Source organism: Dunckerocampus dactyliophorus, chromosome 16 (genome assembly GCF_027744805.1).
Source record: "Dunckerocampus dactyliophorus isolate RoL2022-P2 chromosome 16, RoL_Ddac_1.1, whole genome shotgun sequence".
Classification (NCBI taxonomy): Eukaryota; Metazoa; Chordata; class Actinopteri; order Syngnathiformes; family Syngnathidae; genus Dunckerocampus; species Dunckerocampus dactyliophorus.
Window position 1 is genome coordinate 14,921,848 of NC_072834.1, and position 111,052 is coordinate 15,032,899.

A 111,052-nucleotide genomic window follows, 5' to 3' on the forward strand; every position below is an offset into this window, starting at 1 on the left:
AGCTATGGAGCTAGATCCAGAAGAAAATTGCCAATATGGAAAATATGATTTTTGTGAATAACTACTGCACTAATATTGATATCATTATGAATCCAATTGCTAACTGTTCATTGTCAAGGAATCTAAATATGTAGAAAAAAAATAAATGTAGGACTAATATTGATGGTGTAAATCACAATATGGGGAGAACTTTGCTTTTTTAGTTGTATATTGCATTATACTGAAAGCTGCTGGTAATATTTTTGATCTTAAGGTAACCAAACTATGACATACCCCTCTCAGTTCTACAGCACTCAGTACCTCCTTGATAGAGATACATAAAATATGAGTACCTTTTGTCACGTAAGTCATTTATTCATTGTCCCTTTCTTACATTTTTAAAGCTATATTCCCCCAAATGTCACCAATATCTTATTATATTGTTGTTAGATTATATTATATAGTTGAATTATCATTTCGCCCCCTCTTTATTTATCTTCATTGATACTTGACTGACAAGAGAGCTGTCAGACCAAAGCCACGCCCTCTGTCTGTAAATGACAGCCATACCCGCCCAATGAGCTGAGAGGCTGAGCTTGCGGCTGCTTCGAGCGTGCTCCAATGCTTGCACAGAGGGGCGGGAGCGCGCACCAGCAGCCACCCGAGAGTCTCAAGTTAAAAGTGGTGCGCCCGGCTGGCGTGCTGAGAGTGGAGGACGTCATCAGGGTGGACGCATCCACGAGCCACGCGTGGACTGCTCAGTACACCTAGCAGAGGGATTTTGTTGGCGTTTTGTTTTGGATGATGTTCACTGCTGATATGTGGTGCAGACTTCTTCTGTGCTTCTCACTGGCGCGCTTTGCGCACACGCAGCTCGCCACTCCAGGCTTGTTTTACGCGCTGCGCTCCGAACTCTCCGAGGACGCGATACTCGTTGCCAACAACGGAATACGCGTCCCCTTCGGGAGGTCCGTGTTCGTCGATCCGGTCAACGACCTGGTAGTCCAGACGCAGCCGGGTGACCGCTGCAGCATCACCGTGCTGGACAACGACCCTCTCTCCCAGCGGCCGGGACACCTCTCCCCAAAGAAGTTCCCGTGTGAGTTTGGCAACAATGACGTCACGTACACCCACTACGGCTCCAGGAGTCCGACGCGGGACCGCGTGAGGCTGCAGCTGCGCTACGACGCGCACACCGAGACTGTCATCATTCCCTTCATGATGGAGGTGGAGGTGGTCTTTACACAGCTGGAACTCCTCACCAAAAACATGCCTCTCACAGTAGATCATTTTAGGGGCACCAGCAACCCCATAGACAAGAGGATTGTGGACTTCACTTATGACCGGGACTTGTACAAGTGTGGAGTGATGTCCCTGTCCAGTGGGAGTGTGCTGCCCCGCTATGGTAGGCTGGTGGATGGCGGCAAACTGTCCCAAAGCATTGACTGTGATGAGTTCACGCGTGCTGACATCCGCTACCAGCACACGTTTGAGCACACGTCGCCCAACCGGGATCACGTTCCCATGGTGGTGGAGCTCCATGACAAGGAGGGCAATTTGGTCAAGCAGGAGCACTTCCACCTGATGGTCCGCATCAGAGAGGGGCTGGAGAACACGGCGCCCAAGCCAAGCTTCGTGTCCATGATGATGATGGAGGTGAGCCAGTTTGTCATGACCGCACTTACGTCGGACATGCTCGCTGCAGACGACGCAGAGTCACACCCTGGTGAGCTCATCTTCAACATCACCTCACCGCTGTCTTACGAGGAGGGCTTCATTGTCAGCACAGACGACCAGAACCTGCCCATCACGTCTTTCTACCAGAGAGACCTGCAGGACCTCAAAATAGCCTACAAGCCCCCCTCCTTAGACTCGGACACTGAGAGGATTTTCCAGCTTGAGTTTGAGGTTGTAGACCCGGAGGGCGCTGTCTCAGACCCCTTTGCTTTCATGATCGTGGTGAAACCTATGAACTCTTTGGCGCCTGTTGTGACCCGTAACGTGGGCCAGCTGCTGTACGAAGGCCAGTCCCGCCCTCTTTTCAGCGGTCACAACTTGGAGATCAGCGACGAAGACAACCTGGACATGGTGGCCATAACGGTGGTGGACGGGCTCCGCCACGGCACCCTGCTGGTGCTGGGGTCTCGCAGGAAAAGTTTCACCCCTGACGACCTCACCCTTGGGGTGATTGTATACCAGCACGATGGCAGCGACACACACAGTGACAACATAGTGTTCAAGATGACGGATGGGAAACATGATGTGGAATTCCTCTTCCCCATCACCATCGTTCCCACTGATGACGAGCCCCCCATCATCAATGCCAACACTGGCATGGTCCTTTTCAAACACCAGATGATGCCCATCTCTCCCCTCATGCTGAGTGCCGCTGACATCGACTCTGAGGACTCCACCATTAAATTCACGCTCACCCCCCCCTTTTCCACAATCGGCACCGTCCTTCTCAGACAGTCTGATGCCCCGGAGGACCCCTCCTCCTGGAAGTTCAACTCAGAGGATGAGGTCTATGAGAAGGAGGTGCGAGAGTGGCTGCAGAAAGACATCACTGATGGGAAAGTCTTCTACAAGCACGTAGGGCCTCACAACATTGACACAGTCATCGACCAGTTCGTCTTCACAGTCCAAGATGACAACGACCCACCCAACGAGTCAGGTGAAGCTGTGTTTATAGTCCGTATTTTGCCCATAGATGATGTGCCCCCCGAGCTGTACCCTGGGACCACCCTGCGGATGACCGTGGAGGAGTACAAGCTGACTCAGTTCAGCAAAGAAGTCCTGCGATACACTGATTTGGACTCTGAAGACCGTGACCTTAAATACACCGTCATCCACCCCCCGACTGATACCGATGAAAATAACCCTATAGTTTTTGGTTATTTGGTTCTGACAGACAGCCCTGACACTGAGGTCGCAGAGTTCACACAAGCTCAACTGAATCACCACAAGATTGCCTACAGCCCCCCCAACATCGAGCTGGGCATCACCGCGCACGTGGTGCAGTTCCGCTACAACGTGGAGGATACCTCAGGGAACAGCGTGGAGGGGGTGTTCACCATCTACCTCCAGCCTGTCAACAACAAGCCCCCCCAAATTACTAACACGGGCTTCACAGTGTTTGAGCGCAGCATCCGTATCATCACCATTGCTGAACTGGACGCCATGGACCCAGACACTGAGGGTAAAATGATCACGTTCACGCTCAGCCAGCCACCCAAACATGGACACGTCCAGTTGGCATTCACTGACTTGGAGAAAAAAACAGTCTTCAGTCTTGAGGACCTCTCACAAGGGAGGATATCGTACAGTCACGGTGGTGAGGAGACGCTGAGTGATGAGTTCCAGCTGGATGTCAGCGATGGCTTCCATGTTGTAACTGTGACTGTCAAAGTCCACGTGAAGCCCGTGGATGACGAAACACCGATTCTCAGTCTGCCTGCAGGAACAATTGGCTCTCACATGGATGTGCTAGAAAATGGCGCCACAGAAATCACGACTAATGTGATCCAAGGCCGTGATGATGACACAGATGACCTCCAGCTGACCTTCATTTTGGAGGACCCCCCAGCCATGGGTGAGGTTTTAGTGAAAGGAGTGCCTGCCAGCAGGTTCACGCAGGCTGATGTCATCAATGGCCTGGTTGTCTACGCCCATACCGGTGGCGAGATAGGCCTCGCGTCGCAGCAGGACGGCTTCAATTTGACCCTCACAGACATGTCAGATGATTGGACTGTGGGGGGAAATAAGGTCATTGGTGTCCACGTGCGTGTCACCATCCTCCCCGTGGACAATCAGGCCCCTGAGGTTGGAGTTGGGGTGCAGTTCAGCATCATTGAAGGGGACCGTAATGCCATTGGCCCTCAGCACCTGGATGCAGACGACAATGACACCCCGGTAGAAGATATCCTCTGCACCATCATGGTCCAGCCCACTGCTGGCTACTTGGAGAATATATCACCTGCACCCGGGTCTGAAAAGTCCAGGTCAGGCACGGCAATCAGTTCTTTCACCATCAGAGACATCAAAGAAGGAAATATCTACTACGTGCAGAGCATTCATAAAAGTGTAGAACCAGTGGAGGACAGGTTCACCTTTAGGTGCTCGGATGGAATCAATTTTTCAGGGAACCTGTTCTTTTCCATCGTCATAATCCCCACCAATGATGAGAAGCCAGAGATCTATTTGAGGGAGATTGTCGTGATGGAGGGGATGAACATTGTCATTGATACTCCCATCATGAATGCCGGCGACGCTGATATCCCAGCGGAGGAACTGCTGTTCATCATCTCCAGACCTCCTAAACATGGTGCCATTTTAAACCAGCTGCCCACAGGCTCAGTCCTGGTGACTAACTTCACACTGGAGGAGATCAGAGAGGCGTCCAGTATTGTCTACGAACACGACGACTCAGAGACAACAGAGGACAGCTTTGAAGTCAATGTGACTGATGGGAAGTTTTCAGCCCAGAAGACAGCAACTGTGATGATCATCCCCGTTGACGACGAGACCCCCAGGATGCAAATCAACGACGGCTTGGAGGTGGAAATTGGCGAGACCAAAGACATCAACAACAAAGTCCTCAAAGCGACTGATTTAGATTCAGAGGACAGCGCTCTCATTTACATCATCCGCTTTGGACCAGGTCAGGGTCTGCTTCAGCGGAGGACCGCCCTTGGGTCGGTGGAGAACATCACTGTTGGCATGAACTTCACACAAGCAGAGATTGACACAGGACTTATATTCTACACACACAACGGGCAGGAGGGCATCCGAGACCTGGTCAAGTTTGACTTGACGGATGGAATCAACCCACTAATTGATCGTTACTTCTACATAAGCGTGGGCAGCATCGACATGGTCTTCCCTCATGTTGTCAGCAAAGGTGTGTCCCTGAAAGAAGGTGGTCGTGTCACTCTGACCACCGACCTCCTCAGCACCACTGACATCAACAGCCCAGACGAGAACCTGGTCTTCACCATCACAAGGGCACCTGTCAGAGGGCACTTGGAGTGCACAGACACCCCTGGGGTGCCAATCGTCTCCTTCACGCAGCTCCAACTCGCCGGCAGTAAGGTCTATTACATCCACACTGCAGACGACGAGTTGAAGATGGACAGTTTTGAGTTTGAAGTGACTGATGGCTACAATCCCATTTTCAGAACCTTCAGAATCTCCATCCTGGATGTTGACAACAAGAAGCCTGTGGTGACCATCAATGATGTGCATGTCACAGAAGGGCACAGTAAGCTAATCACACCCTTTGAGCTCACAGCCGAGGACCAGGACACCGCTGAGAAGCTGCTCAAGTTCACCATCACCCAGCTGCCTGTCCACGGCAAGCTCCTCTTCAACCTGTCCAGACCAGTCAGCACCTTCACCAAACAAGACCTCAACGAAAACCTTATCAGCTACAAACACGACGGCACTGAGTCTTCCGAGGACTCCTTCTCCTTCACTGTCACCGATGGCACGCACTCGGACTTCTATGTCTTCCCGGACACCGTTTTTGAGACCCGGCGCCCACAGACCTTGAAGATCACCATTGTGGCCCTCGACAACAGTGTCCCACAACTGGTGGTCAACAAGGGTGCTCCCACGTTGAAGATCTTGTCCACCGGTCAGCTGGGATTCCTCATCAACTCCAAACACTTGAGAGCGGAGGACAGGGACAGCAGCCCGACATCACTGGTGTTCCATATTACGGTACCGCCCAAACACGGGTACATCGCCCACCTCGGCCGAGGGAACAACTCAGTCCTAAGCTTCAGTCAAGGTAAGCCATCATCCATACTCATCTAAGATTGTACAGTGCAGACCCAACACCAGTCTGGTCTGGAGGGGGGGGTTACTCATTGGAAATAATCCGTTCCAGGGTCAAACCGTGGTATCCTTGAACCTTTTATTGCATATTAACTGGACAGGCAATGTTTTAACATTAACATTGTTAATGCTCGATGAACTGAAGACTCAGGCGAGAGACTCAGTTTCAGAGTTTCTTAAACGATGGCGGTTTCGCTATATTACATCTGCATCAACAGTGAATTTGAAAGTTTTTGTAAATCATTGAAGAAAATCAGACAAATGAGGTGATTTATTATGGAAATGAAAGTTGGTCATGCTCTTTAATATAACAAAAATGTTTGAAATAATAATGAATCACCAGTCAGACCATAAAAGTGCTCCCTTGCTGTGCTTTTAAGGATGTCATTATCTGGATTTGTGTTTGATGAAATAGTCATGTAAAAGTGCAACTTGAGAGAAAAAGTGAAGTACAAAAATAACACTTTAATCTGTGATGCTGTGGATGAATTTCTCACAGAGACTTAATTAATGGTGCTTGAGACAGGTGCTAGCCTGACAAGGTGGATGTTGATTGCTGAGCCTTGTTTCTCATGCAGCGTAATCATCATCATCATCATCATCAGAACGCGTTGTTTCACACCAAAGTCTCTCAGACACCTCCAGATGAATAATGGAGTGTCTGCGCGCCGTGCTCATTGAAGCAGGACAGGAAGTGGATGATGGTGTGAAAAGGTCAGCGCGGCGCTCTCGCTGACGGGATGAACACTTGCGAGCGGCAGTGGCGCCTCGTGGCCAAGCTGCACGCGGGAATGCAGGGGCCATTAAGGCTGCAAGATGGCTGGATGATAGTGTGGGTGCGGCGTAGCGGGGCCTGGGGGGGCACATTGTGGGGCGTTTGTATTCATTGGAGGGGGGTCTCAGAGCGAGAAGATGCTTAACAGCAGATGTAGAAGGGAGCAAAGCATAATAGGAGGACAGGCGGTGGCGACAGAGGAGAGGTGGGAGGAGGGTTCTACTGGGGACGAGAGAGCAAAAAGGCTCGTCAGAAAAGTCATTCAGGTGAAAGAGACAATCCCTTCCTCTTTATTTACTCGTCCCACTTGCAGGGCGTCTCCCATGAGATGTTCCTTTTTGAATATTTGATGTGACGCCTTAGCCGCCTTCACACACTTGACTCTGTGTGTGCCCGGGTCCTCTGGCGCTGACACACAACCTCAAAGAAAAGCTGAATAAAATATACTCTATGTGGGGGAAAGTATTGGGACACCCACAGGAAGTGAAAGAGGGGATTCATGGGCAGTTTCCCTTGCTTTTTCCCAAACTAAAGTCATCCAATCATGCCGTGATGGACACTGGAAACACAAAAGGGCTTTCCCAAAAGTGTTCCCACAAAGTTGAAAGTATGCAGTAGACCTAAGATGAAGAAGCACAGTACATTTGTGGTTCGGACGAAAAAAAACAAGACGTTTGCCTTAGCACTGGTATTTTTGTCATGGGGGCAAAGGCTGTGCAAGAACATTTGCGTAAAGGAAGAACTTAATTGGGCTGCTTTTGTGATATATGACATGGCATAACTTAAATATTATAAACCAAAATGTCGTCTTCTGTGTTGAATATGTGGGTTATTTTTATATTCTACTACATTCACCAGCTTAGATTTCCCAAAAAGGAGGCACCCTTATTTAACTGATAAATGTGATTGTCCACATTGTGTACATTTTTCAGTCGACATCTACTAGTCTGAGCATTGACAGGAAACAGGAGCATTCAGGTTTTGGATGTGTCCCAGTCTCAAGTCAGTAGTTTATACTTTTATGAAGCTTATACCACCGCCTTCCATCTATTATTGACCCAAATGCTTCACAGGGACGAAGCCTTTTGCAGCCCTTAATGATTTTTCTGCACTGTGCGCTTGAGGGGCGAGAAAAGAGTCGCTGACAAAGACCTATAATTCCCAAATGTTGGAAAAACAGCTGTTGTAGAAGCGCAGGTGCAAAAATCCTGTTTTTAACATTCTTAGTCTCGTCTGTCATTAAAAGATCCAGTGTCACCTGGTTTGTTTGCGGGGGTGTTGTTGACACAGACGGCTGCCACGTTCGTTCGCCGCGGTGTTGGTTTAACGTCCTGATGGATTATGGATGTGTGATTTCCACAATGAGGGAGGGAGCGGGTGGGAGGGGGTGTTGTCATTGACTGCTGATGAGCAGCCTGGTGAGCAGAGACCCGCTGGTACCGGCGCTGATCTGCATGCGTCTTCAAAGTGCTTCTGTTGGAAAAGCATCACTTTGCTCTAGTGTGCGCAATGCAATTTGTTTTAATTGAACGCACGTTTTCATCTGGAAAGACTACACTTGAAATGACTTTTGCATCATTAATGATGCTATCATAGACATAAGTGTTGGGACACAGGCCCTAATCAATCAATGCATTAACGAGAGGTTGAACTGGAGTCCTTAGTTGTTAATTCATTATCTTAGCGAGAGACTTGGACACGTTTGTGTGGGAACATTTTCGGGAAGGCCCTTTTGTGTTTAGCAGTGCACAAAGCAAGGTCCATGCAGTCATGCTTGGATGAGTTTGGTGTGGAAGAACTCAAAACAGGTCCAACACCAGGAATGAGACCAAAATGTCCCACAAACACAATCCAGAATCTTGTAGAACAGGGGTAGGGAACCTATGGCTCGGGAGCCAGATGTGGCTCTTTTGATGACTGCATCTGGCTCTCAGACATTTCTTAACACCATAAAATGTGTTTATTTTAATTTGTTTTCCTGACATTTTAAAGTAAAACATTACAGAAACAGAAACATTACAAAATTCAAAATATGCATTGTAATGCATTTTAACCCATCCATTTTTTTTTCTAGCGCAATGCCAGCTGTCCTTCCCATGTTTTCCGTGTCAGACACCAAAACTTGATTATTGGGGTTGTCCCTCCTTTAATCAAACCTCCTTTAATCAAATAGTCAGCTAGCTAATTGTGCAGAGACAACCCTTTTGATGAAAAAGGAAAAGAAAGAAAGATACGGAATAGGGCACAAAACCATGCAGCACCAGAAGTTGCATTAATGGTAAAAAGTAATTTATTTATTAATGGTTAGCTTCAATATAACAACATTATTACAAAGAATACATTCAGAGACTGATATTCTAAAATTGCTAGTATTCCTTAAATACTGTATACACACATTTGGTTGTATTCGGTGTTAAAAAATATGATATGGCTCTCACGGAAATACATTTTAAAATATGTGGCTTTCATGGCTCTCTTAGCCAAAAAGGTTCCCGACCCCTGTTGTAGAAAGTCTTCCCATAAGAATGGAAGCTGGAATAACTGCAAAGACTCCGCATTTTCTTCACTTTTCACTTCCTGTATCTGTCCTGATCCTTTATCCTTCATAGCGTATTAGCACACATTGTTTATGGCATCATTAACACTCATTTCCCGTTGCAGCCGACATTGATGACCTGAACATCTGCTATGTGCTGCGGAGAGAAGAAAATGCCACGTCGGACGTCTTTCACTTCACCGTGGAGGACAACGGTAAGACATGATTTTGTTCCTTTCCCTTGCACTTGGAGGTAGACCAGTCAGTGCAAGTGTGGCACTGACTGGTCGCTGCTGGGGAAGAAGCGTCATGTCATGGTTAGTGTGCAAGAGAACATGCAATAATACGCACACTCAGTGGACACTTCTTTAGGTACACCATGTAATCAGATCGAATATGAATAGTCTTCCTTCACAATGATAATAATGATCAATTTTGAACATTTTTTTTTTGCCTAGTGCTAACATGGGAGTTCTTTTCTAGCAATTTATCAATACTTCAATTTTTGTTACTCAGTTAGATCTTCCTTAAGGTCTTTGTCGCTGTTTGGTCGTAAATGTTGTCAATGTCCTCGATTTTTCTTCAAAATCAGCCTTCTGCAGCCGCAGGCGGTGTGTCGGCTTTTCCATTATGTAGATTTCCTCTGCAATCAAAGTCCATTGATCCTGTGGAGGGAAATCTTTCTTTCCCGATTTCTTCGTTATGGCTTTTTTGCCTGCTGGTAGCAGGATCTTCACCAAATACCTGTCCTTCACTTGTACATTGTCCTCATATAATATATGACTGTACAGCACATAGCGCTCTCATATCCAAGTATTGTACAACATTTTCAAAAGTTGCCTTATCTTATTACATTTCCAACCAATGTGAGAATGATCTGCATCTACTACTCCGCAATATCTCCGACGTTGTTGTTTACTTTTATCTTGGATCCAAAAAAAATGATATTCTTCCGAGAGAACTCTATCCTGGTCTGTGAATCAGTGGATTTATGATGTATTTTGTATGTTTAGCCATTCTTCATCTGTGATTTTTATTTTCAATTCTGATTCCTATTTTTCCTTTATGTACTTAGTTAGAGGTGTCCAGATACAACTTTTTCACTTCCGATCCGATTCCGATATTACAGCCTTGAACATCGGACGATACCAATCGGACCAATCGGACGATACCAATATCAGCACAGATCATACATACTTTTATTACTTATTCTTTAGTAGCGTGGAATGTTACGAAAACGCTTGATCAAGTGATAGCACTCAAACAGAGAATAACAGTCAGCAACAGTAGGTATGAGAAAAACTGACCCATTTACTTGTTGATGTATCTAATGTATAGTTTTATCAACAACGGGCATCGACGTGCTCAATGAAGCATTTAAACCCGACATTATTCACCACTGACAGAGGCTGACTCTTTGCTGTTACAGCCAATAACTTTCTGCCATCCCGTGGGACTTTCTCGTGCTTTGCCAATGTGCCAAACAGCGGTGGATGTTTCAGGAAGCAGCAGTGTTGATGAGGTTGGCCGTATTAAACTTCCCCGGTTCTGTGCCACCACAGGAAACTGACAGGTTTTGCACTTGTTGCAGTTGATTTTCAGACATTAACAAAAAAGCCATACAGCCGACATCATTCCTGCTCTTTGGTAAACGCGCTAGCACACGCTGTTGTTGTGATCACGTGGGTTCTGCATGCTGGATAGAAGTGCTGGTGCGGACTATGGAATGGACTGCCATACAGTTTTTTTTGGCTGATATCAGAACGATATCCGATGTCATTATCGGATCGAAACAATCCTATATTTACTTGAGTGTCTATTTGGCATCAGCTTTTTATATAACTCATATATAATTCTGAATTTTGAGGTCTGAATTGAAAAATGTGTTTATTATTGTGGTTGCAGTGTTGTGTGTGTTTGGCCTGCTGTGGGATTGTTCTAGAATGTAGTGTCGCATTAATACTTATGAAGCTCCACTCCTCCCCACTTTATAGACAGCCCTCTGCCCCCTCCCGTGCCCCTGCCTGCTCTCTGGGTCTCCAAGCCTTGTAAATAAAACAGTGAGGTCTTTGAGAGAGCATGTGAATATGCTCTCCTCAAGCCCGTCTTTGCATGTTAGTATGTTTGTATGCAAAAAGGAAAAAAGCGGCAACTCAATGAGCAATCAGGGAGGAGCTTGACTCAAACAGCTTGTATTCTTTTTTTTCCCTTTCTGGCTTATTTACTAACCAGCTTGTTAGCAGTGCTTGTTCTCAAGCACCGTAGTCCAGTTTGCTTACTAGTGCCTTTTATGCAGAACAGTGACCCAGAAAAATGCTGGCAGTGTGAAAAGGGCTAATCGAAAGCACCAAAGAAGAGGAAGGCCACGTGGTAAACAAGAATGAAGGACGTCTTTTTTCTTGTTTTTTCTCTTCCCATTCAAGAGGTGGCCATTCTCTTGCACTATGTCGAGCTCCGCCCCTTTCATATCACAACGAATATCTCCTGTGGAATGGATATATTGGATTTACATTACTTCCTACAGGAAAAATTGCCTCACTTTTTTTTGATTTTGGTTTCGGTCATACCTTTCTGAACAAATTCGTATAGAAAACCGAGGTACCACTGCACAGTCCTACCCAAGTGAATTTCCGCAAAGTAGGACTGCTTATCTATAAATGGAATATTTTCATAGTTTGAACATAGAAAACTTGTTTATGACCTTCTAAATACGTTTTTTTGACATTATCATTGCGCCCCCATAGTCACTTTTACACTTGTATTACCCAATATACAGTACAGGCCAAATGTTTGGACACACACAACACAACTGATGGTCCCAACCCCATCAATAAGGCAAGAAATTCCACTAAGTAACCCTGACAAGGCACCCCTGTGAAGTGAAAACCATTTCAGGTGACTACTTTGTGAAGCTCATTGAGAGAAACCCAAGGGGTTTGCAGTGCCATCAAAAAAGCAAAGGGTGGCTCTGAACTATAAGACACATTAAGACTTATTTTGCACTTTTTTGTTAAGTACATAATTCCACATGTGTTCATTCATAGTTTTGGGAATCAACAATGTAAACAGTCATGAAAATAAAGAAAACGCATTGAATGAGAAGGTGTGTACAAACATTTGGCCTGTACTGTAGTACACATAATAAGACACCATGAGACATAAATAAGACATAATATAGAGTCTCACACAACATAAATACCCCTTGTGTGCGGTTTGGCCAGTCAGTGGCCGGGATACTGAACGGCGGGCTCTGACTGGTTTGGACTCATCTATCAGCTAATAGTGTGCCTTGCATGAAGCCAACAAATTCAAGAGTTTTCAAGAGTTGTATTGTCATATGCGCAGCAAAACAGGTAGTTATACTACGCAATGACATTCTTAAATAACCATAGTCACACCTGAAAACTACGAAATGTTGTTTCTGCTCCAAGTTTTTTTAGTCAGAATCGATGCCTCTGTTTACTTTGGTCCGACTGGGCTCCGTCAGATAGGCGTACCCAGGCCTTTGTCTTTGAATGCATAAGTTCAGTATGTCTTCTGAATGCCTTATATTTGTATTGTATGTAATTTAGCCATTTTTATGCTTGAAAATGCTTAATTTAGGCCAAAAATACATACGATTTGCTTAAATATGCATATTTTTGATTAACAATAACCATATAAAAAATAAAAACTTACTAAAAAAATGTAAACTTTCAGTAACCTTCAGTTTGTTTCATATATTGTGCATCACATAAGGCTTATATGATTTACTCCTGAAAGTGGCCACTTTTGCATGTTTTTCATACAAGATAATCATTTTAACATACAGTCAAACCTGTCTTAGCGGCCACCTTTATAGAACGGCCACCTGCCTATAGCGGCCACTGAAAAATCCCCCGCAGCAAATTTACATGTTATAGACCCTGTGTATAGCAGTCACCTGTCTAACGCAGCCAGCGGCCACCCATTTTGTCTCTCTTGGTCAATATCTGACTGCATATAGCTGCCAAATTACCAACTCAAGTAGAAGCTTCATGCATGAAAAAGTTTTGTTTTTCAATCAATGAAGCCGTCGTGTGTAGACTTTAATTACTGAGTCCTCGCTCAGTCACAATCATTTACAAGATCCACACAAACTGTCAGTTGTTCCACATAAAAAAGCCGTCTTCTTTTGAGCTTGCTATTTCCTGGTCAAACATGTAACTTTTGCACCAAAACATTCCCGCAAATTAGGCTGGGAACAGGACGTGCTCCCAGCGACGCTACAATAAAAAAAAAACATACGCTAGCATGCATGCGGCAGCGGGAGCAAAACTGAGTTGGGTTGTACTTAATTGAAGTATTTTAGAATGTACTCACGTTATTTTTGATCAATCCTCATCCACAAATCCATCAAAGTCCTCATCTTCTGTATTCGACACAAACAAAGCTGTCTTCCTTTCCGTTCGCTACTAGTCTGTTAACTTGTCAGTGTTATTCAGCTCCGAAGCAAAGAAGGAAACTTCTCCTGTTGCTTCTGCCAACTTTATTTATTGAACGCGGCCACCAGACAGCAGCTCAGAACACACACACATCTCTCAGCATCGTCTCTCCTTCCTGCTTGCCCACAAGGCAAAGGTTAAACAAGCCCCACTACATAGCTGTCCAGCCAATGCCTGTAAGAAATGACACCGTTTATTTCCTGGTGTGCACTGGTCAATACTGTAATGCCGCTTGTTGTGGGGAAGGAGAGACTCACTTCGCCAATGCACTTTAATGGCTTTATTAACAGCGGAGAACACTGCAGGACTTTACATCCACGCCAACATAAACACACTTCCCAACTCTCTCAAAACTCACAGCTAGCACTGAGCCTAGCTCTCCTGCTCGGGACGCCCACCGTCACTTCCCGTCACTTCCTGATGAACTAAAGCTGTAATGACACTCTGCCGTATAAAAAGTAAAATATTAAAAACAAGCATAAGACATTACTAGCACAGCTTTGTTCTGTGGGTCGTGGATATATTCTATCAGTTATTATTAAGCCTCTAGCTTCCTTTTAGTAAGTAAAAACCTTGGCTATGATTTCACTACATTGTCATGTAGACCTACAAAGTACACTTGGAAGAACAAGAGGTGAATAAATGTATTGCAACTGATGTGAAACTGATGAGAGGTAGGATTAAATAAGCTTTGCTTCTTCCTACTCCTTTTTGGACATGCAAAATTGTGAATTGTACTATGTGATGTGCTACTGTTTGACTCATATGCATGTTCAGGATGAATTAAAACCATGATCCATGAACCATGATAATAACAAGCCTAGTAGTGCTGTACAACTTTTATCCGCAGTCCGCAGTGCCCTCTACTGGTCAACATTATTATTATTTTTTTCCCTTTTTTTCTTTTTTTTCCTCTACTGGTCAACATTCAAACTGGACGCCAACCTGTCTATAGAGGCCACCTGTCTATAGCGGCCACTTTTGCAGACTCCCTCTAGTGGCCGCTATAGACAAGTTTGACTGTATATTGTTTTGAGTACCCAGGATCTTAAACCTGGTTTCACTGTCTGATGCGTTGCATACAAATTTCAAATAAAAGAGATGCAAACTTATAAGATTAATATATATCTTTTCCATATGGGTATGATTTTTAAATGAATATACCTGCATTTGGAAAAAAATAGTGAGGGAAGGCATTCGAACACAACATCCACATCTTAGATTTGTGTTATTAGCAAAAATAAGTGTAATATCTAATAATATATCAATAATCAATTCATTTTATTTTTACAGTGCGCCGAGAGCTAAAAAAAATGAACTGTAGACCGAAAATGGTCCTGTGGCCGCACACTGGACTCCCTTGACTTACGCAGTGAAGTGTCCCAAAACACCCAATCCACATCGTGACAGTTTTCAGTTGCCCCTCGTTGAGATGCCAGGCGCACCCTTTGGTATGAGACGCTGCCGTCTGCTGATTGGTCATTGTAATTGTCCTTTTGCCTTCATTTGTGCTTCAGTGAATGAATTAAATGGCACGAAGAACTAACTGATGCACTGACCAGCTTTCTGATGGAAGCCGTACTGCACCGTGATGAACTGAACTAAACAGAACTGTGCCGCTTGGTGGAAACGTGACCAGATTGAAAAACATGAGTCAGTTTTCAAGCGTGTTTTTTGCACCTTGTTAAGATGATGATTGCCATTCAAAAAGCCATTAAAAAGGAAAGGAAAGACCAGTGTTTTTGCTCAAGACATGATTTGAAAAAACAGAGTTTTTTGGGTTTGGCCCCGGAGTGTTTTCACACTGCAGTGCTAATGCATTTGACTCGGGTGCTGTAATATGTAGATGCTGGCTAACCTAAAAGGAGAAGATTGACTAACTGATTGGCCACGCTCCTCCAAAGTTCCTCTCCTTAGAAATAGTCCTGTTTCATCACAACAACTTCAGAAACAAAAGCAGAAGAACTTCTGTTGCGTTCTCCAATCAGCAGCATGCATCTGCTGCAAGAACCAGCAGGGGCTTGGCGTTGTCCCCGATCAGCGCAGGTACGCAGCGGGTCGAGTGGTAGCCGCAGGCTAGCGGGCCTGCGGCACCAAAGAGAAGTTTGATATTTAAGAGCTCAGGCGGCATTGCGGCTAATGAGAGCCTGAAGCGGCAGAGGCGGGCAAAGCTGCTGGCACACACTTGTAATTACCTGGCCCTGGTTGGGTGGGGGCCTGGGGGAGGGATATAGCGGGTCGGGAATGGAGTCCAAAACAGCTGGGATCACTGTGCTTAAGTGGGAAGAGGGTTTGGAACGTCACTTGGTTCCCAGGCTACACTTTTTCTTGGTGGACAAAGCTTTTTGTGTGATTTTGTTGTCAGCACATTCAACTATGTAAAGAACAAAGTATTTCATGAGAATACTTCATTCATTCACATTTAGGATGTGTTATTTTAGTGTATATATATGTAGTATATATACTGTATGTGTATCATTTACTGGTGACCAGTCCAGGGTGTACCCCAAAAGTCAGCTGGGATAGGCCCCAGCTCTCCTGTGACCCTAAAGAGGACAAGCCATATAAAAAATGAATTAATATCTTTGGAAAATTTCAAGAGACTACTGTCCATCATACAGTACGGGTCAAAAGTTTGGACCCACCTTGTCATTGAATAGCATGAGCAAGTGTCTCCAAACTTTTGACTGCCACTGCAGAGCAAGAACCCTCTTGGTTTTAAACAATGCCTCCAGATTACAGACTGCAGACCAGGTGGTTCTTGTTTTACATCAGGGGTGTCCAAACATTTTTCCATTGAAGGCCGCATATGGAAAAATGGGGGCCACTTGAATACATTTTGTGCATTAAAGATGCTAAAACTAATCCAATGTAGGTCACTACATGCTAAGCTATCCATCCATTCATCCATTTTCTATGCCGCTTCTCCTCATTAGGGTCGCGGGGGCATGCTGGAGCCTATCCCAGCTCACTTCGGGCGACAGTCGGGGTACACCCTGGACTGGTCGCCAGCCAATCGCAGGGCACATATAGACAAACATCTAAAAAAAACATATTAGCTTTGTGTTATAGCTGTAATATCTAATAATATAATCCATTTATTTAATTTTTACAATATGCCGAGGACCAATGAAAAACAAACTGCAGGCCGAAAATGGCCCCCAGGACGCACTCACTTTTGACACCCTTGTTTTATGATAAAAGTGGCACCTCAGTTTTTGTCATCATTTGTCAGAGAAGGTCAGACGAAAACCAAAACGTACAAAAACCGAGGCAATTTTTCCCATAGGAAATAATATTAATCCAATTTATCTGTTCCTGACAACCAGAAATATGAACAAAAAATACATTGTATAGGCAATAAATATCGTTTTACAAGCAGAAATGTGAAATGATTCCCGTACATCCTGGCGAGATTGAATTCATTCGGGTTTCTCGCCTTCTTTCGCAAAGTGCTGGCACTTGCCCCATGGCGAGTTATTTAGCAGTCGCACTCAAAATGAAAACGGAGGCAAATTTGTGGTGAATCATGCAATAACTGGTGTGTACAAAAACCAATGTTTGACTGTATGTCAGAAAGTTCTTCATACTTTCGGGTGTTTTTCTGCTCTATGTTTTCCTGGTTAGCGCTGGAAGACTAATGAGGACGCTCGTGTTTCATCACAGCTGGTGTGCAATGTGACTCTTCTGTAGTCTTCAAAAGGTTGTTTTATATGTTTTATATGTTTTTTTTTTCTCCATGAGAGCGGCTCATAGGCTTCACATGCTGATTGCCGTCTCGCCTTCCGAGCGAGAGCCAATGATTCATGCGTGCCAACACTGCAAGGTTAATAATAATGCATGACAGAAACCTCTCTCACCTTTAAAATCTAGTATATTTTCGAAAACAGTTTAATCCTGCTCTCTCGGAGTTCCTCGACGAAGTGCTAATCTCTTTGCAGGCATTTGTGGAATTCAAATGGCGAGTCTTAAGGAACGACAAAAGGGGGGATGACGTTAGTTTCTTTCAGCGTGTCAGTGAGTGACAATGACATGCTGGAACATGCACGCGCAACAGCAGAACATTTTAATCCTTTAAATGCCCTTAAAAAAAAAAAACACAGTGTTTACCTGTTTGGCGACACACATCCATCTTTAAATCCCTCACTTCTCTGTGCGAATGCTGAGAGATGAGCGTTTAAACTAACAGTATTATACAGCAAATCCAAAACTATGAAAACTCACAATGATTGAACATCACGTGTGGATGAAGGGTGGCAGTCATTGGCTTTGTTATTAGTGCTGAGAGATGAGCACTTACAAAGGCTAATGCATGCAAATTAACATGTTTTTGTGCTTATTGTCAGTACTGCTGTCGTGTGTCAGAACCAATGGACACAGTTGTGATTGTCGAGAGACACAAATGCTACTATGCACGTCAGAAAATGTTCTTCCCATTGTTTTTGGTGCATCAAAGACATCCTAATGTTGTTGTTTGTCGAAAATTGATGTTTCTTATGAGAGTGTTAATGCCAGTCAGGCCTATTGTGGCATTTCACATGTGATTATTGTAGGTGTCTTCAGATATGTGGTTCTGTACATGACTAAGGATGTGTCTACGCATCTACGCTGTGTTGCAAATTATTATGCAAATAGGATTTTAGGATCATAAACATACATTTTTTTGTTTTTCAATTAAATTCATGGATGGCACTGTGTTTTGGGGCTATTTGGATTACTGATTTCGGACCATTTCGGGCAATTTGTTTGCCAGGTGAGCCCAATTAAAAGAAATCTATTTAAAAACTGTTATGTAATGTTCCACATTATGAAACATGTCACAGATTCCAAGCAATGTGGGAAAGAAAAAGGATCTCTGCTGACAGAAAAGCGTCAAATATTGCCTTGGACAAGGCATGAAAACATTCAATAATTCACAAAAACTTTCTTACGGTGAAGAAATGCATGGCTGATTCAGATGACAGCCGGGATTGTGCTGATAAAAGGCATAATGAGGAAGGTTTCTGCCAGACAAATTTAGCAAATCAAGAGAGCACCTGCTAAAAAGCCATTACAAAGCAGCAAAAACCTATTTGAAGCTGCTGGTGCCTCTGAAGTCCAATGAAACCCAAGGTGTAGGATCCTCCAACAGCTTGCAGTTATACATAAACCTACTATTTGGCCACCACTAACCAATACTCACAAGCAGATACGGTTGCAGTGGGCCAACAAATACATGAAGATTAATATTCAAACAATCCTGTTTACTGATGAGGGCCGTGCAAACTTTGGTGGTCCGGATGGATGAAGTAGAGTATGGCCAGCATATCTCAACAAGAGGGTGGCTGAGTCATGCTTTAGGTCGGAATCATTGGGAGAGAGCTGTTAGGCCCTTTATGGTCATTGAAGGTGTGAAAATGACCTCAGCAAAGTATGTAGAGTTTCTGACTGACCGCTTTCTTCCAATAGTACAATATGAAGAACCGTACCTTCTGTAGCAAAATGACCTTCATGCATGACAATGCAGCATCTCATGATGCAAAGAACACCTACCTATCTGTCATTGGCTGTTATTGGCATAAAAGGAGAGAATCTCAAGTTTTTTTCCCCTGAACTCAACCCAATTGAGAACCTATGGAGCGTCGTCAAGCAAAAAATCTATGACGGTGGGAGGCGGATCACAACAAAACAGCAGCTGTGGGAGGCTATTCTGACATCTTGCAAAGAAATTCAAGCAGACGCTCAAAAAACTCACAAGTTGAATGTAAGAATTGTGAAGGTTATATCAAAGAAGGGCTCTCATGTTAACATGCAACTTGGCCTGTTAAAATGTTCATGATTGAAATAGCTTTTGACCTCCTTCTGCTGCAAATTCAACAAATGACCATTTTCGGTTCTTGACAACCAGTGAAATGCTTTGAAACTCTGTTGTGCATACTAATGTGAAACAGTGCATTTTAAGTTTTTATTTTTGAAAAAAAATACCGTTATCATTTTGAGGTTTGTTCAATAACATTCAAATTGTACTCTTAAGGTTGATGACTTGAAAATGATGATGACTGTAATTTATATTGACTATTTAGCAAAACCAGAGAAAAATATCATTTGCATAATAATTTGGAACACAGTGTATGGTATGGCTGTTTTATTCTTTCTCATTACGGTATTTTTATTCATTTTTACCCTGTTATTGTTTGTTTTAATCTGTTGTGAAGCACCTTGGCATGTTGTAAGGTGCTACACTGTACAAATACACTTTGATTACATGTAGTGTATATTGCGTGTACCGGGAGGCAACCATACTACTTTTATGTGGAGATGCTCAATAATGGCTTTCTTACCCATATCCAATATGCCAATATCCAATATGCCAACATCCAATATGCCAATATCCAATATGCCAATATCCAATATGCCAACATCCAATATGCCAATATGCCAATATCCAATATGCCAATATCCAATATCCAATATGCCAATATGCCAATATCCCACATCCAATATCCAATATGCCAATATCCCATACCCAATATGCCAATATCCCTTATCCAATATCCCATATCCAATATCCCATATGCCAATATCCCATATCCAATATGCCAATATCCCATATCCAATATGCCAATATCCAATATGCCAATATCCAATATGCCAATATGCCAATATCCCACATCCAATATCCAATATGCCAATATCCCATACCCAATATGCCAATATCCCATATCCAATATGCCAATATCCCTTATCCAATATCCCATATGCCAATATCCCATATGCCAATATCCCATATCCAATATGCCAATATCCCATATCCAATATGCCAATATCCAATATGCCAATATCCAATATGCCAATATGCCAATATCCCACATCCAATATCCAATATGCCAATATGCCAATATCCCACATCCAATATCCAATATGCCAATATCCCATACCCAATATGCCAATATCCCATATCCAATATGCCAATATCCCTTATCCAATATCCCATATGCCAATATCCCATATGCCAATATCCCATATCCAATATGCCAATATCCAATATGCCAATATCCAATATGCCAATATGCCAATATCCCACATCCAATATCCAATATGCCAATATCCCATACCCAATATGCCAATATCCCATATCCAATATGCCAATATCCCTTATCCAATATCCAATATGCCAATATCCCATATCCAATATCCCATATCCCATGTCCAATATGCCAATATCCCATATCCAATATGCCAATATCCCATATCCCATATCCAATATGCCAATATCCCATATCCAATATCCAATATCCCATATCCAATATGCCAATATCCCATATCCAATATCCCATATCCAATATCCCATATCCAATATGCCAATATCCAATATCCCATATCCAATACCCCATATCCAATATGCCAATATCCCATATCTAATATCCAATATCCCATATCCAATATGCCAATATCCCGTATCCAATATGTCAATATTGTCCAGCACTTCATTACCGATACCGATATAGGCAGCAGTTCTTCCCTCAAACTAATGTGGTGTAAATGAACACATGATACTTTGTTTACTGTAATGCCACTGGATGCATTTCACAAATAAACACTGTGCAAAATAAGACAAATAAAGTAATATGCAATGCAAAAAAGTGCCATGGTTACTTTTAAAATTTTGTCTCAACAAAATAGTCATTTTTAAATTGTCATGAAACTCTACTAATACAGCCAGTGTAATTATAAACTGAGCTTGTTCAACATGTCTCCCGTTGCTTATTATTTAGCTGCAGGTATGCTAGCTGCGTGTGCCTGCGAGTGATTCTTCCTCAGGTGTGATATTAGATTCGAATTATTAAAGGAAGACGCCTTACTACCCTCTCGCAGCGCTTTACAATTGTTGCACAATGAATGCGGACATACTGAGCTACCAATCTTGTTGATGTGTGCAGCACAACGTCATCACTTGCGCTCCAGAATCATTATTGACAGAAAAACCAATACCGATATGAACCGGTATCTGATTTTCGGGCTGATAATATCGGGCGACCGATATTATGGGACAGCCATCCTTTTATGCATCAAAAAATATCTCTAAATAATAGTTTCTTGGGGGAAGGCCAAGTGTTCCCTTTCACCACAAAAGAGGGTTTTCAAGCTCTGGCTTCTCCTTGGCACTATGGCTAGCCATGACTCCCGCTAAGCAAAAGCCTGGCTGCACTTGTCATCTATACTCTTCTCCTCATGTCGGGATGTTGAATATTTTAACGTTTTGTGAGGATGTTTTTTTTGTTGTATTGATTTAGCCGTCACTGCACCGCTTTTTTATTATCTTTGTAAAGGCAGACTTTTTGCTTTTTGCATGTACCTAATAAAGTGTCCAGTTAGGGTGCATATCAAACCATGGTGGTCTTAAAACGTTTCCCATGTTACATAAGCAAAAACTACATCTTACATACGCACACACACAAAGACGTTGCATGTAAGTGGCAGCAATAATTCATATTTGCCTACTATTTCATTTGAGGTGCATCTTTCATTTATATTTCATCACGTTAGTGTGACAAAGTTATAGCTCATTTGCATATTTCCTCCTCCCGTCCATGCCACAAAATATAAAGAAAAAAAAGAGCATCACACTGAAGGGAGTCTTTACATTTCGGAAGGCTCTTAATAAAAACCGTAAATCTGCTCGAGGAAACATTGGGGAAGCATATAGTGAAGCTCTTTTATTGCGCCCAATGAGGAGCATCTTGTTCTAGCAAACGATCACGAAATGTATTAAGGCGCTAAGAGCTAACAGTGCATGCAAAAATCTAACCAGCGCCTTTAGCTGTTACTGCTCACGCACACGTGCACCTGAGGGAACTTCCTTGTCCCTGTGAGCGACGCTTACGGTGCTGCCAGACATCAGTGGAAACGCCTCGCTAGAACTTTCTGCAGGCTGGTTGGCTTCAGCTTGTTCTGCCTGGCACGTGTTGGCTCTTACAACAGAAGCAGGAAGTGTTGCCTTAGTCAGTAAATGTGTGTGTGTGTGTGTGTGTGTGTGTGTGTGTGTGTGTGATGTATATCTGTGTCTGTGGAGTATGTTGTGTAGTGCCCCTGAGCTACCTCCCATAATTACCACCCTAAAACCTGCACACGTCGTGATATCAGCGTAGTTGCTACTAGTATATCACTGATGGTTCTTTGTAATTGCTGTGTGCTCCACTATGATGGCCTAAATGTGGATTAGAGATGAGTGACATGGCCTAAAATCCAAATCGCGATATATCATGACATACTGCAGCCTCTTGCGATGGTGAACCTCTTGAACAGTATAGTTTTTAATAACGAATGTGCATGGTTTCGTAAACATTGAAGGCAATTTTGAATTTTTGACGGACTGAGCGTGTGTTTTCAAGAAAAACGTAGTCTTACTAATGTACGCATTGACACAATTCAGTCATGAGCAAACCTTACGTCTGTTACATTTTGGACTTTGCACATCACTGACTTGACATTGACATTGATTTAGAGACTTCAGCGAAGCTAAGGTTATGTAAACATCGGCGAGTAATCCCTCAGAGAGATAACAGTATCCCTTCATCCATAGTTTTTCGCCGTTAATTTGTTCCAAACCTATATTTTTGTAGTTATGGCATTGAAAACCTGTTTACGATCTTCTAAATATGTTTTTTTCTAACATTATTAGAGCCATCTAGACATGAAATAACACCCATATAGTCACCTTTACATTTGTATTACCCAGTATAGTAGACATAATCAGAGAAAATAAACCATGCAGGGGAGCAGGGGAGCAGAATCGATGGCGAACAGGAAGTGCCATGGGGGGTTCTAAGTTGAGTTTTAGCTTGTTGTGGGCTATGCCCGCAATAGTAACCCATGTTATTATTATGATTATTGTTATTATGTTATTATTATCGTGCATGTTGTGAGATAATTTAAACCTGCAATGAAAGCCGGTTGTTAAGAGTCTGGTGCTTCGGTGGTGGTCTCATCGAACAGTTACTGACACCTAGTGGCCAATGCTGAATACAACACTCACAAGTTGGTGGTCAGACTGTATTTGTATTTTAGTTAATTTACCCTTTTTTATGATGGAAAATGCTTAATTTGGGAAAAAATATGTAGATTTTGCTGAAATATGCATATTTTCTGACTAATAATAGACTTAATAACCACGAAACAGCAATCATTTATTAATTAAGTTTTGAGAAACCGCAATTGAGTGAGGGCGCGGTGCTCGAACCGCGACGTAGCGAGGGATGACTGGAGTACACCAAATAGCCACTCAGCCCTTTATAATATGGATTATATAATTAATACAGAGTCATAATTTAGTTCGTCTCATAACCTTTATATTGCTCTTTCAGGGCGTTCTTAATGTATCTGAATACTGTCTTTCACACTTTCACTGTGACCGTGACTGCAGTCACCGATGATAACGCAACCTAACAAATGTGTCTTTCTCACGTCACGTGGTCCTCTTGATACTTTTGTTTCAATTACTCGTCAGCTTTGCTCACAGAGAAATGCATAATAATTGAGTTGAAAATAAAAGGCTTGTGGTGCGTTTACAGAGTCGATCCTTGGAGAGAGTGTAAAAGTGTGTTTTAATGCGACTGAGGCGCATTTCAAAGCCACGGCTGCTTTTGTTCACTCAGCACATGCTTCAAATCTCACCCTTCTGAAGGAGCTCGCTGATGCCTTTTTGTTTCTTTTTGAGGTCACGCACACGCACGCGCACGCACACGCACACACGCAAGCTTTAGGTAGCCTATAGCTGCATTTTGCATCATGAGGATGAAAGTCAAGGTTGCAGTAAAGTTTGAGTCTGCGTGTGTGCGTGGACTATATTTGCTCAGCGTGACCACAGATTGGCCTGCAGGCTTTAAACGACAACACATAAGTTGTGATAATATTCTCCATTATGCGTTCCGCTTCTGCCGCGCTCCAAAATGTATTGAACTTTTCACCTCATGACAACACTTTTATTTTCCTTTTTGTACACTGAATTATTAATGGTGGCCAACCACGAATAGGCGTGGACCACCACAAATAGATTTGGCGCGGCCTGTTCGCCCTCACTAATAAACACATTATAATGGGACCGTCTGTGAATGTAGCTCGTCATTCCAACTCCGTACAGAAGATGGCGTCATATCTCTGCTTCTTAACACACCGCACATGCACCTGGTGTGCCAGAGAATAAGAAGACGTAGCAGGAGGGATCAGTATTTCCAATTTATCGACTTGTTGCTATATTTTGAGAGTATTCAGACCCCTCCAAGGTCAAAGGTTGTTTTTATTATCATTCTAACATGGTACATGACAAACAAAATTAGGTGCTCAGGTTTTTTAATATAAATATAAATAAATAAAAATGATAATAAAAAATACTCTGAAAGAGCAGACGTCCGCCAAGCGCCGTAGTTCCCCCCCATATTGATATTCACACCAAAATAATAATCCTACATTTTTTTGGATCAGTCTTTGATATTTTGTAGAACCTGTTGGAAATTTGTCTTGTATTTTTTTTTTCAAAGTGCTTTGACCATTTTTTGTGCTGTTATATGCACAAATGCAGAAAATGGTCCTATCTTGTCATGTTATAGAAACCTTAAAAAAAATTCCCGGATCCAGATGGTGATCCGGATCACCCCCAAAATGTAATCAGTTCTTCCGTATCCTGTTTCTGACAATTCCTGAAAATTCCATCCATATCCGTTTCGAACTTTTGAAGTTATTTTGATCACAAACAGATAAACATAACCTTATTTTATATATCATTTTTTACAAAACCAAAAGAAATAAATATATATTTTAAATAGCAGCATTATGCACAATTATACACAACACAAAATGAAGATTAAAAACATAAAATAAGCATAAAACATAAGCATAAAATCGTCTGTCGTGCAGTCAACAAGTGCACTGTTCATCAGATCTTTCTACCCACCCACTCTCCATACTCTTTTCCAAAAGACAACACAACTTTTTGGGTTTTTTGCGGATACTGACCTGAAAGCACACATCGCTCTTCTCAGCGAGCAGCGGGTGCTACTGTGGGCCCCTCCCCCGTGTAAAAGCACTCACGGGCGGCTCCATCTTGTTTGTGACATAAAAAAACACATAAAGAAATGACAGAAGAAAGTCATTTGTTTTAATTTACATTTCTTTTACTAACTTTTTACTCTGCCACAATCTTATTCGTCTCTCCCACAGCGTCCATTACGATTCCATGCACATGCGTCATGGCAAATTATGCAAATTAGACTATGAAGCCCACCCTCCACCACCACAAATATACTTGAGGTCCTGTTATGCTGTCTTTCTGCAACCCCTCCAAAAGGTCAAGGGTGCGTTTGTGTTGTACAGAATAAAAACATGTAGCTAAAACATGAATTATTGATTGTGCTTCAAAAATTAATATGTTTGCTCTTTCTCCCACTCAGAAGTAATTCTAACTTTCCTGCGCCTATAAGTCACATGATATATGTCTGACCACTTTGTCAGGTACACAGTGCAATTAAATCCAATAGAAAAAAATCTGAATACGGAAGATAATAATAATGCTCAGCATCTTTTTTTTCAGGTGGGAACAAGCTGAAGGGGCAGCACTTCCGTCTCGATTGGGCCTGGATCTCCTTGGAGAAGGACTATTACGTGGTGGACGAGGAGGACAAGTTCCTGGAGGTGGTGCTGAGGCGGAGGGGCTACCTTGGCGAGACCTCCTTCGTTGGTGAGCGATCACATGATCTCATTAGGACCTTTTTCAATCTGTGTTAATGATGTTGCTTTTTTGACATTTACGCCTCACATTTTTAATTTGTTCCGTTTGGCTAATCAGTGACCTCCCTCAGTAGCTCCTAATGAACTCTGGCTTTTATGTTAATGAGCGCATGACAGCAGGCTAACACACCACAGTGGGTGACTATGGAAAACCAGCATTGGTGTTATTTTTTTAGTGCTATTACTGTACAGTTGAAGCATTTCCCACAGGAAGCCATGTAAATAGTCCTAAAAACCTGTCCTAAAACCTTCATTAACCTTTATTAAGCATACAGGCAATGTTTTAGGTCACATTTTAACATTCTTACCTGTCACACAAGTGTAAAAAGAAGTGAAGCATTGTAAACCCAATACGACATCTGTTTGATGAGGACATGTACGATAGGGGAGTGTCTCTGTGTAAACGTCACATAGGATGTGGTAGGACGATAAGACACAAACGAGGTTGCAGCTCAACACAAGTACACGCTTTGAAGGATGAAAGAGACGCCATCTTGGCATGTGAATCCATGTCTTCACGCACAGGTGTGTGCTTACTTGATCACCGTTCACGCAAGGGTGATGCAACGCGGTGCAAAAAGAAACGTCTAATAGCTCTCGTAGCTCGTTTTTGACTGAACCTAAACAAAGGCCTCGTGATCAAACAGACAACACCATGGCAGTGTCTCAATTGGCGCACTTCTGTACTTATACTTAGGCTTTTGAGTGCATACTGTATGTGCGTTCACGCTGAGAAGTAAGGCAAAGATCAGTACGCTGTCAGTACACGGATGCAAATATAAGACATTCAAAAGACACATTCAAAGATGTTAAAATTATGAAATATATTATGTATGCTGATGTTGAAATTAAGTGTAGTATTCTACACTGGTCACTAGTCAGTAATGTTACTAACTAATGTTACTAATTGTGAAAATATTCCATTTCTAAACTAGAGAAGCACTCGGATAGTTCCCCACCTATTGTGGTTCACACCAAAATAATAATAAACATTTTTTTGGATCAGTCTTGGATATTTTGTAGAACCTGTTGGAAACTTGTCCTGTATTTTTTTTTTCCAAGTGCTCTGACCATTTTTTGTGGAGTTACATGCACAAATGTCAAAAATGGCCCTATCTCGCAATGTTAAGCAATCCTTTAAAAAAAATCCTCGATCCAAACAGTGATCCGGATCACCTCCAAAACTAAATCAGTTCTTCCATATTCGATTTCCGACAATTCCTGAAAATTGTATCCAAATCCATTCAGAACTTTTCACGTTATTCTGAACGCAAACGAGCAAACAAACAAATAAAATGCAGGCAAAAACATAACATCCGTGCTGCGCTTGCACTTTGCGCTGCACTTGGCAGCGGAGGTGAATGCGATGAAGACGCTCGCGGTGATGCCGCTCTTCTGCCGCGGCCATCTTGTTTACGAACGTGTTCCACAGCGGATGAAGATGCGAGCGTCTTCATCACACACACAGGAATGCACAGGCGACAGTGCGCAGGGATACGGCGGGAGACAAATACAACGCCGAGCTGATGTTTTTGAGGAGGCATTTTTGTGATGCAGATGTATTACTCTTTTGAACGCATGTCGTTTTGAGAAGCCAAACTTTTTACTTTAATGGCCCCACCGACTAACCGGAACTACGCTCCTCGTCACGGATCTCCGACCAGAAAGGGACTCACGGGACCAATTGGGGGGTAGGTCGCTGTCGGTGCAGTACACTGCTGATGGATTGTCACACAGCTCCATGTCAAAAAATCCGAACTATCCCTTTAAAGTGTTTCCCGTGCAGCGCTCCCATCGAGCGTGTGCATGTGCGTGCTCGCAATCAGGCAGAAATGTGACCTTAGAGGACAATTTACATCCTGGTGGTGCTCAACGTAACGAGCACAATGCATCACCCAGGATGGATCCTTTTCATCTTGCCCAGTGCCGTACCGTCCGCCTGATTTACTCGCTCTCATAAGGAGGCGGAACCTCCTACAGGACTCCGCTGAAGTTGCCAAAATCAAGCTGGATCCACTTTGGAAGGAAGGATGGAAGAAAAGAAGGTGCCATTGTTCCATAAGTGTTCTGGCTCTTAATAACTTTCATGTGTCACTCTAGGTAGGAGATAGTCCACTCTGTGGACGCTTCATTAGGAACACCATGGCATGAGATCCAATCCAACAGTTCTGTTCAAGGCAGCAGGTGTACCTAATAAACTGGCCAGTGGGCTTCATTGATGTAAAACGCTGACAAGTCCTCCTTTATCTCTTCTCTGATTGTGCCCTCAACACTTGAACGCATCGCTAATAGGCCTGCTTGTCACACTTGTGCATGCGTGCACGGTTCGTAATCATAATTTTCCATAATTCCACATCACCACGTTTGATGTCGGCCGTCTTGCTGCCGTGTGCTGAAAAGAAGGTGCATGCTTCTCCGTCTTTGAATCTTCTTAAAAGGACTCAGTGACAAATAAATCTGACATATTCTCAAAGCTCTGACAGGGATCACAGAAGAACTGTTCCCAAGACTTCTAATCCGCTCTCCATGCGTTCCATCTCCTCATCGTCTCTTCTGCTTGTCAGGGATCGGCACTCAGGACGGCAGCGCCAAGAAGGACGAGGACTACAGGGGGAAGTCCCAGAGGCAGGTCCAGTTCAATCCGGGCCAGACCAGCGCCACCTGGCGGGTTCGCATCCTGACGGACGGCAAATATGAACAGGCCGAGACGTTCCAGATTCTGCTGTCCGAGCCGGTCATGGGGGTGCTGGAGTTCCCTGCCACAGCCACAGTGGAGATCCTGGATCCCGGCGATGGTGAGTAGACATCATGCGAAAATCTAAATACAACATTGTCCACCTTGCCCACTTTAAATTGTTTTTTGGTCTTAATTAAAGCAAGAAACTATTGATTTGACTGACTAAAGATTTCCGACAAACTACAGACTGACCGAGTGAAATGCTGGCCGAGTTAAATGCTAACCAAACATAAACGAGGTGAGCTCTCTAAATTAAAGCTAACTGATGAAAAGCTTAAAGAATTAAAGCTATCAGAATTAAAAGTCAGTTTTGGTATAAATTAACAGAGGTAAAAGCTATCTGGTTAAGTGGAGTAGAATACTAAAAGGGGTGAAAGCTAACTGAAGTAATCACTAACCGAGATAATAGCGACGCAAGATCAAAGCTACAGGTGCTAAACACTAATTGAGATAAAAAGCTAGACAAATTTAGTTAAAAGTTAAACGCTAAATATGCCAAAAACTAATTGAGGTAAAAGCTAACTGGGGTGAAACCTAACTGAGGTAAAATCTACGCTAGATAAAACTAGCCAAGTTGAATGCTCACTGGGGTGAAAGCTAACTGAAGTAACTGCTAACTGTGGTAAAAGCTACGTGAGAGCAAAGCTAAATGGGCTAAAAACTAACTGAGATAAAAAGATAGACGTATTTAGTTAAAAGCTAAATGTGCTAAAAGCTAATTGAGATAAAAGCTAACCGGGGTGGAAGATGATGAGTTTAAACAAACAAATTTCTGATAGCAATGGTAAATGATAATTGAGGTAAAATCTATGCTAGATTAAACTAGTTGCTCACCGAGGTGAAAACTAACTGAAGTGACCGCTAACCGAGGTAGAAGCTACGCAAGATCAAAGCTAAATTTGCTAAAAAAGTAAGTGAGATAAAACGTTAGACAAGTTTAACACTGATCAGGGTGAAAGTGACAGGAAATAAAAGCAAAAAAAAGTAGCCAAGATAACAACTAACAGTGCTAAAAGCTAACTGAGATAAAAACTAACCTGGGTGAAAGCTAATTGAGGTCAAATCTGCGCGAGATGAAAGTTAAACAAGTTTTATCGAGTGTAGATTCAACCTCAATTACCATTTACCTTTGCTGTAATTGAGGTTGAATCTACACTCGATAAAACTCAAATGCTAACCAAGGTAAAAGCTACGTGAGATCAAAGCTAAGCGTGCTAAGACCTCATTGAGATTAAAACTAACTAGTTAGCCCCTCAAGCGCCAAAGTTGCAAAATTACAACAAGCAACAAAGCTGAATTTAACATGCATAGTGGGAATGTAAAAAAAAAAACGCGGAAATAGCCTACGCGGTACGAGTATGCAATGACCTGGATGAATGAGAATATTCACAGGCATAATAGATACCTTATATCTGAAGAAAACTCTGGCGCGGAAAGGGTTAAAGCTATATGTGATAAAAGGTGTATAAATGAAAGATAAGGAGAAACACAAACCGGGGTGAAAAAAAAGTAGCCAAGGTGAAAGCAAACATTTTCTTGGGACTGATGAGTGCTAGCACTCGCTTTGACGTTGCTGACATTTACACGGAGAATTCCCAGTCGGGCCTCGGGCTCTGGTGTTTGTCAGCACGGTAAAAAAACAACATCACCCTTTATCTCACATCTGTTGTGTGCATCTTGTCAGCGCAACACACAGCGGACAACACCAACAAAATCTTTTGTTGCCTCTTCGTATTTATATTTTTTTCCATTCCGGGACGATTCACCGACTCCAGTTTGTCCCCCGTCAACATGGCCATTGTGAAACGACTAGACGTTAGCGGCTGCACTTTCTGAAGTTCACACATTTGTCAGCCTCTAATAAACGTAATTGTAGTCTGCCATAGATTGTCTGCCAGCGAGTCTGCCGTCATCACTAATGGAAGATTCTGGAGCGTCTTCCTGCTTTAATGTTGCAACGTTTTAAGACACGAGTGCAATAAATAGACTTCCACGCTCCTGACATCTGCTCCCTCTCAATGTCTTCTCATGTCGTCAGTGTGTCCTCCTCCCCTGTGACTTCATTACAGCGTCAGGGGTCTGGTTTGTTGTCTCTCGTCTCTGAAGATTGTCTAATGTGACAGAGATCTACCACTCTCTGATGATGCTGCCGATGAGACGTCTTTCCCTCAGGACCCGCAGAGAGGACGGATAAGCCTCGTCCAAAACAAAACACCACACGAGCCAACTCTCTTGGTCTTTGCTAGCTTATACTGGATATTGTATTCATTCAGAGGGAGCGCCCTCTGGTCCTGCTCTGATGATTCGTAACGAGGTCTTGGAGCATGGCGTTCTGGCGTCTAATTACGCCACGCTTTCCTGCAGCCCAACTTTGACTACTTCCTGTCAAAGGATACATGCTCTCAGTCTGCGTGAAGGCGGCTAGCTGACGCCGGCAGCAGTGTTCTTGTGGAAGAAAGAAAAATGGCACTTTGATAGACTTTCTGACTTTTACTTTTTACTTTCAATTTCTCCAACTACACTGTACTAAACTACACGGGCACCGAGTTGCTACGGGAAGTGAAAAGTGAAGAAAATGTGGCATTTTTCCTCTCTAACGAGTAGACTTTGTCCAAATTGGGAATTTTGTCAATTTTTTAGGTGACCTTGACGAGGTTCTTTCACACCAAACTCCTCCAAGCATGCCTTCACGGACCTTGCTTTGTGTACTGGGAACAGGAAGTGTTCCCACGCAGTTGGAAGCTATACCAACTGGGACGATTCAGGGACAACTCAGGACTCTATCTAGCCTAACAATGAGTGTTTGTGGACAAGCTGAACCCTAAAACCTTCTGCTCTTTGTTTTCTTTGCCTTCCGCCAGAGTCCACCGTCTTCTTCCCAGAGCCACTCTTACCCGTGGAGGAGGACGTCGGCCGCCTGTCCATCCCGGTGCATCGCAGCGGAGACGTCAGCGAGGAGCTCCTGGTGGTCTGCTACACTCAACAAGGTGCGGAAGACGGGACACTGAACGCTTCATATGGCTCGTTATACTATATATACTCACCCACACTCACTGCAGGGGGTGTTAATTCACGTTAACAAACAAAGGCAGCCATCGATTAATGGCTAGCGACACCATCCATTATTAAAATGTACAGGTTAATTACAACACAGAATGACATAATACATTATAATGACACAGTGTAAAAGTTTCTCATGCAGGACAAATGTTTCTCATGGTCGTAGATGAGAATGTGTCTACAAACTTTTGATTGGTACTGTTTTTGGCCGACCCACAAACGTCTTGTTTCTTTTAATAATAGCACAAAATTAAAAACAGACCAAACGCAGCCCTGTTTGTAGTGAAATATAATCTTTTTGTTAATGTTTTTGAGATGCTTTTGCACACACAATACAAAATATGTGACCGTGTGCTCTTTTATTTTTCATTCCAACATAAGACGTTTGATGGTGTGATTTCACAACGCTGTCAACCCTGAATAGAAGATTTAAAAGCAGCAATTTAATAGAAAAAGCACAGCTTTAATGAAATGTTAATATATTCGCGTTAATGGCTCTTTTTGAAGTCTGGAAGCCCACTCTCTCTCACACACGCACACACACACACACACACACATGGAAAAACCATCAATACTGAACCCGGTTCTGTCAGCCCTGTCAAAATTATCAAAACATGTCTCCTCCTCCTACCTAAAAAGCCCAAAGAACCCATGGATGGGGGGGCAGTGTATGTTCCTTCTGTCATTTGCTATTAAAAGCAGCAGAAAGGTCAACATGTCTCAAAGGGTGTATCAGCAAAGCATTTCATGAATGCATCGCTCATTATGGGTGACATTTTATTTCTTAGCTAGATGCGCTAGACCTCATCATGACACAACCAGCATCTAATTAGCAATGTGGAATTTCAATTACCGTTAATGCTATCCTCTTCTTAAAAGGTTCCGCCACTGGGACAGTCCCAACCACTGTCCTATCCTACTCGGACTACATCTCCCGGCCGGAGGAGCACAGCAGCATGCTGCGCTTTGACAAGGGCGAGCGGGAGAAGTCGTGTCGTGTGGCGGTCATCGACGACTCGCTGTACGAGGGCGAGGAGAGCTTCAACGTCAGCCTCTCCATGCCTATGGGGGGCCGCCTGGGCCTGCACTACCCCTCGGCGAGAGTCACCATCTTGGAGGATAAAGACGACGGTAAGTACTACCTTCTTCCCTCTGTTGTATTTCTGATGTGTGATCATAAAATTAACAGACACAAAGGGGGAAAGGGGAGTTTCAAAGAGAAATGTGTCAATTTGCAGCTTCATTTGCCACCAAAGGTGTGAAATGTGTAAGCTTTCAGCATCCAACGCAGACACAGGATGTCCAATTCTTGTCTCGTTGCTGTCATCCAGTTGTTAATTAGACAACGCTCTCCTCAGGAGTCCAGTGGGATCCTGCTGTCTTTTTTTCATGTTGCAGCATCGTATAGAAAAGAATGACAAAGATGTGTTTTGGGGGCAAAAAAAAGCCTGCGGGGAAACACTGTGTTCCCAGCTATAGGTGCGCCTCATTGTTACTGCACCCACTTAAATAAGTCATAAAACACATCTCCACTCCATCAGTGCAGCAGTAGTACAAAAGAAGTTTAAAAACAGTGGGAATCAAAAGTTTAGAGCATGATAAAGTATCCCCTTACTGCATATTGTATATGCAAATAGTACATGTGCAAATGTGCATCAATCAGCACAAACATGACAATGGTCACCTGCTTTAAAAACATACCCAATCAAAAGCCTAGAGACACTTTTTCATGCTGTTGAATGAGAGCGTGTCCCCATACGTTTGACTGATACTATATGCAAATACAGTACATGTGCAATTGTGTGTCAGCCAGCACAAACATTAAAATCATCAACTGCGTTAAAAAAAGAGAAGTGCCGATCTAAAGTTTCTCATGTTGTTGAATGAGGAGGTGTCCCCTTACTTTAGAACGATACTGCAACTGCAGATACAGTTCATGTGCAATTGTTCATCAGTCAGTACAAAAATGAAAATGGTCACCTGATTGCACAACGAGAGCTAAAAGCAGCCCTGATACAAAGATGGCCACACATAGTAATTAACGCTTATTGTCTTCACACACACACTTCAAACTAGCCGACGTGACCCCCCCACAGGGCAGACAGGAAGCGTGTGTCGCTCCTCACTCACCTCTTGTAGTTGGTAAGTGCAGACGTGTGAATTAGCGCTCAGGCTGCGGACTGTGCAGGTATGCGACAACATGTGGGCAGGATTGGGACAGGAACAGGAATCTTCAAAAAAGACTTTAGAGTGCGTCTGTGGGAATTTTATGTCCATTTGTAAGGTCAAAGGTCACCATTGTTGGACCTGTTTTGGTTCTTCCGCACAAAACCCCTGCAAGCATGCCTTTATGGAGCTTTGTTGATGTTCTGGTAAGATGAAAGTGCTGCCACAAAGTTGGAAGCAGACAATTACTCCTAAATGTTTTTTGGAAGGAAGGAATTACAGTATAAGGTCCAGTCCAGGGGTGTCCAAAGTGCAGCCTGGGGGACATATTTGATTACAGCTCGTTTATATTGACCCCCAGCAGATTGGAAAAGTTAAATGAATTGATTAGGAGATATATCATTAGTAGGGCTGTCTATTGATTAAAATATTTCATCGCGATTAATCACATTTGGACAATAATTAACTGATAATTAATCACATTTAATCGCAGATAGAAATTAGTTTTTATCTATAATAAGGGGAAATCTCTTTGTGATAAACAATTCGATACGCAACTACAACAATAACTACATCAAATTTAATGCAAAGGGATATACATTTTGGAAATATGGGACATTATTTAAAAATATATAAGTTAGAAAGCATTTTTAAAAATTATTTTTTATTTTACTATTAGCATATTAGTTCTTAACCACGCCCACAAAGGTTCAGCAAATGCAAAATGTGAGACCTCTCAAACTGAGATGTCTCACTCTGACACAAACATGTTTTTTTGATTACAGTGTCAGCTCAAAGTAAGATTTCTTCATGATACTGGTTTTAAATTCTCGTATGCCAAGGAACCACTGTACCACTGTAATACCTGCACTGCTCCCAGTGCAGGCGACATAATCCGTGATAACTTAAATCACAGCAATAGTACATACAAATAACTTTGGTCTTGTTGCAGGAGCCATCTGCCAGGGCTTTGAAGGTAAATTTACCAATCAAAATAACCTTTTCTTTGTTCATTTCTGCTCAATATTTGCTCCCGCGTTTAGCTATAGTCACCGGTGCTTCCTCAAACTACGGTGTAGGCAGAGGGTCAAACAGGACGTGCGCACGTTAAAGGAAACTTCCGTTAACTTTCACAGCGCTGATTAAAAGCACTGATTATTAGATATTACACAAATTTGCTTTGTCAACTATAACACAGAGTTAAGATAGTTTTGCATATACTGACCGACTGGATTCCTTTTAGCATCTTTATCGCGCGTGGTGTATCAAAGTGGCCCGCCACATCCTCTATTTTTCTGTATGCATCCCTCACTGGAAAAAGTTTGTCCTCTCGGTGATTGTCATCAATTAATGAAGAGATGTGTCCCAACACTTTTGTTTGCATAGTGTAACGTCCAGTTCATCATTCTCTGCAGCTTTTCTCTGCAAAGTGAGGCGTCTTCATCTACTTTTTGTCCTGCTGTCTTTGTACGTATGTTTGCTCCTCTCGCTGCAGCTGCTAGGTGAAGTCAAGTGTGTGTGTGTGTGTGTGTGTGTGTGTGCGTGCACGCGTTTGGGGAGGTTACGGTGGGTGTGAAAGGTAAAAAGTAGAGATAGAGGAAGCCAGGCTTAATGGCGGAGCCGCATCTTCTTGATGTGAGGTACACAGCCGAGATATTGTTGCCCGCGGCTGCTGTTGAGTCGAGAGCGGAATTATAATATCATTTAATAAAAATGATAGTGTAACAGACAAAACATTTCCTCACAGTGTGCTGAGAGAGCTGCATGTGGCCCAGTTAAAAATATTACACATTACAGAGTTCAGCTGAAAACACTCTGAAAAAGTGTTTGATGCTGGCAGTGGCGATGGTTATTTTTGGAATTGTGGTAGATTTTAAGGAATGAGAAGAGAAAGAGAAAGATAGAGAAGATCAACTTTTCCTCCTGTCACTTTTTTTCACACTTGAAAGCTGCGTGAAGATGAAACCACTGCCTGAGGAAACAAAGTCTCTTCAAAAAGACCTTTGAGCAGTCTGGAGGGGGCGCTGTCACGCACATGCGCGCGTGCACACACGTATATACACACACAAGCGCGCACACACACACACACGTGCAGTACTAGTCAAAGGTTTGGAGACACATTCTCATACTAGTTAACGCGAAGGTGTCCCCATACTTTTGACTGGTTCTCTTCACATTCAAAAACACATACACACACACATGCCTACATGTGCATACAGGCACGCACACGCACGCACACGCACACATGCGCAAATGGATGCAGACATGCATGCTTGTACCGTATCAGTCAAAAATTTTGGAGACACTTTCTCATGCTACTTGATGAGAAGGCGTCCCTATACTTTTGATTGGTTCTCTACGCAATCAAAAACATACATACACACACACACACACACACACGCCTGTGCACGCATACACACACTCACTTACACTCCAGCCTGGTTTCCATTGCTAACGGTTAAAAAGTGGTTTCTGCTGGAAAATGTTGACGATGAATTTGGACAAGAGTTCAAAAGGTCACACTCCCCTACAGTTAAATGTCAGACTAATAGGCTGCCACTGTTTGACCTTTCTGACTGTCTGGTATCAGACTGCAAATTGCGGCACCGACATAACCATGAGGATAACTCCAGAATGTTCAAAACCATGCATGTGAATTTTTTTAAATAAAATGACTTTGTTTGTTTGTTCCTTTCAGCTCCAGTCTTTTATTTTGGAGAGAAGGAGTATCACGTGGATGAGAGTGACGGTTACGTGGAAGTCAAAGTGTGGCGCACCGGTACCGATCTCTCCAAGGCCGCCACCGTCACCGTTCGCTCTCGCAAATCCGACCCTGTCTCGGCAGAAGGTGGGGTTGTGGTGCAGTTTTGAAATGTCACACTACTCTGCGTCTTTATCAACACTATCCCAACCTGTCCTCAGCCGGGGTGGACTACGTGGGCATCAGTCACAACCTGGACTTCGCTCCGGGAGTTAGCGTGCTAACATTCCGGGTCAACATCCTAGATGACCTGGGGAAGCCTGAGCTGGAGGGACCTGAGAGCTTTGACCTGGTCCTGCGTATGCCAACAAACGGCATACTGGGGGAACCTGGGAAGGTGACAGTCTTCATCAACGACTCTGTGTCAGACTGTAAGTCATTTTGTCTGACTGAAGGTTGCAAATACGATGGCTCGTTCTGCTCTGTAAAGGTATAAATGTTTGTGTTCCTCATTTGCTCACATGATGATTTAATCGATTACGTCCTTACAGTACCAAAGGTCCAGTTCCGTGAAGCGGTGCACGCTGCTGAGGAGCACGAGGGTCAGCTCGCGGCCACGGTGTACCGCAGCGGCGACCTCAGGCTGGCCTCCACTGTGCGCTGCTACACACGTCAGGGCTCAGCCCAGGTGGTCTCGGACTTTGACGAGCGTCCCAATACGGACGCTTCCATCGTCACCTTCTTGCCTGGTAACACAAACCTGACACTTTCCTCCACACCTGTGTTTTTCACACCTGAAGCTTCTTTGTGCCTTGTCCCTGACACCGCAAAGACGTTGTGCTTCACAGGCGAGACGGAGAAGCTGTGTGTCGTGTCACTGTTCGACGACTCGCTCTACGAGGATGTGGAAGAGCTCCGCTTGGTCCTCGGGAGCCCAAAAAGTGACTCAAAGTTTGGTGCCGCGCTAGGGACGCTGAATGAAACCTTGGTGAAAATCAAGGACACTGCTGACAGTAAGATGCAGATACACTTGCAGGACACTTCATTAGGTACACCTCCACCTTACACCCTAATGAGTGAAAATGCAAAATATTTCACTTTATTATAATAATGCTCACTTTTGATTGACACCGTCAGAGAAGTGGTGTACCTAATGAACTGGCCAGAGTTACAGCATACGGTGCTTGCAAAGAGCGCTGATCCTCCTGTCCATGCTCTCCTTTAGAGCCTGTCATTCGTTTTTCCGAGACCAAGTTCAGCATCAGCGAGCCCAAGGAGGTGGGAGCCTTGGCGACCGTAAGGATCCCCGTGCTACGACTGGGTGACACCTCCAAGGTGTCCGTTGTGCGGGTTCACACCAAAGACGGGTCAGCTGTGTCGGGGGAAGACTACTACCCTGTATCCCGAGGTGAGTCCGAACATAGCCCTTCAACAGGTACTTTGGAGTCCAATAATAAGTTCTATGGGAGCTACTATGGGGTATTCCTACTGTACTTTTTTTTATATCTCATTTCCTTATCTTTTTTTTATTGTAGCGATGCAGCGTGTGATGTAAACTCCCTACCAATTCTCATAGGCCAAGTTCTCCACAGGAGACATACTCGTAGTTCCTACCGGCCTGCAGAGATCTTTTATTGAATAAACTCTGCTCTCCTCCTCTTGGCTAATAAGACGCGTTTAGACAAGTGTGAAACGAGGCTCCCCGCTGGAACGTGGAATTAATAAAAGAGGCTTTATGGATTTATTCACTGATTTCTCATTTTCGTCTAAGCTGGAGGGAAAGTCTGCTCAAGTCCACTGGAGGGTCATGCAATATTTAATTGACTTTCAATAGTCTTTATGCTCCGGTGGCAAGGTGAAATCCTCCCCGTGGATGTGAGCAGCCTCAAAGAGAGCTTCACAAATACTCTCACACTCCCAGAGGTTGATAAGCCACTTTCTTCTGCTTGACTATTTGAATGAATGACAAAAATACAGAAGATTTTGGGAGGGATACATGGTGGTTTCTCACCTTTTTGTGTTTCTGTTGGAATAAGTCATTTTTTCACCTTCTTGCGCATTACCTGCATACAGTAGACAGTGGTAGACTTGAGAGGGTCTTCTCATGCATGCCTGTGTGCGTGTATGCGCGCAGACATCGAGTTCAAGCAGGGCGACAAGGAGCACGTGGTGGAGGTGGAGGTGTTGTACGACGGCGTGCGAGAGATGAGGGAAGCCTTCACGCTGCACCTGAAGCCCGATGACAACATGGTGGCAGAAACTCAGGTCAGCAGTCACACACACACACACACACACACACACACACACACACACACACAGTTAAAGCATATCCTTGATCAGATTAACTTTGAGGTGTAGAAGATCAGGGGTGTCCAAAGTGCAGTGGGGTGTCCATTTTTGGCCCACGTCCATTGGGCTTGTTTTTATTGTCCCTATACTGTACAAACAAAATTAATTCATTGTTAATGTGATATATTATTAGATATTACACTAATTTGCTTTGTCGTGTATAACACAAAGCTAAGCACACTTTGCAAACTTCACTACTTTGCATTTTGAGTGCATAAGTGCGTTCACACAAAGAAGTACTGCAGTACTGAAGTACTACTGATGTTGTAAGCAACACGCCCCAAATGCTGAGTGTGCAGTGATAGATCCTAACCACCTTCAATAGTCGCCATCTTGGCTATGTAGTGGAAAGGGAGGGACTACTTCGAGTGGTTGCAATTCCCTATTAAAAAGGGAAGAGGAGAAAGTGGATAAATATTGCGATCGCCTTTTCCTGTATGTAAGTGCGCAATGACAGCACAGTGGTACCTTGCATTTTGTTATTAATTTGTGACAAAAACAGAAACGTACGAAAACCGAGGCAATTTTTTCCCCAGGAAATCATGGCAATCCAATTAATCCGTTCCAGAGAACCAAAAATGTTAACCAAAATATTCATTTTATAGAGAATGAATATAGTTTTAAAAATAAAAACAAAGCAAAATAGGAGAGTTAAGAAAAATAAGAAAAAATAGATAAATACATAATAGATCACTTAAATTTCAATAATACATAAATAATAATAATACATAATAATAATACATAATGAGTTGAGTCCAGTCCTGTGTGTGTTTTTACCGTTCCCCCTCATATGTGTTGAAAAACATGCTGAAAACAATGTGAAATCATTAAAAATGAGGAATGGATGGAACTTTGGTTGATGTGGGCTTCCAATACATCCTGGCTAGATTGAATTCAATAGTGCTTTGCTATCAAAGTGCTGGCACTCACAACTTTCTTTGGCCCCATGGCAGGTTATTTAGCACCACGCACAAACAACGCATGGACAGTGAGTCCACATTACGGGGCAAACTGACTACTGTTACTTGTAATAATTATACAAAAACCCAGACAGTGTACGAAAACCGCGGCAAAATTTGGGCAAAAATATTTGATGAAAACCAAATATATATATGAAAACAGACGCGTATGAAAACCGAGGTTTGACATCCCTTCAGGATGCAGTGGCACAGCAAGTGCCTCCCATATGATTGATTGATTGAAATGTTTATTTGGAATATTTGAATCAGGCGCAAAACAAAAATCACAGTTTTCCTCTCAAAACATAATAATAATATAAATAAATTAGAAGAAATGAAAAGAAACATTATCAATTATATTCTCGAAAAGGTGTGAGAAGAAGTAAAACTTATTTACTCCCACCCCCTGTTCTTAAGCAAATATCAAATCAACTTCTTTCCATCTCCAACACATACATACACTCATGCATACATACATACACATCCTATACATCCATGCACAGTCACACATATAATGTACCATACAAGCACAGTGCACACAAATACAAAAATAAATAAATATAATAACTGAAAATAAATAACACATTTGCGCATAAAGCACCTAGTGATTGGCCATCCTCATCCTCCTTCATCCTCATACCTTTTAAGAATAATATTTTTCTACATCATTTTAAACTGCCTCACATTTGTACATTGCTTCAGTTCCACACTAAATCCCTTCAGAAGTCTCTCCCTGCGCACTGATAAACAAAAACGTTTTCTGGTGGTGCGAAATCTTGGTTTCTTAAAGTTAGATTTTTTCCTTAGATTATAACACTTCCTGATTTTGCTGGATATTTCCTGGTAATAGTTAAGTTTTTTGCTTTGAACATTATTTGTGCTGTTTGGTATTGTACAATGTCAGTGAGCTTGAGTAGCTTTGACTTCAGAAATAATGGGTGTTCTGTGTGTTCCTGATAACCAACTTAGTGGATAATTGATAATAATTGCTCTCTTCTGAAGGATAGTTAATGAATACAATGATGTTTTGTAGTTGTTGCCCCAAACCTCAGCACAGTACTGCAAATAAGGTGAGACTAGTGAACAGTGTAGCGTGTGGAGTGATTTACTATCTAAGACCTTTTTTGCTTTATTTGTTACTGCAAAGTGGCCGCACGGCCTAGTGGTTAGCATGTTGGCCACGCAGTCAGGAGATCGGGAAGACCTGGGTTTGAATCTCCGTTGGGCATCTCTGTGTGGAGTTTGCATGTTCTCCCCGTGCGTGTGTGGGTTTTCTCCGGGTACTCTGTTTTCCTCCCACATTCCAAAAACATGCATGTTAGGTTAATTGGAGACTCTAAATTGTCCATAGGTATGAATGTGAGTGTGAATGATTGTTTGTCTACATGTGCCCGATTGGCTGGCGACCAGTCCAGGGTGTACCCCGCCTCTCGCCGAAGTCAGCTGGGATAGGCTCCAGCATACCCATGACCCTAGTGAGGATAAGCGGCATAGAAAATGGATGGATGGATATTATATATGGCTATTACTGCAATGTATCTTGATACTTTACATGTTTGATATGTGGTTTCCAGCTAATTTTGTCATCTATAATCACCCCCAAAAATTTTATTTCATGATCTCTCAATTTCTACCCCCGTCCCTGTATCTTTAAATGTGTGTTCATTCTATAATTTCCAAATAACATTATTTTTGTCTTTGCTAAATTTTGCAATAATTTGTTACTGTCAAACCATATTTTTAATTTGTTCATTTCTGTAATTATGTCCTCCTGCAATTTTACTATGTTATTCACAGAGTGAAAAATATTAGTATCTTCAGCAAATAGTACAAAAGGCATTAGCTCTGAAACCTTGTACATATAGTATCATTGATATACGGACCCCGGGGGGACACCACAAACAATGTCTAGACAATGGGAGGAACAATCCCCCAACTTCACAAATATATGACATTTCTATGTTTTTTTTTTTTGTCTGATTGGCAAGATTAATAGCGTAACACATAATACACAATACTGTACATAATACACAATACTGTACATGACACAGGCTGTAGAAAGTCATGGTGCATAATAAATGTTTCTGCAACATTATATTATTGGCAATATGCAGACAAACACAAACTGGCAGGCGCCATGATCCAACTCAGTGTGCACTCAGACTTAGGCGAGGCTTGTGCACTAAGATGGCCTCACCTTAGGTTTCTTCTCTGTATTTGATAAGGAAATCTGTAAATTCAGCGATTTTTACTTAAGAAAATGTTAACAACGATTGGAATCTTACAGAAAATACATTTATAGTACAGTTCCATGGACAAATATTAATATTTATTTTACGTTATTAGTCGTTTTTGTATTTTACATCATGCCTCATCTGTCTCCCCTGACCGCACGTCACTGAAGTATTCGTTAAAGTTTGGACACCCATGTAGTGGATGTAGTAAAAACATCAGCTTTATGCTTTGTCTCTTCTTCGTGTTTTTCTTGCACCCCAGGTGACCAAAGTAATCGTTTATATCGAGGAGACCAACAGCATGGCTGACGTCACCTTCCCGTCTTTGCCTCACGTGGTGTCACTGCTCCACTACGATCACGACGCCAGGACGGGCAGTCCCCGCCCGCCTGCCGGCTACCCTGTCATCTGTGTGACGGTCAGTCCACATGTCCTAGTGTCAATTTTCATCCATTTTGTTTGTATGAGCCCTTCTTTTTAAACATGATTAATCATTTTGTATAATGACAATATTTACTGCATTTACTGCATATATTTATTTCAAACCTGCTGGTGAAAAGACTGCAGATCTTTTTGACCTTCCAGGCTGCATCGTCTTGTTTTTTATATACTGGAGAATCACTTCCACTTAAAATGATTTTTTGTGATGTGCCAAGTTGTTTGCTTGTGTGTGTGTTTGTTTTGGTCCGCTCTGTACCTCCCCCAGGGAGAGCAAACGAAGTGGTCTTGTCAGAATTGAGGAGTTGAGTGGTGCACCTGGAGGCGCGGTGCATTTGAAAGCCGCAGAGACTCTTCAAAGCTTTCTAATTATAAACTTTTGCACCAAAAAAGCATGAAAATCATCCTTATATTCCCCTCCAGGCCTGCAACACCAGATACCCGGACTATGACAAGACGGGGTCCATATGCGTCAGCGAGCATATCAATGATACTTTGACTCAATATCGCTGGCTTGTCAGCGCCCCCGCTGGCCCCGACGGTGTCACCAGCCCCATGAGGGAGGTGGACTTTGACACCTTCTTCACCTCCTCCAAGATGATCACGCTGGACTCTGTCTACTTCCAAGCGGGCTCCCGGGTCCAGTGCGCCGCCAGGGCCGTGAACTCCAACGGAGACGAGGGGCTGGAGCTGAGCAGCCCCGTCGTTGCCATCAGTCAGGAGGAAGGTGAGGTGTCCGTCTTTGTTTGACTTGACCATTGAGTCACATCCTGCAACTTGCTTTGTTTATTTTTCATCAAGGAATGTGTCAACCACGTAAGATGGGGACCGTCGGAGCTGAGCCTTTCTCGGCCAAGCTGCGTTACACCGGAGCGGATGACCCCAGATACCAAAACCTCATCAAAGTGACTGTCACCATGCCGCACATTGATGGTTGGTGCAGCTTTGAGTCAATTGTTCGCTTCATTTAATGTCCAGCCATCCATGTTTTATACCACTTGTATTTATTAGAATCACAGGTGAGCACGAAATGACTGAGCTGAGCTCAACCAACCCAAAACAAGAAATTGGTTGGAAATTGGTTGCACAAAGCCCAAACCAGGATGAGTAGACACAGATTAATCAAGCCAGGTGAAACCAATCCCGGATCAGTGCGCATTCCTTAAATAGACCCGGCTATCGATCACAGTCACCGATTCACCATGGCAACGAGAGTGGTGTACTTCCCTCAAAGAGGCTTACGAAGATGTAAAAGAGCAAATAAAAAAAGAAAGGCAACAGCGCCACAGTCATAAAACAAAGACAGAAAGCATGGCAAAGTATTGCAGAGGCGATCTGCAATACTTTGGGTGTAAATAGTGAACAAATACATACTGAATGCGCCACTGAAAGCATCATAATTAAAATCCAAATAGTTAATTAATATTGTGTTTTTTGCTTGTTTAACAAATCAGGAACAGCGGTGTACAGCGGTGTCTTTATTGCTTAATTAGCACATTAGCATTACTCCCTCATAGCTTCAATAATGTATACTTCTGGTTTCCCCGGAGCGCTGAGCCTTCTGGGTAATGTAGTACACATCCTCATTAACCAACACAATTAACATCTCCGAAAACATGGTCACACCGTGATTGACTGCAGATGTGAGTGAATATGTGTAACTGTAACTCCATCACGCTGTATAACTCTTTTATCTTGTGCACATGTATTTGTATTTACTGTATATGGGATGTGTGTATTTTATATCTAGCATGTGGGAGACATACTATCATACATACTCCACTATCTCACTTTTGTGAAACCGGATCGCGGACAAATTGAGCCAGGAAAACCAAGATATCCCCCCGTCAAAAGTTTGGAGATGCTTTTTATGATATTGAATGAGAATGTGTCTCCATACTTTTGAATGGTACAGAACATAATAACATACAGTGACAAACATTTTTTGTACTTTACAGGCATGCTTCCGGTCATTTCCACGCGGCCCCTCATGAACTTTGACCTGACTCTCAGCCCAGACGGAACCCGGGTGGGAAACCACCGCTGCTCCAACCTGCTGGACTACAGCGAGGTCACCACAGGCCATGGCTTCATCACGCCCGCCACACGCAACCCGGAGAGCGCGGGAGACGCGGCACCCTACCAGTTCAGCGGGTCTTTGCGGGGGAATGGCACGCTGCGGTTCTACAGGAACCTCAACCTAGAAGCCTGCCTGTGGGAGTTCAGCAGCTACTACCACATGTCTGAGCTGCTCACGGACTGTGGCGGCACCATCGGGACAGACGGACAGGTGCCTTACCTTCTAATTTAATCTCGGCTTTATGTGCGTCTGCATCTGTTGGACTGCAAGCTACTGCCTGTGTGTGTGTGTGTGTGTAAGTGTGTGTGTGTGTGTGTATTTACATCAGTGTGTTCAGTTTGTTTACTGCCGTCTGAATAAGAGCCTTTCACAGACAACACGACACCACATCTGTTTGCTTTCTTTTGTTAATGTCCTCTTCACAAACACACACACACATAAATATATTCACTCAGCGGCCGCTTCATTAAGTACACGGTCTGATGAAAAGGCCATATATTTTTAAAGAACTGCCTTTAGCAAGAGGGTAATGATCAGTGATGTGCAAATGTACTGCAGCCTACTGAGAGCTGTTTCTAAAATTTTGACCCACTAAATAATTCAAATATACAGTACCAAAAAAATACAGTCAAAAGTGTCGAGACAAACCTTTGCTCTTTTCCTGCTCACGTGGATATTTCTAAAACTGTTTGTTTAAATTAAAGCAGTCAAAGGTTTGGAGACACTTTTTCATTCAATAGCACGAAAAAGGTTTTTGAAGTAGCTATATAAACAGCGACATCTAGTGGCTATTTTAAATAACATGTCACTACTCAGCTATTTTATATAGTTTGTTTCTCTTAAGAAATCCTCCTAGCAAATATTGTCAGCAGCTAGCAACATTTAAAATCAATCAATGGTTTAAACCGTAAAGCAAAACAATGCAAATGAAAAGTATTGTCCCTCATTGCTGCCTTACAGGTCACGTATGATAAAGTAGGTTGTACATTGAACAATTATTGTGAAACTGATGAGGGGTAGGATTAAATAAGCTTTGCTTCTTCCTACTCCTTCTTGGACATGCAGAATTGTAAAGCTGAGCTCCACTGTAATTTGTGTGCATGTTCCCATTGCCATTACCATTACCATGACCATTACCATTACCATTACCATTACGTATTGGATCTCTTTGCGGTATATTGTGCAGGTGTACCTATTGAATTGGGCGACATATGTTGCATTTGCATTGTTGGCATCCTCCGATGGTTCTTCTGGACAATGTCGTAAATCTTACTATTTTGGACCCCGTGCAGGTTCTGAACTTGGTCCAGTCCTACGTTACGCTGCGTGTTCCTCTCTACGTGTCCTACGTGTTCCACTCTCCTGTGGGCACCGGCGGCTGGCAGCACTTTGACCTCCAGTCGGAGCTCCGCCTCACCTTTGTGTACGACACTGCCATCTTGTGGAAGGATGGCATCGGCAGCCCCCCCCAGGCTGAGCTGCAAGGTAGCGAGTGCCTTGAGGACATCATGTCTGTCTACATTGACCTTGTCTGCTTTGAACATGAAATACGTGTCTTTATGCCCCCCCAACACACACACACACACACACGCACACACACAGGTGCGTTGTATCCCACCAGCATGCGCATCAACCAGCAGGGACGCCTAGCGGTCAATTTCCGCACCAAGGCTCGCTTTAGGGGTCTCTTTGTGGCATCTCACTCTGCTGGAGGGAGAATCAAAAGATCCGGTGAGAGTGATTGTATGTGAAGTATGTGAAGCACAGCTTTCATTAAACATACAACATCCTTTGTCAGCGTCCTCTGTGTCCTCCATGGTGATGAGCATGGACCACCCGGGTCTGACCTTTAACCTCACACTAGTGAGGAGCGAGCCCACCTACAACCAGCCGGTGCAGCAGTGGACCTTCACCTCCGACTTTGCTGTAAGTAGGAACCCAAAACATCCTACAGCATCCACAGTGAAAGTTCAACCTGTCCCTCACAGGTCAGAGACTACTCGGGGACCTACACCGTCAAGCTGGTCCCCTGCACCACCGCCCAGAATATGGAGTACTCGGCCCCGCCTGTGTGCAGTCCCAGAGAGCCTGTCACCTTTGACCTGGACATCAGATTCCAGCAAGTAAGACAGACTGGAGGTGACCTTTTGTGCGGCCTTGCTTTGCTAACCGTTAGCATTTTTGTTCAGGTGAGCGACCCGGTGGCTGTGGAGTTCAGTCTGAACACTCAGATGTTCTTACTGTCCAAAAGAAGCTTGTGGCTCTCTGACGGCTCCGTCGGCTTCGGCCAGGAGAGTGATGTCGCCTTTTCTGAGGGTGAGATGCTAAAAGGTGAAAGACTAGTCGATAGGGGTGTCACGAGACACTCAGTTCACGAGGGGAGATGATATACAAGATTGAGTCAACGAGACGAGATTTTAAGAAAAGTACAAAAACAAAAAACAAATGTAAGACAATATATTGCAATCTACTAATTTAATTTCTACTACATTATCTTGCATTGCTCCTCCTGAGGCTACACTCTTCTGCACTCTGTATTACGGCCGCGCCTCCACCCACCAAGATAAAGAGACTGTATGACTGACAAAAGGGCTCACTCCCTTCATGCCATTGTTCAGTGGAACAAACGCTCCAAGGTGCTGAAACCAATGCACAGAATGAACTCTCTTCCTGCTGTTTGGAGGCGGGAGATGTGGAAAACAGACACGCATGCACATGGCAGTATATTGTGCCAGCAAAATTAGCGAGTTCATTTTCATTTGTTGTGTGATTCATTTATTTATTATTGTCCCAGTCCTCGCGCCCACAAGTTTTTTTTTTAACAAGAAATCTTGTCATGTTTTAATTTCACGAGATCTTGTGACACGAAATCTTGTGACACCCCTACTAGTCGAGGATCGAGTCCTTCTGTGTTAGTTCTGTTAGTCTAGTTGGAGTTTGGTTTGGTTTAGTTTTATTTGAGCATGCATGAAGGTTCCAATGGAATACATCTCATGAATCATCCTTTCACAGTTCCACATGTCCAAAAGGGGTAGGAAGAAGCAAATCTTATTTAATCCTACCCTCCATCCATTCCACATCTTGTATAGTACATATTATTCACTTCCTGCATGCCATGTAATATTTTATATAATAATCAGTGTAATAATAAATAATAAATGGGACACTAGACAGAATTTGGCCAGGGAATCTTGGAGAGATTAGAGATCTGATATGCTTTCTTACATCACCTAGTGGTGGAATAATGCTCTCGACTCCCAACAAGAAATTTGAGTTCAAGCATTAGATATAAAGAAAGGTTTCGACTGTGTGTGGCACCGTGGCCTTCTGTCAAAACTGAGGCATCTGGCATTCAAGGAGACCTACAAGGCTGGATTTCATCTTTCCTAACTGATAGACATCAGCGTGTTGTTCTACAGTAGATGGATTTACTTCTTCGGCATTACCCCATCTACCGGTGTGCCTCAAGGGAGCGTACTTGGTCCGTTACTCTTCCTGATGTTTATTGATAAAAGCTTCACACTTAGAGAACGATCTCCACTTGTTTGCAGATGATTCAACACTTCATGCTTACCATTAAAAACCCAACTCTCAGAGGCTTATCTGCAGAAAGTCTGCAGCGAGACTTGGATGCCATTAAGAAATGGGCTTCTGACTGGTGCACCACTTTCAATGCCAGCAAAACTGAGGAGATGATCATCAGCAGGAAACGAGAACAGAATCACCCTCCTCTCCGCTTCATGAAAATGGAGCTGATACCAATGAAAAGCATTACTCTCCCTGGGGTCATCATTACCAACACACTAACATGGACTCCTTGTATCAAAGGACTTGCTAAGAACACTGCTAGGAGATTACACATCCTTGGACGTACTAAAAACCTCATCCCTCTCCGAACACGAATGACCATCTAGAAGGTGTACTGTACATACGACAATATGTTAGTACGACAATATACTTCTCCTATTTGGAGTGGAACAGGCACCACAGCACTCATGCCATTCGACAGACTGCAGAGGAAAGACCTCCAATTACTAAAAATTGAGCAACCACTCAGAGCAGGAATTTGTACTTTTTTTACTGACACTTCATGAAACCATCCATTGAAATGGCTCGAATCCTGCCCAATGAAACAACAAATGCACGCATAACTCGATCTTCTGCGAGCAGTCACCCCTAAATAGTCATTATTCCCAAGTCCAACACCCAGTGTCACTTTTCTTCCTGCATCTCAAGAACAGCCAGGTTGTGGAACTCCATCCCACCAACCATGTTTCCAGAGACTGCTAACATGAACTGTTTCAAGGTCATTTTTTGAATGATATTATTAGTGAATGAACTACAAATTGGCTTTTTGTGTTGTGGGTATTTTTATATTCAATTTAAAGGACGCTTTTCATCTATTTGATGGAACTACGAGACCTGGAATCTGCTAATTAAAAAAAACATATTTATTCTGTGTGTGTGTGTGTGTGTGTGTGGTTTATTTGTTCATAGAACATACACATAATGATGAACAACTTTGTATCTGTCTCCGTAATTCCTTCTCTACAGCACTGGGCTGTGCACTGATGAGGCGTTCAAGAGCACTGTGTATTTCTGAGTGTGAGGATGCTGTGCTTTTCTTATCTTGGAAAAAAAGTTGCCAGAAAAAAAAGTGCCAGAACTTTGATATAAGTTGAGAAACTCTATTGAATTGAAGAAAGAAGTGGTACAAAGTAGGAAAGTAGGAAGGTAGGAAGTGAGGCGGGCCCATGTGTACCATGATGATTGTACCTGCTACTGGAGTTTACAATAACTTTCAAGTGGGCAAGTATACAGCTCTAACAGTCCACTCTTTAAAGTTAACTTTGTACGGGAGGAGAATGAAACAGCGTCCGCGTGTCCTCCTCCATCTCTTGTTTGTGTTTAGCTTCTGTAGCGCCATCTGCTGGGTATGGCTGGTCACTGCACCACCTGGCTACATTGCAGTGGCAAAAAGTGAACATAAACGCTGCATCGAAGTACAAACCAAAATATACTGGAAATGGCTTGTGTCGTTTTTTCAGTGCTGAGTGAGTTTTTCTGATTTTTCTGATTTCAGGTGACACCATCTATGGCCGTGTCATGGTGGACCCTGTGCAGAACCTCGGTGATTCTTTCTTCTGCGGCATCGAGAAGGTCTTCCTGTGCACTGGAGCTGATGGCTACGTTCCAAAGTACAACCCCACCAAGTTTGAGTTTGGCTGCCTGGCTGACTCTCCTTCTCTGCTCTACAGATTCAAAATCCTCGTAGGTCCAGTTCTTCCTATTCAGATGTTGTTACATGTATGTTTTGACCGCTTGTCATCCATCGTGCGTCGCCAGGACAAGGCTCAGCCGGAGACTCAGGCAAGAGTGTTTGGTGCTGTTGATTTTAATGCCGTTCTGGCGATGGATGACGCGTCGGCCTTGTCTCTTATCCGGCAGCCTGGCTCAGACGGCTTCAAACTGGACTCGACCGCCATGTTCCAGGTAGTCTTCAGCGTCCCCTGTTTATTTAATGTAAAAAAAAGTAACATTTTGGAGAATTACAGTAACAGTATTAAGTCTTTCTGGGGGTATACTGTATCAGCATGGCACATCACCCACAGGAAATCATGGCAGTAGAAATGATATGTTCAAGGGTCAAACCATCATGAACCTTTATTAAGTATACAGATGAGGTTTGAAGTCACATTTTTAAGGGTCATTTCAAGTGTATTTTGTGTCACCATTCAAATTAAAAAGAATTCCTTGTGTTTTCCTCAGGTTGCATCAGGTCGTGAGTGGTACATTCACACTATCTACACAGTCCGCTCCAAGGAAAATGCCAACAGAGGGATCGGAAAGCGCAGTCTGGAATACCACTCCTTCACGTCCACGGGCAGTGACCTTGCTTCCAAAGGTGATCGATCCAGGAGGTCAGCCGACAACCATGTCCCAGATGTCGCCACGGACATTGGCGCTGACAACAACCGCGGCACCAATATTATGCACATCGCTCTGGACCGCACCAAGCGGCGGACGGGTGTCTCCGACGAGCTGCTGGCGCGCGGGCCAGAGCCGAGCAAGCTGGGCGGCGACGAAGTAGAGGAGGGTCTGGTGACTGTGGTGGGGGCGCTGGTGGGCGTGCTGCTGACGGCGCTGGTCTGCGTGGTGCTGGTGCTGGCACTGCGCTCCAGGCAGAAGGAGGGCAAGGAGGGGTGGCGAGAGGGCGTGCAGGAGGTGGTCAAAAGCTCAATCAGCGCCGAGCCCATGCTGGTGGTCAGGATGCAAGACTGCCATGACAGCTCGGAGGTCTGAGCGCAGTGGACACCCGTGATGTGGGCTTTTATACAATTTGTTTTTAACTTTCTGTGATTGTTCTTTCTTTGCTCATTCACTGCAATAACAAAGCACGGCTGGTAGCGTTCTACTTTTGACTGCAATGTCAAGTGCCTGAAGCCGCCATTATGTCCCCTTCAGGATGTAATCAGGATAAACAAAGCGTCTCATGGGCACAAAAACACAGTATTTGTATGACATGTCCCCCAAATCACCCAAAACAAGGACATTCATGTCAGAACCAACACAATTTATTAGCTTCACTATTGCATTGTGGCCTCATATATACTTTATTAGCTTATTTTCTTTCCTCCAAGCTGGAGTTTCTAACATCAAATAAATGAGTAAATAGTGGATTTAAGTGGAAAATGTGCCAAATAGACTGCACCTCCTGGTCTTCTACATTATTTAAATTATACTCTCACTGGCCACTACATTAGGTACACAAGCCAATGAGATTCAATACAGAAAATGTGTTCACTTTTGATTGACACGGTAAGAGAGGTTTTCATTTAACAATACATTTATTATTGTGCTTGTAGAGCTATTGCTCATATTTTGGTGGTGCGAGGTGGTCTAAATTTTAGAACCACCTCTCAGTGTGATCAATATGGAATGAAAAAAGTCAACGATATATCCCTTTGGGTGACCCAATGTCTAAAAACAAGCTGCTATATCAAATGTACTCATCTATTATATCATTGTTTGTTCATTTTGTAATGATTTTTTTTTTTTTTTTTACATTTTTTACAGTACATGCTACTGATTTACTGTGTTATTTAATGTGCGGTGCATATAGACAACATATCTAAGTGTCAGCTTCACTGTGCATTGCTGTGGGCTCTCATCACATTTCATGTCCGCACTGCTCAAAGCACACACAATATGTATTTAAATTTTCACCTCAGGAGTTGACTGTTTTTAACAGCGGGCTGTTTTCTGAGGCTGATTGTTTCATCTGTCGTCTTTTCTCTATCACACACATGCTGTAGCTGCTGTACTATATATTTGTCACTGTGAACATTCAAACATTTCACCAAAGAATAATCATATTGTTTACATGTGCTGTTGTCTTATCTGCTGATGACGCTACAATATACCAACACCCCTATGCAGGTCCAAGCTATGCAATGTAAATTTAAAGTATGTAAAACACAGCCACCTCCCCATGCAAAAGATAGTCACACTCAAACTTTATATCACATTGTGTCTTTTTATGTTTTCTGTTTCATTGTACATGTATTTAATAGAATAAATATTGTGGCTTTATAGAATGAATGTTTCTAATAATGGGCACAATTTTCAAACACAATATAATGGATTCGATTTTATAGCACTTTTCAAGGCACCCAAAGCGCTTCACAATGAAGCGAACCCATTATTCAGTCACTCCTCAGTCACATACTAGTGGTGGTAACTACATCTGTAGCCACAGCTGCCCTGGTGTACTGGTGGCTGCCAATTCGCGCCTACAGCCTCTCTGAACACCTCCAAACATTCATTCACATTCATACACCAGTAGAATACACCAAAATAGAACAAAAATAGAATATGTAATAAACATCTGAGAAGGAAGGTCCTTTATGATAATTGTTGGGAGAAGGACAGATCCAAAAAAAAATCCAAAGATAACCTCTTTAATTCCTGTTAACCTGGGAGAATTGTTCGAGAAAGTCATATATTTTTGTGCCATTAGATTAGATTTCGGGAAACGAGTCAAATTAGGTGTCTTTTGAATAATAACAACAATCACCGTTGCTATTTTTTTCTCCTAAAAAAAGACATTTCATCAATAAACATTTGTTTTAGATTCTTCTTTTCAATCACTATACAACAGATACCCCACTTTAAACTGGTGTATTACCGCTACCTAGCGGACAGAAGTGTGGCAACAGATTTTTTTTCGTGCGCCATCTATTTGGTCACGCCCACCCAAAAAGAAAGCGCAACGTGATTGGCCAAGAGGGCTGATGACGCAACACAAAGCAGCCCGGTCTTTTCCGGTGTGCTCACTTCTGGCTTGCTTATGAGAAGAAACGTCGTTGCTGTTTGTGTCGTCTTGTAAACAACATGGCCACGGCGTCCGGGGACGACTTGAGGAAGGAGCTCACCTGCGCTATTTGCTTGGACATCTTCAAGGATCCCGTCATCCTCAAATGCGGCCACAATTTCTGCCGCTTTTGCATCTGCATGCACTGGGACGAAAATGGCGGCGACTACAGCTACCAGTGTCCGCAGTGTAGAACGGTAATTTAACAGTTTTTTCACGCCATGTTGTCCTGACATTCCTATTAGTGATAATGTTTGGTCTTTTTCAGTTTAAGTATAATTTTAGCTTAACTACTGATCGCGGGCTGGTCGAACTAACGTTAATCTGCCTGATCTAGCATCTTCAAAGAAATGTTGTGATCAAAGCCCAACTGCTGACTACTGAAACCTCCCTCCCGCCTCTTAGGTGTTCAACAAGAGGACCTTCACCAAGAACTACCTTGTGCAGAACCTAGTGGCCAAAATGGATGACCTGGAGTGTATGGGTTCCAGCCAGTCCTCCCCGAAGCCGCTCAAAGTGGACGGCATTTGTGAGAAACACGGCGAGGAGCTCAAACTGTACTGCCAGACCGACAAGTGGCCCATCTGTGTGGTCTGCAGGGAGTCCAGGTCTCACAGGTAAAACCTTGTTACCATGGCAGGACGTGCAAACAAGACTTAGGATGTCAGCCATGAAGACTGCTGGACTTCTTCTGTGCGGGAGTTAAACCTTGGCCAAGACACATCTGGAGTAAAAGTCTTTTTTTAAAAGTTGGGCTGCACAGGGGGCTGGGTTGGATCTCTGTTGCACGTTCTCCCTCGGGTACTATGGCTTTCTCCTACATCCCAAAAAATGCGCTAATTGTATGTCAGGCAGGGTGTACTGCGCCTGTCGCCCCTAAAGTCAGCTGGGATAGGCTCCAGCTCACCCATGACCCTAATGCAGACAAGCGGTATAGAAGATGGTTGGATGGACTTTTAAGTCCATCAGTTACCCTTGGTAGATGTTGTATGGAGTCACTCAGATAAAATAAGGGAGTGTTTTGACTGGTTGCAAATGTTTTGCAGACATCACGTGGTCGCCCCGATTTCAGAAGTCATCAACGACATGAAGGTAAGGGGAAAAGTTTGCGTGTGCCTGTCGTCAGGATTCATGTAGTTGGTAGTGTGGTGTAGTATTTTGTAGGCTGCCTACATGTTGTTCATCGATCCACTATGGAGCCTTTTTCCACTGCTGTAGGTCCACTGTAGTTGTGAAGTCAACCAAAACATTTGTTTGGAGATGTTTTCATGCTTTTCAATGGCAATGTGTGTCTGAACACTGCATAAAGCGTAAAAATGGACATACTAGTTGAATATTTGCATCTCCTCTGTCTCATCATTATACATCGCTATACCTCATCTTTGTACTTTTGAGCCCTTTATGAAGTCTTCATCCATACCGGCATTTGCTATTGCCCAGTAATAGACGTCACAATAACAACGATGGAGAAGAGACAAGTAGCGCTTTTTTTTTTTTTTCTTGTCTACTCACATACTGTATAAAAAATGTGGATTTTGCTAACATAGGTGTTTCGACATATGGAAAAAAATGTTTTTCATGTAAAGTTGATGCATTGACGGAGTGGCATGTTGTCTTCCAGATGGAGTTGAAGCTGAGGCTGATGGAGCTCAACTGGCAAAAGTCTCAGTGCGTCAAAGTTCTTTCTGCAGACGAGCGCACCAAAAATGAAATCAAGGTGTGCAAACATTTAATCTCTCTCTCTTTAGTTTACCAAAAGCAATCCCATCTTCTCTTCTCTGGTAACACTGCAAACCTCCTCAAAGCAATCATCGTTGAAATGTGCCGAGCATCTCAATAGGGTTCAGGTCAGGACTTGGACTAGGCCACTTCAAAGTCTTCATTTCGGGTTTCTTCAGCCATTCAGAGGTGGACTTGCTGGTGTGTTTTGGATCATTGTCCTGCCGCTGAACCCAAGTTGGTTTCAGCTTGAGGTCATCAACAGATGGCTGGACATTCTCCTTCAGGATTTTTTGGTAGACAGCAGGATTCATGGTTCCATTTATCACAAGTCTACCAGGTCCTGAAGCAGCAAAACAACCCCAGACCATCACACTACCACCACCATAGTTTACTGTTGGTATGATGTTCTTTTCATGGAATGCGGCGTTACTTTTACTCCAGATGTAATGGGACACACACACCTTCCAAAAAGTTCGTCTTCGAACTCTGCCATGCAGGCAGTTTTTCCCCCCAGTGTCTTTCTTATGGTGGAGTCATGAACTCTGACCTTAACAGAGGCAAGTGAGGCCTGCAGTTCTTTGGATGTTGTTGTAGGGTCTTTTGTGACCTCTTGTATGAGTCGTTGTTGCGTTCTTGTGGTGCCTCTGGGAAGGTTCACCACTGTTCCATGTTTTCGCCATTTGTGGATAGTGGCTCTCACTCTGGATTGCTGGAGTCCCAAGGCTTTAGAAATGGCTTTATAGCTCAGGTGTGATAAACCAGTTATGTTTTAACGGTGGGAAAAAGTGATTACTTTTTCACACGGGTTTGGATTTTTTTTTTTTCTCCCTTACTGCATTTTGTGTTCAGTTGTGTTGTCATTGACTAATATTGAAATTTGTTTGATCTGAAACATTTAAGTGTGCCAAAATGCTAAAAAAACAAATCAGGAAGGGGGCAAACACTTTTTCACACCACTGTATATTGTGACTGGAAGCATACCCATATCAGTCATCATATTGTTACGTTATGTCGCGGCTTCATTGGTAGTATGACATTTGGTGATTTGCTGTACGCAACGTTACTAGCTGATTGTTGATAACCTGTTCCAAGTATAATAGTTTGTTAGTTTGTAAACAAGGCTGTAGGCTGCGTCTAATTAGCTAGTATAGCTTTTTCTTACCTTGTGTGTGGAACAGCAGAACTCTTCAAAACATGTTGCTTCTTCTGTCTTGTAGGAACGTAATCCTTCACTTTGGGGGGGGTCACTTTGTACCTGAAAGATGCTAAAACTAGAGCTGCTTGACATGGCTTTCTTCGATATCGTCCAGCACTTCATTCAAGACAGCAGCTCTTCCCTCAAACTATTGTGGTGTAATGAAGGAACACGCGATGATGCTTCTTGTAACTGTGATGCCGCTGGATGCATATCACAAATAAAAAATTGTGCAAAATAGGACGAATATACGCAATACAAGTTATGGAAAAAGTGCCAAAATGTTGCGTGTGATTCATTGTGAATCTTATATTTACTGTACACTCCAAAGGTCAAGCTGAAGTCATCCCAGACTGCAGACATGCTGAGCTTGTTACTGTGTGCAGCACGGTGCAGTTTGATAACGTCTCACTCACACGCCGATATCGTCAGCAGGAAAAAAAAAACGATACCATATGATCTGATACCTAATTTTTATGCCAATATAGGGCATCCTATGCTAAGCTACCTGAACAAAACATCTTAGATTTGTGTTAGAGCTGACACAGCTAATAGAGTAATATTTAATAATATATGTCAATTTTAATTTGAAGAGTAAGCTGAGGGTTAATAAAAAGTGAGCCGCTTGCCGAAAATGGCCCCTGAGCCACACTTTGGACACGCATGTGTTACGAGTTGAATGAATGTATTTGAACACCCAGATGAAGAAGCAGCACCTGAAGGAGAAAATCGAGTCGGACGTCGGCGCGCTGGTCCAGTTCCTGCTCGACGAGAGAGACTCCATCCTCGAGAGCCTGGACGCCGACGAGGTGGCCGCCATGGCGGTCATCGAGGACAACCTCAAGTTGGTGGAGACCGAGGCGGCCGCCGTCACCAAGAACATCGCCAACATCCACAGCCACATCAGTGGCAAGACCAGCTTGAAGGTACGTCATGGAAAACGCACACGCTGGTCTAAGTAATGATAGGTGGACAGATGGTCTCCTTCTCACATGGAGGAGTGTCGCACTTTTGTTTTGAGCCAAACACTTCCTGCTTCTTATATTTAGCAACGAAAAGCCACAGTGTTTGAATGTTGGTTTTTTTGCCTCTCTCCCCACCAGAGCCTGGCAGAGACCTTCAATGAGTAAGTATCTTTCATCCATCTCTAAGGCCACTTGCAGTCCAAAGTCTGGAGACATGAATGATAAGGTGTCCTCATACTTTTGACTGTACTGTATGTTAATACCGACATTCACACAAATGTTAACATTCTACCGGTCATAAGTACACGGTCTCTTTCAGCGGCGTCTTGTACCGTACGGTAGAACACTGACAGACGTCCAGTCACATAAATGCAGAGGTGTCCAAAGGGGCAGTTCTTAAAAATACACAAGGTCCCCAACTAACAAACACAATTGGTCCCAGACGACCTTTTGCAAGTCGATTTGTTTGTAAGTTGAACAAAAGGTGATATTAGCAATGATATAGGTACTACATGTACGTGTATACATATACATATATGTGTATGTATGTAAATGAGTATGGATGCAGTAGTAATATTAAACGAGGATAATCAATGAAAAAACAATAATAATGATATAATAATACGTAATGATAAATGTTATTTACCTTTGAAGAGGAGTGGTCGAGCATACGTCGTTGGTGGTAGTAGTAGTGGTGGTGGTGGAGGAGGAGGAGTTATTGAAAAAAGGACAAATGGTCGTCGTCGTTAGACTCTTCTAAAAGAGGTAGTGTTCTGTGGGTGGTGTAGAATTAAGCAGGCCTATTAACTCTTCATAAACTTTAATCACACACTCTGTCCGGGTTGTATCATACAGCTACAATTTAGTTTCCATGTCTCCTTTACACTCTCTGCCCAGCGTCTTCCTCTACCTGTTGGTCCCATTAGCAGTGTCACAGTGCCCTCTACTGGTCAAGCATGTACAGTATAAATATGGAGTTCCAAAAGACAAAATACATGAAAATTAGACCAATCAACTTGCGTTGGTATCTCGGGATGTTCGTAAGTTGGTGACCTAGTGTACAATTAAACAAAAGAAAACGGCAACAATGGGGGTGAATGGGAGCAGTGATTTTATAGAGACAAAATGTTAGAATAAAGTCATTAAAGAGGAAAAAATAGCATAAAGTTGAAATATTAAAGACTAAAAATGTTATTTTATTTTAACAGCCATAATGAGACAGAAAACATTTTTTCTTTTAGGAAACGTATGTTGGGTAAAAGTAAAGCAAAATATTATGACAAAGACGTAAGTGGAAAAAAATATATGCGAGAAGAAAGTTGAAATATCTGTAAAAACAGGAAAAATGAGTAAGTGTAATTATACTAATAATACTAATAATGTGCTTTGTAACACAAAGCTGAGATGCAGGCTGTTTTTTTTTTTAATATAAAGAGTGTTAATGGGTTGATTTAATTTAAAAAAAAAAAAAAAAAAAAAAAGTAAACGTGGTTTCCGCATCCTTGGATTTTTCAGTATGCGGCCCTCTGGGAAAAGGTTGGACACCCTGAATTAATGTTTATAATAAATGGTAACTGGCAAAAGTTGGTAGACCCCTTGTCATGCTTTTGAAAGAGAAAGTGTCCATACACTTTTGACTGGTACATACTATATGTTGATACAAACAATGGTTTGTCTTACTGTTTGCCTTCAACAGCATCAAAGTGTCACCAGCATTGCTCATCGTGCACAAAAAGTCCTCTGCTGTCATAAATAAGATTATTATCCGTTTAATGCAGGAGTGATTGAAGCCCTGATTGTCCATCTTGGTCCTCAGGGTTGTCCACAGCAAACCCTTTGCTGATCTGGAACCTGTCAACTGTCCCACAGAGATGATGTACTTCTCAGGACCATTCCAGCTCATCATGTGGAAGAAGATGATGCACGTGCTGCACACCAGTGAGTCACAGAAGCAGTGCTGAGAGGTTATGTCATCACAGTGAACTAACCCCACCCCCCATCTGTGTTTAGTGCCTCAGAACCTGACGCTGGACCCCGACACGGCCCACCCCAGCCTTGCCATCTCAGACTTCGACACCAAAGTGGAGGAGGCGCTGGTGCGGAACCAGGAGCCGGAACTGCGCGGGCGCTTCACACGCTTCTGCGGCGTGCTGGCGACGGCACAGTACTGCGGCGGGCAACACTACTGGGAGGTGGACGTGCGCGACAAGGGCGTGTGGTACCTGGGCGTCACCACGGAGGGCAGCAACAGGAAGGGCTTCGTCACGCTCACGCCCTCTGCTGGATACTGGAGCCTGTGCCTGCAGGACCGCCTCTATGCCAATGGCGAGGACGGCCGCATCCTGGTGGCAGACTACTGGAACTCGCCCCGCGTGGGCGTGTACCTGGACTACGACAACGGGCACCTCAGCTTCTACGACGCCGTTACTATGAAGCGACTGTACTTGTTTGACACCTGCTTTGCTGAGCCCGTCTACCCGTTCTTCAGCCCGGGAAAGAACGACCCGGGCAGCCGCCTGCAGATCTGTCACTACTACTGAGGCAACAGCACAGATCTTCTATTCTGAGAGAGGGCTGTCTCCCAAGTTCTGTGGTCTTATGTCATCCTTGAAGCCCCGCCCTGGTATCACTGTGTCCACCAATCAGAGAGCAGCTTGCCTCATCAATTCGAGACTGAAGTTTGCACAAGGATGTCGTCTCTAATCCTGTTTTAAGTTTTATTTTTTTTCCCTCCTCTGGACCACTTCCTCCTCGTCTTGATCTTCTGCTGCTTGTCAAGCTGGACTTTTATTACTTTTTATGATTGGTCTTTTCCAAACCAGAACCAGCAGGAGACATGATCGTCCTCTTCAGTGTCTGCACTTTTTTGTAACCAGAACCACCTTTTTGAAATTCTTAATCTCACAGCAGCCTTTTTAAAATGGCAATTGTTGATTGGTCCCTTTTACTTTTCATCACCAATTTATGAATTTAAGCCGTTTCGTTTTTAAAGTGAAGCTTGGTGTGTGTAACGTGAGCGGTTTTTGTTCACACTGCACACTCGTATTGTGTATTAGTGCCACACTATAAATGTAAATAACCATCTGTGGACGTTAAGGGAGCCTTCATTTGCTCTACCGACTTCATGAGATTAAAAAATGCTGACAAAGGCGTTTTTTTTTTTTACTCACTTTAGCTGCCTGGTGTCCATGGCAACACATCATCATGAGTATGAATATAAATGAGTGTGCTGTGACAACTTTTTTTGTTTTATAGTTGAACACTTGAATATTTACAATCAAACATTTTGTCTTGACTAAGTAAGCTACTCGTGCTGGCGGTAATGGAGGCGGCAAAGAAAACATGAACGTTGGCTGTGGTTAGCTGCTGTTTGTTCCTGCAGGAGCACAAAGAAAACAGACTGAACGCCATCATGATAAGTATACACATACATTGATATATTACTCTGGCAAACTAAACAATTTACTATTATATAGATTATTTCTATTCTGTGCAACATATTACAACATTCTGGCAGAAGGAGGCGGGGCTTATGCACATTTTGGCAAATAAGAAAAATATGCATTGGACAACGTTTTCAGCTCGGGTTGGCGTGTAGACGGTTAAATAAGTTCGATGATGTATGGATTATGTACAAGCACAGTACTTGCGTGGGCTGGAACAGCGAAGGCTGGTAGAACGTTAGCATGAAAATCTGACGGCACTGGTTCCATCCCATCATGGAGGAGTCGGAGCGGACAAAGAAATGGTGCCAATAAGAAAAGCCTGGCTGGAGGCCAGAAAAACCACTTAGGACCAAATGAAATAATCGCAGTGAGAAATGTTGAAATGTCCTTCCTTGTTGGAGCCTGTAGGGCGGCGCCAGCTTGCAGTTGATGAAGTCAAGACAGTTGCTACTGCGTTTATGTGTACTACTGCAGGTATCTGTACACCTTGAAGCAGTGGTTGCCAGAGTCGGCCACGGCCACGTGACCATCTGAGGTAAGGGCGAGGCCTTGGGGGCCGTACAGCGGGTCTGCCGACGTGTTGATGTAAGACAGGAAGGAGCCTGTGCTGTCAAACACCTGATGCATAAACACACAACATATTACTCAGTAAGCGCTTCACCTCGTACTATACTACGTACCAGTGTCTACCCACCTACTACTATGTAACATACCACTACACGTACTTAAGGTAGTAGAATGCATCCTAATACATACTTCCATAGTAGTACTACTAGATACTTACTACTACATACTACTATATAGTCAAGTCATACTAAGTAAAGACATAAGCGCACTATGTATTGCATAAATGCACACTTGGTAGTACCCACACTACTAAACGTATTTGCTTAGTATGTGGGCACTAAAGTACATCGTTACTCGGTTGTACTATTAGACAGTAATGTGTACACTACTAAGTTACTATGTAGTACCACTACACAATGGTAGTGTATTAGTAGCATGTACATACAGTGGTGTGAGAAAGTGTTTGCCCCCTTCCTGATTTTTATTTGTTTGTCACATTCAAATGTTTCAGATCATCAAACAAATGTAAATATGAGTCAATGACAACACAACTGAACACAACATGCAGTTGTTAAACAAAACATTGTATTATTAAGCAAGAAAAAATTCCAAACCTACATGTCCGTGTGTGGAATAGTGGTTGCCCCCTAAAGCTAATAAGTGGTTGGGCCACCCTTAGCTGCAACAACTGCAATCAAGCGTTTGTGCTAACTTGCAATGAGTCTCTTGCAGTGTGGAGGAAGTTTGGTCCACTCATCTTTGCAGAATTGTTGTAATTCAGCCACATTGGAGGGTTTTCCAGCATGAAGCGCCTTTTTAAGGTCATAACACAGCATCTCAATAGGATTCAGGTCAGGACTTGGACTAGGCCCCTCCAAAGTCTACATTTTGTTTTTCTTCAGCCATTCAGAGGTGGACTTGCTGTTGTGTTTTGGATCATTGTCCTGCTGCAGAACCCAAGTTGGTTTCAGCTTGAGGTCACAAACAGATGGCTGGACATTCTCCTTCAGGATCTTTTGGTAGACAGCAGAATTCATGGTTCCATTTATCACAGCAAGTCTTCCAGGTCCTGAAGCAGCAAAACAGCCCCGGACCATCACACTACCACCACCATATTTTACTGTTGGTATGATGTTCTTTTTCTGAAATGTGGAAGATGCGGTGTTACCAGATGTAATGGGACACACACCTTCCAAAGTTCAACTTTTGTCTCGTCACATCACAGAGTATTTTCCCAAAGGTCTTGGGGATCATCAAGATGTTTTCTGGCAAAATTGAGACGAGCATTAATATTCTTTTTGTTCAGCAGTGGTTTTCGTCTTGGAACTCTGCCATGCAGGCCATTTTTTTTTTTTTTTTTTAATACCTCCAAGCAGTTATTAGGTTTAGGGGGCAATCACTTTTTCCACACAAGGCCATGTAGGTTTGGATTTTTTTCCCCTCCCTTAAATAGTTTCATTTAAAAACTGCATTTTGTGTACAGTTATGCTGTCATTGGCTCTTGTTGAAATTTGCTTGATCTGAAACAAACAAGTGTGACAAATAAATCAAGAATGGGACAAACGCTTTCTCTCCACTGTACATCGCACATATTGTATAATAGGTCAAATATGTATGTACTATTAAACTGCTACAATGTACTAGAGTAGGTACATCAGACATACTGTTCAGTAGCTAGAACATGTATGCTACTAACTACTATGTAGTATAACAGCACATTAAGAACGTACATACTGTATGAGTAGCATTAAGAAGCTACTATACAGTACGTACACACTACTAAGCTACTACTATGGAGCAGATAGACTGTACACAATGATTACTGTATGTAAGGATGAATATTATTATTACAACAAGTACAGAGTACTCCAAGAAAGTAGAAGTTGTCTTTGTTAGGAGAATAATAAAAATAAGTAGTGTACTGTAAAAGGTGGTAATCCATGTGTGTACATGCTGCAGTGTTGAAGTAGAAAAGTGTGTACCTGTATTCTGCTGTTCCCCCAGTCGGCTACGATGATGTTTCCGTTGGCGTCCACGGCCACGCCGGTGGGGGCGTTGAATTGTCCGTTTCCTTCGCCGTGAGAGCCGAACTTGAACAGGAACTCTCCGTCAGCGCTGTACACCTTCAAACACACGGTGCTTTCAATCACTTTAATTATTAGGACTAATTCTTGTTAGTCGTAGCTTTGTGAGCACCAAAGCTGCCCAAGAAGGAAGCTACGGCAACACCATTGGGACAATCACGCCCCGGCTGAAGTGGCAGCGTTCTTCACACTGGAACCATCCACATGGAGAACCAGCACCGTAGGACCAAACCCATTCAAACATTAAAACGCCTCGTTTGTTTTTTTTGCATTGTGGGAATGAGATTTTTGGTTGCACGTCTAGTATAAACAGGTGGGTAGGTCATTGGTCGCGTATGTCCTGCGTAAATAAATACACGCAGTGTAAATAGACACACACGGTATGTCACCTCTCACATCTGCTAATACTTCAGGATATGTTTTCCATGGGAAAACACTGAAGAAACGACATCGGCACAACTTCAAGTCGTCAGTGTACAGCTCATGTGCACGTGTAAACGTCAAAAGAAGACAAGACAGGAAGCCATGAATGTCTAAAGCACCGGCAACAAAAGTGAGTAAGTGGAAAAAAATGTCCAAAGTGTTCTTATCGATTCTTTCTTCTTAATATCTTGGACATGGAGTTGAGTGGAGCATGACAGGTGGCGTGTGGAATGTCTTCCACTCATCAGACACCTGCCGTCGGAGAATGGCCCCCAGTGAGAGTGTTGTTTGGTCTTGGCCACTTAGATAGCAAAGTTGTTTTGTCACCAACGGTGTGGCGTAAATACGTTTTCCAAGATGGAGGCCGATGTAGCTGCGTTGGCATATTTTGTTGAGAAGTTGCTCTTACCTTCACCGAGTGGTTGTGGAAGTCCGTCACGATGATTTCATTCTTGTTGTTGACGGCGACAAAGTGTGGACCTGAACCGAGGAAGAGGAGGATGTGAGATAGCGTGGAATGTACTACAACGTGAATCAGCGAGCCGGGGGCTCTGATTGGCTCAGAGGAACGTCTGTCAAGTCCTCTTTCCAACAATCACCACAGTCCACATCCAGTACACTAATGCCTGCATTTACTCATAAAACCTCACTGTTTTTCCTACACATTTGTAGGAAATTATTATGTATTATGTACGTATTATTATGTATTATGTCTTTTCTTCCTAGGAGTCAAATTTATTCTCTGAAAATCTAAATATTGCAACTTTGCTGGTAAAATGATTTCATTTCATGTACAATTTCATCGTTTCCTCATTGAAATCCAACTTTCTCGTAAAATCAAAACTTAAGGAAATGTTGCAACTTAGCTTGTCAAATCATTTAATGTCATGTTACAATATTACTACTTTTTTAAAATTAAATTTCAGCTGTATTCTCCTAAAATTAAAAATGATCAAAATAGTTCAACTTTGCTTGTAACGATGATTTCATTTAATTTCACGTAGTATTTCATTTTTTTTTCCATTAAATTTCAACTTTATTCTCCTAAAATCGAAACCAATCTAAGTAGAACTTGTCTTGTAAAATGTCATGTAGGAAACGATTTCTCATTAAATTTCAACTTTACTCTCTTAAAATGAAAACTTGATATCTAAAATAAATTATAGTAATACTAATAATTCTTATGATTTGAAATCAGCATTCCATTCCTTGTAAAATGATATAATTTCATGTAGTATTTCATTTTTTTCCTCAAAAAATTTCCGATTATTTAAAAAAAAATTTAGATCTTTGAGTTCATCTCATAAAAAATGGGAGCAAAAACAAAAGCGTTCCGTTTTTTTTGTTGAGTGTAATCATAACTTGTCTGGTAAAATGTCATGTTAATTTGTCCTCATAAAATTTCAACTTTACTCTCTTAAAATACTTAATATCAAAAATAAATAATAGTAATAACAGTAATGATAATTACAATTATTATTACTTATAATGATAAATTAGCATTACATTCCTTGTAAAATGATTTAATTTCATGCAGTATTACCACTTTTTTTCATTACATTTAAACTTAACGCTCCTAAAATTAAAAATGTTATCTAAATATTACAGCTTTGCTTGTAAAATGATTTAATTTCATGAAGTATTACAACTTTCTCATTTTTTTCCTCAAGTCGCTGTGATTTACGCAGCTGACCCCGCCCACACACAAAGTGGCGTGATGACGGACACGTCTTAACTTGGGACTGGGGCGCTTGGTGAAAAGGTGATGCAATCATGCAGTACCGTCAGCATCAGTCACGTCAAAAGGGTTAGTTTGGAGCAGACACAGTGAACATGTGATCGGGAAGTGATTATTGACACATGTTGATCGCACAGGGGGTCAGCAAGGGGGTTGGTAATCAGGACAAGGAGGACTTAAGATCTTAAGGTTGCAACAAGGCCACACACTGAAGTACTTACTGAAAACTGAGCCAGACTTATTTAGGTTTGGACCCAGTTTGTCTGAGGTGGAACCCAGGTGGAAAACAAAGAAAAAGCAAATAAGACGTCAGATGTGGCATGAGAAGAGAAGGTGATGCATGGAACCGAGCGTGTGCTTCAATGAATTGCGTCAAGGTGACTGCTTCATTCGTGGTGAGGCGTTTATTTGTGATAAAGAGGAAGGAAGTGGTATCTTGTCACCTGCAAACTGTCTGTCAGTCATCCCTCGTCCTCCGAACTTTGTGACCAGCTTTCCGTTGGACTGGAAGATGAAGACGCAGCACGCCTTGTTGTCCACCGTGATGATGTGGCCGTTCTTGTCCACCGCCACGCCCTTTGGACCCATGAGGCGTCCCGCACCAATCTTGTTCTGGCGCAGAAGTGGAGACGTTGACGTGTAGAAGAAGCAGCAGCATCTCTGTGGACGTACTGTTACAATATCCTTACCTTAAACTTGCCGTCAGAGGAGAAGATGCTGACCCAGCGGTTGTCATAGTCGGCCACCACGATGTCGCCGTTGGAGTCCACGGTGACGCCCGTCGGACGCTGCAGTTGCCCCGGCGACCGGCCTCGTACCCCAAAGCGCATCTTGAACTGCCCGTCGTTGGAGAAGATCTGTGCACAGTTCTCACAGTAAGTGTGATGACGATGATGACCAAGTCCATGAAAGGGGGGGCAAGCAGCCTGGAGAGATGCTCACCTGTATGCACTGATTGTTGCTGTCAGCCACCACCACTCTACCGCTGCTGGACGCTGAGATGCCCTGAAGGTTTGTGAACTCTCCTCTCTCTCGGCCCCGAGACCCTGGTCACATGGGACCGCTCATCATTAAACATGTGACCACACATAGCATCTCATGACAAGTCACCACACATGAGGATATACTGTATGCTACCATCAAAAGTTTGGGGACATTTATGCATTGTGTTGAATGAAAGAGATCTCGCTCAAAACTTTTGACTGGAACTGTCTATCCGTTGGGGTGACTTGGCATATGTCATGATGCGTTTCTACATCCCAGCCATGGTACTGTACACCAGTGATTCCCAACCAGGGCTACTCATACCCCGAGTGGTACATGAGCGAATTGCAGGGGGTGTTTGGAAACATTGAATTTCCAAGATAATATGTTATGAAATTACTGAGAATATTTACTTAAGGCAGACTACCAAATGGAACGTGTGCGCTACAACTGGTTTCCCCAGCAGTGCTGCGCTGCGCATCCTATTGAATTAAAAAGTGTCTCCAAACTTTTGACTGGCATTGTACATGATAATATGATGACGCACCATGACAGGAAACATACCAGACGACATGTGATGGCACACACTAATAGATGTTCACACATGACCAGCTCTTACCCACTCTGTAGATGAGCTCGTCCTCAATGGGGTTCTCCTTCTTCTTGGTGGTGCTGTACATGCTGGAGGGCCGGCGCACCGCCTTCTGCCTGACGTGACCCCCGGTGCCGCTGGGAGACTTGACACGCCGCTTGACGTCGTCGGGCGATGCCGGCACGTCGCAGGGTTTGACGGCGCGCAGGCGGAAGGGGCTGCCGCGTATGGGCTGTCCGTAGAGCGTCAGGGCGAAGGAGTACTCGCCCTCGGAGCGCAGCGTGTAGCCCACCTCGTACGTCCCGTTCTTGTTGTCCGTTACATCCGGCTCTGTGGCGCGGTTGCCATCTGTTGACGTGATGTGGGCTTTTAAAACGGCGTTTCCCGTCCTCACCAGTTCTCCGTCCTGCACAGAACCACAGATGTCAGCTTAATGACCCACACACATCGCCAACAGATGTCCTACTTTGTCTTTGGTGGTCACAGTGATGCTGTGGTGCTGTCCCGTGGCTGCGTGGCGTAGACCCTCCCCTGTGGCGACGGAGGTGTGAGCCACTGCTGCTGTGGTAAGAAGGACGCCAAGATTCTGGATGGAGCGCCGCAGACCTTCAGTCTCCACCTGAAGATGGAAGCAAAAGGAGAAAGTGAAAGTTCTGAACTCAAAACCTGAAAAAACAGATCAGACATTCAGTGGTCGCTACCTGACAGTCCAAGTGTGCGTTCTGATGCGGTCTCTCTGGGAAGTCATGTCTCGCCAGCGCTGTTACACGCTCGCTCATTTGCTTCTGGACCAGCAGAACCTGAAGACAGCAAACAAGCAATGACAGCTCCCACACATGATATTGGACTAAAGTATAAGGACACCTGCAGGACGACAAAAGTGAGTTCTCTCTTCTCCAACTTTACATTTTGGAGTGTTTGTGAGAAACTGGGTCTATTTGTGAGGTTTGTAGGATCTTGAAGAGTATCAGTAGCTGACATGCTGGTGGTCTTCCTACCTCAGTGGCGGTCCCATGACTGAGAGCTTGCTCTGTAAAGCTACAGCTGCTCTGGATGTGATCTCTCCCCTGGAGGAGAGACGACAGCTGGGCCTGCAGAACCTGCCGCCGGTGAAAAACAAGCTGGTTCAAAACCGAGACCAGAAGGTTGAATTGAGGTCAATTTGCCCCAAAAGAAACACCAACCTTCTGCTTGGTGTTGCAGATGTTCTCCAGATCTGTGATGAGGGCTGTCTTGCGCTGCTCCAAAGCTCGCTCCAGCTCCTCAAAGGTGCTCGTTATCTCGGCCACCGCCTCGCTCTTCCTTTCGTTGAGCTGGCGAGAGATCTCGCTCACCAGCTCAATGGCGGCGGAGAGCTGAGGTAACCTGATGGAAGGACCCGCGCTCATGTTAACAACAGAACCTTCACAAACATGCAGAGGGGAGAACTAAACGTTGGGGCACCTGCTGTGGATGGCGTCCAGCTGGGTCTTGAGCGCCGCCTTCTGCTGCTCCACAACATCACGCAGAGGAACGGTGACGTGCTCGCAGTGCTCCCCCTCCGTGCAGTCCAGGCACATGGCTGTCTCACACGACTCGCAGTAAAACTCCATCCCCTGCAGGGGGAGACACACTGCCATCAGGAGTGTGAAGGCAACGTGGTCTTTCGGGTCAAAATGTGCGGCCCACCTTTCCTTCATGGTTCGGGCAGCTTAGTGGTTTCCCCGCTGCCGCCGCGCTGACTGACTCGAGAACACTGCAGGCCTCAGGTCTGGAACACTCAGGCTCTCGTTGAAGGACCTAATCAGACGCATGTATGTTATAATAGACTGATGATGATGGGAACAACTAAAAACACGACAAGGACGCCTTTAGGAATATCAGCACATAAGAAAGGTGTTTGTCATGTTTTGCTTATCTTATTTACCTATTACATAAGTGAGAGAGTGTTAGCTTTGTATTAGGTCAATAGTGCTGTCCAAAGAGCAGCTTGCAGCTTATTCTACAGATAAAATTTAACATGGCCCGAAATGGCCCAAATCCCTACAAAAATGCCAGCTGCAAACCAAAATGGCTGACTAGGACGTCAATAATATCGACTATCGACAATTAACGTCCAGCGGAATTTGTTATCATGACAGGCCGATTAACCGCTATAAACAAGGGATGACTTTAGCTGTAAATACTGTATGTGATGTACGTCAATGTGATCTTGCTATGCATGTTCCACATGTTAACAGCCTCAAAAGGTCAATTAAGTTGACTAAATAATCATTTGGTTGATTTTAGCATATTTAACGAATTAAAAATAAAAGTTTTTCTGTATGCAGACCTCAGAGGGAAAAGTTTGGACACCTACTTGTGTTATAATGTAATACCAACAAGTACCACAGGGAGGCGTCCACGTCCCTACACCTGAGTGCATCCTGCATGTTGAAATGTCATGGATGATGATTTGGCACAGTTTAAGTCAACTGCAGGATCAAGTGTCTCTGTGAGGGACCCTCATGTGTCAACAAGCTATTCCAGGACCTCTGCGGGGGTTGACCTGATATCCCAAACTTCATCACCACCCAAAATAAACCTAGGCCCTATGATTTCCACGGTAACGGAATCGCGGACAGAATTTCTGAATTGCGGAATCTCGCGGAAACTGACATAATGTGAATGAAATGCCATCGTGAGGAGAAGGAACATTAACGTGGGGGAAGTATTTCCCCACGGACCGCTCAATCATGGCGGAATCTCATCACAAACACTAACCCGCCCCCTCCCGAATAAAGCATGTCGAAATGGCGACCTGACGCACACGAAAGTTGGCGGAAATGCCCCTTACAGAGCGTCAATGGAAGCTAGTGAGGCTACCTTAGTTTAGCAGACCATGCTAGTGCGGCTGTGTGTGTGCGTGACTCAGGCTGGATGTGTATATGTTCACCGTGTTGGGCTTTACCGCTTTACTGTAAGCGAGCGTTTTACGATGCCCACTGACGCCCTGCAAGCTCTGAGTGACGAGGGACATGTCTATTCTTGCACCCGGCTCGTCTTAACCGTCAACAAAAACTCAACACACGCAGAACACACTTCTGGCCTTCAAAATATGAGCGCTCTTTGCCACATCTCGTCTAATTGTGTAAAGAAAATCAGTGTGTCCTAAAAAATATCTTACATTAATAATGCAATTGGAATTGCATTCGATTCGTGTCTACCTCTTCCTCAATCACAAGGGCGGCCATTGCAGTGTGCTGAAGATTTCGTAGTAATGTGTGCAGAGGCTGTCATCCCGTTAGAAAGGTTAGCCAGGCTACATCCATTTCTCAATTACTGGGCAAAATTGGCCAATGATGCACCTAATTCATGGAAATTTTATTCACTAACCCAAAAAGCACACATTCTATGCAGGTAAAATAAGTGGAAAATGTAAAAAAACGGAATTCAAAAAAATTAAAACCAAATTCAGAAAAAAAAAAAAAAAGAATTTGGGAAAAACTAAAATGGATTCCATAGGGCCTTAAAATAAACCCTCTCAGAGCTGAGGACCGTGCAGCAAAATCTAGTAGAAAGAGTTTAGATTCAAACCTCCATCAGGTTGGTGATGAAGAAGTTGTTCTGTAGAGCACACACTCCTCTTTCCGGCAGGATGGATGTCTGCCGACATACTGGACACGAGAGCGTCAGAGACTCTGGAGGAATGTAGTTGTGGAGACAGCTAGAAGAGTGGAGGAGAGACTGTTGGTCATATTTCACTGGACTAAACGTTGCTCTTGTCACAACACAACACAATCTCAGACTACTAAAAGCTGGCTTCACTTGCAACACAAGCGCACATGGAGCCGCACAGGCCTCCACTATGGCTGACATAGAGATACAGAGATACGATGCCTGGTCTTAGATAACCACAATGTAGCCTGACAGGCACCCTGCATTTGTTTAAGTCAGTAGAAGATAAACGACGTCATCAGCAAATGTCCATAACGTATGCACACGTCATTGTGAGGATGCTGTAGGAGAGGATAATGCTGCTGGGAGAGACAAAAAGTGAGTAAAAAACATGATTTTTTTTTTTTTTTTTTTTTAAATGTCACGAATAAGATGGAGCCTGGAGAACAGGGGAATCAAACTCACGGCCCCCGGGCCATTTGTGGCTCACCAAGTCACATTTTGCAGCCCACAACGTGACATCAAAGATTACTGGAAATGCAGCCCGAGAGGTCTAAGTTAAGCCAATAATACTCAAAGGCTACAAGCATAAGACACCACTGAACTAACAGGAACAGGAATGTCACTAGACAGAACACTATCTACAATCATGGCGCTAACACACACACACACACACACACAAAAAGACAGCACAACATGTAACAGGTAAGTAAATACACATAAAACAACTACTACTATGGGAATAATAAACAACTCTAAACAACTCTTTACAAACCAGGACATCACTCCCAAATAGGGTTGTGAAAATATCCATATATCCAACTATCGCAATATTAAAACTGACTACGGATTATCGATACTTTTCGCCGTGTACAGTTTTTTAAATTATTATTATTCAAATATAGTCGCTATAAACTTCAATCCCCGTTCCTGAGTCGAGTCACCATTTTACACGTCAGCTAGCAGGAGCTCCTCGCTAGCACGGCAGAAAATTGGGTGGACGTCACAGAAGAAGAAGATAAGCAAACGGCGCGTAATCGTGAAGTTAAATGGAAAGATACACCAGCATAGTTCAAATCAAAAGTGTGGACTCACTTTGGCTTTTATGAACAGCCACCTCGTTCGTTATCACGCTCGCAGAGAAAACTGTGCCTAGTAAGACAAATGTTTATTTTTCTATTGAAATGCTAAATGTGGTGTTGGTCAGTCAAGAGACGTGTTTAGTTTACGTTTTACATTTTTCAGCTGCTCATTCTCTGTCTCTTTCTGGTGAATACGCCACTACTACACAAAATATTTTTGTTCTGCTTCTACTTTGTGGTGTTGATCTACTTGATAGACGAGATGTTGTGTTTTCTGAATGAATTTTAAATAGCTTTACTGTTTGTCAGAGACCTAAACCAAAATCTTGTTTACACTTATCCATCCATCCATCTTCTATGACGCTTATCCTCACTAGGGTTGCGGGAGCCTATCCCAGCTGACTTTGGGCGAGAGGCGGGATACACCCTGGACTGGTCGCCAGCCAATCGCAGGGCACATATAGACAAACAACCATTCACAATCACATTCATATGTATGGACATTCTACAGTCGCCAGTTAACTTAACATGCATGTTTTTGGAATGTGTAAAACCCACGGACAGGGAGAACATGCAAACTCCACACAGAGATGCCCAACGGAGATTCGAACCCAGATATTCCTGATCTCCTGACCGTGTGGCCGTGCGGCCCTTGTTTACACTTATGTTGCACTAAAATAGACTCGCTCTTTTTGCAGCATTGCTGCTTGCATTCTGGTTTAAATATGCTGCAAAAATTCCCCCCATTGCCTACACCACTTATCCCCACCGGGTCACGGGTAAGCTGGAGCCTATCCCAGCTGAATGTAGCAAAATATACACTATGAAATTATTTATTTATTTGGTTCACCCTATCACAGTATTGACATATTATAGTTATCGTGAGCCATGTATCGCGTATTGTATCGTGAGGTATCCTGAGATTCCCAGCTCTACTCCCAGTACTTGACGCGGCCCAACTTCACCCAGACTCTACCTCCAACGGGCTTCAGGTAAATTGAGTTTGAGACCCCTGCTCTACAGTAGTGGTCTGAATACTCACAAAATACAGCGATAAAGTCACTAAATTGGCAAGACTGATCCCTCCTGCTACAAATTCTTATTCTCCGGCAGACCAGGTGCGTATGAGGTGTGTTTGTAAGCGGCGGTACCGCCACCTACTGTACATAGTTGTAAAAACAAGCTACATTCACATACAGTCCCATATTAAGAAATGAACAGGTTGCTCTTCTGATGTGAGGCTACCTGTTAACCACAACAATAAACAAATGTATGGGAAACACTACTGTGTGAGATGAGCTCAAATTAAACTATTAAAAACATGCTGACGCAAACATAACCTCCTTGGTGGAGGTAATAAAGATAGAGACACACCAACATGATGGAGGGGGTGCACTCAACAGGTGCCACAATCCCGAGGCTAGCGTGGAGCTTCAGCATGCATGCTAACGCCATCTAGTTTTATTTATGACAACAGAGTTACTGTATCTCATTTCTATTCCACTTTATTGCCAAAAAACGCAGACAACTGCAACATCTGTGTGTCACCATCATGTCAAACCCCAGACAAAAATCTGTTCACCTCAGCAGGACTCTGGATCACATGGCACGTGGTCAAAGCCAGGATTAACTGGCCCTCGGCTGGACGAACGGAAGCTTTTATGGTTTCTATTCCGTTTATACACGCAGAAATGTTTCAGCTTGACATTTATAGACAATGAAATCCAAAAGGACCCTTACTTAAATGGACATATTCGGACATTTGAATGAAAAAAAGTACAACCCAGAAGAATAATGTCCTATTATGTCCCACCATCTTGGCTGTGTGCTGATGTGGGCTGATGACTACTATTTTACTATTAACAACAGTACTAACTTCTTTTTACACTTCTTCTTTTAACAGATCATTTCTATTGACATCATTTCCTAGCAGCATCATGTTTTTGCTCAATGTTTACAGGCCGACTTTTCATAGAGCTTGAGGTTTTGAGGAATCTGTGCTCCATTAGAACTCGGGCAATTACCTTTCACAGAAGGTGTGCAGGCAGGGCAGCACTTTGGGGTTGCGGTAGTGGTCCAGACAGATGCTGCACACTAAAAACTGTTTGTCTATCTGACGCACCACCGGGCTGGTGCTCCCAGCCTCTCGCTTGGCCATGGTGGAGGACGCTCAGCGCCGCCGACCGGGACGGCTCGCAAACTGCAGAGAGAAAGAGAGAGAGGACATGTGAACACTTTCCGCTTCTCTCAGCGGGCGGCGCCAGGAACGCAGGGAATAAAAGTCCCTAATTCCTTGATTAGTGCAAAAAGTCTTCATTGTTGGGCTGTTGTTTGGGGGCTAATACCTAAACAAAGAGCCGAGGCATGCAGCAATCACTACACTAAAGCAGTGACACGCTTCTCATACGAATAGAGAAAGAAAAAAGGAATGCACTTTTGACTGTTCATGGCAGTAAAGCAGTAGTGTGCACTGTGCAGTCAGGGTCAACAAAGTCTTCTCTGCTGGCCTAAACACTATCAGAAGCACCGACCAACATTTTAACTTAAATTCTAGTATTTTTGCCATGAAAATGTATTCATTTATTCCCAACATCCACTAGTGTGTGTATGCATTTATTTTTTATTTTTTTTCCAATCAGATTTTGGCTTCTACATGTTGCCATGTCTATGTAATCTGCCCAGGGCCTTCAAAATCAGGAGTGCTGGCCCATGTCACTTAAACATGATTAGAAATGGGGCTGATACTTTAACCGATTAGAGTTCAGAATTGCCAGCTGGCCTAATTTTTTCCATCCTCTGATTGGTTGATCAGAGCAAAAGTGACAAAACGCCACATGGGAGTGGGCCTTGAATCCCAGTCAGGCTGAATGGAAACATAAGGCAATATCATTATTACAGTCGTCCCTCGCCAAACTGCAGCTCGAATTTTGCAGCTTCACTCTATCATGGGTTTTTAAAAATATATAAATTAATAAATAACGTTTCATGGTTGAATACGGCCTATTAGTTAAAATAAAAAAGTATGCATATTTAAGCAAATTTTATGTATTTTTTGAAAGCATACAAAATACTAAAACACAAATATAAAGCACTAAGAAAATGCATTCAAATTGTGATATTCAGTATTCTACACAGGTCACTAGGTATCCATAGGTGAAACATACATGCGCTAGATTAATCGATTGCCACACCACCAGGCTTTTATCGCAGGTTTGAATTACCACATCACAATAACATAATAAAAATAACATAATAATAATAATAATAATAATAATAATACGGACTACTCTTGCAGCCGTAATCCAGCTAAAACTCAACTCTGAACCCGCAACGTCACTTCCTGTCCACACGTCTAGAACACATTTATTGCAACACACGCGAGCAAAGGTTTTATTTATGTCCTAAATGGCTTATACTCTCTACTTATATCTACTATATTATTAGGTAATATGAGTCTAGAGGTGACTGTAGGGGTGTTAGTTCATGTCTAGAGAAGGTCATAAACAGGTTTTTATGCTAACTACAAAAAAAAACCCCAACCAATTAACCGTGATAAACAAGGGATTACTGTATCTTTTTTAAAACAACACAAGAAACAAGAAAAATTCCCCACTGAAGACCCAGGTATTGAATGCATTGCCCACCACTGCAATAAAGTATCCGTCTATCCAGCTCATCAAGAACAGAAACAGTCTGGTCATCATCTTAGTCTAAATACAATTTTTTAAAAATGTGGACAAGTGTTGCAAATTAGCACATCCGCTACAACACTCAATGCATTTGGTCTATCCAATGTAATTGTGAGGTCCACATCAAATAAACAAATAAATAAATCTTGTCTACGAGAGGAATTCAGTCGCATTGTTCTGCCTAGCAACACTAAGTAGTGGTGTCTCTAGCGTGGCTAACTTTTACACTCACCCGTGCAGCACAAACTATAGACATTGTGTACATCAGGGGGTCACCAACGTGGTGCCCGTGGGCACCAGGTAGCCCCCCACGACCACATGAGGTGCCCGCAAGCCTGCTTTTCATTCAGGTTTTCAGTTAATAATGAAAGAACAGTAGAAAGAAATGCCTTCTGAAATACAAAATGTGAGTTGTGGACACCAGCATTTTGTTAATGTTCTGGTGAAACAAGCATGTTTGCTTTGTTTGGGTTTAAAATAAGCTCAGAAAATAAATGTTACAAAAATGAGTAGCTCTTGGCCATTTTCATTTTGTATAAGTAGCTCTCACAAGGAAAAACGTTGGCGACCCCTGGTGTACATCGTGACAGACACACTCAAAACTGCAGTTCCTCGGGTAGCCATCCTACTAAGCTAATGTAGCTTAGCCTAGCAGTGTGTTGGTCAATTACATGTGTGTCATTCATCATTTAGTAAGAAGTAAAAAATGACACCCATGCAGAAAACATCAACACATTGACTATAACCACCAACCCCGCCCCCTCCTTCCCAAATGTCTGCACATCTGTCACGGCTGGATTTAATCACCAGTCCCCCCGCCCAAACCCATCCCAGCTGCTGTGCTCCTCTTGTCGCCCACTGAGACTTGACACACAAGCACACCATGTGACAAGTAGCTTCTGTTTGCTTCCAATCTGAACGTGCATTGTCCACACTACGACTCTGTCAGCAGACTGTGAAGGACCTTTGACCTCTACGTCCAACCCAGACGGACGCAGTGACCTGGCTTCTTGATGTTGAGGTGGACTCCTTGTTGAGCGTGAACAGAGGTGCCATCAAGGCCATCCTGGCAGTGTTCCTCAGGGGTCCCCGCTCTCTTGTGACTAACTGACAGTATAATCATGGCACTTCTGGACTGAACAAACAGGCTGCTGTGGAAGCTGAAACAGGTAGGAAGTAAGCAGAGAGAGTGTAAAATCCAAAGACGTACCACACAGGGGGGGTCAAGTCAATGGAGTGAAGTTCCCCATACTGCTGAAGTTAGCATGTCAATACCTGACCTCATAATTCTTTACAAGAATCGTCACTTACACTCATTTAACACTGGACAGGTTCCACTGACGTGCTTTATTGCACTCTTTGTATTTCTTAGTGCAAAACCTGCGAGGCTCTCTGCACCAACACAACGACACGGGCATCATCATAGTACGACAGCCGTCTAAATTTAGACCGGTGCATTAGCGACCAGACGAGGAAGCTAAAATAACTTTGGTTGGAAGGAGAACAAAACATGTTCCTGTGGCTGGAAAAGTTACTTTAAAAGAGTTTTAAAAACATGCTGTGGTGTGCTGCATGTTTTTTTTTGGACACAAAAGCAAAGAGCAACAGCAAAGATACCAATCAAAATCCTTGCCTTAAAGAGGAAGCTTATGTTGCATTCAAAGACTGCTAGGAAAGTAGGAAATTATTCCACTTGCCGCTTACGAAAAAAAAAACATGGCTGACCATCGTGATAAGCTGGTGTTTGTTTTTTTTGGAGCATTAAAAAGGTATACACAATTATAGAATACAAACATTTTTTGTCACAATCCACACATCTTATTTGCACCAAACACACACTGAGGGGAGGAAATGGAATATCCCTCCAACTTCCAGCTTCCAGCTTCCTGTTTTGCCATCAGGAGCCCAAATAACACGACTTTATAAATACAGAGAATGAGTACAGTAAAAGTATCAGCTGGTTGCTCCGCTTACTCCCATGAAATAATGAGCACGTGCTGACAACAGCACACACACACACACACACACACACACACACACACACACACACACAAAGAGAGGCGGGTGGGGGGTTACCTACAGTCAGCTGTGTCATTCTTCAAGGCTTCAAGCTGAAAGTGTAACAACACCAAAAGTATTAGAGGCTCGCACGCCCACTTCTTGCCCTCAGGCCTCTCTCTCTTCCTTTTCCTTCCTCCTGCTTTTACACACACACACACACACACACACACACACACACACACACACACACACACACACACACGCATGCATGAGCGCTGAGGAAAGCTCAGCACTCATGACATAAAGGGGGCAGGACTGCTCACTGGAAACCCCTCCTCCTGCTGTCAGTGTTGGCGCTCTGATTGGCTGGTAAGCTAGTGTGGCGCTTGGGGGGGGGGGGGGGGGGGTTGCATCATGTACCAACAATGCACAGTGTCTGACCAGAGGGAGTTATGTAGGAGAGGTGAAGTTTAACCCTCAGCTGGCAGGAGAGGAAACAGTGAATGCCTCAGCACAAGGAAGCACGAGGGATCATCTACCAAATTGGGGGGGGGGACATCAGTCCATTACAGAAAATAATTACGAATCCCTACCCTAACGTCTTCGGTAGCCTCCCTCTCCCTCAACAAAAACAATCATGTCTGCTGTGTGGAACTTAACTGCCAGCACATCCCGTGAGAAATATCTTGCGAGGGTTGCATGTTAAAAAAACTCTAATTTAATTTAATGTGCTATTAAAGCCCTATGGAGATGAGTTTCACCAATTGCGGTCATTTGTCGCCTCTCGTGTGTGGCGCCCATAAGGCGCAAGCACGCATGTCCACAACTGCACTGATGAGACCAACGTCTGTAAGCCAATAACTTCAGGTTCTGTTGTTGAATTTGGTTTAAAAATGCAAGATAATGTCACACATTTCTTATGACACAAACCAGAAAGCTCAGTTTTACCCGTTTTAAACACTGAGATGTGTGTCATGGCCAATTATGCAAATTGGACGAAGATGTCATCTAGCACACCCTGTCCCCGCAACCCACAGCCACAGATGCATTGTCAACCTGTGACAGCAAAGAAATCTGACACATCCACACACAAACATGAATGTGTGGTATAATCTGTGTGGATTGAGCACAGTCTCTCAGCATCATCCCATTCCCCACGCCGTTGCTCCACGCCCACGCTCACCTTACCCAAAATCCCATCATCCCGTGACTCGTCACTCAGAGGCTACAACAGGAAGTGGTGGATAAGAGGATGAACAACTTAAGAGACCACCGGGACGGCATTTATCATGTTTTTACATGATTGCTGCTAAATGTTTATTCTCACTGAAACATTTAATCTTCTTATAGCAACGACAACAACATCAGCATTCACGGTTTGGTCAACTCTGACTGCTCTTTATGCACATAACTATTGAATACAACACTTTACCATTATTATACTTAAACACACACCCACTGGCCACCTCATTAGGCCCACCAACTTGTGATGTCCAGCTGCTTGTTAGTATGCTAGGGCTTTTTCTTTGTGGCGGCCTGCTTGATTAAATTTGGACTGCCACAGAAAGATTTGATACTACTGTTTGCTATTTTTTAATTTGGCAATATCTGGTCACCCTTGCTCACAAACATTATAATAGGGCTGTCTGTGTGACTTGCGTAGCCTGTAGCTGTAATTCTGCACAGTAGATGGCATCGTAACGATAGTTTGGCAACACGGTGCAAACGAACAGACGGCCATCAAACACAACAACAGTCTTTCTCACGGTATGATATAAAAAATAAACTGTACAACAACTTGTAACAGGTGTGTTAACACACAACAGCAATGAGCAACCTGTTGTATGTGGACAACGACGACTAAGTGCTAACAACAAACATGTAACTTTAACTGTTATTTACAATGTGCCCGCAAGGCATGCTGGGGGATCCAATCGCCCGTGCATGTTATAAGGCACATGCACGGGAGTCTAACACTGCACCCCTAAGACAACAACTTCATGCTCTATTGTTAAGTCATTTTTTAAATAGCGTCCCACATTTTTAGGCATCCACACACACTGTCACATATACTTTGCAGTGTTGTGGGAAACACTGTATGCTCAGCAGACGTGTGATCTTGTGCAGTGGTAGTCTACATACGTGCACGTCTATATATAGAACCATCACTTCCTATCCCCCCTCACACCGATGGCGAGCTGCGCATGCCGCCGGCATCCCTCAAACGAGCCCGCAATGAAGAGTGCATGTGGATACTGAATACTGACCACGCCAGCATGTCCTTGAACATTTCTATGCATGCATGCAGCCATGCATCCAGGCCACAGCATCATGATGTCAGACACACTAATTACTGACAAGAGCCTTGAACTAATATGTAAAAGTTCACACTCCAAACAAGCCATTTCATGGTGTTTATGTTTTAAATGTATAGGTTGTTAATTGTGGGCTACTTCACAGATGTTCCGCTTAAAAGGTTGGGAGTCCACACATCCATACACAACCGCAATGTATCCCACCAGGCATCATCTGCAATGGACCGCTATAAATCCTATATAGCATGATGCGGTATAAACAATCATTTATAACAGGCCACTGTTAAATTATTGTCCTATATGCACGCAGGGTCACAAACTGTAACATCAAACCGAGGTTAATCCAGATCCGATACATTTTCATTTTGAGGCGATGTAAACGTAATGTGTTCAGACACTTCTATCGCTGTCAGAGGAGGTTGCCATTTATAGGATTTCATATTAGGGAAGTAAATGCAAAGGCCACATATCCTAGTGTGATTTCACAGCCTCCACTATGCATTCACTAACCTTCATTGTCCCTCCACACAACCAGCATGACTAGTAAATCTACTCTTCTAATAATAATCACAATGCACATATTTGAATGGACTATTACACAATGCACACACGATTCCTGTGACTCTATGCAGAGCGAGGGGGGATGCAGGGAGGGGGTAGTGTGTTGGGGGGGGGGACTTTGTGCCGCAGGGTCGAGCAGCCCATCCTGAAATAATTTGTTTCTTTAAATAACCGAGCGAGCCAAGAGACGCCGCGAGCGGAGCAGCTTCCATTGTGGAACGCCGAGCAGGAACGTGACGTCGTTGAGATGAAGATCTTCCTCCTCCTCTGTCCTCGTGTGAACAAGCAGCTCTCGGCTACGTCACAAACACGCAGCCTTGCGTTACGTAACTGGACGTGCTTCCACTCATCTCTTACTCTTGCCTACAAGGAGCGGACATGTTGGTGCATTTATGTTCTGTCTGAAGAACAGCACGCAGCTCCTAATTAACCAATGGCTCACAACCAATCGGAGGTCGGACACAAATCTTAATTCCAGCAATTCTCATTCTTGCTCAGTCAATTCTCAACCTCATCAACTTTCAGAGACAACAGACTCTACTGACTGTCAGGCACATGTGATCATACATGCTTGAGGTAGCTTAAGGTCCACAACTTTAAGTTTGCTTCATCAGTGAGGACCAGCTGAAGTATCAAACAGACAGAGTTTTCAGAGGTGTGTTGATGTCACTCCATCGTGTATACATCATGACAAGCCTCTAGTGTGCCTCCCGCTTCCACGCCTCTCAACTCCCATGCAGCTCCAGTGACATTCCACCCATGCCAGCTGGACATTCCTGTCTACACTTCCCCCCTACAGCACATGGACCTTCACAATATCAGCATGAAAAACAAAACAAAGAGACTTGTCACAGTGTCAATGTAATGTGTAATGCCACAGTGATAAATAGCTCAGCATCATCTAAGAGACATTTACTGTTCTAGTGTGAAATCACCATGTAGAAATGCAGTAAATTACATAACATGGGACAAATGATTGATTATTAAGGGTAGAGTCTTGCATATCTTTGCATTTAATTCCATGTCGCTATTCGGGAATATTTGGAGGTGATGTCAGGCAGCCTGCATCATCACCCTGCATGCAGCTGCGGGCGGGCGGGCGGGAAGGAAGAAAGGGAGGGACGAGGCACTAGAGGAAGGAGAGACAAGGACACGAGGGAAGAGGACGAGGAGGAGGTGAACTTACAGCAGAGATGGGCGTCTCAGCGCGCTCCCCTCCTTAGGGGGCAACACCTCCCCACCAAACACCAAGACATTCCCAAGGCTAGCTAGGAGCCACGCAGAGGACCGGGATCAGCAGCAGGGTGTGTGTGTTTGTAAATGTGTAGAGAGGGGAAGCGTCTGAGGCAGAGCAAGCGAGAAGCGAGAGACACACTGCTGTCGTATCAGCTGACTGGCTGGAGAGAAAGTAGGAGGGGACTGGCTGGACCAATCGAGGACCAGAGGAGCAGACTGGAGGAGAGATGGCAACAAAGGATGGATTTTTTTTTTTTTTTTTGTTGGAATTCCTGCTGTCCTCTCTGTGAAGAGACACACTCATCAAGTTGCTGCAGAGCATCTGATCGGATAAGTGTGTTCTTTTTACAGATGTTTATGTGTGTGGCGGGAGTGGGGGAACAGAGGGAATAAAACATCTTTATGCAGTACTGTGTTGCCATGGCGACTGCATCCTGTGCAGATGGCTGCTCTGGCCCTGTGTGTCCCTAGGAGACTCTCCACTTGACCCAAAACAACTATGGAAATATAAATGCATATGCAACCTGCTGAAAACTATGGACTGGCGATGTCCAGCGAGCTTCGCGGTCACAATTATTTAGCACGACAAGCTCTACCAGAAATGTACAAGGAAATACAGTTGCTAAGCCTGATACAGTCGACAGTTTTAGAGGTCCTGGCACAAAATAAGGACATTTTGTTCTGCTGTCATTAGCTGAGGATTTGAGCATAGCTAAAGGTTTGTTTCTAAAAAAGATTTTATTGGACTTTTTCTAGATTAATTTCAAAAAGAGAATGGTCTACTTTATTTTAGATGAGATTTTTTTATGTGCATCTTGCATCAAGCTTTCAAATAAAAAAAAAAATCTTCAAGTATTTATTTTAATAAAACAACTTCACACGCATATTTGGTTTTGATTTTGTCTAAACTCACTTTGCTTAAAAATATTGGGATATATATTGTATATCAATATTCAACCTAAATATATCGGGATATGAGTTTTGGTCCATATCACTCAGCCCTAATATGTATATGTATGATAATATTATTTGAATTATTTAATTGTGGGGGAAAAGTACATTTGCCTCCCGTCCAATAAGTGCCGTACCCCAGAGAGACACCTTGTAGTCTCTGCAGTCGAGTAAATAAATAGCCAAGGCTACTGGAAACACAAAGTAGAACCGATAAACTGGTGCAATTGATAGAGCAAATCATGCTAATCACTAGTGGGTAGTATCAGCTCTGTAAACATTATCTTACTGAACTGTGACATCATCAACGTGTGACTGAACTCTGACCCCTACAAATGGACCTCTTATGTGAGGAGCCAGAAACTCACAAAACGACTTAAAGGCTGCATTCCTATAGCAGTTTGAGTTGCCCTCGTTGACTTCCCCCAGGCACTTGGTATGACGTCATTAATGACGTCACGTGGAGGCCACTTGCAGAGCGAGGGAAAATGGATGTGGGAGGAGCAGAATTAACGAATGGAACGCACCTGGTCTTGTTCACTTTCAGCCTAAGCAATCATGGTTCCACCACTCTTATGTGTAGCGCTATGCCGCTCCTTAAAAATAACAAACACCTGCTGATTATTATTATTATCGTATTTTTTATGATTTAATAAGCCCCATTTGTATATTACCATGTTTTCTTTTTGTTAAAAAAATCCGTTTAGCTTTAGTTAGTTTCCAAAGTTGGGTTGTTCAATTTAGTGTTATTGTTTTAAAATATGTTTTACTGTAGTCATTACCCACGACCCTTGTGAGGATAAACGGCATATAAAATGGATGGATGGTTCGTCATTATGGGTTTTTGTTTATTTATAAAATTGTTTGCTCTGACATGTTTCCCCTGCAAAAATAGTGCAAAATAATAATTATCTTGATCATTTTATGAATCTTCTTCTTCCAAACAAACGGTGCATTGTGGGTGAGTGACATACAGCTCTCAAATGACCATCGATCGCTCACTCGGCCATCCAAGAGTAGATTTCACCAAGTTCACTTCGGCTTTTTGGAGAAATTGATGGCGGCGGGGATTCCCCTTAGGGCAAGTGCCTACGAGAAAGTCAACCAGGGCAATTCAAACTGCCAATGGAATGCAGCCAAAATGAAAAATATTGAGGTGGGAAAAGATCAGCTTGTTAGAGACACGAACTACAAGCTTTCACAGTGCAAATACAAAAAATGTGGACACGTATGCGAAAGACTTACTGTTAAAGTTGTGTACCTATCCTTCCATGTTGATTGAGGACAGTCGGGTGATCTTATCAGGTGTTTAAATTATTTTCTCATGGAAGAAGGAAATGGACAGTGACGTATATCATGCTGATTAGCGTTAGTCTTCCGACATATAGGACATTAAATTCAAACTATCTTGGTCTGAATGCGATCACAGTGACAGACCATATCATAAATATACCTGTATTCTATAAGTTTAACCACTTAAAAATCGTGTAACGCACGCCTTTGTCTGAGTGCAGACACTTCTGGGAACTCAATCAGACGGCAGTGCAAGGCCGCCATCTATTGGCGGATTTAGAGAGGTCCTTCTATTGGCTGGGTGGAGTCATGTGACGACAAACTGAAACGTTTTTTTAAGTGATTGTGTGACAGTTTAAAAATAACGCATTATTTGTCACGCTTGGACAATTTAATATACAATTTTCCGTTGAATACACAATTTTCTCACTGCACCGTCTGCTGTAAACGCCTTATTTAAATATACAATAACGTCTTTACAGCAGGACCTCGTGGCGCAACGGTAGCGCGTCTGACTCCAGATCAGAAGGTTGCGTGTTCAAATCACGTCGGGGTCAATACTTTTCACTTTCTACTTTTCACAGGTGTACCAAAACAGTCTGACAATGTCATAAAATAGCCAGTGATATATGAAGTGCAATATTCTATTTGTAAACTAAATTACCACATGGAATTGAATTGTGTTACATGCATGCATGTTATGTCAGAATTTGGATATAATTTCATGAATCTGGCATCAACTAAGTATCTGACTAACCTACCTATAAGAAGAAGAAATTAACATTGTATAATATGGACAAAAGTGAAAAGATAGCAAAATATAATTTATTGCATACAAAAACACAAAAAAAGGCGGTGGCTTTTTGAGTATGGATTGACTCCCAAAAAGTCCCAATGGACCAAAACAAATTCCTTGTTGCCTTGCTTGCTACAGGAAGTTAAAAACAGTAAAAACAGAATAACATGAACATTACACACAAAGAAGAGGAGCATCAAGTATTGGAGCCTTTCAAGATGATCTCCTCGACATCTCCAGCTTTGCTTCTGCCTCCAAAGCGTCTGAAGAAGGAGATGATGCCGAAGTTGTTTGGTAGTCCGTCTGTGTGGTTCCCTGTCTTGTCAGTGTCCAGTGAAGCTTTGGCTTGGGACACCATTGTCCTTTCTGTCCTGGAGTCTGAGGAGTAGGACCTTTGGCCCACGTTTCTCTGGAACAAATTCCCCAGTCGGAAGGCGGGTGCTGGAGACGGCCTGGTCTCGTCCATGGAGGCAGACCTCATAAAAGGACCTTTGGAGACAGCTCGCTCTCTGGGACCCTCTAAGAGAGATGCCGGACCGCCTCCCATGGAGGAACTTGCTGGATTTCCTCTGCTTTCCCACACTCCGTCATCAAGGTCGTCCTCGTCAGACATGGAGGGTCTGTGCTGCTGAATGTGGCGCTTCCTCTGGGGGGCGTGTCTTTGGGAGCAAGTCAGAGGACTCAGGATAGTCCATGGAGAGCCCGCGTCGCCATTGTTGGCAAAGAAGAAGTCTCTGGTTCTTGGCCGAGGAGTACAAGGAGTAGCTGGACTGTCCAATGCTCTCTCCACGTGAGAGCTGGCAGATTTGTCGTCATTTTGTCCTTCTGTGGACATTTCAAACAACTTTTCTGTGTCCTCCTCTAGAAGTTTGGCTTGTTTCTTCTCGGGACTCTCTTGAGAGGTGGGCTCTGGCTTGTTTCCAGATGGATGAATGACAGGAGACTCCTGGATGGAGGACTGCGGGGTCTTCCTGCACCTGGAGACACCTTCTGGAGCGGTGGACAGCAGACTGTGCAAAGCCGACTCTAGGCTGGTTTCCAGTCCAGGGCCCAAGACGGTGGACCTGCGCCTGGGTGCCATACGGATGCTCTCCTTCCTCCTACACCTCTGCTCTGCTGCCTCGCGCTCACGGTTCTCCTTTAAATGGGAATAAAGGCAGGAAATGTTCAATGAGAGGTTGGACGAAAGTCCTTTGTTGTCCCTCAGAAACATTTTGGACAATTGTATGCCTCCAACTTTGAGGAAACAGTTCCTTGCTTGTCCTCCCACCTGCACGGCCGTGGCAAAGCGCCTGCAGAAAGAGTGGAAGATTGAGCAGCACTCCTCCAGCTTGAAGGAGGACGGGTCCTCGCAGAAATACTCGGCCACGGCGCAGCTCAGCACGTTCAAGTCATGCAGAAAGAACTCCACGTCAGATAGCTGGGCCTCGGCCTGCTGAGGAATGACAAGATGATCTAAAGTATGGAGGAAAAAATAATCTGTCCACAGAAAAACGTATCGACAGGCTGTCATGGGCATGCCAAAGCAACAGGGGGTGCTGTAACTGTATAGAACAGGGGTGTACAAACTTTTTCCAACACAGGGCCGCATACTTTTGAAAAATCAAAAGGATGTGGGGGCCACTTTTACATTTTTTAAACCAACCCATGTAGATATGGTGAGAATTTTTTTAATTTTTAAAAGAAAAAAACAGCCTGCATCTCTTGCAAAGCACAAAGCTTATTATTAGTATGAATGAACTTTTTCTCCTTACGTTACACTTTTTTGCTCGTTTTTCCATTTTTGCTGTTTTATATTATTTTTGACAAACATTTCAACGTTGTACTCATACGTTTTTTTCTCTTAATACTATGTCTTTATTATCATAATATTTTGCCTTGTATTATAACTTCTACCTAATGTCAATTTCCTAAAACTGCAACTTTATTCTTTGTTTTGTTTGTTTCTCATATTACGACTGTTAAAAAATACATTTGTAGTCTTTAATATTTCAACTTTGTGCAATTTTTTCCTCTTAATATTTTGACTTTATTCTCCTAATATAGTGCCTTTATTTTTGTACACTACTGCTTATTTTTCTCCATTTTTGCTGTTATTTATTTAGCTTTCTTTAAAAAAAAAAAAAACAGCCACGGGTCATAAATGGCCCCCAGGCCGCACTCTGGACACCCCTGGTAAAGCACCTCTAACTGGAGGGTCATTTTAGCCAATTAGAAGCCTGAAGAACGTGGCAATAGCACACAATAGTGATTAGGGTGAAAGGGGACTGGTAAAAGGTAACATACCAGCGTTCACAGCGAAAAAATGAAAAACAAAAATTCTAGAAAAAAAAACTGAACAAATGGAAAGTGCAGAAAAAACAGCTTAAGAGATTGCACAATTTGGAATTCCACTAAGGTAGACACTGAAGGTAGAATATGTAATTGTTTGGTGGTCAACTTCTTTTTACACTTGTAAGACAATGAAGGTTCCAAAAATGAGCTGCGACTAGAAATCACCTTCACACTCCGCCTTTGTCATCTCATTGTTTTGACCCTTTAACACTGCTTCACTTCCTGTTCCATTTGTGTGACACTTAATTATGTTCAGGTGTGATTTCAAACATTACCTGTACACTTCAATAAAGCTTTTACGGCGGCCACAGTTTGACCCTGGAACAGACAATATCTATTTTCATTGTTTACTACGGAAAAACCCCCAATAAAATAAACAAATGTCCATATTTTCAACTGCAGGGGTGTCACTTTTTCCACCCAGGTCCACACACTGAAAAGTCAAAGGCTTGTGGCAACATTTGGATATTTTTAATATTAGAAACAGGCTAAAACCAACCCATGTAGATATGCTAACAAATTACAGTATATACACTACTATATACTACTACTACTAGTGTATCTCAGTCTTACCACGAAAAAGGTCTCCATCTGCTGGAAGAGGTCGGGATGTCTGCTCGTGTACAACTTGACCTCCTTGATTTTCTTCAGCTCTCTCTCAAAGTCAGCCACCACTTCGTCTTTGCAGATTCTAACAAACATTTCATCACAATTGTTATAGCTCATACCAGACGTGGACCACGGGGGGCTCCTTCAGCGGACCAGGCACCTTGACGCCTTTCCGATGTGTTCCATCTGGCTGGGGAACGTCAGCAGCTCCACGTCGATGTCCTCCGCTTGCTGTGAGCAGAATATTTCATGTTTTTATTGTGGATTTAATTCTGTAGGCATCTTCTAGTCAGCTCTGGTCACCTTGGCAACGTAGTGCATGAGGTTCATGCCGGGCTTATTGGCCTTGGTGTCGGCCAGGTTGAGCAGCGACGTCATCCTGAAGCCGATAGCGTTGGCGCTGTAGCCTCCCTGCATGGGAAATGATGAACGCGTGATGTGGAAAGACACGTTTTACAAACAAAACAAGAATACCCACAGAGTTCATGTAGTTGCCAGCTTTCAACACCAGACGAATGACAGTGTGGAGGTCGTCGCAGTCCAGCAGCTCTGTCAGGAACGACGACAGAGACATAATTGACATTTAAAGTGAGGCAAAGCAGGAAGTGAGGTCACAATGCGAGCATGTGCTACCGTTGGCTGCTTTGATCATGACTGCCAGCGAGTTCTTCACCTCCTCCATGAGAGGCAAGAACTCCTCACGCAGCACCATCATCTTAAGCAGCTCCTCATAACTGCAGAAGGAACATGTTTAGTTAGCTCATGCTAGGGAAGTTAGCATTACTACAGTAACTGAAGGACTGGCTTCTAGTATGCTTCCCCTTTGCGGACTGCTGTGAGATTGTTTAAACACTATCATTTTATGCCACTAGTGTGACATCCCTAATAATGTTGTTTTTCATTAAAAACATGGGCAAATGTTAACTAACAGGATCAACATAGTTTTTGTGTCTTTTCATAGATGTAGAGTGCCTTTGTTTATCTTAAAAATGGCATATAAATGCAATTTCTTATTTCATTTTTCAACAGAAAGAACAACACGTGTGACGTGTTTGGATTGGGTGTGCTTTGTAACAATTAGGTTAGAAATGTTGCATGTTTTCTATCAAATGAAAAAAGGTTAGATTTTTTGCATTGTTAGTATTATTATTAGTGGAGGCATAACCAGAAGATCATAGCACTTACAAAGTGCTGATGCAGCCACGAGCGGGCACAACTTGCATGCTATCCAGGGGGTTGCTATGATACGCTGTGACGAATTGTTTGGAGTCCTCAAATTCACCGACGGTTTCCTATGATTTACACGGTGGTACTCACCGCGGCACTTTGACCAGCTGCACCATGAACTGGTCGGCCTCGGGTAAGAACGAGAGGTTTCCGCTGAATGACAGCAGCTGCTTCACCTGCACCATCACGCGCACACAGGACACACTCCTCGTTCAAACACACTTGCACACACACCTTGTTGGTCCTTTAAAACAAGGAGCGCTCGCTACCTCACTTTCCTCTGGCAGCAGCTTGCACAGCTCCTTCAGCTTGCCACTGCCGAACCTGCGCCAGTTGCCTTGGCGGATGTCCTGTACCATTTCTGCCACCGGCCTGTAGGGGGAAGACAACAAGTGACAAGCTATAAATGACATCTAATAGGATCAGCGTCAATAAGGGCTGTTAAGAGAAGAAGGCTATACACAGTTGTACACTTATTATTTTAAGATGGCTACAGTTTGACCCTGGAACAGATTATTTCTATTTACATGACTTCCTATGGCACGGGTGACAAACTCAAGGCCCAGGGGCCAGATTATTTTACTTTTTTTTAAATATATATATATATATTGAAATATATTTAATGATTTTTAAATCTAAGTAAAATATATTTTTTTTTAATTAAAAAGACAGTTAATCTTTCTTGCTAAATGTATTTGTTCTGTCAAATTTGACAGAAAATTTGTACTGCATGTAATTGGAGATCTTTTGTCATCAAACCCCATTTAAAATTAATAATACAATAGTTGTACAGTATACTCAAAATTTCTGATTGGCAACTTGACTTCTTGTTTCAATATAAATTTGTTGGTAAAACGATCATATAGTTTCACAGTTATAGGTGGCCCTCGGAGGGTAACCGTGACTGCGAGGTGGCCCACGGTCATTAACGGGCTTGACGGCCCTGTGGGGATCATTGATTCTGAATACAAAAACAACCACTGGATTGAGCAGCGAAACAGACTGTAAACTGTTTATGGTGAGAATAAGAAAGAGGAAGTGAATTTGGATTAAGATTCGTATTTGGGAATAATTTGCATAAATGCTTTCTGAGTTCTTCCTCCTTTTAGAAGCTTCTTACTCTGCTTTCCATGTTACACGTTTAGATGTCTTACCTCTTAAAGTGTCTGAGGAAGATGCCGATATTCATACTCTTTTTGGAGTGTAGAATCGTCACCTGCCGATAACACATTGTTGATAACAGCTCCTGGCGTAACATTTGAGAGGAAGCAAAATGCTTCCCATGCAAACAAGTGCGGAACTAAACACTTCCTCAAAGACCAGAAAGTGGAACTTATCACCTGATGCTCCGGGGGGCAAACCTCTATGCCTTCATTCTTCTTGAGGCCCGTAACCTTTGACTGCAAGGCCCGCGAGGACCGCTTGTCCACATGACTGAAGAGCTCCTCCATGCTACGGATGTCCAGCACCAAGTCTCTCTGAGGCAGCTTGGAGGTCCACACGTTTAACTTGCCCAGCACGCGCTGGCTGGGAATGGTGTCCCAGTTTAGCTTTTTCATGGAGCGTCGCTGGACGCTGCATGAGAAGGCCGGGGGAGGAAGGAGACAGGGAGGAGGTGGTGGAGGAGGCGGCGGAGGAAGAGGAGCAGACAAGGATGCGTTGAGGTGGGAATCTTCCCGAAAAGATTCCTGAGAGGAGATCACAGCTGCCTCCATATCATCCAGGGATGACAGTCTCAGTCTGAGTTTCAGTAGATGCAGATCGTGAAAGAAGAAGCAGAAAAAATCTTGATTATCTTTATTTCGTCCAGTCACCCTCTCCTTCCTGAATACGAAGATTCCAAAACATGTTCTCTGCTGTCCCACTGTTTCATCAAGTATCACCCGAAACCTCATTGACAAAGTCAATGTATTCCACATTGCAAGTCGCAAAACTAAAGTTAAGTACAGTACACAATTAAAAGTTCCATGTCCACTCAAGCGTTGAGAACCAGCAGTGTATTCTTCATTGGTGTCATCCGTCAATAAACAAACTGGCAAGTGAAAGGCGACTTTGCTTTACTGCTTAGCTTCTTTCTGCCCAGGAGAGCTGTATGTTGTCCTGATGGCAGGGAGGGCGAGCAGGCGGCTTAACTCATACTAAATATGGTCATCGCGATCGATAAACACCTGGGTGTACGACTAATGCGCCGAACATGTGAAGTTACATCATCAAATCCAACTTTGTGTTCATTTTGGAGAAAACATTCCCAGGAATTTTGCAACAAACACGGGATCTTAAATCACACCATTCTAAATCGACAATTTACTGAGTTCTTACCGTCCAACTATACGACTCTTATTTCAAAACCTTTCTTCAAAGCGCCATGACTCCGTATCACTACTCACCGTGATGTTTCACAAGTGTAGCTGTCAAGTTCAGACGACACAGTCGCGTTCTTGTTAAATCAGGGAGGTAAAAACAGTAAGGTTAGTTTGGCGAAAGAGCACGCGCAGGTGCAGGGAGTGTGTCCACCAATCAGAGTCCGAGTTCAGGTCGGGGGGCGAAACCCTTTTCTCCTATTGGTTTAAAAAAGCCAATCGTAACAGTGAGTATGCGGTATGTTTCTGACTTTAACATTACAGTACAACGTTTATACAGTATTTCAGTTTCAGCTGAATGTCATGGAAATGTCGGAAATACACACTTCCATTCTGATTAACGTAATCAAATGTAGTTTTTAATCTGTATTTACTTCTCGGTCACCAAAATGAACAACCAAAAACAAAAGGACTTGAAAATGTGTTTATTTGAGGGGCAGCATTTGGAGATGTAGTGAGGGTTCATCATCACACAGTACACCAACATCAGCCTAGGAAGTGTCAACTGTACACAAGTTAGATTTCTATTTCATAAATCCTGAGCTCTCTGGGAGAACCACAGGTCAATAATTTACAGCTTTGTAGAGCAGAGCAGAAAAAACTTTCTATTGCCTTTCACGTCACGGGTCTGGAGGCATAGGGGATGAAGAGGAGTCACATTTGGATGATATTGCTGTTTGATGGAGGTCACGCCTGCAGTTGTATTCTTTCTCAGCCTTCATAAAAATAACACTTTCTCAGCTTTGTCTTTGAATGCACAAAATACAAAAAAAAAAAAAAACACACACTGGTGACATTCACCATTGTATTGCATCAATTCAACTAATAGTGCAGTGTTCCACACTTCACTTTCTAAAAGATTGGAATCGCTGCAAGGAAAAGCTGCAAGAACACATTAACACTGAATCCAGCCTGATGGTGGGATACACTCCATTATTTATACTCCTAGTTTACTCATACTCCTAAGTTAGTCTGTGCATTGCTCACAAACGATGCACAAACTTCCCAAAAGATTAAAAAAAGGTAATAGTGATGTTGATTGCTTGTGATTAAAAAGATACTTAGACTCATTTGTGTTAAACCTCAAAGCTAATATAAATATTAGACGTGTAAAAAAACAAACAAAAACAAAACACAATCTTGTATTTTCAAACTAATTTTCCCATATACATTAATATGAAATTCTTTGACATTCCTTTCCAGTGTGGTGTATTTAAAAACAAAAAAAGGTTGCCAGTCATAGCAGTCCTCCATGTTGACTGGAGCACCACCTAGGTGGCGCTCTTGTAGTGTTTGATAGCATCAGAGCACAGCAGGAGTCCAGTAAATATGACTAACATCAATGTAGTGTTTGGAGGAGGGTGGGTTTGTCAAGAGAACCTTGGACAGAGGCACTGACCCCCTAACCCCAACCCCACCTACCCGGAATGTCCCAGAAACTGGCTACTTGGTTTTGCTTTGTTTCTCAAATACAATTCAGAGTCTTCCCACCTGCGTCTCCATCCGTCAGCAGGTAACAGAGCTGGTGGGGCGGGTGGGGGAGGCGCCACCTCCCTCTTCACTGCTCCTCCAGCCAGGATGGCTTGTCTGCCCCCGGGGGCTTCAGCTTGATGTTGAACTGCTGGAGCGTCTGTGCCAGCTGCTGCTGGTTACCGGCAAAGTAGGCGGAGATGGCGTTGTGGAAGAGCAGAAGCTGCTTGTGCATCACCTTCACCTGACCAGAGACACGATGTGAGAGACAGGTAAACATGACTCAGTGTGCTCAGACGTGACAACCTTGAAGACCTTTTGTGAGTACTTTATTTGTATTTATCTTTTTAAATTTTATCATTATTAGTATACTGCTCAAAAAAATTAAAGGAACACTTCGAAAACACATCAGATCTTAACTGGGGGGAAAATGATCTTGAATATCTTTCCTGATAATAAGTGGGTGATGTATTAGTAACAAAATGATGCCACATCATTTGATAGAAATGAAAATGATCACCCTATAGAGGGGGGAAATCAAAGACACCCCAAAAATGAAAGTGAAAAAATGATGCAGCACACTGGTCCATTTAGCTAAAATGTCATTGTAGCAACTCAAAATGATTCTCAGTAGTTTGTGTGGCCCCCACGTGCTTGTACGCATGCCTGACAACGTTGGGGCATGCTCCTACTGAGACTACGGATGGTGTCCTGGGGGATCTCCTCCCATATCTGGACCAGGGCATCAATGAGCTCCTGGGCAGTCTGAGGAGCAACCTGGCGGCGCCAGATTGACCTAAACATAATGTCCCAGAGGTGTTCTATTGTGTTTAGGTCAGGTGAACGTGGGGGCCAGTCAATGGTATCAATTCCTTCATCCTCCAGGAACTACCTGCATACACTAGCCACATGAGGTCGGGCATTGTCGTGGAACAGGAGGAACCCAGGTCCCACTGCACCAGCGTAGGTTCTGACAATGGGTCCAAGGATTTCATCCCGATACCTAATAGCAGTCAGGGTGCCGTTATCTAACCTGTAGAGGTCTGTGCGTCCTTCCAGGCATATGTCTCCCCAGACCATCACTGAGCCACCACCAAACCGGTCATGCTGAATGATGTTGCAGGCAGCATAACGTTCTCCACGGCATCTCCAGACCCTTTCACGTTTGTCGCATGTGCTCAGGTTGAACTTGCTCTCATCAGTGAAGAGCACATGGCACCAGTGGTCTAGTTGCCAATTCTGGTGGTCTATGGCAAATGCCAATTGAGCTCTACGGTGCTGGGCAGTGAGCACAGGGCCCACTACAGGACGTCGGGCCCTCAGGCCACCCTCATGGAGCCTGTTTCTGATTGTTTGGTCAGAAACATTCACACCAGTGGCCTGCTGGAGGTCATTTTGTAGGGCTCTGGCAGCGTTCAACCTGTTCCTCCTTGCACAAAGGAGCAGATACCGATCCTGCTGAGGGTTGAAGGGCCTTCTACGGCCCTGTCCAGCTCTCCTGGAATAACTACCTGTCTCCTGGAATCTCCTCCATGCGTCCAGGTACCGCAGTGATGCCCTGGTCCAGATCTGGGAGGAGATCCCCCAGGACACCATCCGTAGTCTCATTAGGAGCATGCCCCGACGTTGTCAGGCATGCGTACAAGCACGTGGGGGCCACACAAACTACTGAGAATCATTTTGAGTTGCTACAATGACATTTTAGCCAAATGGACCAGTCTGCTGCATCATTTTTTCCACTTTCATTTTTGGCGTGTCTTTGATTTCCCCCCTCTATAGGGTGATCATTTTCATTTCTATCAAATTATGTGGCATCATTTTGTTACTAATACATCACCCACTTATTATAAGGACAGATATTCAAGATCATTTTTCCCCCAGTTTAAATCTGATGTGTTTTCGAAGTGTTCCTTTAATTTTTTTGAGCAGTGTATAAACATTTCAGCTTTTCCTCATTACATGATGTCTTTGTCTCTACTTTTCCTGATTTAGTTGGTTTTTCCCCCCAACTAGCCAATACTTGGGTCCACTGAGATCACTGATATATTGATAATGACTACTATGTTGTCTTCCTACGGCTGTACCAATAAAGTTCATCCAGAATTGAAGGAAGACGATGATGATGGACCCACCTTGTTCTCTTCCAGGAACTTCAGTTTGATGGTGACATCTGAGCGGAGTCGTTCGTACCTATCCTTCTGGACTTGGTACTGCTCCTGCGCCGCGTCTATGCGGGCCACAGCCGCTGCGTCCCTGGGACCCAAACTCAGCTCCTCCAGGTCCGACCGATAGGCGTCGTACTCCAACCTGTTTGCGGGACAGCAGCCATGTTGTTACAGGTCAGTTTCGGAGCTGGAAAAAGGCAGTGAATGTATGCAATAGAGATGCTCCGATCACGGTTTTATGCTGCCGATTCCGATCATCCATGAGTGAGATGAGCCGATGCAGATACCGATCACATGGATTAACTGTTCTATTGGCCAGGGCCACCATTAGACAATTCCAAGGGCCCCTGGCAAACAGTAGGGCCGTGTGATATATCAACATTTTTAATATATCAATATTTACTTTAATCACTATATCAAATACAATACTATATTCATATCAATATACACTGGATTTAAGCTGAATCTCCCTCATCTCTGTGCACTGTGTGTGAGCTCCTGGTCCGCCTGCTTCAGTGCATGCAAGTGGAGGGAGGAGTGGTGGAGCAGGAACCCGGCTGCTCAGTCGAACAGACAGCATCTGTGTTGGAAAAATTACTCAGAAAGTGGCTCTAATAATTTGGAGGTACTTCGAATTTAGAGCATATAAAATAATATTTTTCACCACCTTAAAACTTGTCACAAACTCCAATACGAGGAATGTGTGAAGTTGCGCGCTGGCTGCACGACTCCTGCCACAACAAAAAGCTAAGATATGGTCCCCGTTGCAACAGTGGGAAAAACTGATTTAAAAACAATGGAGTCGCGATGTCCAGCGAGCATTGCAGTCAGTTGTTTAGCACGACAAGCTCTACCACGAACGTTCAGTATAAGGAAGTCAGACAGTCACTTCGTCTGATGCAGTTGACAGGTTGGTGTTCCTGGCACAAAATAAGGGCTTGCTTGTGTCTTCTAAAAATGTTTACTGTTCAATTTAAAGTATTTTTGAGTTGCTGACATTTTAAAATTTCCTCTTAAACTGGGCACTCCTTCATACTTTGTCCTTTTGTTATTAGCTGGGGATTTGAGCATAGCTAAAGGTTTGCTATAAAAAAAATAGATTATATTTGACTTTTTCTGGATTTATAACTGTGACCCATATGAAACCCATGTTTACTAAGCCAATATTTGTGATTTAAATGCATTCTGCAAAACCGCCAGTAGGTGGCACATCTCTAGTATAACAGTTCAGATTGATAGACATTTCCATCCATCTGTTTTCTAATGAGGGTCGCGGGGGTATGCTGTAGCCTATCCCAGCTGACTTCAGGCGAGAGGCCTGGACCCTGGACTGGTGGCCAGCCAATCTGAGAAAAATTTTTCTTCTGGTTTGGAGAGTTTTTTGTTATTTTTTGAGCGATGTTCTTAAACTTTTGATCAGCAGATAAACAATGGAGTGTATATATATATATATAGAGATATAGAGATAGATAGATAGATAGATAGATAGATAGATAGATAGATAGATAGATAGATAGATAGATAGATAGATAGATAGATAGATAGATAGATAGATAGATAGATAGATAGATAGATAGATAGATAGATAGATATATTATTATATTATATATAATAATATATATATATTTTTTCCCAACCTAAATATATCAGGATATGAGTTTTGGTCCATATCGCCCAGCCCTAGCAAGTAGGTAATGTTCATTAAACAACACACAAATAGTGTTTGGAGGACAAGACAACAATAGACACTTGAAAAAGTTAATACGTACCCAATGGACGTCATATCCACTTCCACGCAAGACAAAAACAAACTCCAAACTAACCGCATTGCTTATTTGTTTTAAAACCAAAATGTGACCGTGGTAAAAAAGTCATAATTGAGTCCAAAGATGAGAAGCTAGGCAGATAATTCTAGCTAGCTAGCTAGTTAGCTGCAGACAGCTAGGCAAAGTGTGTAAAGAAAGATGCAAGAGAAGTAGAACATCCATAGATTTGACAGGGGAGTGATCAAACACCCTGGCATGGATTGGCGTAGCCTCTGTCAAGCTGTCAAACTGAAACCATTGGAGGTCTTACAGACTAGTGTTGATTCAAAGTGAGTTCCTTGACGGCTCAATACAAGTGTTGTCAACACTACGTGACACTCCACACACGCACATTCATGTCACAGTTGTGACATGAATTGCCATGCTGCCGCCACACGGCAATCGTTTTTTGTGATTGCCTTTGAAAGGCATTTATCAAGCATATGGCGATCGTGTTTTTTACGGAAATCGGCCAATACTAATCGATGGCCCATCTATCGGAGCATCCCTAGTATGCAAGTGCTTACCTGGAGTTTTCATACATCTTGATGGTCATGAGGGTGTCTTCCATGGTCTTGTTGACCAGCGTGTTGATGCTGGATACAAAGAAGTTGATGGCGCCCAGCAGAGTCTCGCCGTTCTTGCAAAGAAGCTTCTGGGTCTCTGCGTTGTAGCCAAACTCGTCCTGTAAACAAGACCGGGGAGATGTTGCAGTTGCAGCAGCAGCAGCAGCACGGAGGTTTTTTTTTCTCATCCTCACCCGCAGCTCAGGAGACTTCTGGCTGAGGTCGGCGAAGGTGTCTCCCAGCGAGTGCTGCGTCTGCACCATGTTGTAGAAGTGGTTGGTCAGCGCTCGGGCCAGTCGCAGCACATTCTCGTATTTGCACTTGGTGTCTCTCAGCAGTTCGATCTGGGCTTCCAGCTCCAGGTCCACGGTCCGGGATCCGCGGCCAAAACGCTCTGAGATCATTTGCTTGGTGCACTATGACGAGAAAGAAAACTGGTTTGTTGTCTTTGTCCACCAATCAGCACACTGTATTGCATCTAGCTCCAACCTTTTGGCACACCAAACAAGATTAAAAGCGGCAGCCTTCACAGCTTTTACATGACTATTAATTCATTCAATCCCAGCCATTTTTCAAAAAACAACCCTTCAGTACCAGCCATTTTAGGCAATTTTGGCTGATTTTTAAGGCACACAGAATATTGAGTTCTATGGATATATAAACATAGAACCTATGAAAAGAAAGATTAGACTCTCGCCTTTCTCAAAAAGTTTATTTCTACCTTTTTCCATTCTTTAGTAATCAGCAGTAGAACATAGGTAACTTTCAGGAAAATATCACTTCCCAACAAGAAAAGGGAAAAAAACAGCTTTTTGTGAAAAGATATATTTCAAGCATAACCTTGTGACACCTCAAATATGTAAACAACTGTACCACAACACAAAAAAAAGTAGTTTTACATCAAAATAACTATTTACAAATCTAACACCATGAACTATTTAGGATTTTCATAATTGGTACTAAACTGTGTGTGTGTGTGTGTGTGTGTGTGTGTATGCATTATAATTTCCCTACAATGCATAACCTTCTGCACACTACACTCCTCCATGTGCTTCCACTTCCTCCTTGCTGGCTAGAGGGTTTTACATACAATAGATCTATGCCAAGCTCTCAAATGTACTTCTGCCACCTTGTGGCCGTTTTTATGGATTAAAACTGCAGTGACAGTGACTTGTGCAGTTGTGTCATCACCTCTTTTTGCCTCTCGCGCAAAAAAACTATGAATACGTCTTTGGGATCGGGCGTCCGGGTTTATACAAACTTATAAATATGTCTTTGGTATTGAATGATTTAAGTACCTTGTAGGTGCTCAGACCCCACTTCTTGACATTTTCCAGCTTCTCCACCGCCACACCTCGGCTGGTGTCCTCTGCCGCCATGGAGGAGCTGCTGCTGCTGTGATGCATGCTGGGACCTGAGAGAACGCAGAGAGAAGGAAGATGAACAGGCCAAAGCAGACTAATGTTGTGAGGAAGTAAGAACCCGCCAACAAGCATTAGACACCAGGCTGTGGCACCAAGCAGAGGAGCAGCCACAGCGTGAAAGAATCTGAAGCCAGGATCTAGCCTTGTTTGGAAAAGGATGCAGTCCTGGCTTAAACAGCTAGAAACCACTTAACATGGATCTTTAGAGAAGTAACTCCACTATAAGAAATACAGATGTTGTAGAAAAGGATTAAGTTCCTCTCTCCCGGAAACTTGTTCCCTGCAGCCGGACTAGTTTTAAGAGCCTCTTTCCAAAAAGTCACAACCACTGCACTATACAATAAATATTCTGGTTCAATAAATATCTCATGCAGAAAAACACGAACTAAAGCAGACGTTTTAGAAACAGGCTCTTCATGGGCGCTTAAGAAAAGAAGTAGCCACCTATTCCTGTAACGGGGATCCGTTTGTGAAAGTCAGCGTTGTAGCGCACAGCAGGTCCTGAGAGACAAAGGCAGATGCAAAAATTTTATTAGCATCCACACAATCTAGATAGCTCACTGTTAATTCACTATGAATGTGAGCGCTCATTAGCAGGAGGGTGACATGTATCTGCTCTGGTGAGCTGCCTGCTCAATGAGAGATGGGTATTTGACAAAATTTCTTGAATGAAATAATTGGACTATGGACTAATTGCTCATTTTAATATGGAATCAGAGCTAAAACATGCATTCTAATAGACGTGAAGCGCAAGAACAAAAAGGTCTTGATGAAATATCACACAAAACAAACTTGCTAACTTTACCAGCCCGGGGAACCTCACGCTGTATTTTTTAGTACAAAAATGGTTCCACGCCAAACATTTGTTTCCTGTTTACTTTATGGCCAGCCCGTTTAGGGAGCAAACTAGTCAGCCCTCTGTGTTGCAGTCATATAGGCTGTCAACATCTTAGTTTGACGTCAACAGATTTTGATGGTTCACACACAACCCTGCCCATTTAAGCCTTGTACAGGGCAACCAGTCTAGGCAAAAAACTAGTCGGGCCTCTGTATTGTAGGCATATATGCTTTGGATATGTTTTTTTTGTTACGCTTTTAGTTTGATTTTACTGGTTTTCACACTCAACCTTGCCTGTTTACTTTATGATTCTAAATATGAGGTGGCCCGTTTAGGCAACAAACTAGTCAGGCCTTTGTGTTGCATCCATATATGCTTTGGACATATTTATTTTTAAGAAATTTGGCAATTTTTTTGTTTGATTTTATGGTTTCACACTCAACTTTGCCTGTGTACTTCATGGTTTTAAATATAGGGCAGCCTATTTAGGCTGCAAACTGCCTGCATGCTCTGCTGCCAAGAGGTGAAAGCCATTTTTCCTTTATCGCTTCACTGTACATCATAACATCATTGATAAGACTGCGAGATAAAATTCCACGATTGTCAACATTCTTCAAAGATTTATAATGGCCGACACCAGAACCGAGAGAAGAGGATCACACAGGATTCAAGTGGCAGACAGAGGTTAGTACCTTTGATGGAGCCAGTGGGGATGATTCCCTCCGCCGTGCCTCCGTAACCCCCAGACACAATGCTGGTCTCGTTGAGGTTTGGACCCGACACCATCACCTGCTGCAGGTCCTGCAGAGGCCACAAGATGTGAGCACAGGTTGGGCAGTGGGGGTGGGAGGTGTGAGAAAGGAGTAGGACTTCTACACAGAGACAGTTACTCACAAGGGGGCGGTGTTAGGAAGGTTAGAGGTTAAAAATGAAAGCAGACGCCATCGTTTCTAACAAGTGACCCCAGAACATCTCCTTAAACCTTTTCAGCTCTCCCTCTCTTCAGCTGATGGGGAGGTGGAGGTCATGTGACCACACAAACTTTGATGCTAACGTAACAGGAAGCGTGACAGATGTAGAGTCTGCTGGGATGTGTCCTGAACACATGATAAGGGAAGTGTAGAGGAAAGCTCCAGGGTGGAGGAGGCGTCTGATAGCATCTGCGAGACATTACAGTGCTTTGTACAGATGGACTCCACAGCAACACACAACCTTCGCATTCCACTTGTAAATTGCAATTTGCAAGTTTTATCATTTCTAAAACTCAACATGAGTACCGGTGAGTTGACAATTACTGCACTTTGTCCGGCTCAAATGAAGGATTAATTACATCACAGATTCTAAAGGTCAACATGTTACGGTTTGTGTTGCTAAATGTCTCCTCTACGTAGACATATATGACTTGTTAGTAGAAGCACACTTACCACAGTGAATTGCAACAAAGGTGATTGGTGACATGGACCCAATGAAAGTATGCAAAGAAAGCACACACCAACATTAACAAACACACACAAAAGGCACAAATGTCCGCTCACCCTGGCGCCTCTGCAGCTTCCTACCTTCTCATCTAAACGCCGCTGCAGCTTAACAGCCTGCACATAGACCTCCAACAAAAACAACAAAGACAAACAGGAAGGGGGAAAAAAGGGAAAACAAAATATGACAGAAATCAGGAGACGAGGTCGAAAGATGTCAAAGAAAATCAAAATCATGAGTGACCTGCAGATGGTGAGCAGTGATGACTGACATTCATCATTTAGCGTGTTTACACTGACAATACAGTACATGCTATTGGAGCAGTGAATATGCTACTCAACTCTACCCTGCTGTACTTTCCTGTACTGTACGGCAGCTAACAGTGGCATATGTGCAGCAACGTTGAAACTCCAAACACAAAAATGATCCAAAAACAAAAACACACAACAGCATAAAACAGATGCGCAGGGAAATCCTGCAAATGCCAAAACACACACAAACCCCCCAAAACACTTTATGAGAGAAATACTGCAAGTTACAGTAACTGACGTTAGTCAGGACACCAGGGTTGCCAGACCTGAGGGAATCAGTCTTTAAAGACATGCGCAGGATGCCCACAAGAAAGTTAGCGGGAGTGAAAAGGTCAATTTCTTTTCTTTTTTTGACTTGGCTGCAAAAATGGGTTGCTCTATAATATTGTAAAATATTCCATCTGAAAAGACAGCTATCCCTCAGGTCCGATGCCACCGGTAGCTTGGCTCACTTCCTTTTCTGTGAACTTGCAGCATTTCTCTTCAGCAGTTGTTTTGGGGGTTTGTGTGTGTTTTTGGCATTTGCATCATTTTTCATTTGTATTCATTTTTGATCATTCAGCGTTTGTGTGATTGCAGCCTTTATTCCCATGGCATGTGGTTTATGTTTGTGTGTTTTTGTTTTGCCCCTGTCAGCCACCGTAGTATTTGTACAGTTTGGTGGAACAAACAAGCAAAAGAAGCAGACAGCCTATCAGCCTCCATGATGGAGAGCAGACTTTGTGAGCACAAAGCACGGCCACTTTCCTCCCAATTGCAGCATTGCTATGGCAACTGGTCTGCTCAGTAAACACAGTTCACACTTGAACACGCATACACACACACGCATGGAGCTTAGCAAACAACTGCCAGTGTTTTTTCTACAGGATCTTCAGTGCGTTTGTTCAAGGAGTGACCTTCTACACCTGAAGCACCTTATCTAATCTAGCCACCTCACCTGTACAGCCTCACTAACCTCTTTCACGCAGATACCCCTTTTCCACTGTGGCCGTTTCAAAGCTGTTTTTTTGGGGGGAGGGCCGCCTTATGTTTGCTGGACAACGCCAGATTTTTACCATCCAACTGCATAAATATCAGAAAATATATCCCACTGTCTGGTGTAGGGTGAGCAGCTGTGCAACTGTAGGAGTGTGCTTCCACCGCATATTCACTAGAAATAAAACCCTAAGTCAACTTACGACAACTCGCAGAAACTTTTCATTCTACATTTATTACTTTCACCTGCACACTCATTACATATCAATATTGTTTTTTTGTGGTTATTTCTAGCATACTATAGTATACTGTACTGTAATGGAGGGGTGCCACAAGATCTCTCTTTCAGAAAAAAATGTCTCAGGGACATGTCTGTGTGCATGTGTGTCTGTTTTCCTCGTCTCCCGCCTGCAATCGGGCACAAAGGGATTTCACTCTGTGCATTGGTTTCAATACATTAGCGCATTTGTTACAGCATGAAAGGAGTGAGCCTTTTTGTCAGTTATACAGTGGGTGGAGGCGGGGCTGCTTGCATACACACAGAGTGCAGAAGAGTGTAGCCTCATGGGGCGCAATAAAAGGTAATGTAGAAATTATTAAATGTGTAGATTGCAATTTATTGTCATATTTTTTTATATTTTTCATTGTACTTTCCTTTAAAGTATTGTTAAAATCTCGTCTCAGCTACCCAATCTTGTGTATCATCTCGTCTTGCAACACCCCTACTGTAATGTACTGTAATGGTCAGTGTTTCACATACATTCATTTATTTGTGGTGGCCTGCTTTCCATGTTTTATTACTCAACTTTTTCTGTCTCCCACAACATTATTCTTCTCTCCTTCAGCATCCATTTCAATTAGTCGTCCTTCGCCACTTTGTGATTTGAATTTCACGGCTTTACTCTCACGGTTTTTCAAAAATATATTAATAAAGCACACTGTTTACTCATTGCACATCAAAACCTCATTGATAAGGACTGCGAGATAAAATTCCACATGATTGATTTATCATGGCCGACACCAGCACCTAGAAAAGAGGACCACACAGGGGACTATTATTCTAAGCCAATTGTATGTATTTTTTGCCTAAATTAAGCAAATTTCAAGCATAAAAATGGCTAAATGAACTCAAATACAAACATATGGCATTAAAAGACACATAAATGTTGACGATATGTAGGATAGGACAACGGTCACTAGGTGTCACTAATTCTACTGTAATGTTCGCACAGAAAACATCTCATTCACTTTATGTCAGTAATAATTTATAAATACGTGACAACACAGTCAGATGTACAGCATACATGTACTACTGTCAAAAAAGCCCACAATTTTTACATGTTCATGTTCTTTATGCTTCACTGATAATGTTTATTCCTCAAGCTTTGAGATTTCGCACTTTGTTCGGCGGTCCTTGAACGCACCATAGCTGTGTCCTCTGTGAGACGCAAAAGTTTATTTTAGCTCCCGAAGCACCATCTTTGACAGTCAATCTGGCCTTGTCAAGTTGTAGCAGGGTGAAATATTCATTAGTGGCGAGTACCTCGGAGAACGTCAAACGCAAGCTAGCAGGAGGGTATGGAAGGCAGGGAGTGAGACGTGTGTCAAAAATACATTTTCATGCCGCATCAGTTTCTCATGGATTTTGCCATTGCTGGTGGTTCCACAAGGTAACCCCAGCGAAAAGCGCGGAGGGGATCTACTGTACAGACACAAGTGTACTCTGTTGTTAAATGAAATAAGCCCATCTCTAGACTATACTGGTGGCACAGGTTGATGGAATTATGGAACATAAAAGTTTCCATGCGAGTCCTGAGCTGAACTTTGCATCTTCCCACGGAGGGCTTACACAGCCATGGAGACGCTTATGTCGTGACAAATGAGAGGGTAAAAAAAAAAAACTATACTGCCATTGTACAACCGCCCGCACGCGACCGCCCATCACACACTGATGAGCGACAAAAGCAGCTCCACAATGTGGGCTTGATTCTTGTCATGCGGCCGTCTGTGCTGTCGTTAGAGCCACCCTTGAATGAATTAATATGCACATTCAGGATGGAAAAGGTGCGTCCGTGTCTATCATGCCCCACCTGTTCTAGGCCGTCATCTTCAGATAGTGTTCTTGTGTCGCCATTGCTGTTGATGGGGATCTCCATGGTGGCGGCTTTGCTCATGATGCCGTCCGCCATGACGCCCTGGGGGACAATATACGCCGCGTCATTAGCAAAACGCTGTGTTACCGGAAAACAGCACAGTTGTGAATGCATCATGATATCATGTCATGCCAGTTTTGAACCATAAACAGATGTAAAATTGTTGTTTTTGCCTGTTTGTTTACACACCAATTGTATTTTGCAGGTCTAAAAGGCATAGGTTTGTTGTTTAACAGCCTGATTAGGTCACGGCATAGTCAGTTAGCCAGCTAGAGGCTTTTCAAGAGTTAAACATACACCTGGACCAATTACCATGCAGACACAGACACAACCAGTCAAAGACAGGAAGAGTGACATTGTAGTTTGGCAGCAAAATATGATCTTGTGCACCATATTAGACAAGTGATATCAACTTATTGTCAACAAAAAAGCTCTCCACATAATTATGCTTTTCTAGGTTTTAAAGCATAAACACATCCATCAAAGACGAAAACACACATTAGTAATACCTCACCAAAGTCTTTTGTAATCCACACGAGACAAATAAAGAAAATATGAGAAATAGGAATACAACTGAAATAGCGGGATGTTTACAAAAAGTGTTCCATGTTTAGGTGCCATATGGGAGCAGGCTGGCAAGTGCAGTCGCTTAGGTGCGCAGGAGCTCACGTACCTTTCCGCCTCCTCTACTACTATAAAGCTGTGTACAATACACCTGACCGACCATTTCACTTAAACGTTGCGTTTTAATGCTTTTATTTGAGGGGGAAAGGCCTGATTCCGGTTAAAGCGTACGTAGGATGCAGCTTCAAATATCAAACATCTTATACCGACTTGGTAAAACGCTATTTAAATGTGCCTTAAGTACATAAAAGTGGAGACAATTAATGACACATTAATGTCACTTACCGGGGTGTCTTGTCCAGTGGTGGGAAAGAAGCTGCTCTGTAAGCTAGCGATTCAAGCTAACAACCGCCAACGGACAAGCTAACAACTGCTAGCATCGCACAGTAACGCTGACGTGTCTTTGGGGGAAAAAACCCTCGGCAAAAGCAAACAAAGATATCCTTCCAAGTTTAGGATATTTTATGACATATCCCAACGAAGTCTTGTCTGTACGGTGGTCTCCCGAGGCTGCGTAAATAGGCTGTTATCTCCTGTTAACCAATGCAGGAACTGACGCCAACCAAAGAGCGTTTATTCTTGTGAGGAGGAGCCACTAGGTACAAAGCCTGACGACACAGCATGCCGATTGTGTTCGTCAGGCAGTACCAGTATTTCAAAGCATCTTTATACGTGGTCACTTATATCGGCACCCCTTTCAAGATGTATCGTATCTACAAAGACACTCAAGAGATAGCTCTTCCTATTTTCGCTCTTTTGTAACCATCTTTGACGGCATGGAGCAGGTATGTGTTAAAATCACTGATCTGTACTAGTAAGTCTGGATACACCATACGTCGCACGCGCCGGTGCAAGCCGCTGAAGCCACAGAGAGACCAGCTTACCACTCACATCTCGTACGTAGCAGACTACATTCGCACGGCGTACTGTACATAGTGTACAAAGCAGATGAAGAGGCTCGCAGAACATCTATATTTTAAATTAAAAAGCGGGGAGATTCTCTCATTCCTTCAAGTAACGCAACCTTCGTCCCTTTAAAACGATTTGTTAAGTTATTCTCTATCTTTTGGCTATATTAAATGTACTTTTCCCCCTTACAATTCGCTTTGCCTTTGGGACAAAATTCTACTCTGCACCCTGGCTCAGCACTCCCCTATAGCAATGCATAGTTTTACTCCTCTAGAAAGAGATTTTAATTTTAACTGCATATCCCATCCCTTTTTTCCACTAAAATCCATGGTCATGATCCTTTACTTTTTTTTCTTACTTTCATACAATTCACTATGCTCTCGTCTGTACAAAATATGAATCATAAAAGAGAGTGACTTTGGACAAGTTTTAAAATCATTTAACATTTTGCTGATTTTTTTCAGATTTTCAGATTTTTTTTTAATTTGTGTTATGAAATAGAAATAGAAATTTTCTGAACAAAAAACAAAGGAATAATATGTAATATAATATGTAATAATATATAAACATTGTCTCCATATGGGGGTTCATTTGAAATTCGGGTAAAAAAAAAACCAAAAAAACGTATTTTTTTATATTTGCAAGCAACCGCAAATTATTTCGTAGTCTAGTCGCGGTTGTTTGTTTACATATCCCCCACCGCCCCCTATGTAAAGCCGTTATGACTCAGGTATGGTATGATATCGACAGAATTTTTAAAAATTATCATACCCGAGTCCTTATGACTAAGCTCAAGCACACCTGTTGTGCGAGGTAGACTAACCTTGCATTTAGTGTGAGTGTGTAACAAACTAACAACAGACTTAACAACTCACAAGTTCTCACGTAAGTCATTGTCCGAGAAGTGTTTTGTGAGTGGTAATATGGCGGCTGCGTGGCTTCACAAGTCATTGACCAATGGTGTATCCAGACTTATTAGTACAGATCAGTGGTTAAAATTCCTACGAAACAAGATGCTAAACATTAACCCACTTTGCACACTTAAATACACAAAAGTCCATTACTGAATGCATTTAAGATTGTTCTTTCAGTTTAAGACAATACGTTCACTTGTTTTGTTACAATTTTTCTGACGTTATTATGTTTTGTCTTTGTAGTTGTTTCCAAGGAGATCTGTTTGCATGTTTGTGGCACTGTTGCCAACTTTTCAGCAAGAAAAGTAGCTATTGGCTGTCCTGGAAGTCGACGTCATCATCTAATTTGCATATCTAGGATAAACAAAATGTGAGTAAAAACACCTTAATTAAAATGGCTATTGACAACTTTTTTTAAATTAGCAAAATTGTACAGCGAATAACAGATTATGCTGCGTTTATTCCATAGCTCACATTAACATGGCTCTGTGTGGTTCGTGAGTAGCACACTCTTCTGGTGAATATATGTAATAGCAACTGGTTTATCAATTACTTACATTTACCTCAAGAATTGTAAGATAATCCCCTTCGTTTTACAAATAAAGGGTAGCAATAGACTAATAATAAAACATACCCTCCCCTTTTATCTAGGCAGTGTGCCGCGGAAGCTGACTGTACACTGCCGGCTTGTGGCTACCTTTGGGCAGGGCGGAACTGTCAACAGCACCCGCTGTTGCTCAGTGAGAACACAAAATGCAGAACAATACGTGCTTTCACTTTAGCGTCTCCAAATACCAGAAAACTTTCCAACGATGTCAGAAAAAGTCGCTAGATTAGTCGTTTTTGTCGTCAAGGGGGTTTGGGATGTCGCCAGATCTAGCGACAAAATCAGCAAGTTGGCAACATCGGTTTGTGGATGGCCAACTTTTCAGTAAGAAAAGTAGCTATTGGCTGTCCTGGAAGTCGCTAAGTCACATCATCCTCTGATGTGCATATCGTTTGCATATGATGTTGAAAAATGCTGTAGGAAAAAAGCATAACCTCGTAGGAGAGACAAAAAAGTGAGTAAAAACACCTCAATTACATTTACAACTACAACGAAACTTGATTCTAGTTTTGTTCATTTAAAATTGGCCATCATTTCATGAAAATAAAATAAGTTTAATATTTTATTGCGGCCAACGCTTCTCAAAGTTCTCCCATCACGCGTTGGCTATTGAGAACCTTTTTTAATTAGTGCAATTGAACAGCGAATAACAGAATATGCTGTGTTTATTCTATGGCTCACATTAAAATGGCTCAGTGTGGTTTGTGAGTAGCACACTCTTCTGGTGAATATATGTAATAGCAACTGAGCTTCACAATAAATATAGGTAATAAGGTTGGATTATCAATGACTTACATTGACCAGAAGAATTGTAAGATAATCCACTTCATTTTACAATCCTCTTTTATCCAGGCTTACTGAAGATAAAGAAACATTTGTATTTTAGATCTCGCTGTGTACAACAGGGCGAGCTCCACCCCTGTGGCATTGCACCTTGCGCATGCATGATTCATTTGAACTTTCAATGCGTAGAGCTCCACATCATGCTCTCAGTGAGCCGCGGAAGCTGACTATACACTGCCGGCTTGTGACTGCCTTTGGGTGGGGCGGACCTGTCAACGGCATCCGCTGCTGCTCAGTGAGAACACAAAATGCAGAACAATACGTGCTTTCACTCTGAAGTCTCCAAATACCAAAAAACTCCCCAACGACACCAGAAAAAGTCACTGGATTTGTCGCTAGTCGCTTTTGAGAAAATATGTTGTCAAGGGGGTTTGGAATGTCGCCACATCTAGCGACAAAATCGGCAAGTTGGCAACACTGCTTTCGGTTAGCAGCTGCTTTACTGCCCCCTGTAGGTGATGCACAGTAATAGCAATGTGATGTCAAGCCTGTTTTTTCCTTTCCTTTTTCTTGTGACCTCAATTACTGGTCTTAACTCATTTTCACAAGAACAGAACAACATTAGGACCATCTGTGCAATGTAATGACATCCAATTTAATTAAAAATGTGGCCTTTGCAAAGATACTAATGCTCATTTTTTATTGATATTCATTTAACAATATGTGTGTTATTGCGCTTGTGTTGTACGATGGCATGCAGCCACTTCCAAATGCTCCAAACACAGAAATAATCCAAAACCAAAATCAAACAAACCACGTAAAACACATGCAACAGGAAAATGATGCGCATTAAAAATTATGCAATCACATTAACACTGCAGGATCAACAACAAACATGAAAGAAAAATGCCGCAAATGCCAAAAACATGCACACCACCCAAAAACAACTGCATGACAGAAATGCTGCACATTGACGGAGATTGGCCACCATGGGTTTTAAGGTGTTTGTGTGTGTTTGGTATTGTATCTAAATAGGTTAAACAAAATATTAGGGAGAGCTCTCTCATCAGGCGGCAGTAACACAACAAACCGCAACACGTCCAGTCTAAAATTGGAGTTTGTGCCCACACACACACACACACACACACACACACACACACACACACACACACACACACACACACACACACGCACACATACATTCGACGGGCGCCTGCTCTCTGTCACAGGCACAGCGGGAGAGTGAAAGTGAAGGAAAGCTTGAGCGCTTTATTAATAAATTGATGTGATGTTGACAGACGTGTGGAGCCAAGAGAAACTCCTGCTTGGTAAATTTTGGAATTGTCATTCCCAGCTGTCATGGGGGAATGTTTTACCAATAGAAGAGGCCTTGGAATTTTAAAAATCATTTCCAGACGTTCCACTTTTTTCTTCTGATTTTTTTGGTTGTTTGAATACTTCAGTGGTGTCCAAATTGTGGCCTATTGGCCATTTTCAGCCAACAGCTTGTTTTTTATTGGCTCTTGACATATTGTAAAAATAACATGAATTGGTTATTAATAAACTATATTATAAAAACATGCAGGTGAGGTTAATTGGCGACTCTAAATTGTCCATAGGTATGAATGTGAGTGTGAATGGTTGTTTGTCTATATGTGCCCAGGGATTGGCTGGCGACCAGTCCAGGGTGTACCCCGCCTATTGCCCGAAGTCAGCTGGGATAGGCTCCAGCATGCCCCCACGACCCTAATGAGGAAGAAGCGGTATAGAAAATGGATGGATGGATATTATTAGATATTACATTTATATTATATTACATTACACTTACAGTATATTAGACATTACACCTATAACACAAAGCTAATATTGTTGTTGAAATAGTATAATATACTATCATAGTATATTATCTAGAATAATGTACTAAAGTATATTGACACACATTGGGTTGCTTTCAGCATCTTTAATGTACAAAATGCATCAAAGTGGTCCCACATTCATTTTTATGTATGCGATTCTCGGTGGAAAAAGTTTTGACACCCCTGGTCTCATCGGTTTTCACTCCAACAACACTTCTACAACAACACAATTTATTTCCAAATGCCTCGTTTATCGTGGTTAATTGGCTCCAGACCCGACTGTGATAAGTGAATTCCGTGAAGTAGGAGTCCTTATTTAGAAATAAAATATCTTCGTAGTCAGAGCATTGAAAACCTTTTTATGTTTTTCTAAATATGGTTTGTAACATTATTAGAGCCCTGTAGACATGAAATAACACCCTTATAGTCACCTTTACACTTCTATTGCCCAAAGTACTAGACACAGTAAGAGAAAATAAGCTACTTAAGGCATAAATAAGACTCGTGCTCCTGTGTGTTTCTGTAAATGTGTTGCAGTGGTAGGGAAGCTGAATGAGGTGTGGACAGGAAGTGACATCCAAGGTTGAGTTTTACCTTGGCGTGGGTTACGACTGCAACAGTAGTCCATGTTAGGGATTATTGTGCCTGTTGTCAGATAATTCAAACCTGCAATAAAAGCCTGTTGTTCCGTCAGTAAAGTCTGGTGCTTGTGTGTCTCACCGAACATTACAGTAACATTACTGACACCTCGTGACCAGTGTAGAATACTACATATCATGCCAGCGTCTTTGAATGCGCCTTCTGAATGGCTACTCTTTGTTTTTTACTTCATTAAGCCATTTTTATGCTGTGATTGTGCCAAAATAAACTTGTTTCATAATTGTTGTTTTAAAAATAAATATCTGGCTAACATCTCTGA

At 43.1% G+C, this 111,052-nt stretch overlaps 5 protein-coding genes and 1 non-coding gene across 26 annotated transcripts; 3 read left to right on the top strand and 3 right to left on the bottom strand.

Moving 5' to 3' along the window:
* Positions 1-691: 691 nt before the first annotated feature.
* Positions 692-52,658, top strand: frem2a (FRAS1 related extracellular matrix 2a). Its single transcript, XM_054754557.1, has 24 exons — positions 692-5,770; positions 9,254-9,343; positions 26,157-26,303; positions 28,918-29,148; positions 31,952-32,077; positions 33,030-33,281; positions 37,015-37,164; positions 37,239-37,448; positions 37,569-37,766; positions 37,866-38,030; positions 38,243-38,425; positions 39,152-39,282; positions 42,822-42,977; positions 43,421-43,724; positions 43,799-43,930; positions 44,956-45,287; positions 46,370-46,562; positions 46,680-46,808; positions 46,876-47,003; positions 47,066-47,200; positions 47,267-47,393; positions 50,161-50,348; positions 50,424-50,570; positions 50,847-52,658. The coding sequence occupies exons 1-24, from the start codon at positions 781-783 to the stop codon at positions 51,378-51,380; spliced, it is 9,378 nt and encodes a 3,125-aa protein (XP_054610532.1). The 5' UTR covers positions 692-780; the 3' UTR covers positions 51,381-52,658.
* Positions 52,659-53,375: 717 nt separating this feature from the next.
* Positions 53,376-60,528, top strand: trim47 (tripartite motif containing 47). Its single transcript, XM_054754561.1, has 8 exons — positions 53,376-53,648; positions 53,857-54,068; positions 54,498-54,543; positions 55,073-55,168; positions 57,070-57,294; positions 57,472-57,494; positions 59,150-59,271; positions 59,344-60,528. Exons 1-8 carry the CDS (start codon positions 53,472-53,474, stop codon positions 59,871-59,873), a joined length of 1,431 nt encoding a protein of 476 aa, XP_054610536.1. The 5' UTR covers positions 53,376-53,471; the 3' UTR covers positions 59,874-60,528.
* Positions 57,227-81,795, bottom strand: trim3b (tripartite motif containing 3b). Of its 2 annotated transcripts, XM_054754559.1 has the most exons (17): positions 81,638-81,795; positions 73,910-74,085; positions 70,723-70,852; positions 68,836-68,946; positions 68,611-68,762; positions 68,352-68,532; positions 68,166-68,267; positions 67,869-67,967; positions 67,634-67,786; positions 67,195-67,573; positions 66,534-66,637; positions 66,281-66,448; positions 66,035-66,203; positions 65,813-65,854; positions 64,263-64,333; positions 63,329-63,469; positions 57,227-61,397 (listed from the first exon to the last, which is right to left on the bottom strand). In XM_054754559.1, the coding sequence occupies exons 2-17, from the start codon at positions 74,041-74,043 to the stop codon at positions 61,245-61,247; spliced, it is 2,289 nt and encodes a 762-aa protein (XP_054610534.1). In that variant the 5' UTR covers positions 74,044-74,085; positions 81,638-81,795; the 3' UTR covers positions 57,227-61,244. The 2 variants fall into 2 exon arrangements, with proteins under 2 accessions (XP_054610534.1, XP_054610535.1); XM_054754560.1 differs by lacking the exon at positions 65,813-65,854 and having other exon boundaries at positions 57,228-61,397.
* Positions 81,796-84,416: 2,621 nt separating this feature from the next.
* Positions 84,417-84,488, top strand: trnaw-cca (transfer RNA tryptophan (anticodon CCA)). Its single transcript has one exon. It is a non-coding gene; the product is annotated as a tRNA-Trp (tRNA).
* A 290-nt stretch (positions 84,489-84,778) lies between these two features.
* On the bottom strand, positions 84,779-91,377 carry fhdc3 (FH2 domain containing 3). 2 transcript variants are annotated; one of them, XM_054755637.1, is made up of 12 exons: positions 91,285-91,377; positions 90,238-90,637; positions 90,052-90,113; positions 89,167-89,269; positions 88,988-89,073; positions 88,304-88,404; positions 88,149-88,219; positions 87,974-88,081; positions 87,831-87,901; positions 87,635-87,752; positions 85,998-86,159; positions 84,779-85,865 (listed from the first exon to the last, which is right to left on the bottom strand). In XM_054755637.1, exons 2-12 carry the CDS (start codon positions 90,610-90,612, stop codon positions 84,924-84,926), a joined length of 2,199 nt encoding a protein of 732 aa, XP_054611612.1. In that variant the 5' UTR covers positions 90,613-90,637; positions 91,285-91,377; the 3' UTR covers positions 84,779-84,923. The 2 variants fall into 2 exon arrangements, with proteins under 2 accessions (XP_054611612.1, XP_054611610.1); XM_054755635.1 differs by having other exon boundaries at positions 85,998-86,162.
* An 803-nt stretch (positions 91,378-92,180) lies between these two features.
* Positions 92,181-105,677, bottom strand: arfip2b (ADP-ribosylation factor interacting protein 2b). Of its 19 annotated transcripts, none has more exons than XM_054755642.1 (10): positions 105,350-105,677; positions 104,378-104,482; positions 101,061-101,117; positions 100,218-100,326; positions 99,132-99,188; positions 98,562-98,677; positions 97,458-97,679; positions 97,225-97,382; positions 94,860-95,034; positions 92,181-92,971 (listed from the first exon to the last, which is right to left on the bottom strand). In XM_054755642.1, exons 2-10 carry the CDS (start codon positions 104,474-104,476, stop codon positions 92,816-92,818), a joined length of 1,149 nt encoding a protein of 382 aa, XP_054611617.1. In that variant the 5' UTR covers positions 104,477-104,482; positions 105,350-105,677; the 3' UTR covers positions 92,181-92,815. The 19 variants fall into 19 exon arrangements, with proteins under 19 accessions (XP_054611617.1, XP_054611620.1, XP_054611619.1 ...); XM_054755645.1 differs by having other exon boundaries at positions 101,085-101,117; positions 105,350-105,676; XM_054755644.1 differs by having other exon boundaries at positions 100,218-100,317; positions 101,085-101,129; positions 105,350-105,676.
* Positions 105,678-111,052: the final 5,375 nt, after the last annotated feature.

What these genes read in the sequence shown, in the direction of transcription:
- frem2a (XM_054754557.1), top strand. Translation starts at nt 781, where the DNA reads ATGATGTTCACTGCTGATATGTGGTGCAGACTTCTTCTGTGCTTCTCA. An exon ending in AGTCCTAAGCTTCAGTCAAG is followed by an intron (nt 5,771 to 9,253) that starts GTAAGCCATCAT and finishes TTCCCGTTGCAG; the next exon opens with CCGACATTGATGACCTGAAC. An exon ending in ACTCGACCGCCATGTTCCAG is followed by an intron (nt 50,571 to 50,846) that starts GTAGTCTTCAGC and finishes TGTTTTCCTCAG; the next exon opens with GTTGCATCAGGTCGTGAGTG.
- trim47 (XM_054754561.1), top strand. Translation starts at nt 53,472, where the DNA reads ATGGCCACGGCGTCCGGGGACGACTTGAGGAAGGAGCTCACCTGCGCT. An exon ending in AGGGAGTCCAGGTCTCACAG is followed by an intron (nt 54,069 to 54,497) that starts GTAAAACCTTGT and finishes AATGTTTTGCAG; the next exon opens with ACATCACGTGGTCGCCCCGA. An exon ending in GTGGCAAGACCAGCTTGAAG is followed by an intron (nt 57,295 to 57,471) that starts GTACGTCATGGA and finishes TCTCCCCACCAG; the next exon opens with AGCCTGGCAGAGACCTTCAA.
- trim3b (XM_054754559.1), bottom strand. Translation starts at nt 74,043, where the DNA reads ATGGCCAAGCGAGAGGCTGGGAGCACCAGCCCGGTGGTGCGTCAGATA. An exon ending in CTGCACACCTTCTGTGAAAG is followed by an intron (nt 70,853 to 73,909) that starts GTAATTGCCCGA and finishes CCACTCTTCTAG; the next exon opens with CTGTCTCCACAACTACATTC. An exon ending in TCCACAACCACTCGGTGAAG is followed by an intron (nt 63,470 to 64,262) that starts GTAAGAGCAACT and finishes GTGTGTTTGAAG; the next exon opens with GTGTACAGCGCTGACGGAGA.
- fhdc3 (XM_054755635.1), bottom strand. Translation starts at nt 90,612, where the DNA reads ATGGAGGCAGCTGTGATCTCCTCTCAGGAATCTTTTCGGGAAGATTCC. An exon ending in TTCCTCAGACACTTTAAGAG is followed by an intron (nt 89,270 to 90,051) that starts GTAAGACATCTA and finishes TTCCCCCTACAG; the next exon opens with GCCGGTGGCAGAAATGGTAC. An exon ending in CTGGCAACTACATGAACTCT is followed by an intron (nt 88,082 to 88,148) that starts GTGGGTATTCTT and finishes TTTCCCATGCAG; the next exon opens with GGAGGCTACAGCGCCAACGC.
- arfip2b (XM_054755638.1), bottom strand. Translation starts at nt 101,312, where the DNA reads ATGTACTGTATTGTCAGTGTAAACACGCTAAATGATGAATGTCAGTCA. An exon ending in CCCCACTGGCTCCATCAAAG is followed by an intron (nt 99,189 to 100,217) that starts GTACTAACCTCT and finishes TTTGTCTCTCAG; the next exon opens with GACCTGCTGTGCGCTACAAC. An exon ending in GATCCCCGTTACAGGAATAG is followed by an intron (nt 98,678 to 99,131) that starts GTGGCTACTTCT and finishes GCGTTCTCTCAG; the next exon opens with GTCCCAGCATGCATCACAGC.